General features: G+C 37.8%; 1 protein-coding gene across 1 annotated transcript; it reads right to left on the bottom strand.

Annotated features, from left to right (window-relative positions):
- Positions 1–4,472: 4,472 nt before the first annotated feature.
- LRP6 (LDL receptor related protein 6) lies at positions 4,473–91,967 on the bottom strand. The gene is made up of 21 exons (XM_036252216.1): positions 91,910–91,967; positions 75,813–75,954; positions 73,663–73,794; positions 69,216–69,612; positions 67,976–68,147; positions 51,094–51,310; positions 49,856–50,145; positions 47,031–47,257; positions 44,144–44,328; positions 43,206–43,532; positions 33,495–33,697; positions 31,912–32,117; positions 30,786–30,976; positions 26,308–26,517; positions 23,179–23,304; positions 22,323–22,559; positions 21,589–21,699; positions 16,395–16,625; positions 12,269–12,405; positions 11,547–11,644; positions 4,473–7,244 (listed from the first exon to the last, which is right to left on the bottom strand). The coding sequence occupies exons 2-21, from the start codon at positions 75,850–75,852 to the stop codon at positions 6,950–6,952; spliced, it is 4,032 nt and encodes a 1,343-aa protein (XP_036108109.1). The 5' UTR covers positions 75,853–75,954; positions 91,910–91,967; the 3' UTR covers positions 4,473–6,949.
- Between the last annotated feature and the right edge of the window lie 52,212 nt (positions 91,968–144,179).

Here is a 144,179-nt window from a genome sequence, read left to right on the forward strand (position 1 = left end):
CTGGGGACAAAGTCATTGTTTCCCATTTTGCCCATTGCTAGCCCCCCACCCCCAGGGTGCTTTCTGCCTTCCTTACCTTCTGTTCCTGTCCCATTGTCCTTGCTCTGCTCATATCTACTTGCCTAGCATACCTTCACCCACTGCCAACTGTCTCTGATTAAAATTTTGCAAAGTAGTTTTTCATATTCAAATTTGTCATTTCCCGTCAAGCTTGGTCATTATTAGTTGACTATTTTGAGGGAAAAAAATGAGATAGTTCACACAGTACCTGGTGCACAGTAAATGCAAGCCGGACAGCAAAACTATCCTTTATTTTTAGCCTCTTTATTGGAGAAGATTGGTTTTATTTATTTTTTATCCTCAGCCGAGGACATTTTTCGATATTTTGTTCAGATAGAGTGGGAGGAAGAGAGAGAGAGAAACATCGACGTGAAAGGGACACATCGAGTGGTCACCACCCACATGACCCAACCAGGGCTGGGGACAAACTGCAACCGAGGTACGTGCCCTTAGCGGGAACCGAGCCTGGGTCTCTCTAGACCGCGGGCCGACACTCTAACTGCTGAGCCAAATCAGCCAGGGCTGAGGATTGGTTTTATATATTGATTAAGTCTGAATTTACAATGCAAATCTCAGGTAGAAAATTTTCAGGGTGGGTGCAAACAAAAATGTCTTCTAAGTTCTCAACTGGGACCCCTATAACAAAAGCGGTAACAAGAGAAAACATACAAATGTATTTAAGTTTTACATGACACAGGAGCCCTCCTAAGGAAATGAAGACAAAGACATGGTTAAACCAGTGCTTTTATGCTAGGTTTGATGGGAGTGGAGTCACGGAAAGATATGATGGGACAGAGTAGGAGTTACCAGTAGCAACCTGGGGGAAACTTGTTCAGATTCCTGTCCCTTCCTCTTGTGTTAAGGATACTCCTTCCCTCTGGTACAGAGAGGATACCTCTCACATGACAGTTTATGGTCTACTTCGGGGGAAGGTCAGAGACTCCTTCATGCACATGCCATTTCTCAAATTCCTTCAGCTTAAAATGTTCAATATGCCAAGGTGCCATATTTGGGGGTAGTGTACTCTGAACTCCATTAACGAGTTAAACCTCAATTAGATCAACTATCCTTTGATGTAAATTTAAAAATCACTAAATTTAAATGCAACCATACACAAGGCAAAGAAGTAAACTTAAAAAGACTGTGTAGCCCTGGCTGGTGTAGCTCAGTTGGTTGGGCGTTGTCCTGTGCACCAAAAGGTTGCTGGTTGGAATCCTGGTCAGGGCACATGCCCAGGTTTTGGGCTCCATCCCCCATAGGGGGTGTGCAGGAGGCAGTCAATCAATGTTTCCCTCTCTCTCTCTACCCCCCCCCCCCAAAAAGACTGTACTGTACAAACTTAGCTGAAAACTATCTGGGTGCAAGTTCACCCAAAACAAGTTGCATTGTTTTCCCCATTCTTATACCTGCCTTTATATCAGGCAAACTACTATGTATATTGTCAGGTGGGTACTAGACTTGGGAGGTGGGGGGATACTTCATAAGTTACATAAATGTCTAACCACTAATGCTGTATACCTGAAACTAATATATTAAATGTCAACTATAATTGAAAAAAATATTTTAATTAAATCAGGCAAACCACCCATAGTTTTGCCTTTCCTTACTTTGACTCAACTGTAAATGGCACAACTTTTGTAACTTTTGTTTTCCTTCCAGAATAAAGAATGGGAAGGGTCAGCAAAGAAGCCAAGGTAAGCTCTCTGATTCAAAAGCATCTGTTAAGGAAAGACCTTTATATTAAAACTTGGTTTCCATTAACCACCTGATGTTTGAGCTCAATCACTGCCTAATAAAGCCTTTCTTCCCAGGTTGTATTTTATTTGGAATAAAAATAAAGGTTGGTTTTGTTGTGTCTGAAACACAACAGTTGTATATCTCAGCAAAGCACAAGCAGCTGGTTTTCATTTCTTGCTGAAAAGAAATGACACTTTTATTTTCCACTGTTTTATTATAAAAATCAACATTTCATTTGTTACAACTCAGCTTATTGTAATAATCAAAAGGGGATTTATACAAGGTATTTTTATACAGTTTACAATTAAAGCACTTATTTCACAAAAAGGGAGAAGTGAATAGTGGACAAGGGCTGACCAAATGTTGGCCATTAAAATATAAATACATCCTTGCAAAGCACCATCGTACCAAAGTCCATGAACAAGAAACACCAGCTGACTTTAAGACAAAACGAAGATTAAAGCTTAAGAAAAAATGTAAAAACACAAAGGATAAACATCTGAAAGCAGCACCAGATCCTTCACTTGCAAGTAAGGCTACTCCAGCTTAGGCTTCTCAGTATCCTCTTTACTCCTTTAAATTTTCCTCGCTAACCCCAGACTTAATTTCATGTAACATTACATTTAATCAGACTTTCTTTATTTTCCTTTTAATATCCATATTAAAGGAATGTTCATATATATTCACATACATATATATGCATCCCTACCCTGATTATATTTTAAAAAGAACGAACAGTTAAGCAAAAGCAGTTGTCTATACTTTTTTGGTATTAACTTTTAGGCAAATCCTAAGTAATGGGGGAGAAAAAAGTTTTTGTTAGGTCTACAGTTCTCGTGTGAGTACAAGAAACTGCTTAGTTCATCCTTCTATCTGTAAAGTCGTGAATACTTTTTCCAGCAGTGAACTCAATGGTTTAAGGACGCCTTGAGAACAAGAGCGGAGCCCAGTGTGTCTGCACTGAAGCTGGGTGGGGACAGCAGAGATTTCACTCCAGATCATCCAGATTACCCTGAACATACACCTCCCCCCTACTCAGGTACAGGTTTTGTTTAATCATACACAGAATCAAGACAAATATCCTGATTATATAGAGTTACAATACTCAATTTAAAATATTCTAAATTTACAAATGTAAAATGATATGCTTTAGGTCTAAAGTCTTCTAAAACTTTGAGAATTTCGAGAGCTACATTTTGAGACTATTATGAAATGATGCCATCCTAGAAGTCAGAAACCACACATGCTACCATTGCTTTCTAAAATCATCTATTATTTCTCTTGGCTCATTTTAGGCTTTGGATAAGGAAAGCAATACCAAATAAAATTAAATGTCTTGAGTTTAAAAACTCCAAGAACATGTTTTAAACAACACTGGATTATAAGTTTCTTCACGACGCAGTTCGTGTCTATACCTAGTGTGTAGTCTCATTTGTAGATGTCCAAATATCTGCCAGTGAACTGACATTCACATGCTCATTTCTCCTCTCCCCACTATGGAACTTAATAAAGTATGACAGGTTTGGGGTTTAAAAGCTCAAGATTTCTGTTTCTGAATATTGTTAGATGTGAAATGTTAACCATGTGCAGCTCTTATGCCATGTAAATTAATGGAGTGGCACATTTTCTCCTGGAAGAGATAAAACGATTTAAAACGGCATTTCTAAGCATCTGGTTCAGGCACAGGACTAGACAGGGAAACAGCAGTAGTACATCTATGGCAGAAAAGCTGACTTGCTTAAAGAAAGCCCCTCTGGCACCAGAAGTAATGCCTACCAGGATTCCTAGCATCAGGTCGCATAAATACACAGTTCATTAACAGGCTAGATGAGCCGCAGCTACTAACTGTGCCTGAAATATTTTTCACCTATGGGCCTTTACAGCAAAACCAAATGATTTTACCCCAAAACGAATTGCTACCTAATACAAATGAAGGGTATTTTTATATCCTAATATTGAATGAGTTGGCCTTATACAAATTATTTACTATTTTAAAATGAACAAATGTAATCCTCAAACATCTTAACATTTTACTTACTGCTCAAACCCTCTAATTTATCCTCCTATATTAGATTTCTAAATACATATCACCCATTTAGAACAGTTGTTCTCAAATGTTTTAAGGGTTCAGAATAAAACTCCTCGGGCCACTGTTCAGAAGACTAGGGCTCTGCAGGAGCCAAGTTCAAAGTTAGAAAAGTTCAGTGCAGAACAGCTTACTACACAGTGCACTGAATGTATGCTTGGCTAAAGGTACTTTCTCAGGTAATTCTAATCATACCAATAAGTGGGTATACCTTAAGACATGTTCAAAATAAATACTTTTTTAAGGACTCCAATAAAATTTTATTCATTCCCCCCTCATCAATAATGAATCTAGCAATACAGCAAGTTTAAAACCCTTTTTGACTTTTTTCTCCTAATTTGTGCTCATGTTTTTTTAATCCTTAGTTTTTCCAATTAAAACTTTTGTGTTTAATAATCAAGATAGTTTACTTAAGCCTGGCCAGTGTGGCTCAGTGGCTGAGCGTCACCCATGCACCAAGAGGTCACCAGTTCCAGTCCAGGTCAGGACACATGCCCAGGTTGTGGGCCATTTCCCAAGTGGGGGTATGTAGGAGGCGGCCAATCAATGTTCTTTTCATCTAAAATGTTTCTCTCTCTAAAATCAATAAAGAAAAAATATTTTTTGAAAAAAATGATAGTTTACTTAAGCTTAACTGTCCATGTAACCCAAGGGCCAATGACTCTTTCCTGAATTCTGACAATGCTCTCATTTTAAAGGTACTCCCCAAAATACTAAAAATCCACCTCAACCACCCCAGAAAGAGGATTCTGAGATTAAGCTGAACTGCCTTCAAATAATTTCAAATTGGCACACAAATCAGCATTTTGCAAGAAGAGGCCATTGCCAATGCAGTGCAAGCACTTGGACTGAGATACAACAAGGCAATATTCTTCTTAGGTCATTATAGTGCAAGTGTCCACATGGGAAGCCCACCAGATAAAGATGCACATTAAAAAAATGTAAACATATAGAATTCTCAAATTCTAATTGATACCCAGTTATTGCTAACCTTTCCATCTTCATTTAAGCATCAGGTGCCCGTGTGTGTCACAGAACGCAACTTCGTGTCCATTCTGTTAGGCAGTGAGCACTTCGTTCCATCAACAGGAAGTTACCGCTTGTGTGACTGAAATGCAAGACACTGCTGGATCACCATTTATTCATGTGCAGAACCAAGTGCACTGGATTCTTGGTGTCCCCAACAAGCTAAGCATTATTCTGAAACCACATTTCTTTCTCTAAAACTTTTACATAGGTATTTTTTAATTGCTTAAAATATCACCCTTCCCAATATTCCGAATCCTTTCTTCCATTGTTCCTTCTTGGGCCTTGAAACCCAGAGAGGCCTCAGCAAGACAGAATTTTTAAAAAACCATTCAATAAGTAACTGACCAACATCTGTTAAGGTAAAAAATATATTAGTTTAAAAACACATTCAATTTTAGCAGAGAAATGCTGGAAACATGTGAAAAGCAGGAAACTAACTCTGGCAAGGAGGCAGAGCAGTGCTAGAATGTTCCACAGGTCAGCCCTAATAGCTGAAGGCAGCAGCCCAGTACCATGCAGGGCAGGCAGATTACAAAGGAGCCTTCCATTATTCCCCTCCACCCGAGTTCTGACAGCTGAGAAGTTAAGTTTGCCTTCTCATTTAATCTGTATTGTTAAATTTGTTAAATCACCTTAATCCATAATGGGATGAGAGAGAACACACATAAATATATATATATAAGAGGTGATTAAAAGAATAATCTGTGGATAATTTGAAAAAAAATCTAACATTCACATTAGGTAACAGAAAGATATTAAACTTATGTCACACGTTAGAAGAGGTATGTATGTAGACATCATTCTGAGAAAAATTGGCCTAAAGAACATGAACATGTCACAAACAGTTACCAAAGGGAAAACCTAATGATGACAAAACATTCTCCTTTTACACAGATTGTCTCTAACCAGAACATATTTAAATATTTTAGTAGGAAAAATATATATAAAAATGATTTTATACTGTGATATTACATGCTGAAAGTACTGCAAGGATATATGATCCATTTACAACAAAAACATAATGGTTAAATTTGTAATTCTTAAACACTGTCTACATGTGTTGTAAAAAGGCAGTTTAAGGAGCATTAAAACAATCTTAGAAGTAAAGAGGAGCAATAATATGTCTAACCTTTGATCATTATGCAAAAACAGCAGTCAAATTGAAGAGTTACGCATACAGGAGAATGGAGCTAGTATAAATATTAAAATAAAATCTTAATTTAGAAATTCCATTTAATCAATCCTAAGATAAAAAGCTTTGAATAAATCATGGTATCTTGGCAAAACGGCCTACAAAGCTGCCGGGGGAGCAAGCGAGGTGAAAACACCTGGAGAAGAAAGTTCTGAAGGAGGCGTGTGGACTCGAAGGTAGGGACAGAGACCCGCACACGTGGCCCCGCGGGCTCTTACCAGACAGCTGATCTTTCCTACACAGCAACACCCAGAATGGGTTTTTATAAATATCTATTTCCCTCACTAAAATTGCTGGATTTCCAAAACCCTATGTCCAAAGTTAGTATTAATTCCTTTTTCTCTTTCATGATTTCTTAAATTTGTTGGCCCTCAAATGTTAGTTAACATGAAGGTTATTTGGCTACTTCCAAGCATCTATGGTTTGCTGCTCTGAGATGGACTTAAATTTTTCTTCTCCTTCTTCTTTTATTTTTGGTATCAATAAAGCCCAGGCATTCCTGGTCACTGATGCCTTTATTTTTCCTATTTCCTCTGTACTCAGTCACTTCACTGGGTTTAAGGCATGCTTTGTGTATTTCGTTTGCAAAAATAAAATTTTTAGTACAAATTTATTTTTATACAAATTTTTATGGCACAAGCAGCATATCTGCTGTTTTAAGAAAATATATAAATATCCTTTTCTTCTGTACAAATATCTCCAGTATTCCCTACCCCATTTATAATTTTTAACTGTACATGGTCTGCCTCATCCTTCTCTAGTATCTCCCTCCCCCCCTCCAGATCTCAACCAAATCTGTATGTACACGTTTGCGTTGGAGGCAGTCAGAGGAGGAGGGCCCCTCCTCAGGAGGAGTCTGTACAGGGAGAGGGTGGTGGAGGGTAGAGGTGATGAGAGTAGCTCCTCTCTGTGTAAGGAGAAGGTGGGCAGCTTTCATAGTTCTCTTCTGCTGACAAGTATTGGCTTCGGGGTGTGGGAGGTGGGGGCACAGGCTCTGAGTCATAGTTCAAGTCACTAGTGTAGCCCTTGGCTGTTGCCACTGAGGTCATTCTCCGGCTGGGAGCATAGTCACTGTCACAAACATCTGTGCTGCAGGGTGTGGTGGGGGGTGCAAAGTGCCGGTAACTGTATGGCCTGTAGCTGGCATAGGAGAAAAATCAAGGGAAGAAGAGTTAGTTTTATGGGAAAGTAGTCTGCCCTATCAAAATACAGAGGTATTTGACGTAAACTTCACACTGAAGAGAATAAACTACTACAATTTAAACTTGCACAAACCAGGAGGCAATTTTCAATGGTAGACTGGAAGTGGAAGATAGCATGTATTTTATATTTGCAAATATAATATGATTAGAAGCAATTAAAAATGGTTGGATGGAAATGCACAGGTGAACTCAATCTAGACCCTGGATGTGCTTTTTCAGCTTTAGTTAAACTGTATCACAAAATAAAGAACTATTTAAAGCTGTACTTAATGGTTATCTTTGAAAAGCTGTCAGTTATACTGCATTTGGTCTATATATAGTGAACCTCATCAATTTCTGCCACTTCATGGTCTGTGGGAAGAAAGGGTCTTCACACATTTATCCTACTCAAACGTGTTAACATTCCCTCAACATTCTTTAACTGCTCTATCATTTACCCGACGAATAATTTAATTATGTCTGAAGACTTCATTCTTTCTTTAAAAATCAAATACTGTACATGCCAGACTGAATATGCAGACAGCCTCAGGGGCAGATCTACATTGCTATCAGCCAAGGGAACATGCTGTGGCTTCAGAGACAGTTTGACTGTCCTGTAAAGACAAGCATATTGGCATGGGAGCAGCTTTAACTCAATATCAAAATGATAAATTCTAAATATCCATAAAGGACCGTGAACTTTCTAACACGTACTTGACCTAACTTATTTCTTATACTTGTTTGTCTACCTTTTCAAGTACTCTACAGCTGTTAATAAAGTTTGTCACATGGCTAACTGAAAAAAGACACTGGAAAGAGGATCATACTAGTGAAAATAAAAGCTGACTTAACGTGCTGGTTTTTCTATCATTCCTGCTTCTACCTGCAAATTCTTACACCCTATATATTCTAAACATGGTAAAGTTAATCTTACATGCCTCATATTAAACAAAGTAACTGCAAGACAGAAGCAAGAACAAGTGCAAAATGAAGCAACAATCCACAAAATACATAGTGATAGACAGAAAATGCCACAGATGATATCCCAGGATACAGACCATTTGTTATCAGTAGGACTTGCCTCCAAAGAACTGGCTGCCACAAGACCAAGTGTTACATAACCTGCTGGGCAGGTTTTCTCAAGAGTGTTTTTTTTTAAAACTACCCATATTAATATATCATAGTATTTTTTAGGTCTTATCTTTCTGTCCAATCAGATGTCAAGTCTTGGTAAAATTTCTTGGCTCAACATTTAAAAGGTTCAACATTTAAACTGCCCTGGCTGGTTTGGCTCAGCAGTTAAAGAGCGTCGGCCTGAGGACCAAAGGGCCTTGGGTTCAATTGCTGGTCAAGGGCGTGTACGTACCTACCTGGGTTGTAGGTTCTACCTGTGCCCCAGCTGGGGTTGTGCGGGAGGCAACCAATCGATGTGTCTAATATCAATGTTTTTTTTCCTCTCTCTCTCCCTCCCCCCACTTCCAGTCTATCTAAAAATCAATGGAAAAATATCCTCCAGTAAAGATTAATAATAAATAAATAAATAAAAATAAAAGCCCAACACTTCCATTTTCATGGGGGGAAAAACAGGAGAAGGAAGGAAAAAGAATCAACAAAATTCTTTTAAGTCTCAGTGTAGACAAAAATCTCAATAAATAAGTTTCACTCAGAAGAAACAAACTGGGCTTAATTTGAGATGTGGGAAATGATTAAATAAGAACTGCTTTTGGTCCAGCCAGTGTGGATCAGTGGTTGAGCATTGACCCATGCACCAAGAGGTCGCTGGTTCGATTCCCAGTTAGGACACATGCCCAGGTTGTGGGCCCAATCCCTAGTGTGGGGCATGCAAGAGGCGGCCAATTGATGTTCTCTCTCATCGATGTTTCTCTCTCTCTCCCTTTCCTGTCCTCTCTCTCTAAAATCAATAAAGGAAAAAAAAATTTTTTTTTTTAAAGAATTGTTTTTGCCCTGGCCACTGTGGCTCAGTTGGTTGAGCATCATCCCATGCATCAAAAGGTCATCGGTTCGCCCTGGCCAGTTTGGCTCAGCGGTTAGAGCGCCAGCCTGCGGTCCTGAGAGACCCGGGTTCGGTTCCCGCTAAGGGCATGTACCTTGGTTGCAGTTTGTCCCCGGCTCTGGTCAGTCGTGTGGGTGGCAGCCACTCGATGTGTCCCTTCACATCGATGTTTCTCTCTCTCTCTCTCTGTTCCTCTCTCTCCCTCCCACTCTACCTGAACAAAAAATGGAAAAACATCCTCGGGTGAGGATAAAAAAAAAAAAAAAGGTCATCTGTTCAACTACTGGTCAGGGCACATGCCCTAGTTGCAGATTTGATGGCCAGTGGTGGGCCTGCAGATGGCAGCCGATCAATGTTTCTCTCTCACATTGGTGTTTCTCTCCCTCTTTCTCTCTCCTTCTCCTTCCCCTTCTCTCTAAAATCAATAAAATCATTTTATTTTTTAAAATTTTATTATCTTTGTTTTATCCTTACGCGAGGACATTTTTGCATTTATCTTCAGATAAAGTAGGAGGGAGAGAGGGAGGAGAGAGAGAAACATCAATGTGAGAGAAATACATCGAGTGGTTGCCACCCACACAACCCCAACCGGGGCTGGGGACAAACTACAACCAAGGCACACGCCCCTAGCGGGAACCGAACCCAGGACTTTCTGTTCCATGGGCCAACACTCTTAACTGCTGAGCCAAACTGGCTAGGGCAAAACATATTTTTTTAAAAGAATTGTTTTTGATGTAATAATGTTCATTTTAATCAAACTGTTTTATTCAACTTAAAGAAATTACAACTTTTTAAATAAAATTTTAGTTTTTTTTTTCAAATTTCAAGTTTCTGCCTCTCTATTTTGGATTTCTAAAACAAACTTGTGGCAGGGAAAGCAACATTTACAATAAAACAAAAATAAGTTCAAAGTCAAACCTATCTCAAATAGTCATATTTATGAAATAGGAATTCTGAATGAGGTACTCTAAACAATTTCCACTTGATTTCTTTCTTTCTTGATCTTTATTTTTAGAGAGAGAGAGGAAGGGAGAGAGAGATAGAAACATTGATGTGAGAGAGAAACATGATTGGTTGCCTCCTGCATGCCCCCTGCTGGGGATCGAGCCAGTAACCTGGGCATGTGCTCTGACTGGGAATCAACCCCTCAGTCCATGTGACGACGCTCCATCCACGAAGCCACACCAGCCAGGCTCCACTTGATTTCTACACATCTATGCGGTTAAATCAGGGCAATCTGACTGGAATTCTAGAAACACCATATCTAGGAGACAATAGGTACTTGAGGAATAACAATAAATACTGGGCACTAAGTGCTTAGACAGAGAATATCAAGTTCTTGACAGCTGGCCCTTCAGGTAACAGGGAAGAGTAAGGGTAACACACTAGAACTAGTGCTTCACCTGCTCACTACGATCTGTAGATGCAGAGATCAGCACAAAGGCACACTTCCCCTTTGGCAAGTCGTGATCTAGTCCGTGCAGCTGTGTGAGAAATCCCTCATTTCAGGTCATAATAACGTATGTAAGCAAGGGCTGAACTGAACCTTCTCTGATATTCTGTGCTCCTAATAACCCTGCTGTTCTACAGTGCTCACACCTCTCTGAACCATATAATCTTATCCCAATACTTCGCCCTCAGACTGTTAATAAAACCTAACCCGAGCAGTAACCTACGTTGAAATCAGTCATTTCGATAGGTAACTTTTCCTTAGAATATGCAAAGCATGAAGGGCCATCCTATTCTTCTAAAGGCCGGCATTTGCGGCAGGGGCAATGTCAGCGTTACCAAGGCAAGACGCCTATTCTCTCTCAGTGACCATCTACTTCCTGGGGGCTACATCAAGCCCACAACTAGAATACTTTGTCCTTTCTTTTTTTTTTTTAAATCCTCACCCAAGGATATTTTTCTATTTATCTTCAGATAGAGTGGGGGAGGAGGGAAGAGAGTGAGAGAGAGAGAAAAGCATTGACTTGAGAGACACTGACTGGTTGCCTCCCGCTTGACCCCAACCAGGGCCAGGAACGAACTGCAACTGAGGTACATGCCCTTGACGGGAATTGAACCCATGACTCTTTGGGCATGTCCCCTGCCTAGGAAACTGAACCAGTGACCACTTGGTGCACGGGTCGAAGCTCTACCACTGAGCCATGGACTGACACTAACCGCTGAACCAAACTGGCCAGGGCTAATACTCCGTCCATCTAATACGTACTCCAATTTACACTAGAGGAAGATATGTATTACCTGTAGGACCTATGAGTGGAAGGACTGTTGGAAGAATAACCAAATTCCATAGTGTAATGCGATCGCTCCGTGGCTGGAGATGGTGGAGGATTCAAAATCTAAAAGGAAAAGTAATGAAATGATTAAAACAATAATGGTCTATCCCAGACAGAGACTATCAGACTTTCTTTCCACTTCTCTTCTTCCATCTCCGCTCGTTCTTTCCCATAACACTATTAGCACAATCCCTCCTCTCCAGAGAGGTGACCTCAGGCTTGCAGCTCTCTGCTCCTTAACAGTTTCATCATGGCTAAACAGCGTACGGTGATGAAAGAAAATCTATACTCTCAAGTCACTAGTTTAAGTTCAGTATCGCTGGGTTTTGTTTTTTAAAAACTTATAATTGTTTAAAGAACAATTACTGACTTAGAAAAAAAATACCATGTGCTTCCTCTTGGGAGGTCATAGAATGAAGGTCCTAAGCCTCTCAGGAGGTACATTTACCTAGACAGAAATTAATGTCCAGTGCTTTCAAATATGCTGGTTACTACACAAACACAAAGAGAGTTACAAGTACTCACATGGTGATGGTAAAGCCTTCTTTGAACCTTAAATGCCTGAATTCTATACTAAAAAACTTTTTACATTACCATCACGGAATACCCACATTTGAGTGAACCAACAATCTAAGATCCTACGTATCTCAGCATTCAAAGTGAAACAAAAGAAACCAGACTACTCACTGCAGGGAAATAAGTGCCTTTGGTGCTTGAAGAACTACTTGATGATGCTCCTGTGACGTGAGCTCGGTCATAGGGGGGTCCACTGCTTCCCCCCATGATGCTGAGGGAGCTGATCATGGATTTACCTCGAGACATTCCTGAAATGAAGGATAGATACTGAAGATGAGTAAGAGCGATGAAACAGTCACCAAGTTTGACTTTTAAACAATTTATGCCCCCTTTTTCTAATAGTCATTGAAAATATTTAATGGAGAATAAGAATGAATGCTCTCTGACAGGGAACACTTCCATTGAGAACTGGCTTGCAACAGGTCCAAGGAAAGCTCCCAGCCCCCCTGCCCAGGACAGAAGCAGAGCTCTTCAAATTGAGATAAAATGAGAGGGTTTTTTTTTTTTAACTCTTAGAGGATCTGAGAAAGAAAGGGCTATGGAGAGTGAAGGTTGTGGAACAGGGCAGACTAACAACAGATTTGCTGAAAAGGAAACTAAACCCATTTTTAAGGGCAAAAATACAATGTATGGAAGATTATTTCTTTTTTTCCCCTTTTCTTTACTGACTTTAGAGAGAGAGATAGAAACACTGATGAGAGAGAACATCGACTGGCCACCTCCTCCTACATGCTCCACTGGGGATTTGGCCCACAACCTGGGCATGTCCCCTGTCCAGGAAATTGAACCAGTGACCGCTTGGTGCCCAGGTCGATGCTCTACCACTGAGCCACACCAGCTGGGCGGAAAGATTATTTCTCTCTCTCTCTTTTTTTTATCCTCACCTAAGGATATTTTTCCATTTATCTTCAGATAGAGTGGAAGGGAGGGAGAGAGAGAGAGAAACTTCGACATGAGAAGGACACATCAACTGCTTGCCTCCTGCACGACCCTGACCAGGGCCAGGGACGAACTGCAACCGAGGTTATGTGCCCTTGACCAGAAATGAACCCACGACTCTTTGGTCCAAAGGCCGATGCTCTAACCGCTGAGCCAAACTGGCCAGGGCTGGAAGATTATTTCTTTAGCTACTGCATGCAAATATTGTAATCACAACCACGAATGCTAAAGAATTCCTATTTTCTCCAAGTGACTTCCTAAATTCCACTAACTACAAATAGGTATGGCAACACAGAATCATTAACAGTTTAAAAATCATATCTCTTTACTTAGTTACATGCAGAATAAGTTCTTATTTTCAGAGGGATTTTTCTTAGAACCTCCTTACACCATGGGTACCAGAAAGCACTAAAAAAGCAGTGCTCCTCTACATCGATCTGGTCTACCCAAGTCCAGAACTTCTGGCTGCTTGGCTTTGCCTGAATACACCCTCGTCCCACTATCATCACTTAACATTAGGAGAAAATATAAGACACTATATCCCTCCCTGTGATCACCCAGCTATTTCCAAATCTCTGTTTCCTGAAAAGAAATCTTAGTCTATTTTCTGGCCTCCTCTAATTCCTGGGCTCAGTAGTACTGAGGTTGGTAGTGAACCTAAAGAACTGTAGTTTACGATTTTTCACTAAATGACTACTTGATTCACTTTCAGCAGAGTGCATCCAGAAATGCAGCATATGCAGTATACATAGTGCTTGCATATGTATGTATGTATATATATATATTTTTTATTATCCTCACCCGAGGATATTTTTCCATCTTTTGTTCAGATAGAGTGGGAGGGAGAGAGAGAGAGAAACATTGATGTGAAAGGGACACATCGAGTGGCTGCCACCCACAGGACCCAACCAGGGCCGGGCACAAACTGCAACCAAGGTACATGCCCTTAGCGGGATCCAAACCCGATTCTCTAAAGACAGCAGGCCAACAACACTCTAACCAATGAGCCAAACCGGCCAAAGCGAAGATGGCAGCGTAGGTAAACGTAGTATCCTGTCCTCCCACAACCACATCAAAGTTACAACTAAACTACAGAACCATCATTCAAAACCGCCTAAAATCCAGCTGAATGGAAGTCCTCCAACTACGGAATTAAAGCAGCAGCCGCATCAAGATGGGTAGGAGGGGTGGAGGTGGAGGGCTGGTCCCACACCCACATGTGGCAGATAAAAATCAGGAGGACACCCTGAGGTCTGAGGGGGTCCCCATCCCACACCAGGCACCCAGCTCAGGGTTCCAGTGCCAGGAAGAGAAGTCCCCATAACTTCTGGCTGGAAAAAGCAGCGGAAACTGAGGCTTAGGGAGACTGAGGCAGCTGGAGCCCCAGGCAGCTCCTTAAAGGGCCCACGCACAGACTTACTCGGACTTGCTCCCTCTAAGCTTGAAGGGGAGGCAGCTCAAGGGGAGGCAGCTCAAGGGGCGCCAGAGACATACAGGGAAGAAGTGAGCTGTTTGGCATTGGAGCGAGGGCTGGAGAGGGGGCTTTCTCTGGGACAGACGTGCTGTCAGAGGCCTTTGTTCCTTTGATGAGACCTGCCCTGGGGCAGCAGACAGACGCCATACCTGGGACTCCAGCAACCTGGTTCATACTGGTAGCCCCGCCCTGGTGATTCCCTGAGGCCCCTGTCCTGCCCCGCCCCACCCCACCCAACTTTCAGGCCCGCCCAAGCTATTGCCAGTTGCTTAACCATAGGATTGGCCTGTTTTGGATCCTGCTTCAGGTTTTTCCTAAATTCTTTCAAACAAGCAGCATCTGGTCTCAGATAGCCCCATCCCTCTCGTTAAGTAATACACAGAAACAAACACAGAGAGGCAGCCAAAATGAGGAGACAAAGAAACAGGTCACAAATGAAAAAACAGAACAAAACTCCAGGAAAAGAACTAAGTGAAATGGAGATAAGCAACCTAACAGATGCTGAGTTCAAAATACTGCTTATAAGGATGCTCAATAAACTTAGTGAGGACCTCAAGGGCATTAAAAAGACCAGTCAGAAATGAAGGAGGCACTAACTGAAATAAAGAATAATTTACACAGATTCAATAGTAGAGTAGCTAAAGCCAAGAAAGTAAACCATTGATCTGGAATACAAGAAAGCAAAAAACACCCAATCAGAACAGCAAAAAGAAAAAAGAATCCAAAAAAATGAGGATAGTGTGAGGAAGCCTCTGGGACAACTTCAAGCGTGCCAACATTCGCATCTTGGGGGTGCCAGAAGGAGAAGAGCGAGAACAAGAAATCGAAAACCTGTTTGAAACAATAATGGCAGAAAACTTTCCTAAATTGGTTAAGGAAACAGACATACAAGTCCAGGAAGCACAGAGAGTCCCAAACAAGATGACCCTCAAGAGGCCCACACCAAGACACATCATCATCAAAATGCAAAAGGCTCAAGACAAAGAGAGAATCTTAAAAGCAGCAAGAGAAAAGCAGTTAGTCACTTACAAGGGAGTTCCCACAAGACTGTCAGCTGATTTCTCAACAGAAACTTTGCAGGCCAGAAGGGACTGGTAAGAAATATTTAGAGTGATGAAAAGCAAGAACCTACAACCAAGACTACTCTATCCTGCAAACCTGTCATTTAGAATCGATGGCCATATAAAGAGTTTCCCAGACAAGAAAAAGTTAAAGGAGTTCATCACCACCAAACCGTTATTATATGAAATGTTGAAGAGTCTTTTTCAAGAAAAAGATAAAATATATGAACAAACAAAATGGCAATGAATACATATCTATCGACAATGGAATCTACAAACAAAATGAACAGGCAGAAGAGAAACATTTTCATAGATATAGAGAACATTTTGTTGGTTGCCTGATGGGAGGAGGGTTGGGGGAATGGGTGAAAAAGGTGAAGGGATTAAGAAGAACAAATTGGTTGCTAGACTGACAAACCTCAAAGAGAAGGGGGTTGGGGGGGTGGGAGGAAATAAACCAAAGAATTTATATGCCTAAAGAAATAAAATAAAATAAAATAAACCTGAAAGAAAAAAAACAAACCGGCCAAAGCGCATATGTATATTCTTTATATCTTTTAGTCATTTCTACCAACCATACCTCAGGTCTTTTGTGTAGAGAGAAGGTGCTGAAAGTAAAAGAGAACATCTGTTCTTATAGTTTTAAAATCCAAAATGGTCTAGTTTGAATGAGACTCTGCACAGTATCCTGTTTCAATTATGGAAACTTGAGTTTCTTGCTAGGACCCAAGACTTGGTTCTCAATGGATTAGTCTTAACTCACCTGGAAGAGATCCTGACAAAGAGCTTGGGTGTGGCACATAACCAAGGGGCACAGAAGCTGGTCCATGAACTACATAGTCATTAGTCATGGTTTCTCCATCTCCCTTCATACGTGGACACAACATTCTCTGGCAAATAAAGTATATGGTTCCAGACACGAAAATAGTGACAATTACTCCAATAACTGAACCAACTGTATTGGTGGCCTGTGGTGCTGGCTCCTCAGTTGGATCTGAAATGGGAAGGCAGTACAGGTATATAATGAAAAACAACTGCAGAATCAAAGTAGTACTCAAGAAAAGGGCTCGCGAGCAGAGTGTGAAGTTAATGCAGACAACTTATAAACAGTTTTCTTTTTTATGAATACATACATGACGCCCCATGGATTATGGGTAAATGTTATCACTAGGAATCAAAGGAACTATCCTTAAGTGAAAACAGAAATAATACATTGGGAAACACTGTAAATGACTTAAAAATGTTAAATTAATTATAGTTAAACTCCATCAAGAAGTTAAAAAAAATATATAAAATCTATCCTACTTCATTCTGTGTATCATAAAAATCAACAAATTTATTTTGGAATCTCAGAATAAATTTTAGAGTCAGAGGGATGAACCTAGAAAAGTCATTACATGTTTTACTTGGAATGGGAAAGCCAAAGCAACCCTGAGCTTGATTTTAGATTTGAGAAGTGACATTTAGGCCTGGCGAAAGGAAATCAGAGGCTAAAGATGGGCATTAGCTCTCAGGCTCAATAAGCTGCTGCTTTCAGGGTGAGTCTAGTTGCCTGAGAGCAAGGAACAGGCCTCTGATACTTGAGTACTTGAGGACTCAGAAAGAAAGCCAGAGCATGTAGGAAGATCCTGCCCATGGCACCCACCTTCATGGGATCCCTGAGGTATGATGCTGCAGAAGCACAGGGCATCAATATTAGAGGTAGAGAAAAAGAACAGAAGGGCTTATCCAATTTAGAGCATTACTCTTTAATTTAGAAGGAAAATTCATCCCTTCTGAATAGTCAGATTATAACTTACAACTACAGATCCTTTAAAGACCTCTGTTCTGCCTGGCCAGTGTGGCTCAGTGGATTGAGTGTTGTCCCATGGACTGAGAGGTCCTGGTTTGATTCCCGGGCAGGGGACATGCCCGGGTTGCGGGCTCAATTCACAGTGAGGGGCATGCAGGAGGCAGCCGATCGATGTTTCTCTCTCACATCAATGTTTCTTTCTCTCTCTCTCCCTTCCTCTCTTAAAAAAAAAAAAAAAATCAATGAAAACACATTTAAAAAATTTTCTAAAAACCTTTGCTCTGCTTCATCTTACCTCAAATTTCCCATCCATATAACAACTAAACTCAACCTCTGACGGATACAATAAATGAGAGAAAATAACATCACTAAGTTACACAATACGCAGGAGCTGCCAGTTACATATTTCATGTATGGTCTCAGAGGCACAGATTCTCCTCGGTCCTGTGAGCAACCACCTCATCTTTCTTACCCCTTTAGTGCCCTGACATTCCTTTCTAATGTCATGCTTCAAGAAGAAAAGTTTACACTCACTATTCTTATTCTCCGGGTCACATCCTGACTCACTGAAATTGGGCTTCTATCCTCAACAACACACTGAAAGTAGTGTGCCAAAGGTCAACACTCTCCTATTTGCCATATTCAATGAACCTTTCATCTCTCTGGTCTCTCTATACTTTCAATACTACTGGCTCTTGTCTTCCTCAAAAATGTCTGATTAAGCACTGGCCGGTTTGGTTCAGCGATTAGAGTCGGCCTGCAGTCCAGAGAGTTCCCGGGTTTAGGCACGTACCTCGGTTGCAGTTTGTCCCCAGCCCTGGTTGGTCATGCGGATGGCAGCCACTTGATGTGTCCCTTTCACGTTGATGTTTCTCTCTCTCCCCCTCCCACACTGTCTGAACAAAAAAATGGAAAAATGTCCTTGGGTGAGGATAAAAAAAAAAAAAAAAAAGTCTGATCAATATCCTTTCAAGATACCACTCTCTTAGTTCCCCTATCCTATATCTGACTATTCTACTTCCTCTTGCTGGCTTCCTTCTCTTCTGCCTGCCTCCTAAGTACAGGTGGTTCCCAGAGTTCTGTCTATCCCCCTCCCCCGCTATTTTCCTCCTCTACTTAACTCTCACTAGGAGATTTCATTCACTGCCTCTGCTTTAATTATCATTAATAAATGGAAGGGCCCAAATCTCTCTTGAGCTACAGATCCATATGGTCAACAACTTTCAGAACAGCTTTAGCGGGACAGCCCATGGGCGACTTTAATGCAACATGTTCGAACGGAACACACTGTCTCCAGCATTGGTAATGTTTCCTAGATGCCAGGGGTAAAGCAGACCATACATAAATGAGGCACTCTTGGCAAATTAAAGGCATTTAAATTAAATTAAAAACAAAAATAAAGTAATAAATAAACCTACATCAATGGCACTTCACTTTTCAGTCCCTGCTATATATTCCAGTTAGTGACTCCAGTCATTCAATGAGGTATCTGTGTGTCAACTTAAACTTATCAACTATATCTCAATGGTTACCAAGTCCTTTTTTAAAAAATCCTTACCAGAGGACATTTTTGCATTTATCTTCAGACAGAGCAGGAGAGAGAGAGAGAGAGAGAGAGATAAACATCAATGTGAGAGAGACACATTGAGTGGTTGCCACACACATGACCCCAACCGAGGTATGTGGTGGGAACTGAACCTGGATCTCTCTGGACTGCAGGCTGATGCTCTAACCACTGAGCACAAAACCAGCCAGGGCATCAAGCCCTTTTTATTTTATTTCCAAAACAACTCTGAAAGCTATGTTTCTACCACCGCTGCTCCTCATGATTTAGATCTTCATCATCTTCTGCCTGAACTACAATGGTCTCCTAAGCATTTTAATTATAGGCAGTTGACTTTTAAGCACTAAGCATGGATGTTTAATGCCAGTGATCCATTTTTGGACACTCAAAATATGTTAAACATAGTATAAGTTATAAGTGTGCTGTTTTTTGTGTTTTTTTTTTTTTTATATTTTGTTCAGATAGAGTGGGAGGGAGAGAGAGAGAGAGAAACATCGACATGAAAGGGACACATCGAGTGGTTGCCACCCACACAACCCAACCAGGGCCAGGGACAAACTGCAACCGAGGTACATGCCCCTAGCGGGAACCGAACCCGGGTCTCTCGGGACCGCAGGCCGATGCTCCAACCGCTGAGCCAAACCGGCCAGGGCCAAGTGTGCTGTTTTAAGGAAAATAATAAAATTTAAATCCTAAAAAAAAGTAATAGGCTTTAAGTTATTAGATGGTGAAAACAATTTAGTGGGTTGAAACTAGCATTTTAAAACAGAAAATACCTACCTAGTATGGATAAATACTGTTGTATGACATATTTGTTTAGTGCACACCCGTGTCTTTGCATCCTTTTGATTTGGTCAAAAAAGTTTGAACGCAACCAGTCTAACAGATTTCCCTGCTTACCATCTTACCACCTCCCCCATCTGCTTTACAGCCTTCACAATTACGCAGCCATGCCAGTCCTTTACTTAAGTTGTTCGTTGACTCTGCAATATCTGGAATACTGCCTAGGATGCATTTTAAGGAAGCTCTTTTTTTTAAACTCTTTTTTTAAATACAGTTTTTTATTGATTTTTAGAGAGGAGAGGAAGGGAAAGGGAGGGAGGGAGGGAAACAATGATATGAAAACACAACACTGATCAGCTGCCTCCTGCACAGCCCCTACCAAGATCAAGCCCATAACCTGGGAATATGCCCTTGACCAGGAATCAAACTGGCAACTTCCTGAGTGAATGGGACGATGCCCAACCAACTGAGCCACACTGGCCAGGGCACTTTTTTTTTTTTTTTAATTGATTTGAAAGAGAGAGCGAGAGAAACATTGATTTTTTTGTTCCACTTATTTATGCACTCACTGGTTGATTTTTATATGTGCCCTGACCGGGGGGTCAAACCCACAACCTTGGTGTATATGGACGACACTCTAACCAACTGAGCTGGGCAGGTCAAGGAAGCTCTTAAAGTCACTGAGAGACTGGTGGAATCATGTCAAGAAAAAAACTGGAGATGTTAAACATGGACTAATGTTCAGAAACTCAAGTTTAGACCGCTGATTGAGTTCCACATATCTGCAATCCTACCTCGTTTTAGCATTCTTCACTTTACCGTGCTTCACAGACTTGGTGTTTTTTTACAAACTGAAGGTTTGTAGCAACCCTGCTGCATAGTGTTCCATTGTGTACATGTACCACAGCGTTTTTATCCACTCATCTATTGATAGACACTTGGGCTGTTTCCAGATCTTACCAACTGTAAATAGTGCTGCTATGAACATAGGGGTACGTATATTTTTTTCTGACTGGTGTTTCAAGCTTCTTAGGATATATTCCTAGGAGTGGCATCACTAGATCAAATGGCAGTTTCATTTTTAATTTTTTGAGGAAACACCATACTGTTTTCCATAGTGGCTCCACCAGTCTGCATTCCCTCCAGCAGTGTACCCGAGTCCCCTTTTCTCCACAGCCTCGCCAGCACTTGTTTGATGATTTGTTGATGGCAGCCATTCTGACAGGTGTGAGGTGATACCTCACAATCGTTTCAATTTGCATCTCTCTGATGATTAGTGACATTGAGCATTTTTTCATGTCTCTTGGCCGTTTGTATATCCCGCCAATAAACTATTTTTTAAATTAAGGTATGTACATTGCTTTTAAAGACATGATGCTATTGCACATTTAACAGGCTACATTATAGTATAAACAAACTTTTATATGCATAGTAGACTAAAAAATTAGTTTGACTTGCTTTATTGCAATATTCGTTTTATTGCAGTGGCCTGGAACCGAACCCGCAATATGTCCATGGTATGCCTGTAAATTGTTTCAGAATTTCTTAACTTTATGATCACATTTCTTAACTTTAGTTGTGGCAAAACAATATTTCTTCTTTTCTGATGCTTTACTAAAAGTTTCCGTGAAGATTTTTGTGCATAACAAAACTGCTCTTTTAAGGAATTAAAAGCAGAACATAAACAATTCCTAGTTTACCATTAATATGTATTTCTTAATAAGGAAACAGTGATTATAAGTGAACCTCACATATAAAAAAAAACGTATTTTAAAAATTCTCCCTTAAGAGAAACACACAGGTTTCAGTCCTACTTACAACAATCCACTTCGTCTGATTTGTCACTGCAGTCCACATTATGATCACATTTCTTATGTTTTCCAATGCACTGACCATTGGCACAGCGGAATTGATCAATTAAACAAAGCACTGGGGAAAAAGGCAAATAGTTTTCTTATTTTTACTATAGGGTAAAGCCAAATACTAAGCAAGTCAAAAAGTACTTTGTGGGTGCAAATGAAAACAAATTAGACTTCTAGATATAGCTTAAAAATTACTCTCAGATTTTCGTTGGTAGAAGGAAAAGGTAATACAGCAGGAAATTTCCTATTTTGTTCTTCACGTTAAATTTAATCATTCACTAATAATTTTGTTAAGAATTAATTCTACATGCATTTTTAGACACTATAGAATTCCAAAAATTTTGTTTGTTTTATATCATGTTAATGGTTAGTGGGGAAAAAAAAGTAATAAAATTATTTTACAATGAAAGAAAAATTCACTAATTCAGAGTTCACTGGGAAAAAGTACTATTTTTACATACTGACGTTCTTTTGGCCTTATTCCTCTGCTAATCTTATTCATGTGTATAAACCTTATGCATACTAAGTGAATTAAAACAACAATTTAGAACATGTTACTATGTTTAGACATTATAATAAAATCTTGAAAACCCCAAATCTACCACTGAGCCAAAGCAACACTCCACTCTGAACTGCAAACAACTTAATGGGAAAAGGACTATATAACCAAGTCTTAAAATCTTTAGATACCTTCACAGTTCTTCTCATCTGATTTATCCTGGCAGTTTGCATCTCCATTGCATCTGAGGGCACCATCAATACACTGCCCACTGGCACACTGGAACTGGGACTCTGAGCATACAGGACAATTGAGCTCATCACTGTGGTCTTCACACTCAGTAAACCCATCGCACCGCCAAGCCACAGGGATACAGTCAATTTCTCCCGTGAAACAAGTAAACTGCTGAGGAGAACATGTTGGGGGTTCTTCAATGAACAAGGGGGAGGGGAGTGACAAAAACAAAATAATTGTCACAGAGGTATATACACCTGAGTGAAGCTCATTTAATAATAAACATATACAAAACACTTTATAACAGATCAAATTTGTAATCCATCTCTTCCAATCAGAGAAGTAACAAAGAAAAATACTGATACACGCCAATATATAGCTGATCTTCAAATCTCTTACAATATAAGTAGAATGCCTCATGGTTGCTACCCAATACATATTATTTGTTTTTTTAAAACTTAGGAAAGTTAGAATAAAATAATCTTACAATACCATCTTCTCAATGATTTTTTAAAATTTATTTTGAGTATATAAGCCCTTTCAATCTTTGTTCACAGAAAATGTATTTTATGTACCTGTTATAGTAGAAAACGCTGATTTTTTGGGCTACATTTTTACATCAGCTTATGATCATAATGTTTAATAACTATATAAACTCAGTTACCTAATAATTTTCCTATCATTAGAAATCAGATTATTTTTAAATTTCTGTGACTGCAGAGAACTGTTTTTCTCCTTCAGTTGAATTAACTTAAGTTATGGAACATGTTAATTGTCATTTAGACCCATACAGGAAAACGATAACATATTTACCTCCACATGACAGCTCATCTTGAAGCAGAACCAAGTGCATGGGGCAAGAGCACCTTGTAGTACCATCTCCTTTTACAAGACAAATATGTGAACAGCCACCATTATCCTGAGCACAAGGGTGCTGTCCTGCGAAGAAAGAAAGGAAGAAAGGGAGGACAGCCCAGTAAAAAAAAAAAATCAATCATTTATTGATTCCCAAGGAAACCAAATGTAAAATCATCTTGGACTTTATTTCCACGCACATAATTCCTTTCTTCATCCCTACACAATCTACAAGAAAATGAGGACAATACTTGAAAAACACAAAACACTATCTTTTACATATTTATATAAAAATATTTTAAAGTATTTTAAGCAAGGTAATGATACAGCTCATGTTAATTTTGCGAATAACAAAAGCTGATTATTGAAACTAAAAAAATTTATAGGGAGAATGCTGAGACCCGGATACTGTTCTATTTAATATACAAAAACTCTTCTAAACTAGAGATTTTAAATTAGAAATTCTACCTTTCTAAAAGATAAGATGACTTTACTCAGAAAGTATATTTTAATAAAGAATTCACTGAAAATTAGAGTTGTTATAAGAAAAAGCTTAAGTTCACATGGATCAGAAACAATAAAAGTTACTTGCTTGGTCAAATGCAAAGGATAACCTGCAATACACCCTGGACAGTGTGGTTCATTTGGTTGTCATCCCATGCACCAAAAGATGGGTTTGATTCCATCAGGGTACATACCAGGGGTATGGTTCGATTCCCAGTAGGGGGTGTACAGGAGGTAGCCGAGAGATGTTTCTCTCTCTCTTCCTCCCTCTCCCTTCCCTCTCTATAATCAATTAAAAAAAATAATCTTGCCCTGGCCAGTTTGGCTCAGCGGTTAGAGCGTTGGCCTGCGGTCCGGAGAGACCTGGGTTCGGTTTCCGCTAAGGGCACGTACTTCGGTTGCAGTTTGTCCCCGGCCCTGGTTGGTCGTGCGGGTGGCAGCCACTCGATGTATCCCTTCACGTCGATGTTTCTCTCTCTCTCTCTCTTCCTCTCTCTCCCTCCCACTCTATCTGTACAAAAAATGGAAAAGTATCCTCGGGTGAGGATAAAAAAATAATAATAATAATCTGCAATGTTAAAAATATTTCATTTCCTCATATTTGGGTTAAATACACTATCTGGCAACTATTCAAAGTCTGTCTCACAGGCTGTATTTAATGAAATCAGTGCTATGAATTTTCTACTTAGCTTTGTTAAAGCAACTCAACATCCGTCACCACAGAATACCAACATCTGACGTAGACACCCATTTGTTACCTAACTCTTCACTAACACATCAGTCCTACTTTGGTGTGTGCTGATGAAACTGAGGGAGTCAGCTACTTCCACCAATGAGCAGCTATGTTATATGACATCAATGTCCGAAATCAGGTATCAGTCATTCGATTAGGATACACAAACTATATGGTAATATTTCTCAACCTTTAATTCCATGACACCTTTTTTGGGGGGGGGTTAATCCTCACCGTGGGATGTTTCCATTGATTCTCAGAGCAGAAGGGAGTGAGGAAGAGAGAGAAACATCAGTATGAGTGAACACATCGATTGGTTGCCTCCTACACGACCCTGACTGGGGCAGGGAATCTAACCTGCAACCGAGGTTTGTGCCCTTGACTAGGAATCAAACCCAAGACCCTTTGGCCCTTGGTCCAACTCTCTCACTGCTAAGCCAAACTGGCCAGAACTAATTCCATGATACTTTTGATAAACAGAAATCTTATTCTCTTTAATTAATGTTATTAGGAAAAAATTTTTAATGTTTTTCCAGATATAAAACTATATTTAAATATAGTTCCCACCCCTCAGGAAATTCTGAAAGCCTCAATAAAGATCTTGTATCAACTGAATAAATAACTTAGGTACTGTCATTATTATTTATTCCTATTAAATGTTCAGCACGAGTTAGATATCGTAACATAGAATGGCAACAATTCTAACTTTCTAATTCTTAAATACTTCTAAACTTAACTTCTAAGTTCATAAACAGTGACAACATAATGAAGAGTCAGACAAGAAATGATCTCATTCCTCCACTCTCCTTTCATATTCTGATTTGATTGAAAAGCATTGTGCTGAAAGGGGGTTTCAATAATTCTCTCTTTAGTCTTCTATTTAACATTAACATTCCTGGTACAACCATGTAAGACCTACAGTAGTTATTGCTATGAGGGTACTTCTGATTACAGACACCTATTAATAAAAAAGTAGGCCAAGATGATCAGACATTTTCAAAGGTTTTCAATAAGATACAAAGAATATTTATGGCTCCTTTTCCAAGTTGAAAATTGAAAACTTTATCAAGAGGGGAAAAAAACCAAGCACTTATTAAAGCACAGAATTCTCTAAGTTTACACACTAATTTTTATTTGTTTTGCTTTTGCTCAAGAATAAAGTTATTCCATGATAACTATATTCATCATTACACAAATGTAATTTTTGCTTTTGTTCGAACTATGGGGTGTACAGGGAACAAAAGAAATACATGCTTTATATCAGCATTCTCACAGGGGCTGAAGGAGAGAGGGCATGACAAGCAGAGCCTTTGCTGTACCTGAGGACATTTCTGAAAATGAGCAAGATCCTTGCTTTCCCCATTCCTGTTTTATGAGGAAAAGATGTTTAATCTGAAAAAGCTCCCAGGTGAGTTTAATAAAAAGGCTTTAAAAGCATGGAGTTAGCCCTGGCCGGTTTGGCTCAGCGGTTAGAGCGTCGGCCTGCGGTCCAGAGAGACCCGGGTTCGGTTCCCACTAAGGGCATGTACCTCGGTTGCAGTTTGTCCCCGGCCCTGGTTGGTCGTGCGGGTGGCAGCCACTCGATGTGTCCCTTTCACATCGATGTTTCTCTCTCTCTCTCTCCCTCCTGCTCTATCTGAACAAAGAATGAAAAAGTGTCCTTGGGTGAGGATAAAAAAATAAAAAATAAAAATAAAAGCATGGAGTTAAAGAAATGGCAAAACTAAATAAAAGTATATGAAAATCTTCAAGATAAAGCAGTAAAAGACACAAAAGAATATCTTAATTTTATCTTAACTTCTTACAACAAACACAAATCCAACAATTAGCAGTACACCATCAGCACTTACTATATTCCTGAAGGTTCAGCTCCTTTACAGCATGAATGTCACTAAGTTGGGCTATTCGAGCCTGGACTTTGGTTCTACCCTCTCGACCTGTCATATCAATTTTTTCAATCATTTGCTGCTGCTTATCAATCCAATAGAGCCAATTTTCAAACACAGTTAGTCCCACAGGCTGCAAGATATTCGAGTCTTCCAATACTATCCGGTTGGCACCTTGGAAAGAACATTCACCAGAAATAATTCACGTGGGTCAAGTCATATATTTAACACTTATTTATTGAAAAAACATCAGATTCTAAAAGTTCTGAAAAGGAAAATATAAACTCTCTACCACAAAACTTCAGAATCATTTTTGGAAGAAAAGCCATATATGTACCAGAAAACAGGCAATACACTAGACATTTAAGTACAGTCAAGAGCAAGTATGTGCCCAATACCTAGTAAATATTCTAATTCACAGAAATGTAGAAAAAAACTCAGAGCAGTTGTCAATGTTTTTAAAAGCTGAGTCCATTTTTCAAATTAAATTCTGTGAAAAGCTCTAACATATAAAAACAGATCAGTCGGTACCTCTCGGGATGGGGCGGCAGTGGTGAGCCCAGGGCGCCTGGCCTGCGCCTCTCACTGAGCACACCTGCGGCACCTGTGGAGAACTTCACCCTCACCCCACTCAGGACACAAAAAACATGACTTAGTCAAGATCTGCCTGGTTCAACCCTCAGCTCAAAGTAAGAATTATTTCTACATGACAGACACAGAGTATCTGGACACTGAAGAAGCAACCTAATCTGTTGCTGCACTGTAAGAGAGTTCTTTCACAGTGTGTTGAAATCTGTGCCCCCACTCCCCACCACTTTAAAAAGAAAAAATACATTCGTTCCTTTTCTCTTCCTCCCAATAGTCTTTCACATATCTATAGAATATTTTCATGGTTCCTAAGTGCAATCAAAAAGCCATTAGCTTATACTTTGAAAATATCAGGGCAAGTTCCAGAAGAGAGGCAAGATAGTCCGGGTGAAAAGGTGCTGCCTAAGTCAATATTCAGATTGATGGTGGTTTAAATACAAGTTTACTTATGCTCCCTCCTAAAAATCTATTAACATGGTGGTGAAAATTTAAGGTATAAACCCATAAAGACAAACAGGACAGAGGAGCAGAGTGACATAAAATTTATAAGCCAGAGAATAGATAAATCAGAGATAATAACACAGTAGCCCAGAGAAAGCTAAATGCCTGCAGTTAGTGAAGCCAACAGCAAAATCAGTTAGCTTACAAACTAGAATCACCAGGTATTTTCGGATGGAGCAAAAGGAGAAGTTATGCAACTGAGGCTAAAAGAGTACTAACTGAAAATATGCACAAGAAGTAAGGCAGCTTCTGGGTCTCCTCTCCCCTCTAGCAGAAGATTGAAGATAAACTCCCTAAAGAGGTTAAACGAAGCTTTCATATACCAGGCAAAGACAGAGAGGCAGTGCCATACATAGGATGTAACTGGGGAATTACTTGAAAGTGTACTTCATAATTGGTGAGGCTCTCCCCAACACCCTTCTCCCACTAGACTCCAAAAACACTAGCATCCAGCTTTAATTCCTCCCGGAGAAGACCAGAAGGATTCCCTACAGGAAAAACAAACCACCACCACCAATGACCAAACAAAAAACCTGAGTTATCCAAAAGAAAAGAACTTCAGATAATGTCACACATCTGAACACATCTCCATGGCCTAAACACAGTAGTGGAATTGCTATGTAATCTGGTATACACAGATTCAATTTGAACAGATATATCCAAATTGCTCACCAAAGTGATTACATCAATTTAAAATCCCCACCAGAAGTATAATGAGAATTGTCATTTGGTATTGTCAGACTTCTAAATTATTACCAGTCCAATATTTTAGAAGTATATTTCATTATTAATAAAATTTGCATTTCCCCATTTGATATGGAGGGTAATTTATTGGTCCTTTATGTTTCTTCTCTGAATGGCTTACTCATAGTCTTTGCTCATTTTTCTATTGCTGATTTCTAGAAATTCTTTATTCAGAACAAATTTGGGGAGAGAACACAATGGCTTCAAAATTCTCTCCAATGTTTTATTTCAAGGGAGAGGAGGAGGAAGCGAGGTTCAAAAATAAATATGGCTGAAGACTAACAACTGACAAAACTGAGTGGCAGGAACTGTGTGCTTTCTCCATGCTGGAACCATTTAGCAATTAAGGGTGGGGAAAAAAACACATAGGAAAAAAAAAGTTAAATCACTCGGGTTAAATAATAATAATGTTATGGATATTTTTCTTTTTTATATTTTAAAAACTGTAATGAACATGTGTTACTCATAACAAAAATGAGCATCATAAATGAGAACCAGAGAAAAGTGGGGGGAAATCTCTTCAATGCGAATAAGAATTAAAACATTGATATAAAGAACAATTATACAAATTAAAGGTGATATAAGAGATAAAGTGATCAGACGAGAAAAAGAATATTTCAGGCTAGGTAAATATGCACACACAAGCCAAAGTGTGTGCATGACTTTTAAAATCAGACAAAGTAAATGAAACAAAAGCATTTGAACCTAAAAAAACAGAATATTTTTTTAGTTTTAAAAAAGAATTACAAATGTATTCAAACATATAAAAATTCAAATAATACAGAAATAAATACTCAACACATTAGTATATTAATCTTTTAGATCTTTCTCAAGGTATATTTATTTGTGTATTTCTCAAGAAATATACAAACATATATACCCATATTTCTTGACTTTATATCTATATAGTGTGTGTGTGTATATAATATATGTATATGTATATAAATTTTTTTTTTTATCCTCATCTGAGGACATTTTTGCATTTATCTTGAGATAGAACAGGAGGGAGAGAGGGAGGAAGAGAGAGAAAGAGAGAAACATCAGTGTGAGAGAGACACATCAACTAGTTGCCACCCACATGACCCCAACAGGGACCAGGGACGAACTACAACTGAGGTACATGCCCTTAGTGGGAACCGAACCTGGGTTTCTCTGGTCCATGGGCTGATGCTCTAACTGCTGAGCCAAACCAGCCAGGGCAGTATAAATATTTTTTGAGGATAATTTGCCAATAAATATACTATATATATTATTAAATTTTAAACAAAATCAGATTTAAATAAACAATTTTTATTTATTTATTTTTCAATCTTCACCCGAGGATATTTTTCCATTTATCTTCAGATAGAGGGGAAGGAAGAGAAGGAGAGGGAGAGAGAGAGATAAAGAGAGAGAGACAGAGAGACAGAGAGAGAGAAACATCAGTGTGAGAAACACATCGACTGACCCCTACCCTCGACCCGTACCAGAGCCAGGAACAGAACCTCAACCAAGGTATGTGCCCTTGACCAGAAGCGAACCTGCGACACTTTGGTCCGCAGACCAACGCTCTAACCCGAACCAAGCCGGTCAGGGCTAAACAACTTAATTTTTAAAAACCATTCTTCCACCTCAGTGCACACAGATCTACCTCATTTGCTGGAATGACTATAATATTCCACACACTTGATACAATAGAATGCATTTCTCTGTAACAGGCTATTACAAATAATGCTTATCAAATACCCTTGTACAGTTGGGTCAGCATTTCTGTAAGCAGCAATCTAAAAGGGAAATGTATTGGCAAATTATCCTCCATAAAGGTTCTACCAATTTCCACTTCTACCAAAGTGCATGACAGCATGCCATTCTCTGCTAGTCTCGCTAATGTTCAGTATAATCAACTTTAACATATTTTTGCCACTCTGATAGACATAAATAGAGTATTATTTTAATTTCATTTTCATGATCACTAGTAAGGCCACACAAAATATTTGTTGGGAGAAGTAACTATGATTGTAGACAGAGGACTGCAAAGAAATGAGAAAGTAAAAGTACATCTGAAAACCAACAAATGATTTGATTTAGCCACAAAACACCAGGAATGTTAAGATTATTAGAGTGTGCTGATGAGCTTGTGAAAGGTGAATACCAACTTAAATGTAGACTTCTTTTTCTTCATGCTATGAGACTACCCTGAAGACATTTTTAGTACAGTAGTGACATGATTAGAAACCATGCTTCAGAAAATTCATCTAGGAATAGTGTATAAACTTTCAGTGGGAGGCATCAGGGAGGCGATGAATCATAGGTTAAAATTCAGGACAAAGATGATGAGAACATAAACTAGAGCAGAAGAATTAGGAAAGGAGAAGAGATTCATTAGAAATATATTACTTACAGAGCCCAAATGAAAAATATTGGCAAATTATTAGATAACAGAAGGAGTAATCGTGTTGATGGTCGAAGAAAAAAGTGCTTCCCAACCATCTTGATGCTGACTACTTTTGGAAAATAAAACTATAAAGAAAATGTATACAAAAATAATACAATAGAAGAAAAATACAAATACCATTGATGAATCATCTCAATAACTACAATCAAAATAAGAAAACATATTTCTTGGGTACCTGAGAGATCACTGCTTTCAATTCGCCGGAGATCTGAATCAGCCCAGAAGAGCTTGCCCAATCTGCTATCAAGGGCCAACGCAATCGGTTTACTTAAGCCACTGAAAAAGAGAACCTCCCGTTCTGTTCCATCCAAAGCAGCTCGTTCAATTTTCGGAGACCTTTCCTGAAGATTGGTAAAATACATATACCTGAAGAGAAGGGAGGAAACAATAAGTGTACCAAAATAAGAAACCATACAAAATGAGAAAATTCTTACTGATTAAAACAAAAAAAGGTTAAATTTTTAAAATCTTATTTTGAAATGTTTCAGAATATTTTTTAAAAGGCCATGAGATACTTTTATTCCTTTCAGTAACAGTAACAAAGGGTACACAGAATTTCTGAGGGAGTTAATTTTCATGTATTAACAAAACAAAGTATTAGAGGCACACCTACCTTTTGAAATACTATAAAATAAAAAGCATTAACCAAAGACCTGTGCACACAATTTAAAATTCCTTCCCTAATTAGTCCATTTCATAACTAAAAATAGGTCATAAGACTCATTTCTTATATTTATATACTTTTTCCTGTAACTCTTTTGAAGTTAAGCTACTTTCCCTGCTGAATTCCTTATCGTTCATTCAGATGCAAAAACATATTATTTATTAAATGCAAAGCTCTGTATTAAATGAAAGAACACACATTAGTTCTTGGCATAAAGGAATCTACATTCTAGTAGGAAATATAAAAATGAAAACAAAAGTTGTACGTCATTTAGAAAGGATCAGGTATGACTAAAGAGGCACAAATATAACAGAGTGCTGGACATTTGGCAGAGGAGAAAAATCACATGGCTGGAGATTGGGTAGATCAAGAAAAATTTAATGGATGATGTTGCAGTTCAAATGGTCCTAGAAGTATGGGTAGAAATTAGAATTAAAGCAATAGTGACTAAAAAAAGAAAATTATAGGTAGTAAAATCAGAGAAAGTAAGAAAATACAGGGGGCAGGTAGATGAAAATGTTAAGTTCCTCACTGAAACACAGGACACTTAAAGGTAAATAACTAAGGACTGAAAAGGAAGGCTGATGAGGGTCTCAGAGGCCAAGATGTCTGAATGGTAGGTACTTCAGTAACATACCCTTTCTCTGGGTTTACCACAATGGCTCGAGGTCTGTCTTGCTCGCCTTTCAGCACTACTCCAATTGATCTCCCATCTAATCTGGTGACAGTAATGACGTTGGTGGCCTCACAAGTCCAGTAGATGTAGCGGCTATAGATATCAATACTGAGGTCATAGGGTTGTATTTCTAGATTCAGAACTGAGCTCACAACCACAGTAAAGCCCTAGAGAAAGAAAAGACATACACACAGAAAATTAGACTCCAAACCAGATAGTCCTGAGGCGATCACTCACAATGCTTACATTTATATAGTTACTCATCTGAGAAAAAAATCTCAAGGGACATTTCTTGCTGGTACATTTTTTTTATGAGTACGGTGCTTCTTTGTTACCATGCATTTCAAATGCTCCCTTTGGTTATTAAGACATGGGGCAGAAGAGTGAGCTAAGGCCACATTAGTTGCTCTAAGAACCTGATAATGCACTGATTAGAGATGAACATAAGGAGGTGACAGCTCTCTCTTATAGACAATCTTGGCTAGAACCATACCTTAGAAATAACTCTAAATCAGTGGTTCTCAACAAGGAGCAATTTTGCATGTGCAAATGCCTAAACCAGGGCATTTGGCAATGTTTGGAGACATTTTTTATTATCACCCCATGGGAGATATAACTGGCATCTAGTGGGTAGAGGCCAGGAATGCTGCTAAACAGCTTACAATGAACAGGTCAGTCTTCCACAATAAAGAACTCCCCAGCCCAAAAATGTCAACAGTGCTGAAACTGACCAAGTCTGCTCCAGAGACAATAGCAATTAGCTATAAACTACATCTATTAATCATGTCTGTCTCTAATACTTAAATCCACCAAAAAAAATTTTTTTACAGAGCCAAGCAAAAAGAGAGCCTCTGTTATTCTCTTCTATCTGAACAAATTATGTTTTATTTACTCAGCATCACTGAGGTAACATACTCTATATGAGGCTATCTCATTTATTTGCCATGTCCTTGGCTGTATAGTAACAGCTATAATTTCTCTCTATCAGCCTGTTAGTCCTGGCCTACACAGAGTAAGGTGCATCTGTAATATAGCATTATAACTATATTCCTAAATGACCTCTCAGCAGCCCTAAAAACAGTACCCTTTTGCTCTTCTGTGTGAGATAAGACATATAAAAAATTAATAATCTAATCTCCCTAAATTGTAACACATTCAAAATCAAACTTAACATCACAACTAAGATGACATATAATTATAGTGATCTCAGTTTAATACTGCTTGGTCATAAAAAAAAAGCAAAGAAGTATGGATAGTGGTATGTAAATGATGACTGGTATGTAAGCATAGGTAAGATTTGTTGATAATGTTTTCATTCCCATTCCACAGTCATCAAATATTTACACACACACACACACACACACAAATAACCAATGTATACTCAAAGATTATTAGCAGGGGGAAAAGCTGCTCAGTCTCCAATTTTAGTTTTGCACACACACATGAACGCACGTGCAGAATCAACTATTAAAGAAAATAGGATGATTGCTCAATCTAATTACTAGGTGGAAAAAAAATGGGTTTTGCACTGAGCCTTGAATTACCTGGCTGCCATCTTCTTGTGCTTTCCGGATCATGTTTTGTCGTGAATCAATCCAATATAGTTGCTTATCCAGTGGGTCATAGTCAATGGCTCGGACATTCCGAAGGCTGTGGATAGGAAGGATGATGTCGGGGCTCTGCTGTTCATCAATTACCATGCGGTTGATGGCGCTCTTCTGACTGAAGAGCAGGAAAGTAGTTGGAGCTTAAAGAAAGAAAAAAGCAAATCTGAAACAGACTAAGTCCTGTATCACTCAAAGATTTGATCATCTCGTAGCTATACCTCCTACAAAACACACAGATGTTGAAGAGGTAAAGAGGTAAGACTGAGGACAAAACCCTTTGGTATAACCCCTGAAACCCTCTTCAAAGTGACACTAATCAGCAGCCTGGTTACCAAACCAGTTATGAATTTACTCAATAACAAATCCATCCAGCGTATTTTTTCTATTTTGTCCACTATGGTATCATAGGAGACTTCAGTTCAATGAAGCATTTGACAAAGATATACAAAATTCTCCCCGTTCATGAAGTGAATAATCCTCCACAACATCTTCTTGTGGGTGACAGGAAGCTGGGCCTCCACAGGTCAAAGCAGAAACTTCAAGACTGGTTTTAGTTCCAGCTCTCTATTGACCTTAACTAAGTCACTGAACCTCTTTGCATCAAAGTTTATGCAACTCTAAAATAAGGTGATAGCTATCTTGTCCTGCTCATTGACTTGCTGTAAGAATTTTGTAACATATGTAAAAATACTTTAAAAATTATAAGACATTATGTCAATTTTAACGTAATAAAAATTATATAAATGTAAGATAAAAATAACTATTGTTTACTATCATCAGTAGCAGCAGCAATAAATGTGTCATTAATAGGAATCAAACAAACCCTCATGGACTGCAGGTATAGGCTTTATTTTGCATTGGGTGTATGGGATTTCTGCCATGAGAAGGAGTTGACAAAAATCTCTCTCTTCCTCTCAAACTAATAATAAATGCTTCATACTCAATACCTCGAATCCTCATAACAAACCTTGTATTTATATTTTCACTAATAAATATTCTGCTCTTCTTCTAAGTTGATGCCCTAAATTTATGAAGTGGGGGAATGCAACAGAAAAAACATTGCTCTTTCCTAGAGACCAGACCTCTGATTACTATGTAATCATCTTTAATGCAGAAAAACATCTAGGAGATAACAGCATTTGACAGTGCTACCAACAACTTCAAAGCCTAACAGCATTTTTAAAATCTTCATTAGAATATATATAAAATTCCATAGCATATTTTATTCTCCTGGGGGTCAGTCATCACCTAAATCCAGTAGAATTTTATCCTTCTCAGGGATATAAACATAGTCAAGCTATGATTCCTTCATTTCTCCCTAATCCCCATTCTTCACGGTTCCCTGTTTTACTTTACTTTTACATCCCAATGTGTATTGGCTTAAATCCCCAAAAAACTGCCTTGGCCGGTTTGAATCAGCGGTTAGAGCATCGGCCTGCAGTCCAGAGAGACCTGGGTTCGGTTCTCGCTAAGGGCGTGTATCTCGGTTGCAGTTTGTCCCTGGCCCCGGTTGGTCATGCAGGTGGCAGACACTCGATGTGTCCCCTTAAATCATAAAAAACTCATTGGTACTGTTCTGGCCAGTGTGGCTCACTTGGCTGAACATTGTCCACACACCAAAAGGTCACCAGTTTAACTCCTGGTCAGGGCACATACCCAGGTTGCTATTTCAATCACTGGTCGGAGTGCAGATGGGAGGCAACCAATTGATGTTTTTTCTCTCTCTCTCTTCCTCTCGAAAAACATATTTAAAAATAAAAAATGAGATTCAACTGAGAACCCAATGCTCTTCAAGTAACCTCAACTAATAGCCTCCAGGCAAAAAGTTAGAGGATAACTGAACCATTCCTGGGCTTGCAACTCTGTCCAAAAAAGTAAGACTTCACAGTGGTGTTTAACATGGGTCCCCCCACGCTCATCCAAACCCAGGAGAGGGAGCCACAAACAGCAGAATTCTAACACCCACAGAGAAAATTTGGCAGGCTCCAAAGCCCACTATGATAGCCAAAATGGAAAGGAGGAAGTGAAACTGTCATTATTCGCAGATGACATGATACTACACGTAGAAAACCCCAAAGACACCATCAAAAATTTACTAGACTTACAAAATGATTTTGGCAAAGTAGCAGGATACAAAATTAACGTCAAGAAATCAATGGCATTCTTTTACACCAATGATAAACTCACAGAAAGAGAAACTAAGAAAACAATCCCATTTACCATTGCGGCAAAAAAATTAAGATACCTAGGAATAAACTTAACCAAAGAAATAAAAGACCTATTCACAGAAAACTACAGGTCATTGAAAAACAAATAGAGGAAGATATAAAAAAGTAGAAGCACATACCTTGTTCATGGATTAGAAGAATTAACATCATTAAAATGTCCATATTACGCAAAGCCATCTATAGATTCAATGCAATCCCCATCAAAATACCAACGACATACTTCACAGAACTAGAACAAATACTTCAAATGTTCATATGGAACCAAAAAAGACCTCCAATAGCCACAGCAATCTTGAAAAAGAAGGACGAAGTAGGTGGGATCACATTACCAGATTTCAGGTACAAAGCCACTGTAATCAGAACAGCCTGGTACTGGCACAAGAACAAGCATATAGACCAGTGGAACAGAACAGAGAAGCCAGAAATGGACCCAAGGCAATATGCTCAATTAATATTTGACAAAGGAGGGAAGAGCATACAGTGGAGTAAAGATAGCCTTTTTAATAAATGGTGTTGGAAAAATTGGACAGCTACATGCAAAAAAATGAAACTAGACTTTCAACTTACGCCATACACAAGAATAAACTCAAAATGGATAAAAGACTTAAATGTGACTCATGAATCCATAAAAATCCGAGAAGAAAATGTAGGCAACAAAATTTCAGACATCATACGCAGCAGAATTTTCACTGATACATCACTTAAGGCAACAGAAACAAAGGCGAAAATGAACACACGGGACTACATCAAACTAAAAAGCTTCTGCACAGGAAAAGATACAATCATCAAAACGGAAAGGCAATCCACTGTATGGGAGAGCATCATTGCCAATGATACATCAGATAAGGGGTTAATTTCCAAAATATATAGAGTACTCATACAAGTCAAAAAAAGGAGACAAAGAACCCAATTAAAAAATAGGCAGAGCCCTAGCTGGTTTGGCTCAGCAATTAGAGTGTTGGCCTGTGGTCCAGAGAGACCCAGGTTCGGTTCCCGCTAGGGGCGTGTACCTCGGTTGCAGCTTGTCCCCGGCTCCAGTTGGTCGTGTGGATGGCAGCCACTCGATGTGTCCCTTTCACGTTGATGTTTCTCTCTCTCTCTCTCTCTCCCTCCCACTCTATCTGAACAAAAAATGGAAAAATGTCCTCAGGTGAGGAAAAAAAAAAAAAAGGCAGAGTTGCTGAATAGACATCTCTCGAAACAGGACATACAAATGGCCAAGAGACATATGAAGAAATGCTCAACATCACTAATCATCAGAGAGATGCAAATTAAAACAACTATGAGGTATCACCTCACACCTGTCAGAATGGCCGCCATCAACAAATCATTAAACAAGTGTTGGCGAGGATGTGGAGATAAGGGGACTCTAGTACATTGCTGGTGGGAATGCAGACTGGTGCAGCCACTATGGAAAACACTATGGTGTTACCTCAAAAAATTAAAAATTGAACTTCTATTTGACCCAGTGATCCCACTTCTAGGAATATACCCTAAGAAGTCTGAATCACCAATCAGAAAGAATATATGTACCGCCATGTTCATAGCGGCACCATTTACAATAGCTAAGATCTGGAAACAGCCCAAGTGTCCGTCAGTAGACAAATGGATAAAAAACTCGTGGTACATATCCACAATGGAGTACTATGCAGCTGTAAGAAAGAAAGATCTCATATCCTTTGAGACGACATGGAGAGACCTGGAAAGTATTATCCTAAGCGAAACAAGCCAAGCAGAAAAAGACAAATACCACATGACCTCACTTATTTGCGGAATATAATGAACATAACAGTCAGAAGAATAGGGCAGACCCAGAGAGGTGGAAGTAGGGTACTGACTGACAACCCTTGGAAGAGGGGGTGGTGGAGGGAGGGAGGAGATAAACCACAGAATTTACATACATGTACACATAACCAATGGACATGGACAACAAAGCCGAGGACGGTGTGGGGGGGCGATGGGGAGGAGGGTGTCAACAGGGTAAGAAAGGATAAACATGTATAACAAAAATGAAATTAAAAAATTAATTAATTAATTTTAAAAATGTGTATCTAGTTCCATAATGAGCAGCAGGCCCTGCAGAAGGAAAGGTTAGGTCAGCCATTGGTCCTCAAGCCAACTCACAGGTGGACCTATTACTCTGGGCCTCTGTTTCTCCAAGTAAAGAAATAAAAATAAAAATAAAAATAAATAAAAAATGAAAGATAAGAAACTCATTGGTACTCACAGAGACCCTCAGTATTCACAACACTGAAATTCTGCTCTAAGTTCTTCACTGGCTAAAAGCCCACACTTCGCTCCGAAGATTCAGAACATACTCCAATCATCCCACTGGAGTGCTCCATTATCTGGAGTCCATCATATATATGATTTAACAACTTTCATCAATTTTAGTAGAACCCGTGTCTTAAGCAGTAAGAACACACGTCACAACAGAGTAGATCACGACTCTCCCATCGTTGTTTTAAGAATTTTTTTTTGCAGTACTACTTTCTTGTAAAGCAAGAAAGAAAAAAAAAGAAGCTCTAAATTTTAGTTTCCAACAGCATAAGCACCACCTATATGAAGACATACAATGAGACTTAGAAGGTAAGGCCCCTGAATTTTAGTTGCCAGCTATTCCTGACTGGGAAACAGTATCAAATATATATTTGGCTCCTAAGTATGTTTTACTGAGAACTATTTTTTATTAATCAAGTTTTACCTTCAATAATATTCTACAACTAGATGTTCTAGAAATGTGCATTAAGACAACGCCAAATATGGTTCCAAATAAATACTTGTTTCAAAAAGTCTACAGATAACATTAGCAATTGCAATTAATTGGCTTAATATTTCTAAGAGAAAGCTGATGTTTTCACTTGTTTACAAGTCATTCAGTGCTTAAAGTAACACGGAATATGCAATTTTGTAAACCTAAATCCATCCTAATTTACGTAACCTCTAAACACTGCATCTCCTGGGGAATAACACTTTAATAATTGTCTTATAAGGCTGAGTGTTGCATTCCCACAATGAAAAGAGCCACATGCCAAAGTTGGAGGATGAGGTGTAAGTAGAAGGGAGCTTTTCAGCTCTCTGTTGAAGGCACAAGTGTTCACCTGCAGCTTAACGGAAGGCACTGCTCTTGTGTAAAAACAGCATCATCTATAAGGGCACCCACCACATCTGACTGTGCATTTGTGCACTGTACCCAAGGCTTGAGTTGGTACAGAAGTCCAGTCCATATCCAAACCATGCACCTGCACAGTTGCATCTGCCCAGAGGAAACATCTTTTCCCAATTTGTACAAAGGTGCCATAGAAGCCAGTCACTTCAGTACTGAACAAAGGATTACACAATCTGGTTTCCTGTTTCCTCTGACTTAATCTACTTATTCATTCTGTTCCAACACCACCGGCCTCCTAGGTGTTCCTCTAACGTACCAGACATGTTCTCCCCTCGGGCCTTTGCATTTGCTGCCTGTCCCCTTTTGCTTGATAGGTTTTCCCCCAGATATCCACAAAGCTCATTTCCTCACCTCTTTCAGGTCATGACATGTCACTTTTCCAGTAGTGACTTCTCTAATCACCCTATTTAACATTGCAATCCTCCTCCCCACCCCTTCTCACACTTAAAATTTCTCTGTAACATGTACTTCCATTTTACCCATGACAGAGTTTACTTAATTGGTTTGTTCTCTCTCCCACTGGAGTGTAGGTTCCATGAGAGCAAGGACTGATGTCTACTTCATTCCCTGCTACATTTTCTACTGGCTCAAATAATGCCCATTATGTACATGTTCAATAATTATTCACTCAAATAATAAATGAATAAACAAATGAAGACATAAGCATTAGATGATGATAACTAAGGAGAACCATGTAGCCATGATTCTGAAAGAAAATAAAATTATTTCAGAGACTTGGGAAGGAAAACAAATGAACATTTATTTAGAACCTCCAACATGTCACACACGTCATACCAGATATTATTTAATCCCTGAAATGATCATCTCCATTTTAGAGGTGAGAAAATTCAGAAAGGTTAATTTTTAAAGGAAGCCTTCAAAGGTTAATCAATTTCTCCAAGGTCAGAAACCTGTTGAATGGAAGAGCACATGTGTTTTTCCAAATCCTGTCCTGTTTTATCATTCTTTCATTTAACAATTATTTCTTGAATGACTACCATTTACCAAGCACTATTCTAGGCACATAAGATATTACACATCAGTGAAAAAAACAGGAAAAAAAATGCTCTGAGGAGTTTATATACCAACAGACAATAAGCAATAAACATAAAGAAGTTATAGTATATAAATAATAAGAGTGTATAAATTATATAGTATATCAAAGAATGATAAGTGTTATGGGAAGAAGAAAAAGTTAGGTAAGGGGCACAGGCAACGCTAAACAGAGTGAAAGGATGATTTGCACATTTTAAATAGGGTAGACCAGGTCTCCTGGTGAAGGTCACAATGAACAAAGACATAGAAGTGAAGCAGATCCATGCAAATATTTGCAGTAAGAACATTCCGAGCAAAGAAATAAGCAGGACAACAGTTCTGATCTAGTATGGCTGTCATGGAGAGAGCAAGGAAGAGAATAGTAAAAGCTGAAGATAGAGGAGCAAAAGGTGGGGATGCCACATGTGGGGTACAGACCATGTAGGAACTTGTAGGCCATTACAAGATTAGGTTTTACTCTGTGTGACATGGGGAGCCATTTTAAGGTTTTGGGCAGAAAAACAACACAATCTGATTTAGCTTTTGAAACATAGGTCAAGGAGTAAATCACACAATGTTAGAAAACTTTTTAAGGGCAAGTACTTTGTGTTCAATTTTCCTTGTAATCTGCCTTGAAATCTAATACATCTCTACCCAAATATTAAATAGTACTCATTATGAAAAGAGCACACAACAGGAGGCTTCTTGAAGCATGCTGATCTGTTTTGGAAAGTTGCCAAACACAGATATTAGGGACACTCAGCAGTGATTTCTCATGGCCTTCACCAACCAACATGCACTCATGATAATGATCTCAAAAGGTCTTTCCATATTCTTCTGGTCTTTATCCCCAATCTGCTATTACCGCCATTTTCTTCCTCCATCCAAAGTCAAACCTCTTGATAAAGACGTCTATGTACACTATCTCCCATTCTTCTTCTCCATTCCCTTTTTGATCTGCTCCAGACTTTCACCTTTATTTCCCTGAAATTATTCTATTCAGGGTTAGTAAAACCACCTCATTCAAAAACCCAGTGGATACCATTTTATACCTCATCTTACTCAACCTCAGCAGCACCCAACACAGTTCTTTTCTGAAACAATCTTACCTCTCATCTTCTCTGTCACTACTCTCTTCTGGTTTTCCTCTTACCTCTCTGGCTGCTATTTTTCAGTGTCCACTGCAAGCTCTCTCTCCTCCAGATGCCTTCTTTTTTCTATACCGGGAATTGGCAATTATGGCCCACAAGCTAAATCTGGACTGCTGCCTATCTTTGTAATAAAGTTTATCAGAATTCAGTCACATTTTGTGTATTGTCTGTGACTTCTTTCATGGTACAGTGGACAGAGTTGAGTATCTGTGAGACACGATACAACTCACAAAGCCTAAATACTAACTCTCTGGCCCTTTACAGAAAAGGTTTACTGATCCTGGCTCTACATCTTCCCCGTAATTAATCTCCCCTATTTTAAATATATGCTGGCAATTTCAAAATTTCTACCTCTGACCTCATCTCTCTACTCTGAGCTCTGGAATCTTATCCCAACTTATTTTTTTTTAAAAATATGTTTTTATTGATTTTTTAGAGAGAAAGAAACATCGATGTGAGAGAGAAACATCAATTGGCTGCCTCCTGCACACCCCCTACTGGAGATCAAGCTGACCACCAGGGCATGTGCCTTGACCAGGAATCAAACCAGGACCTCTCAGTCCATGGGAGGACGCTCAATCCACTAAGCCATACCGGCTGGGCTTATTTAGTATTTCTATTGCAATGTCCCATAGAAATATCAATATAAACCTGCCTAAAATTATGCTCAAACCAAGAATCTAGAAGTCATCGCTGCTTCCTCCCTCTTCTTCTCCCCCATATACAACCCATTAACAAGGTCTGTTCATTCTAGCTTCAAAATGTACCTTGAATCGATCAGCCTCTCTCCATCCCTACTGCCACCACCCCAGTCCAAGTTTGCCGGCATTGCTGCACTAGTCTGACTTCCCCAGCACTTCTTTTCCTCCTCAAATCGTTTCCAGAGCAATCAATCATGGTATATCTTATTTAATTTTCACGGCAACCATACAAAATAGTTACTATTATTATTCCCATTTTACAAATGAGAAAAATTAAGGTTTAAAAAATTTATGTGACTTGCTATAGTAAAACACAAAACTAATGTGGCAGAGACTCCATATCACTAAACTATCAACTTATGTTCCTTTTCACGATGGAAGCCTTGTGTCAGAAGAGACTAAATCTTTTCCTATGTGATGTCTTATACTTCCAGATACAGAACAAAGTAATCTCGATTATTACATCTAACATCCTACAGCAGTTTTGTACGTTCTACCCTAGTGAACAATATCCTAATGCTCTCCCATGATTCTGCTTTTTCTGATCTAATTCTCTTTATCTTTATTACATCTACCAATTTGTTCTTGTGTACCAACGTGGGCTTTCATGAATACCTGAGTCATGAATTAGGTTTCCCTAAGCCAACCTGTTGTTATGCACTGTGTTTTATTGTTGTTAGCAGTGTGTGTGTGTGTGTGTGTGTGTGTGTGTTAATATGCAGTACCTGTTAACATGTAAAATCAGGAGATAGTGTAGCCCCCCACCATCCAAAATCTGGATTCATGACTAAAGAAGAAAATCAGATAACAACAGCTGGAATTAAGTAGCAACCACCTATGTTCACAGCATGTACTCTAGTCTCCCATCTATTTGCTACTATTTCATATTAGACTAAATTTACTCATATGCATTTTCTACTTGGCCTTTTATACACTTAAATTTTTTATCTTTAGCCTATTCCATGAACTTCAAAGGACAAGGTGGCAGTGTTTTGGAGATTCTCTTTGTACTGCTCTTCCCTTTCTTTGCAATAAATAAATATGAATTATGTATAGCATGGATATATGATTGTCTGCCTCTCACAATGTAGCTATGCAAATTTTGCACTAGATATTTAATGCTTAAGGGTAAAAGATTTAATTTTTCTATAATATCTGTTATTACATAGTATCAACTAGCTATCATAAAATAAAGAGTAACAAAGACATGCATTTTCCATCTCTAGTCCTTCCCTTTTTTTAAAACAAATGACCACCAACTCTGGACTTCTACAACTTTCCACTCTAGAAAGAAGATGAACCACAGTGTTTTCAAGGTCCTGCTTTCTCCTGTTTCTAGTTTGCTTTGGAGAAATGCAGCTTACCACTACATGTCCTGTTGTCAGCATTGAGAGAGTAGTGGGCAGGACATCCACAGACAAAACCTCCGACTGGCACAGCCAAGCAGAGGTGGGAGCAGTGCCCATTGCTGGAAGCACACTCGTTCCACCCTGCCTGCCGAGAGGAGTGAAAGACGAGGATGTCCATCACATAGTCCAAATGGCCCTGAATGATGGTGCGGTTTTGGCCACTAGTTTTGTTGGCACGCTCAATGCTGCGTCGGCTCCAGTCCGTCCAGTAGATGTAATCTTGGTACTGAGTTAAGCCAAAAGGATGAGGCAAGTCATCTGCTATAACTTCACGGTTGAGTCCTATTTTCGGAAAGGCAGTAGAAAGGAGAAAAGCAGAGGGATGTATTTTGTGAGAGTAAGAGTCTTATTGCCCTCTCCCCCAAACTGTAACATATTGAACAAACATTTGTAAGCAATTTAAAATAGAACAATTCATTTAAAGGCAATTCTAAAACCAGACCAGTCCTCTGAAATCAATCCATCTGCAGTCTGACCCAATGCCTCAAACTTATATTCTTGCTATAAATCACTGAGTTTGTTTAAACTCCTGTAAATGGTCTATTTTGATTGTGGTCTAACTTTCTCTCCATAAAAGCCAATAGAGTTCAATTTTTCTTCTTCCTTCCATAACAAGATGGAAATGTGTATACTGTATTTTACTGGTACAAAAAGTCACTTCAGGAATATCTAGGGAGTTATAAATTCCATTACAAGCACAATAATGAAATTTCCACATAATAAAGAGATGAATCCAAGTACCTAGCCTACTGTTAGTAACAACAGAATACAATGCCAGCTAAACATTCATGTGAAATTTTATTAATAGAATCTAACCAATAGTAACAGCAACCTTTCTGGTCTTTGCATAGAAAAAACAATATACCACTGTCTGAATAAAAAGTAGAACTTACCCAGCATATTTGAAGATTCTATTAAATTGGTGTCCAGGTCTGTCCAGTAGAGCCTCCTTTTAGCATAATCAATAGTTAGGCCATTTGCACGCCCCACATTCGGAACTAATGTAGTACGTTCACTTCCATCCATGGCAGCTCTGTCTATCTTAGGTTTTCCACCCCACTCAGTCCAATACATGAATCTAAATTCAAATCAATGGATATTTAACATTTCACTTTTGATTATTTGGAGAGAAAGGGACACATTCATGCATAGTTAACTAAATAACTTTAAAGAAAATATACATTAAATCAAGGAAACTGGTAAAACAAAATCATGGCTATAATTTTCAATTATTCTGGCACCCTCAACTAAATATTTTTTCTTATATCCTAAAAAGGAAGTGAGTCAGCTTTCCTTAGTTTTTCCAATGAATCTGTTCCATCCAAAACCTAGGAACTGGAAACAAACCAATGATTTCCTTATTGCAACACTTGCATTTATAAAACTAATATTCAAGAAGAGAAGGGATTACAGCCCTGGTCTCCAAATCTGGTTCACTTTTGAACAAAGTATCTTTATGTATTTCTGAATACAAGGAATTTGAGTTTTTTACATTTTAAACTTATGTTTCCACTTGTATAGTAACTCTCCCCAAAAACAAGATGAAGGAGTACATCAAGTATACAAATTAATAGCCTTTAACTGAAGTTTAAAAGCGCAGTTTGAAAATACATTTGGTCACATAGTCCAAGGGAACATACTCTATGTGTAAGAGCAATGAATCACTCCTTAATGTGTCGTCTGGGCATAGAACACTACTACTATAATCCCTGTGAAATTTTAGAATATGCTTTTGCTTTTATTTTACTTTTTCAAGTTTTTCATATTACTCTTAGAGTAGTCTGACAGTATTGTAGGTTTTTAACTTATGAGGAGGCCAAAGCACTGAAAGAAATGTGAATAATTTGTCTAATGTCTTCAAGCCAGTCACATGACAGAGCAAGAATTATAACTTAGCCAAATGCCCTTGCAACTAAAACTAGTAAGGTGAAAATTTCGAAACACTCTGAACCTTGGGACTAGAAAAGCACTCCACACGCCAACTCTCATCAAATACCTGAGGACAGACATTCACTCATGAGCCTGTCAGCTGATGGCCGACTTGGTAGCAATGCTTTTCTGAAAAGTAAAGCTGGTCTCTGGCTTTGCTTGCATCTGTACTTGTCAGCTGACAGGCACGTGCACACCACAAGAGCCAGGGAGAAACAACTGTGAGAGAAACCTCAGTTGCCAGCAGCCACATAAACTAGGGTCCTTAGTCCCAACTACTAAATTTATCTGTCTGGTAACTGAAACTTAAAGTAAAAGATCACCATAATCCAACCACAACATGTCAGCACAGAGAAGCTGTTTTTGGTATAGCTAACTAGCTAATCATAGAATTAATGTGATTTCAGGAAATCTATTTTTAATTACAGATATGGCAAAATATGCTTGTATGTTCACACTGTTAATTTCTGCTTTTAAATGTGAAATTACTCTTCAAGTTTCAGAACTCTTATCTGCTGGCTTTTTAAATTTTTCTAATTCATGCAGAAGGATCATGTATTCTTAGAAAACATAATTTCATAAACAGTTTACTGTTGCCCTGGCTGGTTGGCCCTCGTACCAAAAGGGTGCAGGTTCAATTCCTGGTCAAGGGCACGTACCTGGGTTGCAGGTTAAATTGGGGCTGTGTGGAAGGCAACCAACTGATGTGTCTCTCTCACATGGATGTTTTTCTCTCTCTCTGCTCCCTTCCCTCCTTTCCACTCTCTATGAAAATTAATGGAAAAACATCCTTGGGTGAGGATTAACAAAACAAAAAAAAAGTTTATTATTCATTTATCGATAACAGTTAACTGATTAATAACAAAGTTTCTCCAAGCTTATAACAAAGATTAAAATAGTTGTCCCCTTGAATGAATGAGTATTCTAAAATGGAGCTTTTTTTAAATGCAGTTATCTCTTTGCATACAACATTATTTCAGAGGATTTACTTTAATAGGTTTGGAATCTGGTATAACTTGGGAGAGGGTGCAGGGAAACATAAACATGAATGGTAATATTTAATTATTAATCCATTTCACTACTTGTTCTTCACCCAAGGTTCATAATGACAAAAGTAAGATTTAGCTAATAATTATTAACTCTAAGTCAGTAAAATGTCAGCTAACAGTTTTAAAGTAAAGCCTATCTATATAGTTTAGTTGTCAGATTCCTAATAAAAATTCAGATATCAAAGATATAATCCATGGCGCTGGCCAGTTTGGCTCAGCAGTTTGAACGATGGCCCCTGAACCAAAGAGTTGGGGGTTTGATTCCAGTCAAAGGCACATACCTCAGTTGTGGTTCAATCCCCAGCCCTGGGTGGAGTCGTGAGGGAGGCAACCAATCGATGTCTCTCTCCCTCCCTCCCACTCTATCTAAAAATTAATGGAAAAATATCCTCGGGTGAGAATTAAAAAAAAAAAAGAGAGCGGGACCAGGGAAGGAGATGTCATTGGTGAGGGGGAGGATATTTGTAATACTTTCAACAATAAAGATATATATATACACACATATATATACACATATCTCCCATGCCCTGACCAGGTGGCTTAGTTGGTTGGAGCATTGTTCCAGGCACAAAAAGGTTGCAAGTTCAATTCCTGGGTTGTGGGTTTGATCCCGGTTAGGGCGTGCAAATGGGAGGCAACTGATCAATGTCTCTCACACATCAGTGTTTCTCTCTCTCTCTCTCTCTCTAACAATGGAAACCTATTCTCGGGTAAAGATTAAAAAAAAAAAAAAAAGAATTTAACCCATAACTAGGACATGTACAATGCAGTTGGCAAAGAATTCATATATAAAGCTGTTTACCCTTCAGCAGGGTCCAACGCAAGAGCTCTGGGACTGTCTAGGTCTTTCCACACCAAAACTTGTCGGTGCTGCCCATCCAACTTTGATGCCTCAATTCGATTCGTTCCTGTGTCTGCCCAGTACAAGTTCTTCCCAAGCCAATCTACTGCCATGCCTTCTGGATAATCTAAGCCAAATTCTACCACATGTTCCAGTGCACTGCCATTCATAAAGGCTCTGCTGATGGTCTGCAAAAATAAGATTAGCAACAAAGTTAAATGGCATAAGTACAAAACACCATCAAGAATGTTTTCTTGCCTGAAACACCAATCAGGAAGAATATATGTACCCCCATGTTCATAGCAGCACTATTTACAATAGCTAAGATCTGGAAACAGCCCAAGTGTCCACCAGTAGACGAATGGATAAAAAAGCTGTGGTACATATACACAATGGAGTATTATGCAGTGGTAAGAAAGAAAGATCTCTTATCCTTTGAGACAACATGGAGGGACCTGGAAAGTATTATCCTAAGTGAAAGAAGCCAAGCAGAAAAAGACAAATACCACATGATCTCACTTATATACGGAATATAATGAACATAACAGTCTGAGGAATACAGTAGACCCAGACACATGGAAGTAGGGCACAGACTGACATCCCTCAGAAGAGGGGATGGGGGGTGGAGGGGTGGGAAGAGATAAACCACAGAACTTATATGCATGTATGCATGACCAAAGGACATGGACAACTAAGCCGGGGACAGGGTAGAGGGAGGGTGGGGTGGGGGATGCCAATGGGGTAAAAAGGTAAAATATCTGTAACAAAAAAATAAATAAAAATTCATAAAAAAAAAAAAAAAAGAATGTTTTCTTTAGGTTTTGTTGGGTGGGAGGATCCACAAGCGCCAGAGGCACAGTTTATTAATACAATTAATATATTTTAATAAGCACAGGAAACAAATGATATCAAGCTCTAATATATGCGATGTGACCTCAAGTTTTATTGACAATTCAGGGAAAAATTTTTGAGATTTTTAAGGACCAAAATTTTATTCTAGTAAAAGGGTGCAATGACTTTTCTTTTAAAATTATTAATCAAATGAAAAAGCTGTGACCAGAATGTTGTAGACTCTTAACTGGTAGTCAGTTTTCTGAAGGTACTTAAGAGTATGCCATGTCACTATGTTAATTTGAGAAGATTTCAACAAACTTATACCTTAGAGAACACATAATACTGCCCTGACTAGGTGGTCAGTTGGTTGGAGTGTCACCTGTACACCAAAAGATCACGGGTCTGATTTCCAGTCAGGGCACATACCAACTGATGTTTCGCTCTCACACTGATGTTTCTTTTTTTCTCTCTCTCTCTCTCTCTCCCTTCCTCTCTAAAAATCAATAAAAACCTATCCTCAGGTGAGAATTAAAAACAATAAATGCATAATACTCCATTATCATATTATCCCTGCTATAACTTTGAATGCCCTAAAATTAAAAACAATCATAATTCAAGCAATTAATAACACCTGCTCTTCCTGTCAAGCACTATCCTAAGTACTCTGTGTACATATATTTTCTCACTTAACCCTCACAATAGCCCTGAAGATAGAGATCACCTCTATTTTCAAGATGAGGATACTTAGATGGCCACAGTAAAAGCCAAGATTTATTTATTTATTTTTAATCCTCACCCGAGGACATTTTTCCATATTTTGTTCAGATAGAGTGGGAGGGAGAGAGAGAAACATCGACGTGAAAGGGACACATCGAGTGGTTGCCACCCACACGACTCAACCAGGGCCGGGGACAAAATGCAACTGAGGTACGTGCCCTTAGCGGGAACCAAACCCAGGGCTCTCTGGACCGCAGGCCGACACTCTAACCGCTGAGCCAAACCGGCCAGGGCAAGATTTCTTTATTTACTTCATTTATTAACTCATTTAATGGCTTTTACTGAACATTATCAGAATCCTACTCTGGCTTCATTACTCCATGATTTTTGCACATTAGACAGAACTTTACAGAAGTTATGTGAAACAAACCCAAAACAATCTGAAAGAAAACATTATTCTCCAGATTTTCTGAGAATTCCTTTTTGACTCAGTATGTTTTTCAATGTTTATTCCAGGAAAAAGCAAATAAACTAGTGCTGTAACTCATAATTGGCATTTTCTACCTCAGTCAGGCTCCAAAATTTTGTTGAAAATAAATTAAGAGTCAAGTCTCTTTAAGCCATTTATGTGAAGCATACAATTGCTTACTCTCTAACGCGGAAAATGTCACTCATTATCTTCAAATGGAACACAGTAGAGGAAGATTGTGTCTTACAGATTTAGACGCTCAAGCAAAGTATCTTATATTGAGAGGCAGTTAGCCCTGGCCGGTTTGGCTCAGCGGTTAGAGCGTTGGCCTGCGGTCCGGAGAGACCCGGGTTCGGTTCCCGCTGAGGGCACGTGCCTCGGTTGCAGTTTGTCCCCGGCCCTGATTGGGTCGTGCAGGTGGCAGCCACTCAATGTGTCCCTTTCACGTCGATGTTTCTCTCTCTCTCTCTCTCTCTCTCTCTCTCTCTCTCTCTCTCGCTCTCTCTCTCTCTCCCTCTCTTTCCCTTCCACTCTATCTGGACAAAAAATGGAAAAATGTTCTCCAGTGAGGGAAAAAAAAAAAAGAAAGAAAGGCAGTTAATTAAATAGCAGATGGGTGATTCCCTTGACTTCCTTTAAAAAGTTAAGGGTTCTATGGAACTCTGCCTATTAAACAACGAGGGAGGTTGATCACAGAATGAAGACTCAAATTCTAGAAGCTCTCCTGTTTAGTACCCAGTTTTAATATTCCACTTCTTTTGCTAACCTTGAGTGATATATCAGTCCAGTAAATTCGGTTGTCTGTTACATCAAAATCCAAAGCAGAAGCTTCTTTGACGCCAGTGAGTGGAATGGCCACATTATTATTGTTGGTTTCCAAAGAAATTCGCCTAATATCTGCTCTCCGAGAAAACAAAAGGAAAGCCTCTGGGACAATGCAGGTCTTCATGTCACTGATGAGTTCAAAGCCAATGGGACAGGCACAACGAAGGCCCTGAGGTCTATAGAGGCAAAGATGGCTACATCCCCCATTTTCATCAGCGCAGGGGTTGGAACCTAAAAGGACACACACATTGACATCATCAATACATTTTTACTTCTAAATGATTAAGCATTTGGTCGACAGAGACCTATGATTATATTGCTCCCAAATCCAGAGTTTCAGTTCTAATCTCACAAACCAGCACTATGAGTACTGACAGGGAATAAAAGGCCAGCAGTGCTGCGAGCTGTGGCCCCAGCGACTCGGTAGGCCAAGCCGGAGAATCGCTGGAGACCAGGAGTTCTGAGCTGCAGTGTGCTAGGCTACACAGGTGTCCACACTAAGCTGGCATCAATATGGTGACCTTCTGGAGTGAGGACCTAAGGAGGGATAAACTGGACCAGGCTGGAAACGGAGCAGTTCAAAACTCCCTTGGTTAACCAATTGGGAATTAAAGTATGGCAAAATACTTTCCTTTGTACTCACAGTAAGCTTAAAATAAGCTCCATTATTCATACAATAGAACTCAATTCTTTTGATGAAGGGGTGTGTGTGTGTGTGTGTGTGTATCCCTTCAATTCAAACTATGTGATCAGAGTAGTAAATCAACATTTAAAAGACCCATTCCTGCCCAGCCGGTCTGGCTCAGTGGTTGAGCCGTCATTCCATACACCAAGAGGTCACCGGTTCAATTCCTGGTCAGGGGACATGCCTGGGTTTCAGGCATATGCCCAGGTTTCAGAAGTGTGGGAGGCAGCTGATTTGATGTTTCTCTCTCACATCAATGTTTCTATCTCTCTCTCCCTCTCCCTTCTCTCTAAAAATCAATAAAAATATATTTTAAAAAGAAAAATAAGAGACCCCATTCCTGGTTTAAAAAAAACAACAAAAAAAACGGTTAACAAATGATTTCTCTATCTACCCAAAAGATCAACAATTCATAATGCCTCACAAACTGCTGCCCACCTCCACCTTTACTCATTTCTGGCTCCCACCTCTAAGAGAACTTTCGAATTACTTACCAATGATTCGATGAACATTTGTGGCCTTTAGGCCCATGAGGTCAGGGAGCTGATCTATGATGATTTCCCTCTCTGCACTTCGTTTGTGTACTCTTTCAATGCTCCGCCTCTGCCAGTCAGTCCAGTAAACATAGTCACCCAACAAAGTAAACCCGAAGATGTGAGGAATTTTGTCTTCCACTAGTACTCGTCTCCCAGTGCCATCGGTATTCATCACCTTCAAGTTTAAGTTTAAAGAGAAGAGAAAAATATGTATAATTACTCTTCAAATGTATGTAAAAATGACAGATACAACTGTCTGTTACATCAAAATCCAAAAGTATCATCTTATTTATCTCTATTACAATACTTTCACAAAATGACAAAATGCTGATTTAATGAGGATTATTTAAGCTCATATTTTACCTCTATTTCTCCAATTTCTTATTACCCTTCCTTCTAAAAATTTTGGCAGTATTAGCAGTATGCATCTCTTCTATTAAATGACTATGTAAAAATTAAAAATACATCATCACATTAAGTCTCCTTGTACTTTTGTTTTCAAATTATAATGTACATTCACATACATTATTTTATTGCATATTTATTTAATAACATATTTTAACCTGAGAGTGTTGGCTTTTTTACATCTAAGGAAACAGATTCAGGTCACAGAGCTTGTAAACAGAGTTGGAGTTGAAGTATTTTTTTTTAAATATGATTTTATTGATTTTTTAGAGAGAGGAAGGGGGAGAGAGAAACACTGATGTGTCTCACATTCATCCACTGCCTCCTGCACAGCCCCTAATAGGAATGAAAACCACCACCCGGGCATGTGCCCTGACCGGGAATCAAACCGGGACCTCTCAGTCCATGGGACAATGCTCAATCCACTGAGCCACACTGGCTGGGCGGAGTTGAAGTATTTTTTAGAACGCCTTCACTTAGTATATTTTCTATTTCATTGTTTTTACTTAAAATTAACATTATTACATTCATTCTAATACTCATAAACATCAACAATCTCCCTGGAAGTGACCAAGGTGTTCCGTCTCTGATATTGCAGCATCTTCTGTTCTACAAGATGGAGTAAATCTTCTGAAGCATCAACTTGCAAGTCCCTAACTGAGACCACTTCTACTAGGGGTGGGGAGCATCTGGCCCACAGACCTTGAAATCAATACCAGCTAACATCACACGTCTCACCAAATTAGCCCGACCAAATATAGCAGGTTAATTTTTAGCTTGATAATTTTGTATGGCCCTTGAATAATGTTAAAAATATCCAAATGGCCCTGGCCGGCTTTGCTCAGTGGTTAGAGCGTCGGCCTGTGGTCCAGAGAGACCCGGGTTCGGGTCCCGCTAAGGGCACGTACCTTGGTTGCAGTTTGTCCCCGGCCCTGGTTGGGTCATGTGGGATGCAGTTACTCGATGTGTCCCTTTCACGTCGATGTTTCTCTCTCTCTCTCTCTCTCTTTCTCCCTCTCTCCCTCCCAATCTATCTGAACAAAAAATGGAAAAATGTCCTCGGATGAGGATACAAAAAAAAATCCAAATGACCCCTGGCAGAAAGAAGGTTCCCCACCCCCTGAAAAGTGACCTTGTACCAGGAAATGAGCCTTCAGAAATGTTATTCTGGTACTAAAAACATGTACATGTAATCAATAACTGGTCCCCTCAACCCATCTACAAAAAATATCAGATACAGTCTTACATGCAAGTATTAATTTTTTATCCATAAAATTAGTAAGAAGTATTCCATGTAAGCCAATAATGTGATTGACTGCCTAGATGGAATGACAATCAGATGTTCTTTATCTCTCCTCTCTAAAAGTTTAAAACACCTGCTGACATTTTAAGAACAGCCAAACCTTAGGAACAGACGAAGTACTTAAACACTGAGCAAGCAAAACTGTGCTACATCCTTGTATTTTCACTTGCAAATATCAATAAATATTTTATTTATATCTGATGAAAGAGAAATTATATTAGTTGAATGTTTATCTGTTCATATCAGATACAACAGAACTTCTATTAAGCCAACTGTATAAATCTGTATTGAAATAAAATGTTTCTTTAATAGTCATAAACATAGCCCTTGCCAGGTGGCTTGACTGGTTGGATAACTGTCCCATACACCAAAAGGCTGCAGGTTCGATTCCTGGTCGGGGCAAATGCCTAGGTTGCGGGTTCAATCCACAGAAGGAGCACATATGAGAGGCAACCGATCGACGTTTCTCTGACATCTCTCACACCTCTCTCTCCCCCCGTCCCCCTTGTCCCCTTCTTCTCTCTCTAAAATTAATAAAAACATATCCTCAGGTGAGGATTAAAAAAGTCATAAACATAGTTAAAAAGAATTAAGTACTACTCTAACTCCTACATTAAATACTGTTTAAGTTAATAATTTCTCTTTAATTTGAGACATGAGCTTAAATTTTCTTACACTTCTATTTTCTTGCTACAGATAATTCCTGGACATATTTTATGATGTCTATGTTTTATTCTAAAATTAATTTGGTGTTTAAGAGTGAAAAGACTAAACAAGGAAAAAGGATAGATAATTTACACATCTAACTAAAATGTGAACTCTAGAATAGCAGGAACCATAATTCATCCACTCACGTGTCTTCCATAGCTATTAAAGGGCCTGGCAAAGAACTCCATAATTAATTGTTAAATAACGTTTAAAAGGAGGTAAGTTTCCTAAGACACTCAAGAAACCATCCTAAAAATGGAAACAAAAAATTATATAACAGTTCTTTTCCTCAGATCCTACAGCTTAGCCATTTGAGTGAATAAAATGAATTCTTGCTCAAATTTTAAATCCATGTAAAAATGCATTCTGCTACCTTCTTTTGGAGAGGGGATACATTCCTGATCCCCTTCTAATGGCAGTGCTCTGAGAAAGAATTTCTGGCCCATTCTATTATTGCTTGAAAACTTTGATCAGGGTGAAAAATCTTTCCTTCATTAGACATATAATTTAGAAAAGTCTATTTTAGTAGGGAAAGCTTATTTTTAAAACTCTGTACTCGTGCCTCTCCATCCTAATATGGAGATCATCTCTTGATTCCAGAATCTTCCTCTACCCCCTTCACAAGAACTCTCTCCCAATACTATTTCCTTCCTTTCCAGGATCTTCAATTTATCCTTCTCCATAAGGTCTTCTCTTCTGCCTTTAACACAACACAATTTCCTTCATTTTATGAAGACGCTGTTTAAAAGCAGAATGATTCTCTTTTAATTGACACATTCTTTGAATATGATCTCAAACAGCTGCTTCTACCTCTTACCATTTATTCCCTTAACTCCCTACAAATAGCTTCCAATCTATGCTTCAGATTAAATAACTCCACTTTTTTGCTTTTCTCAGTTCTTGGGCACTTTTGCCTCTTTTTAACATTTGACAATCTTAACCACCCACTAAAACTCTACACTTGGGTTTTCATGGCACAATATAATCTTATTTCTTTTTCTGTAGCCAGTACTACTTTTTATCTATTTCACTGGTTCCTCCTTTTTTCAAATCTGAGAGAATAGTTCCCAAAATGTCTTGAGTTCTGTCTATAAACACCCTTCAAAAAGCCCATCAAGCCCTGGCCAGTTTGGCTCAGCGGTTAGAGCATCAGCCTGCGGTCCAGAGAGAACTGGGTTCGGTTCCCGCTAAGGGTGCGAACCTCGGTTGCAGTTTGTCCCTGGCTCTGGTTGGTCGTGCGGGTGGCAGCCACTCGATGTGTCCTTTTCACGTCAATGTTTCTCTCTCTCTCTCTCTCTCTCTCTCTCCCCCTCCCATTCTATCTGAACAAAAAATGGAAAAATGTCCTCAGGTGAGGATTTAAAAAAAAAGCCCATCAAGTCTTATAAATTCTGTTATTATCTCATGTAGAAAAATTACAAATATGTAAAGTTGTTGTCTAAGGTCTCACCAGTTTCTACTGCAGAATTCCTTCCTATCTCCCAGAAAATATACTGCTACCTCATCTAAACGTCACATACTTAACAATGAACCTATGTTCTCCATGAGGGGGGAGTTATTCCAAACCCCATTTTTACTGTTTGTTTATGCTACTTAGGTGTACAGTAACTAACACAACAAAGATGAACAATTTAACAATATGATCAGAGCATATACTTTTGTTGCTTTACCAGACCCTCATTTCACTGTCCCCCCCAAATCAAACAACATTAATAAACATATCCAATAAATAAAAATCATCATGAAAAACATTATGATGAGTGGTCGGATATTTATAACAGGGCCTCTTCTAGCTTAGGAATTACAATCTAGTAGCAGAAGTAAATTATATTTATATTAAAACCATACACATACATACACCCTTCTCTGGCCTATAGCTAATCAGGAGAAACTTTAGGAAACAGTAGGAATTCAAATCCACCTTGAAGAATTAGAATAATTCTGACAAAGAGAAAGAGAAAAGGATTTTCTACAATAAGAGAAATAACACGTCAAGACACGAAGTTAAGGATGCTTTGTTTGACTAACTTTGAAAGAAACTCTTAAGGCAAAAAGAATACAAAAGGTACTTAAAGAAGACAGCTGTCACCCTATGGCAGGCATACAATCCCAGGATAAGGAGAATTATAGAAAGCAAGAAACTTCTGAAAGCACTTTAAGGAGAGTAACATAACAAAACTGTATTTCAGGAAGACCTCACTTACCTCTGTCACTGTGCTCAGATTGTGCTAAAGATAAGTATCTTAAATAAAGAATTATGGTTAATAAAATATTTCCAATTCCTGTGAGATGGTATTAGAAGTTCTAACTCCTTTATCTAAAAGTCTTGGGGCCAGCTGTATTTCAGAATTCAGAATTTTTTTATTTGGGAAGGTTAACACAATGCACACAGCGTGTCACTTCTACTTGGGCACAGGGCAACAATTCACTGCCAATATATAAGTGTTCCTACAAAGGGAGATAAATAAAGGCTACAAATAGTTTTACATTGCTTCAGGTCAGATTCTCCGCCAACTGAACCAACAAAAATAACTTCTGGTTTTGAGAGCTTGTTGGATTTCAGAGCTGCACATAAATAATTGTAGATCAGAAACACTGGGCTGATCTTCACTCCAGTCCCTTGACAAAACTGGAGTTTGGATCAGTGTTAATTCTGCGCTGAGTGCAAGCAAGGGTCTCTGGGAAGAAGAAAAAAGCAAAGGATCCAGTAAGGTTTTTAGCAACATCTGGAAGAAAAACAACAAAAGAAGGTCTTAAGAAGATCTTCAGAATAGCACCATGGCCAGGAACTTAAATTCAGTTCCCTAAAAGCCACAACTAAGGATTTTGCAGCTTTACCCACTAGAGCATTAGTCCCTTCCAGCTATTCCTCTTCTCTCACTTTAAAAGCAAAAATATTATGGGGGGGAGGAGGGAGAGCAGCACACCAGTGAGGGTTGGGGGGGCATAAATAAAATGCACATTAAAGCTAGATATATCACATCTATTTCAAATTAAACAATGTAATGAAAATGCACTAAAGATTTTTTAAGTATAATTTTGTAAGCACATTGTTTCCCTTAATTTCCCATCTTCCTATTCGTGTCTGGTAGTTTTTACAACAGGGTTGAGTCTAGAACAGTGCTAGTGCTGTCCAAAAGAAATATAACACAAGCCACAAATGTGAGTTGTGTGTGTGTAACTTTAAATTTTCTTGTAGACAGATTTTTAAGAGTTCAAATTAATTTCAATAATATATTTTATTAAATCCAGTATCTCCAAAATATTTTTATTTCAATATATTTTAAATTTTATTCATAAAGTTTTATGCTTTTTAAGTTTTTTTATAATAGGTCTTCTTCGTATGTACTTTACACTTAAAGCACCTCAATTCACAGTAGCCACACTGTATGTGTTCCATTGCCATATGTAGCTACTGGCTACCATAATGGACTTTGCAGGATTAGATTTTCACGGTGGTGACTTTATAGCCTACGACAAAATTAAAATACTCCTTTTTAGATTAGATCTCTGTCCCCTCTCACACCTGCCACTTTCAGAGTTGCCTCAGACTCATCAGGCTTAGTAGAGTCACAAATGTCTTTCATTTGGTCTTTCCTTTCTCCTCAGCTATATTATACTTAATTCTAATATGGATTAAAATTACTTCAAAAAATAATTTCTAATGAATAAACAATCATTAAACTCCACCTTTTAAAAATCTTTTATCAAATTTACAAGTTTATATTTCAAAGCACTACCTGATAAAAGTCTGATTCTTTAATTTCTTTTAGGTTATCTCAAAATAGAAGTATTAAAACCACAGGTGTAGTAATGAGAGAATCTTTATCTGTCATCTCCTTGGTTCTCCCCCTTTAGAACATTCTAGATTGACCATGTACTAATAATGGTTGAAGGTGGGTGGTTCATGAGAATCTTTACTCTGTTTTACTATATGTCTGGAATTTTCCATAATTAAAAAAAAAAAGGATAGAGGAAAGATAAGGAGCAAATCCAAGGGAGGACAGGTTGGGAAAGGAGGAGGAAGGGAAAAAGCTGTTACTAATAAGTGCTATTATTTTTGTCGTTGATATGATGTGGAAAGCAATTATATGAATCAATTAAGAGATCAACAGCTTAAATAAAATCTGATTGTGAGACCTTACATCTAAAGAACCATATTATTTCCCTTTGTATAGAGTCTAATGCTTACTTTCTCAAACCTCCTTTCTTTCATTATTTGTGCAGAGTTCACATTTTTATTAGAAAATTGGCTTCTCCCCTAAATATTTTTCTTCTGCCAACCACACAATCTCTTTCTACTGGGCAGAAGCAACATAGTGAAACAAGAACATGCTGCTTTGTCTCGAAGAAAATCACTATTACATTTCTCATACCCAACTAGTCACAGTTTTGAACAGGTTACTAGGTTTGTAAATATGGTTTTAAGCCCCTTATGTTTAAAATAACAACACAACTCCTAGTAAAAACTTGCCTTTCATTCTGAACCCAGAACAAGTGAACCATTTTAGGCGATTCAAAAAGATACCCTTATGCTTTAATAGTTGAGCCAACACTACTTAAATCTCTTCTGGCAACTCGAGGGCGTGCTTCACTGTATTACCTCAGAGTGGTTTAATTAGTTAAACTGAAATTAGGCTTCTGTCACCTCTAAAGTCTTCCTCCAAATCTGAACCAGAGTCTCCAGTGGTTTCAGCTGCTTCAACCACACTGCGGTATAGATTTAACATTCTGAGGCATTTTCAAATATTCCCAAACCACACTGAGAATGTGGGCTACAACAGGAAACAGATGTGAGTTAACCAGAATATTATCTCCACAGAGAGGAGGTAACAGCAAACCTTCTATAAACATCACATCCGGTTTTTGGAGCAGTTTCATCAGTTCATTAAATGTCAAGACAGGATTACCCATGAAATCTTGGAATGCAGCCAGTCTACTACCAAAGTTGCTGCTATGCAACTTTACTTGACTCGGCATGTTCAAGAAATAGATGACAATAGGGCAACCAGGCACCTATCACAAAATGAGCTGGAGTGAGAATGCTGTGTAGCTCTAAAAGGAAACTAAAATTATGCTCACAAGGAACCTTTCCTCTTGTAATGTTCTAGGCAATATTGAAAACAAGTAGTGAATTACAAGTATATAAGAGAGACAAACAGATATCACTGGGGGCTGATTAACACACTCACAGGACATAAAATACAATTTCACAGAAATGGCACTTAAAAATAGAATATATATAGCCCTGGCCAGTTTGGCTCAGCGGTTAGAGCGTCAGCCTGCAGACCAGAGAGTCCCAGGTTTGGTTCCCGCAAAGGGCACGTACCTCGGTTGCAGTTAGTCCCCGGCCCCGGTTGGGGTCGTGTGGGTGGCAACCAGTTGATGTGTCTCTTTCACAACGTACAGGAGATGACCACTCAATGTTTTTCTCTCTCTCTTCCTCCTTCTTTCCCTCCTGCTCTATCTGAAGATGAATGCAAAAATGTCCTCAGGAGAGGATTAAAAAAAAAAAAGAATATATAGCCTGGCTGGTGTGGCTCAATGATTGAGCTTCGACCCATGCACCAAGAGGTTGCCAGTTCGATTCCCTGTCAGGGCACATGCCCAGGTTGTGGGCCTGATCCCTAGTGGGAGGCATGCAGGAGGCAGTCAGTCAACATTCTCTCTCATTGATGTTTCTATCTCTCCCTCACCTTTCCTCTCTTTCTCTAATATCAATAAAGAAAAAACAATTTTTTAATTATTAAAAAATAAAATATATATACATGAAAATAATATTTCAGTCATGCAGCATCTCACAGGGGTGACAAGTAAAGAGAAATGCTTTGGGCCCAGTAGAGGAAGTAAAAGGATGCCATGCACCTGTTTAAGAGAACAGTAAGGCTAATTACAGTACTGTATTTAAGCCTTTTAACCTGGTTCAAGACATATTATGCCTGAGTAAATACAAGTGATTTTTAATATGAAGGGAAAGTATCACAGTTGCACTAAATAGATTTATATATTTTTTTCAAGAAGTCATGCTTAGAATAAACATTTGTAGTTACTATGTTCTTTTACAGACAGAGCTAAGAATTGTTACTGTCACCAAAGCTTTCTAAAACCTGAATTACTCAGGAAAATTATAAAATTGAGAACAGATTTTCAGAAGAAAGCATTAATAAACAGCAACACTTTAGTCAGTTATACTGAATTGCTTCACAAAACATTTCTGAGAGCCCCACTGTCCTGCAGCCTTCGATAAACCTAATGGGAAAACATGAACATGTTAACCAAGTGAAAACAAACCCCTTTCTTCTCATTCAAGTATAGCTGAAATAAATCTCATTTGGCTTCTGAGTAGAAAAAAAGTCAATTGTAATAACTGAGCATTAAAAGGTAAACTGCTCCAGTGCCAATGAGCATGCCTTATGCCCAGACATTGGTTTTAAAATACTATTCTATTTTAAAAAACCATGGCTCCTTGGAGCAATGGCTGATTCCAAGGCCAAGGCAATAAGATAAATCTGGAATACACTGTTATTTCAGACACTGCTTTAAAAATTATGGGGGCTCCTTAGAAAATTAAAAATAGAAGTACTATGTGATCTAGCAATCCCATTTCTAGGTATACATCCAAAAGTAAAAACAGTATCTCAAGAGATATTTGCACATCCATGTTCACTGTAGCATTACTCACAATAGCCAAGAGGTGGAACCAACCTATATGTCCATAGATGGATGAATGGTTTTAAAAAAATGTGGTATATATACACACAATGGAATATTACTCTGCCTTAAAAAAAAAAAAAAGAAGGAAATCCTGTTCTATGCTACGACATGGATAAACCCTGAGGACATTAGACTAAATGAAATAAGCCAGTCACAGAGAAACAATACTGCTTGATTCCATTTACGTGAGGTATCTAAAGCAGTCAAACTCAGCAACAGAAAATAGAATGGTGGTTGCCAGGGACTGGGAGAAGGGAGAAAGAGAGTTGTTCAATAGGCATAGTTTCAGTTTTGCAAGAGAAAAAAATTCTGAAGATCCTGTTACACAACAATGGGTATATAATTAACGCTATTGTACTATACACTTAAAAATGGTTAAGAGGCCCTGGCCTGTGTGGCTCAGTGGTTAGAGAGATGGCCCTCAGACTGAAGAGTCTGAGGTTCGATTCCCAGTAAAGGACACGTACCTGGGTTGCAGGTTTGATCCTCACCCCTATCCCTGGTCGGGAATGTGCGGGAGGCAACCAGTCTGTATGTCTCTCTCATACTGATGTGCCCCCTTCCACTTTGTCTAAAAATCAATGGGGAAAAAATGGTTAAGAGGGTATGTTTTATGTTACGTGTTTTTACCACCATTAAAAATAAACAAATATGGCCCTGGCCGGTTTGGCTCAGCAGTTAGAGTGTCGACCTGCGGTCCTGAGAGACCCGGGTTCGGTTCCCGCTAAGGGCACGTACCTCGGTTGCAGTTTGTCCCCCGCCCTGGTCGGTTGTGCGGGTGGCAGCCACTCGATGTGTTCCTTTCACATCGATGTTTCTCTCTCTCTCTGTTCCTCTCTCTCCTGCCCACTCTACCTGAACAAGGAATGGAAAAATGTCCTCGGGTGAGGATAAAAAAAAAAAAAAAAAAATATGAAAGCATGTGAAAAGGACATAGGAATCAACTTGAAGATGCTTCTAATGACAATTCTGAGACAATTTTTACAACAATATAATGATAATAGTGAATTTAACCTACAGACTAAAATAAACATCAATAAGTCCACACTGATATATATGAATAATTAAGTAAAAAGAGGTGAGGGACAGCTCGCTCTTCCTTATAGAATTCCAATTAATAAATATAATAGAAATAATGGAAATGGTATCTATCTTAACTTCCTGATGCTGATCATTGTTCCATGAGTATATAAAGTGAAGCTGGGTGAAAGATATTATTCTTGCAAGTTTTTATAAGTATGAAATTGTTTCAAAATGAATAGTATAAAAAAGAGTCAGCAGAGCACAACATAAAAAGTACTGTATTAGGAATCGGGGAACTTGAATTCCATCCTTTTCTTTCCAGATAGAAAGCGTTATCACTTTAGGCAAACAAAAAATGCTAAATAAGCAAAAAGAACCAAGTGCTACTGACTTTTAGGAAGAGGAACATGGCTAGAAAGAAAAAATGTTTGTGAGTATATGGTACTATCTAAAAATCATGACTAATTTTATAAGATCTGAAAACAGCTTTACTTTAGTCAAAGATAACAACACTTTGAAAACCCATGAAATATTGTTTACGTACTGATCTGTAGTCTAATAAAACCTATTACAGACAGAAGGGCTTTTGACATATTTAAGAATAACTTTGTAACTTAAACACAAAAGCAGTATCATAATTCTGAACCAAATATAAAAGCCAAGTGATTTGTTAATCCAAAATAAAAAATAAATGAACGATAAAACCAAAAAAACTTTGAATAGAAGCTACATTAATTGCTTAAAGCCTCTAATTTCATTCCTACTTACAAAGTTTTGGTAGATTTCAGAAGCTCAAAATTATAAATGAAATACTAAACAAACACCAGTGTACTAAAAAATCTCAGTACAATAAAAGGAATTTTAATCCTTCTCTGAGACTTAGTCATTTCAGATAAAATCTAACAACAAAAAAAAAAAACAACACAAAAAACAAAATAATGATTAAAGAATGTGGAAAATCTAATGGAGTTCTCACACACACACACACACACACACACACACACACACAGGGCATACATGACAAGATTCTTAGAAGTTCTAAATTTTTAAACTGTAAACTATATTTAAAACGAAAACAAACTGTCCTGGCCGGTTTGGCTCAGCAGTTAAGAGCATTGGCTGCTGGACCAATGAGTTGCGGGTTTGATTCCAGTCAAGGGCATGTACCTTGGTTGCGGTTCGTCCCTGGCTGGGGTTGTGCGGGAGGCAATGAGTCGATGTGTCTCTCTCACATGGATGTTTCTCTCTCTCTCTCTCCCACTGTCCCTCTCTCTCACTTTATCTGAAAATAAATGAAAGAATATCCTCAGGTAAGGATTTAAAAAAATTAATAAAATTGGAAACAAATCAGAAGAGAATTCTTTGTTCATTATGGATAACTACAGAAATAACTATTACACAGAATAGCTGATAACTTTAAATAGCTGATAACTTTAAATTAAAGAGTTAAAATACCTGTCACTATTAACTGCTCAATGTTTTGCAAACTCCTTCCCATGAAGTCCCAAAACTATGGTCCTTGCCATTATCTTAGCCTACCCTTTCCAAATTCTCTAAAAACAATAAAAATTAAATTTCTATGACCCTTTAAAAGTATAATAGCTTCCTATCTATAGAGAAATAACCTCCTGAAAAATAACGTTTTACATGGACTCCATTAATAAAGAACATTTACAAGTTTGGCAAGCTTCAAACAACAGCTTTAAACATTTCAGATTGAAACTAAAAATACCTGCACACATATTAAATGGCTTTATACTAAAACATGAGAGGAAAAAGTATAAAAGCAGAACATTTAAAAAATGATCCAAAAACAAGTTAAAACTTGGTCACTAAAAACGTTTTTTCTAAGTACCAACATGCATCAGATTATCCTAATTTACATAGATAAAACCACACTCACTCTCAAGTGAGGCAAAGCATCTTGATTGGTGAAGCTCTGATGTTTGTTGTGGCAGTTCAGGAAAGCATGATTACACCTATCATCAAGGACGGTTCTCTCATTATATACATGCAATCATTTTTTTAGAGCCAAAGTCAAGTGGATAATGAGACAATAGAGCATATAATTGGATGATGTACTACTTTGGCTGCTGTAGACTATAACAATTTAAATCATGTTGCTAGAATTGTGCATGAACGGGTAACTTTCAGATAGGATTTTTAAAATATATTATCATAAGATATACCCCAAACAGATGCAAGATGCTATCACAGAGCAGTCCCATGTTTACAACTCAGTGAATACAGGCCCAAAATCCAGTTATTCTATGGAACTGAGGAATCTAATGATGGAGCTTATCAACATCATTCTGTTATTGTATGTCAAGATGCGGGGAAAACTAGAGTCACATACATACAGATAGTGTGGTAAAGGAATAGGAATAGGTAAAGATTTTGGATATTTTTAAGTTCATTAACTTGAGTATCTAAAACTGAATGTATAATATACTATTTTAAGTAACACCGAACGTCCTAAATTAGCAGATTCAAAAGAAAGTACTGGTTGATACCTGTCATATAATCAGAAAAGTTTTATCTCAACAACAAATGATTATATTATTATAAATTCTTAAGGAGGAAGTAATCTTAGAAACAAACAATAGAAAAATCATCATAAATGGGTCCTTGTGTGTTTTAACAGATTTTCACAATACGCAGGCTAAAGATGCCAGACAAAGAAATTACTTTAAAAAGAAATATGAATACTTAGGAAACAAATTTCCTTATTAGGGTGTTGATAAAATAGAGGAAGTTGTAATGAGAGGAAAATGTAGCCCAGCAATTTCAGTCTTAGAACATGAAATAGAACATTCACCAAATGCCAAGTTTTCAGCACAGATCCTACACAATAATACCCTCTTTATTCAAAATGTCTTGGTACTCAAGGACCTAATAATCTCCATTTCTGTTTCCCAACAAAGTTGTGCCAAGTATAATTAGATTTGGAAAACTACTTATGGACACTGTATTCTCTAAAGTAGGAAAATTTAAAATGAAAGAGATTCAAAACAAATCTACATGCCCTTAAGGTAGACAAGAGTCTCCCTTTTTATCTACAATTACTAGGTGTTGCTGCATTTGTCAACAAAAGCTCAGAAACAAAGGAGGGTAGGAGGGTGAAAAATAAGTATATAATGAGAAAACAAATTATAAGAAAAATTTAGTTATGACAGTATTATTCTCAACAAAACCAGTAATTCAAAATGCATCAATTCTGAATCAGTTAAATTGGGATGTACTGAGAAAAGCATCCTGAAGAAAATAAAAGCTAACAGTACATTCTTAACTTTATATAATGGCAAGAAAATGCTTTAAACTTATGAACTATCAATGGTCTGTCTTTGCTATTGGTGAGCAGTACTGCAGGCCCTCAGTGCAACAGATGTTTTGGCAGTGAAACCTGACCAAGAAAAATGAGAATGTTGTTAAGACACAATGTGTTTCTGCCTACTGCAGGCTCTCATACAGTAGAAATAAAGGTTTATTTGATGTTCCCGTCAGAAAAAAAGGAATGATCCTTTCTGTTAATGCTTTAATACTTATTATCAGGAAGCCCCAAAACACCATATTAACACCTAGGCGGGGCAGGGGTGGGGGAGTCCAGTATAGACAAGTAAATCAGAAGCCTGTTCAATAAAAGGTGATTAAATATCAGCATAATGAAGCAGCAGCATAAACAAGTACCAACATGTACCTTTAACTAACACCTACAGATAAGTGGTCACTATCAGCTGACAAGTAAGAAAATCAGACATACTGACAGATGCATTCTTATATTAAAGCATAGGGCAACATTATGTCTGTCTTTTAAAGAGTTTGACATCATTAGCAACTTCCTGTGTCCCCCATTCCTCTCTGCAGAAGATGGTTACAAACTTCAGGTAAAACTATTCATTCTTTCTGCAACTTTGTACAACAAAAATCTAACCTGAAACCCAAAGTTTCCCATTACTTTTTTCTGGTTTCCCTAATCCTTAGACCCAATACCCCCAACATATACAGCATCTGGTTATATCCCCCTTACAAAAAAAGGGAGTGAGAACCTGACCTAAGGAATCTCCACTGAGGGGCAGATAGCAAATGCACATTCTGAGATTTTCCCTAAGATCCACTCAAAACACAAGCATTTACTATGCCTTGCATTGCTACATAATAATTTACCACATAGCTATCTTTTCTTCCCAAAAGTACTATAAACACATATAGGGCAGTATGATCCCAAGTAAACTCTAAGTCTTCCAGAAAAGAATAGGGCTATTAAATAATAATTTGATATTTTCTTATAGATACAGGAAAAAAGCAGTTTTCATTTTGGGGCCTTGCAAAAGCTGGGAAGCTTTCTTGAAAGGATGGGTCTAGAGGACAGCATGTGACCTAGACTAGGATTAGATCAGTACCTAGGATCAGGTGCTATGTAACAAAAGACTAGCAAATAACCTTCTTAGAAAAAGAAGCATTTTTAAAATTATACAGCTTTCCAGAAGTTTTCAAGTTCACTATAATCCACTTACTATTAAGTAAAGCAAGACAAAAAACTGGTGGTGACCGCTGCTCCTATAATCACCACTGGTCTCAGAAAGAGAACCTAACAGTTTTTCTCCCCCAATTATATAAGATTAATTTAGATGAAGAGCTGTGCTCTTTCCTTAGTTTGCCATATATCAGCAATTTTACACATCATCATAAATTAAGAAGGGAATAAATAACAATACCAGCTCTTTATTTCCCAGATATGTCTGTGAAAATAAATGACAAAAGTACTGATGCTCAATTAGGGAAACTTCATCAGAATCTCCAGGGGAAAGAATAAAAGGAGGTGTGTGTGTGTATAATTTGGTGGAAGTAGATGTACCATTAACCCCAAATAATCTGTCAAGAAGAGGACAAAGACAAAGAACAGCTGTGTTCCAGCAAACCTGGAAGAAGAGAACTAGATCAGGTTTTAAAATGCTGGTACCACTCAAGGAAGGAAGTGAGGGAGCAAATGACACTACTGTATACACATGGACAGCACAGGAAAACAGAACAAAGAGGCCAAAACACACATTAATTTTAAGATCTGCTGGACTCACAGCAAACTAAGAAAATAAATCCCATTTAATCAATATTATATATTAATATGTAACATGTATTCGTTTTTATTCTTAAACACTATCACTCAGAACCCTCCATAAATTCTCATTTCTCTAAGTGAATCCCTCCTGAACTACTTGTGATTTTGAATAAATTTATATATCTAAAGTGCAAAAAGTGACCTGAAATGGAAAAAGTAAGTCTTGAAAAATTCCAAATAAGAAACAAATGTTTTATTTACAATCGAATCAATCAGTCACAGTAAGCTAAAAAAAAGTAAGACCAAATATGGAATTTTAAAAATCCCTACAAAATAAGAAATCAAGTGCTCTTCTCTACTATAAATTATGTTCTCTTCCCTATGTAGAAACATTCTTCTTGGACACATAAGCTTTAAACTATTTTTCTAAGAGTAGTACTACTTATACACTCACGGATAGTCCACAGCTGATCAACAATAGACATTTGTGAAATGGTTGGGAATGGGTGTGCAATTTGTATTCAAGCCAACCCAAGTGAAGCTAATAGCCTGTCTGAAAAGTGAACCCATAACCTTTGTCTCATTAGCACTGCACTCCAGCTGTTAAAGATTCAAACACTAACTTGGATTTAAAGGGGGGTGGGGAGCAGTAAAACACTAACAACAGGGAGAAAATTTATATAGTCAAGTCTACACAAAATTTTCTATTAATGGAAACCAGATGCAAGAATGAGAGATGCAGTTTTCAGTATTTGAGCCTGGTGGGAATACTGATGGGGTTTTTTCTATTCCAAGTTTCCATTCTGAAAGGGAGGCCCTTTAATTCATTATTCTCTCAGAATCCTTGGAACTCCTAAGAATACCTTTCTGAAATAACTGCTCTAGATTCCAAATTATCTATATACTAGGAGATACCTGCTGTGGCTTTGAAGAGCCATTCAAAGTCATTCCTTATATGAAAAGTCATGCATCCACCAAAGAAATAGTGTGATCAAAACTCTGTTTTAAATATGCAATCCATAAGACCTCTAGCACAGCTTAATTCAAAGCTGTGAAATTTAGACTTCATGCTTAATATCAAAGATATAAACCATTTACAGAACACTGTGAAAAAATATTCACCACTGGTTGTTTCCACCACAATTCTATTCTGATTGCCACTACTTAATTCTACCATTTGGTTAATATTTTTTCCCAAGCTTTGATTAATTAATCTTTCTCCCACATAGCTCATAATCAATTCAACAACAAAAAAGCTATACATACATATTGGCTTTGTTTGCCTGACATGACTACTGGCTTTTTCAGTATAGATCACACATAATATTTGATTTGTGCAGACACTGCCCCTAGGAAATTCAGGCAGTGGCTTTTATCCAGAAGAAAATTGTTCACAAAAGCTTTTAAGACTAGAAAGACAAGAATACCCATGTCTCATACAAGTATAACTCAGAAATCCTAGGTTTAGGTGCAAGAAAATACATGATTCCTAGAATCCTGAAGGTTGAGTAAAATTTCTGTAAAAGATACCTCTAGAACCCCAGACAAGAAGCAAGAATATCTACATCAAATTACCATCAACTCAAAACCATTATAAAACTGGTTTTAAAATGAAAAAGCAAGAAACAAACCTCAATTTTGTCTGTTTTGGCATCTCCCCAGTATATTTTGCCTTCATCATAATCCAAGGCTAGACCATTTGGCCAACCAAGAGAAGTGTTAACCAACACCACTCGGTCAGAACCATCCAGAGCTGCTCGCTCAATTTTCGGGATTTCTCCCCAATCAGTCCAATACATGTACCTATAGAAGTATACAGAAAATGAGCTAAAAACAGATAATAAATGGTAGCTTTCAGATATCCTAAAGGTTAGATCCATCCCTCATATCACACTGATATCAATTAACACCATAGAAGGGGGAAAAAACAGCACTTAAATATACGAAGACTATGTTTAAGACATTTACAATAGCAGCGTATAAGCTTGTAGGGAATTTCAGATCAGTGTTTTCTAGAACTGATAATAAAAATGCCTTCCAATAAAATAATGAGATTCCATTTTTAGTTAAGTTTTTTCAAAATATTTGCGCTCCTTCCCATGAACAATCCTCTCTCTTGCTGGCTTGTCATTTCTGACACAAAAAGGTTATCCCAGTAGCAAAAATTAGCAATAAGCAAAAACTGAATTCCCAAAATAACTCTCCCTATAGCGCCAAGTGATTCTCCTGGCTCCTGGGAGTTTAAGTAGCCCTAAGGCACTGGTATACTCAGAAGTGTAATGATTTGTCACTATGTTTGCCCTCAGAATGAATCTCATAGTTAACAAATAACATTGGTGAGTATGCAGAAAGCTTTGTTTCACTGGACTGTGATCAGGGTGTGATGGCAAAAAAATACAAATAAAAAAGACTGGGAGTCAAGCTGCATAGCCTGACAAAGTTTTGAAATTGAGTGATTTTTATATTCGGAAATATATAACATAAGATATATTTTTTACCATAGCATTCTAGAAGTACTGAAAATGGGATGAAATTAAGTCTTCTAGGGGAAGAAAAAGAGTTCTGAAAACAATTTCTTTCCACATTTTTCATGGTCATGATGCAACCTCCACAAAATCTGCAGCCAACACCCAAAGTCAGCGAGCATGGACTTAATTTAGAAAGAAAAAGTATTCAAAACATTCAAGAAAAAAAACTAGCAATTCTTTAACTTGAGATTGTATTACAACCACTATATTCTAAAAATGGAAAGCCAATAAAGAGCTACTTATTGGAAACCATATATAATTCATATTGTTTTTGTCAATGTATTTAGGGACCTATAGAAAACAAAAACATCAGGCAAAATTTTCTATCAGCAGAGCTTCTTACCCAACCATGGGATCTAACACAATAGCCCGGGGTTCCTCTAAGTCCTCTGAAATCAAGATCTTCCTCATGGTCCCATTGAGCTTTGTCACTTCTATCCGATCAGTGCCAGTGTCTGTCCAATAAAGATTCCGGGCAACCCAGTCAACAGCAATACCATCAGGGTGTGCAATCTGAGCGGTGACCACAAACTGACTACCAGATCCATCTATGAATGAGCGGCGTATGGCTCTCACTTCATCATCAGTCCAGTAGATATAACCTTCCACAGGATCATAATCTATAGCAATGGCATGACGGATATCTTCTAACTGTAGAACAATGTCTGTGAAGTCTGGTGTATCCAAAGAAATGCGTCTCAAGTCGGTCCTTCGGGCTAAAAGCAATAATTCAGTGGCACCTAGAACAAAGTAGAATAAATGGGGGGAAAAAATTGAAACCCACAGGCAAAATTTAGCCACTCTAAATAAAGAATGCAAAACTTCTGCCCTGGTCAGTTTGGCTCAGTGGTTAGAGCATCAGCCTGCAGTCCAGAGAGACCGGGGTTCGGTTCCCACTAAGGGCATGTACTTCAGTTGCAGTTTGTCCCCGGCCCTGGTTGGGTCATGCAGGTGGCAGCCACTCGATGTGTCCCTTTCATGTCGATGTTTCTCTCTCTCTCTCTTCCTCTCTCTCCCTCCTGCTCTATCTGAATAAAAAATGGAAAAATGTCCTCGGGTGAGGATAAAAAAATAAAAAGAATGCGGAACTTCTTCAGGAATTAAAATGTAAAAGAGTATAAAAGAACACTAGGGTCCATTTAAGGTGGTAATGTAGTGAAATAGGAATAGCCTGACTATGAGGTGAAGCTCTTTAATAACTGAGCTCTGGTTTCATTTATTATATATAGCCCCTGAAAATAAAACAGCTACTAAAAGGTATAATGAATAATAAGTAATGACTAAGAAGCTAAGAAGCTGAATATTAAGGGAGAAAGGAGACAGGATATAGGTCCCTTGTTTAAAAAGTATGTTTTTAGCCCTGGCCGGTTTGGCTCAGCGGTTAGAGCGTTAGCCTGCGGTCCACAGAGACCCGGGTTCGGTTCCCGCTAAGGGCAAGTACCTTGGCTGCAGTTTGTCCCCGGCCCTGGTTGGGTCGTGTGGTTGGTGGCCACTCGATGTATCCCTTTCACATCGATGTTTCTCTCTCTTCCTCTCTCTCCTTCCCGCTCTATCTGAGTAAAAAATGGGAAAATGTCCTCGGATGAGGATAAAAAAAAAAAAAAAAAGTATGTTTTTAGCCCTGGCCAGTTTGGCTAAGTGGTTAGAGCATCGTCCCATGGATCAGAGTCGAGGGTTCAATTCCAGTCAAGGGCACGTACCTCTGCAGTGGTTCGTCCCCGGCCCTGGTCAGGGTTGTGCGGGAGGCAACCTGTCAATGTGTCTCTCTCACATGGATGTTTCTTTCTCTCTCTCCCTCTCTCTCCTTCCCTCCCACTCTATCTGAAAATAAATGGAAAAATGCCAGTGGGTGAGGATTAAAAAATTTTTTTTTTAATTTTTTAAAAGTATGTTTTTAAAAAGGTAAGGAAATCTAAGACAAGGTTTTTCTCTGTATTGATGAGGATGTTCTAAAACTGGATTGTGATGGTTGCACAATTCTATAAATTTACCAAAAATCATTGGCTTGTACACTTGAAATGGGTGGGGTTTTTTTGTTTGTGTGTGTGTTTGTTTTTTGCATTTATCTTCAGATAGAGCAGGAGGGAAAAAGAAAGGAAGAGAGAGAGAGAGAAATATCGATGTGAGAGAGACACATGGAGTGGTTGCCACCCACATGACCCCAACTGGGGCCAGGGACAAACTGCAACCGAGGTACATGCCCTTAGTGGGAGCTGAACTTGGGACTCTCTGGTCCATGAGTCGACGCTCTAATCGCTGAGCCAAACCAGCCAGGGCAAAATGGTTGAATTTTATTGTATGTAAAATATATTTCAGTAAAGCTGTTTTGACAAAGATAACTATAAGCTAATGCCTGACTGAACCAGGACAAAGGAGGCTATGGAGAAGGAAATAGCAGGAGTAGACAAGAAGGAATAAGATAAATGTAAAACAGTGGTTAAAAGTAAGAATTGTAGATTGCTAGAACTGATTTCAAGTAGCTATACAAACTTAGGCAAAATACCCAATCTCTCCAAACCTAGTTGCTTTGTCTGTATCTCATAGGGCTACTGCAAAGACTCAGGAATGTACTAAACATAAAAGTATTCAATAAACATTTGCTATTATTATTATCATTACAAAATACTTTCAAATTTTATTTCACCGAGTTTTAAATCTGATTTATTTATGAACTATTTTAAACTCAAATTAGTACTCAATAAAAACATAGCTGAGACTGAGAATATCTGTAATTGTTCAAGTAAGTCACTAGCAAAATGTCATCTAACAAAAAAAGATAGTAAGAAAACTGACATCTGAAAGAGTGAAAAAGATTCCCAACCATGCCCTGGCCAGTTTGGCTCAGCGGTTAGAGCGTCGGCCTGCGGTCCGGAGAGACCCGGGTTCAGTTCCCGCTAAGGGCACATACTTCGGTTGCAGTTTGTCCCCGGCCCTGATTGGTCGTGCGGGTGGCAGCCACTCGATGTGTCCCTTCACGTCGATGTTTCTCACTCTCTCTCCCTTCCTCTCTCTCCCTCCCACTCTATCTGTACAAAAAATGGAAAGATATCCTCGGGTGAGGATAAAAAAAAAAAAAAAAAGATTCCCAACCAAAGGAATGAGTGCAAAAGAAAATACTGGCTTTAAACTGAGAAGAGTAAAATTCTCAACACCAGCTTTTTTAATGTAGAATTAATTGTAAATGAACTCTATTTTGAGAAAACATAGCCCTAAATGCCATAGCAGGCACCAAGTAGAATAATGTAAAATTCACTGACTCTGCTAGAACTATCAAAGGAGCCGGCCCAAAACTTTGTCAACAAAGAAGTCATAGAAAGTGAAGCTGTTAATTTGAGCAAGGTGATCAAAACAGAATAGTTAAATTAAGGCTACTACATGCCAAATGTATATATCTGAATTTCAAAAACAGTAAACATGTACATTTGCTTGCTGTGAGGGAGTAGATAGACCACTATTTCTAAAATAAATGCTGTTTTAAAGTCAGGCTACATACTTTTAAACAAATAAGCAACATTACAAAAATCTTTTGTTTTAAATTGAAACCAAATTACTGTTTGCCATGGAAACCATTTGACAAGAGTCAGCCAGCTTCACCTTTGACTACGAGGATAATTTATCAATGCCAAGTCATGACAAATATCTTGTACACCGGCTCAATTCCATCTCTCTGACTCCTTGACCCCCTTGCCAGGAACTCTCTATCCCACTCTGAAAATAAAGGCTTCTGCTTTTCAGAGTTAGATAAAGAAGCCACTGCTAAATACAAAAATTTTCTTACCAGGTCTTGCTGGTGGCTAGAGAACCAGATGGTGATCCATAGGTGTAAGAATGAAGGAAAACATTCTCATTAAGAAGAAAAGGGAAGAACTCGTGTTCTCCCAAACCAGAAGTCCTTTCAAATGTCCTAATCCGTATACCTTTCCAACATGCTCTCTCTCTATAGAGCAGAAAATTCTATAAAAATTTTCAAAATTTTTTCATCACATGGCACACATAAAATAATTACTAAAATTCTGAGTCCCACCAAAAAATATATTTTTTGCCGATCTGACAAAAAAAGTTTAATTTTGATTCATTCACGTTGGACAGCTCTTATGTTGGCTGTTATCATTTTTTTATTTGACAGTCTAAGGGAAAAGAGATCAGTGATCCTGACTGAACAGTCAGGTACGTATTACATGTTTAAAAATTCTTGCAGCACACCAGTTGAAAGTCGCTGCTCTAGAGAATTAAGAAAGTAAGGAGAAGAGCAGTGTAGCTGCTACATATAGAGAGGTTGCTTTAAACAGTACAATATGGAATTTTTTCTTCTTCTGAAAGCACTTCTCTGTTGTTAAAAGGCAATTATAAATATCATTCAATTATTTTTCAGAAAACATTATCTACCCCCTTGAAACTCTTTCATAACTTAAAAGTTTAATAAACGTATTTTCCTTGCACAGAGATTCTCTATGTACAAGTGCTATCTACTGTTAAAAATGTATTCTTCATGAGAATACTCATTTCCATAGGAATCAACTGTGATATATAAATGACTACAAGAGTTGATAGAAAAAAGAAATAGCACCTAAATTTTTTTCAAAAATAGCATGTTAAAAATACTAAAATAATTTTTAAAATAGCTTTCAAGAGGCCAAAAAACACAAAACACTCCTGTTTTATAATCAATTATGAAGACAGATTAAGTAACGAGTCTCCCAAAGCACTATTACCTACAGAGAAATAAAATAAATCATAAAGAATCCTAATTGTTATTTAAAATTTTTTCTTCCTGAAGACCATGTTCTTACCATCTTTGCAGGTTTTTCCATTCTCCAGGAGTTTGACCCCAGTTGGGCAAGCACACTGATAAAAAGGCTTGACTGGAGACATCAAACACAAGTGGGAACAACCACCATTATCAATTCCACATGGATTTGTAGCTGTCAAATATAAATCACACTGATTAATACCAATGATTATAGATGACCTCCCTCACGCTAGGTACACAAAGGTTAACAACCATAACATGAACAACTGTGATAAACCAAATGATTACCAAATGTTATCCAGGTGCTTGACTACTAGACCATCTGCAAGGAAGGGAACTAATCAGTAAGAATTCACTTAGCATTCAGTACCCAAGAGGAATATACAGGAAATAAAGCAGGCAGTCCCTGCCCTGAAAGAGCTTACAATCTAGCCAGCATGCCAAAATTAACAAACAATAAAACTAGAAATCAATATAAAACCATGAAACTGAATCCTATCTTGCACATTATAGACTGTGTAAATAAGTATAGAGAGTCAAATGGGAAATAAATCACTAGGGATTAAAAACAAAAAAGGCTTCATAGAGGATGTAGGACATGACAGGAGCCTTGAAGGATAGGAAAGATAGATGAGAGGACATATCAAGTGTGATAAAACCATATGAATAAAAGCTTGGAGACTGTACAGTGGGAGAGATAATAAGGTGAATAGTCTAACTGAAGATTAAGGTTTCTGTTGACTAAGAACTGAAGTTGAATGAGTACAGAGAATGGGAATAGACTGGTGGAGGGCACTGATAGCCAATAAAAGTAATTCCAAAGTCAAAAAAATCACATTTTGGAAAGATTAACAGAAAAGATAGCATATGGATTAAAAAAAGGGAAAACAGAGAAGCAGAGATTAATTACCAAATTTGTAGAAACTATGAAAAAAATGGATTTAAGTAATATTCATAGAAAAAAATCAATATAAGAGACCAACAAAATATGAAAGACAAAAGAAAGTAATATCACAGATAACTGCAAAATTCTCAAATTAGTAAAACACAAAGGATCAACAGTGCAATTTAAAAACAAATAAACAGGGAAATTCTTTCCTGAAGGCTAATCATGAGAATAAAAATTTCATACTAAATATTTTCTTCTTTACAAAAGAGTAATACATACATTTGAAGAACATTTTTATGGACTCATGATCACAAGATTCCAATATAAAAAATTCAACATTTGACTATGTCTCCCTAAATGGAAGGAGCTAATACAAAGCAATGCATAATTCAAAAACTCTTCATTTTTGGCAATGGAATACAATCACACATGCCAAACATTTATTTACACACAAGTGCCAAACACTTAACATTCTCATATTCTTTTAAAACTTAATTCTATTCCCTTTTGTAAGTAATTGTTGTCGGCAGTCACAGCCCAAGCCATTTGAAAGGTTAATCAAAAAACAAAAGCAAAACTAAGAGAAAAGGGGTTAGGGGTGGTGCACACAGAAAAGTTTATGTAGGTATTTTATTCAGCAACCTGATGTACTTAAATTTACCAGTTAGATTAACAGAAAATTCCATTCAAGAAGAGTTTGTTTTTAAACATAATCATATGAGCCCTGGCCGGTTTTGCTCAATGGTTAGAGCACCAGCCTGCAGATCAGAGAGTCCCGGGTTCAGTCTCCAATAAGGGCATGTACCTAGGTTGCAGTTTGTCCCCATGTGGGTGAAAACCAGTCAATGTGTCTCTCTCACGTCGATGTTTCTCTCTCTCTCTTCCCCCCTCTCTCCCTCCTGCTCTATCTGAAGATAAATGCAAAAAAAAAAAATGTCCTCGGGTGAGGATAAAAAAAAAAAAAAACTCATATGAAATATCAAACACACATTAGAGAGACAAAATATGAACAGGAAATACATTTGTATGAGCTATCTCAATTTCTTGTTTTATTTTCCTCTTCTCCACCTCCATAATTCTAAACCCAAAAAAGGGGCTGAGGTGATCTGTAGTGCTAGATATCAAGCTACAAATGGTTTAGGCTGTTGTTTAACTTGAGTTATATTCTGATGATTTCCCTATTTTTTTAATTCCTCCCTGCTACCAGGTCCTCCCTTCCTCCTGCCTCTCAAGAACGCCAGACACATCACAGTGCTAGCAGAGCTATTCCAACTTGCAATTTAAAAATCAAGATCACTTACCATTTGGCTGCCTCTGTTGGCTGAAGGCATGTATATCCATGGGAGAGAAGATGTTAGAATGGATTTCACGCAGACCCTCGCCAGTGTACTTGTTGCAAGCCAAAATGGAGTGTGTATTCCAGTCAGTCCAGTACAACGTGTCCTCAAATAACGTCAAGGCAAAAGGATGAGGAAGGGAACCTTTAACCACTGCCTGCCTAATAACACAAAGAGAAAAACTCAAACATTTCTAAATTTTATTCTTCTATCAAAACTTCATCTCTCCCATTAAATAAGGTTTTGTAGTCCACATTAACACATACAAATCCTGAATAACATATATCTTAGGGTCAAATACACCTGTGAAAAATAAGTCATATAGTAAATTCAAATATATTTTCATCGTGTCCAAAAACCCCCAAACCAATGGTCCCTACTGCAGAATGGTCCCTAACTTGGTAGCAGCCCCCAGGTTCACCAGAAGCTACCACACAGAGAAGGCCCAAGTATTAGCACTGCTGTCTATTCCCATCTCTGGACTCACATTTTCCATCCTTCCACACAATTCACCTCGTTAGAAAGAGAAAGGTGTACAAAAAGAAAAATCCTAGGGTTTATGGTTGGCACTGGGAAGTAGTTTTAAATCAGCAATACGTTTTTTCCCTTCTTGATGTGGAAGAATAAAGACTCTATAAGCCTATTTCTTCCATCACTTCTTATGGTTTTGATAACTGAAAGCAAAAACATACACATGAGGCTAAAAAGGCATTCTGGTAGAGCTTTCTCTGCAACCCCCAGTCTAGCTCCAGCAAAATATCATCTCAGCTGGCTTTCTGCTATATGGTTTCTTAACCTCCAAAAGTCACGTAGCAAAAAGGAAGTCCTGCCACTGGCAGAATGTGTTCATGAGACAAAGCAGACCTAAACGTTCCACAAGCAATCCATGCTATATGAAAGAAAAGGTGGAGAGCCTGATTGGTACTAAAGACACAGAACTTTGCAGTGTCATGGAGAGTGATGTAATCAGTAAATACTCTTGAATGATGAAAAAAAAAAAAATGTTTTGAGCCAAAATAGTATTCAAGAAAATAAATGCTTTGATATTTTCACAATATCAAATATAATATTTTCATAAACAGCCTAAGGAAGAAAAAAGGGAAGGAAGGAGGAAAGGGGAATATAAGCAACTGAAGAGAAATAAAGAATATCATGTATTTTAGGAAAGACAATCCAATTTTAGGTACTGAGGTCATTTGATGATCTGTAACATCTAAGAGACTACCAGTAAAATAAATTCAATTAAGATAAATAAAATAATGATTGAGCAGAATTAGCATCTGTTACTGCACATGAAATGGTCCTAGCCTAAGGTGTTTTACATTTGGGGCAAATGTTTAAAAAACTAAACACGAGATTAGCATAATTGGTTTACCAAACAAACTTCCTATTTTAGAACCTTATATCTATCTACTCTGCCACCAAACATCACTGCAATTTTCTTCTCTCATTTTCCTTAATTCTCTCTTACCTAGCAAATTACTTTTCCGTCTCAACTGCCACAATGTCTATTTCCGAAGTGGTTTCTTCCACTTTTTAAATGAACAGCTGTAATATCATACACAGTTTAAGTCCAAATTTAAAGTCTTCCAGAATTCCCAGGTCTTCAGCAGTATGCCACAACAATAAAAGGAGTAAAAAAATGAATCTCTACTATGGAGACCAATATATTGTGATATTGTGAATGGTTACCACAAATAACAACCATCATCTCATAGAGATACAATTAAAAGACAAACATTTTCCCCTTGTGATGAGAACTCTTAAGATTAACTCTCTTAACAACTTTCCTATATATCATACAGCACTGTTACCTCTAGTCATCAAGTTATACATTACATGCCTAAGGAGAAAAATTTAAAGGTAAAGAAACAGGAAAAGAGATTTAAAAAAATATAAAGTATCCCAAACACAAAGGAAAGGGGGGAGGATAGAACTATATTGGAGCAAGAAAATGACACCAAATAGTAACTCAAAAATTCACGGAGAATCAGAGTACCAGAAACACCAAATATATGTTTTAAAAAAAGACTTTTTCTCTTAAAATTTTTTTAAAATGTTTTTATTGAGTTTTAGAGAGAGAGGAAGGGAAAGGGGTGGAGAGAGAGAGAGAGAGAGAGAAAGAAACATCAATGAAAGAGAAACATCAGTTGGCTGCCTCCTGCATGTACCCTACTGGGGACTGAACCAGAAACCCAGGCATGTGCCCTGATCAGGAATCACACCAGCAAACTCATATAACTCAATAGCAAAAATAAATAATAAGCCAATTAAGAAATGGGCAAGGTATCTAAATAGACATTTTTCCAAAGAAGATATTCAAAGTGTCAACAGGCACATGAAAGGTGCTCAATGCAAATGAAAGGGAAATGCAAATCAAAACCACAATGAGATATCACATTGTGCCTGTTAGAATGGCTATCATGAAAAAAGACAATAAATAACAAAAGCTAGTGAGGATGTAAAGAAAAGAGAACCCCTGTGCACTGTTGGCTGGAATGTAAATTGGTACAACCACTACTGAAAACAGTACAGAGGGTCCATAAAAAATTTAAAATCCAGCAATTCCACTTCTGGGTATATATCTGAATGAAACAAGATCATTATGTCAAAGATTTATTTTAACCCCTGTTCATGACAGCATTATTTACAATAGCCAAGACATGAAAACAACCTACGTGTCCATGGAGAGATGAATGGATAATGAAAATGAAATGTATATATATGTACACAATGGACTACTATTCAGCCATAAGAAAGAAGGAAATCCTGTCGTGTGCAACAACTTGGATGGCCCTTGAGGGCATGATGCTAAATGAAGTAAGTCTGAAAGAGAAAGACAAATATTGTATGATCTCCCTTGTACATGGAATATTTTTAAAAATTGAAGTTAATTAATCCATTCATTCATTCACCATAAAAAACAACCTAATACTTGAGAATCTATTTAACAAAAGAAAAGAAGACACCCTACATAACATGGATCATAAAATTAAATGTAATAGTTAAAACAATAAAACTCTTACAAGAAAACAGGCATAAATCTTCTTAACGTTGGATTAGGTAAAGATTTCTTAGGCTATCCAAAGCACTTTTAACAAAAGAAAAAACTGACAGATTGAACTTTATTACAATAAAAAAACTTTTGTGCTTCAAAACACACCAACAAGAAAATGAAAACACAAGCTACAGATTGACAGAAAATATTCCTAACTCATATCCAATGAAGAACTGTATCCAGAATACATAAAACTCTTACAATTCAATAATAAGATGAATAACCCAATTTTAAAATGGGCAAACAACTTGAATAATGTCTTAAACATCTGAGTCTCGGGTGAAGAAAGGCTGAGCTACACTGTTCAAAAAAATTATAGGCAGGTCAGACAGAAATAAAGTTAATAATGTATCTGGAGTAGAAGCAAGACAGAAGCAGACCTAAACCATTTCAGCAAAATCTGGCATTTATTATTTTTTTAAAGTAATTATCTTCCAATGGTTATATAAGAAATAATGGTATGTTCACTATAAAATTTGGCAATAGAACGTATATCTTTATTATGTATATAATGTGTACATGTATATATATAAAAATATAAATACAAGCAATTTCCAAACATCAAGGGATGAAAAAAGTGGTTTCTATTTTTAAAATGGTGAAGGCACAGCAGAAAACCAACTAACCAGTAAGGTTTAGAACTAGTAATTGGTAGAAATTTATTAGCTCTAAATCATAGCCCTCAAAAAGACAGAATAAAGAGAGCTGAACCAAACCAAAAAATGATGGAGGTACTTGCACTAAACCAAGAATAAAGAATATTTACCACCCCTAATTACTGAGCTTCTTCACTGAAAATAGATATCGCAGGCCCCAATGTCCTGTTACTACTTTATAATGGTTAATTTGCACTGAGAAAAAAAATGGTTAATTTTATTATGAAAGACCCGAACGCATCCTGTCATCTTGATTAATCAATATCTGTGACTGTATTTTTTTTTTTACAAAAGTGTATTTTGTTAATTAATGGCATTTACTGCATCATAATCACCTGTGTTCATGTCACAATGTATTGCAAAGAGTTTCACTGTGTTATCAAACGCTATTTTTAATGGCTATATAACACTGCCTTGAATGGTTGAGCTATAATTGAAAAACCCATACTGGTTAACATTCAACATTATATTATATAAGGTGTCTTTTAACAGAAACATACATTAAAAGGTTATATAATAATCAGTTTATAACAATGTTTTGACCACAGGTCAGCAGGAACCTAATTCTGTATTTCCCCTGACAGCAATGGTTCAGTTTTCACTATTTCAGTGTATGCAACAACTTTACAAAATTAACTACAATAAATAATGAGAATATACTATACACTATGGAAAATATTCTCACTAGTAATGAAAAAATGCAATTAATAAAAGTAAATATATTTTAAAACTTTAAAATAGATGAAATTATCTTTTCTTAATCAAACCGGGACCTCTTGGTCCATGGGACAATGCTCAATCTACTGAGCAACACCAGCTAGGCTCACTGATTTCATTTTTTTTGTCATCTACCTGATTGTCAGTACTTACACTGTGTTTTAAATTGAACAATTGTGCTCTCTTATCATTGTTTTTACTTATCTTTAATGTATTTCATATTACTTACTGTATTTTCATACCTGTGTCCTCTTGAACTTGGATAATTTTTTCCCTGTATCTTACAAGAAATTACAGGAAGATACCTGTTCTGATTCCTTAATATGGGTCATCCACTTGAACTGTAGTATCTTTTCATGCCTACCTTGCATCCTATCCCATCTCCTCCTCATCACCCTCACCTCCACCCAGAGCTATGGTTATTGTTGTTGATTTGAGTACAACTCTTCAACTTGCATCTTTGGGAAGCAAGTTCTTCACAAGCTCAGTAGGTGACCAAACATGTCACTCTGCCTGGGTCTGAGGAGCTTCCTGGAACTCAGGCAAACAAGAATGAGTGATGACACAACAGCTTAGCCAAACCGGGACATCCTTCAAGCTCAAAGCCCGGAGAAATTCTTCAAGGTTTCTGGTGTGGTTATTATCTCTTCCTACGTCTCTAGCAATGATGTAAAATGCCCATTTACAGTCCATGGCTTCAATAACCATTAACTTGATAATGACTATACATCTACATCTTCCTATGAGACTGCTCTGCTGAGCTGCAGGTTCACCTATCCAAAGCTCTCTAGATTTTTATCAGCATAGTTTGTTTGGTTTTTTTTAACATTTATTTTTCTTTATTGATTTTTAAAGAAAGGAAGAAAGAGGGAAAGAGAGAGAGAAACATCAAGAGAGAACATCGACTGGCCACCTTCTGCATGCCCTCCCACCAGGGATTGGGCCCACAACCTGGGCATATGCCCTGACTGATGCTCAAACACTAAGCCACACCAGCTGGGCGAGAGAGAGAGAGAGAGAGAGAGAGAGAGAGAGAGAGAGAGAGAGTTTTCTTTATTGATTTCAGAGAGAGAGGGAGGGAGAGACAGATAGAAACATCGATGAGAGGGAACATCAACCAGCCACCTCCTGCATGCCCCCGCACTGAGGATCGGGTCCACAACCTGGGCATGTGCCCTGACCATGAATCAAACTGGCGACCTCTTGGTGCATGGGTTAACGCTCAACCAGTGAGCCACACCAGCCGGGCTTACCATAGTTTTTGTAAGCAACTCAAATGCAAACATGTCCAAAGTTGAACTCGAACTCATTCTTTTTCTATAGTTAAAAAAGAAAAAGAAAATGAATCTTCCCCCCCGTTCTTGAATTTCCTATCTCAATGAATGGCACTTCCATCTAACCAACCACACAAAGCAGAAATCTATGAATCATCATAGACGCCTTCAGAGAAGCACAGTGGTTTTTAGGATTGGGGCACAGTGTGCAAAGGCAAAGTGGTGAGAACATATCTAAACTCTAAAATGAGGTAAATGACTTAGAGCATTTAAGTCACAATATAAAGTTTATACTTTTTCCTGAGAACAATAATGATTCATTGGAAGATTTAAGAAAGTATAATAATTGTCCTGGTTGGTGTGATTCGATTGGTTGGAGCATCATCCTGTACACTGAAAGATGGCAGGTTTGGTTCCCAGTTAGGGCACATACCCAGGGCTATGGATTTGATCCCCGTTTGGAGAACATGTGGGTGGCAACTGATCGATGTTTTTCTCTCACACGATGTTTCTCTCACTCTCTTCTCCTCCCTTCCTCTTTTCTCTAAAATCAATAAAAACATATTTTTATTTTTTTTATTTTTTTTATCCTCATCTGAGGATATTTTTGCATTTATCTTCATATAGAGCAGGAGGGAGGGAGGGAGGAAGAGAGAGAGAGAAACATTGTGAGTGAGACACATCAACCGGTTGCCACCCACACAACCCTAAGCAGGGCTGGGCACAAACTGCAACCGAGGTACATGCCCTTAGTGGGAACCGAAATCGGGCCTCTGTGGTCTGCGGGCCAACACTCTGAGCCAAACTGGCCAGGGCAATAAAAACATATTTTAAAAATTAAAATAAAAAACTTTCTTCACCCATTTTCAAAAAAAAGGTAAAATAATTAATCCTTAAACTATTTTCTACACAACTACCAAAATGGTATTTCTAAATGACAAACCTAACCATATCAATTTACTACTTGAAATGACTCCTAATACTTTTCAGGATAAAATTCAAATACCTTATCTTAGAATATTAGACCTTCCACGATCGTGGCACCTATCCATCTGTCTAGACTTGCCTTAAATAATTCTGTCACATTTCCTATTGCTACTGTATTACACTTAAAAAGTATTCTTTAATAACCTTAAGTTGAAAACCTTTTTCAGAAAAGGTTTTTATATTTCTCCTAGTTTTAAAAGTTTATTATTTTTCTTCACTGTCTGTTAAGACACATTAAAAGGGCATATTTACATCCTCGATACCTAAGTTAAAGTCAATTAGCCATATACAAGTGCACCTGTTTCTGAATGTGAGTCTAGTCCATTGAGCTCTATCTATCCTTAGATTTAGTGCCTCATTAATGTAATTACTTGGTTTACGGTTTGTCTTGAAACCAAGTGGAAAGTCGTCATACTTTTTGTAAACTTAGAAAATTAACTGAGCTATTTAAATTTTTTTTCAAATACACCCACAATAAAAGCCTTTGAGAATTTTCATGAATCTATAGACCAGTTTAAAGAGAAATGCCACCCTAACAATATATTATAATTTTTAAAATTAAAACATAAATATTGCTGCTTTCCCCCTCATTGCAAATGGGGAATTTTGCATTTTATCTCACAAAACACATAAGAGGCTCAAAAGTAAAGTACTTACTGCAGGGATAGTGTTTAGGAGGCATTATTAATTCATGTTAGGAAATGCATATGAGAGCCTTGAATTATCTGTGCCCAGAATCAAACAATTAATACACTTAAAACTATCCTGCACAGCTTATATAAAGATTGTTTGGAACAAGATATACAAATATAGAATAATTAAATATATACTATAAATTCCTGTTGTTTCTTTTCTGAGGAAGTGGGACAGAAATGAATCTTTGAAGTTTATCATGGAAACTGTATAGCTTATGTGGGTTTTTCAATTAAGAAAAAAAGACTTGGAATCAGCAATTTTATAGCTTTTGCCAGAACTGAATGATAGGATTCTTTTTCACTTATGTGTGAGATTTCTTTGAAGAATTTAACAGATGTAAGATTATGGATTGTTCCCAATGGCCAACTGATGATCAATTACTTTACCCCTTCCAAGACCAGTTTGCATCCTCAAACTGTTTGACTTTTTGGCAAATACACTGATGTTCATCTCAAAAGGAATTCAAAAACTGTGGAAGTTTAAGGACAAATCTATTACCACTGGAAGAGTAGCTAAAAGCTCATGCCTTGCTGATCACTGATCGAAAGCACCATATTCATAGAGAATAACACAAAATTATTCTTCTATAATAAGTAATACCAATTGGACAAATGCTTAATCACCCATCATTAGAACATCATAGAGAGTATTTTCACTGCCCTAAAAATCCTTTGTGCTCAGCCGATTCATCCCTCCCTCCACCATTTTGTCAGTCTCTTTTACTCTACAGATTCCCCCATCTCTTTACAAATGGTCTGTTGAAGGACCTGGGATAACTGACCTGTATGTCCAGATCCACTGATGCATACTCAAGGTACATTTCAGTATGTTTCTTTATCTTGTTTTACCTGCAAATTTTCTGCAAATGGCAAGTTTGATCAGACGCATGTTGAATCCTAATTAGACCTTTTCTTTTTCATTTAACTGGAATAGCTTTCCCGTGTCTATTATTTTGTTAGCTATCAGTAGATTCACAAAGGAAAGAGAAGATAAATTGTTTGACTCTTTCTCTTTATTATCAAGGTAATGAATTGATTATATACTCTGAGAATATATCCCTATATATTCTGAAAGTGACCACTTCCTTTTTGAAATACCATTATAAACTCAAGGATTTAAACATCAACCTTTGACCCGTGAGAAACTTCTCAAGTTATTGCTCCAGGCTTTCTGAAATGACCCTAGTAGATCTATAATAGTTTCCTTGCTGTATAGTATGACAATGCTCCAGCTCATCTTGTACATTATTTTCTAGAGACTTAGAATCAGCTATTTCACTTGAAAGGTATAATTTCTTTTAAGTTGGGATGGTTTTTCAAGATTATAATCTGAGTGCTTCCCCCTCCCAGTCCTCTTTAGTATATTAACATACATATTTGTGTGTATTTCTTTTTATAACATAAAATACTTAATGAGCTCATGTCAGTACTTACAATAAAAACTCAGAATTATCCATTTCTTTTACTTGATCTCTGTGGTATTACATCTATATTTCCTTTTTCCCACACCAAGAATCCTACATATGCAAGGGCAATAGAATATATCCGATAATTACTCACTTATTTGATCCAACATTATAGTCTCAAAAAACTCAGAATAAATAGAAATATCTACACACCACTGTAGTTACTACAGAATTTTTAAAAATTTCTAACACATGTAGTTTTGTATTCTCACTTCAACTTTTTAGTGCTACTTTATCTACATTATCTAAATATATATTCGTTACATATTATACTCTTTCAATTTTAACCATACTTTAGATTTTCATACTACAAGTAATTATATGTTTAATGATCCTCACCAAGAATTATTTTGATATCTCACTCATCATTTTGGTTGTCTAAGGTTCAGTCACTAGTACATTTTCAGAATTGAGTCAAGGAAACAGTACTTTTTGACTTGTTGCATGTTTATAATGTTGTCTATGGCTTTACATAAGAAAGTCAGTTTTGCTGAATAAAAATCATTGGCTCATATTTAATTACTTGAAGTACCATAAAAACACTACTCCACTTAATTCTGACAGAGAGTGTTGCTGCGAGAAAGTCTGATACTAATCTAATTTTCTTTTCAAGTCATTTATGTTACTCTTAGAGGCCCCAAGACTTTTTTTTTCTTTTTCTACAGTTATTTTACTGGAATATAATTTTGGTAGGTTTTGCTCTGCCTTATATTCTCAGGCATATAGTGTTCTTTTTCTATCCGTACTTTTCAAATCTACTTAGACTTTGCCAGTGTGGCTCAGTGATTGAGTGCTGACCCATGCACCAAGAGGTCACCGGTTCAATTCCGGGTCAGGGCACATGCCCTGGTTGTGGACCCAATCCCCAGTGGGGGGCATGCAGGAGGGAGCCAGTCGATGTTCTCTCTCACTTATGTTTCTCTCTCTTTCTTCCTCTCTCTCTAAAAAAAAAAGACTTCCTGAATTATAGTTTTTCATATTTGTTCTGTTCCCTTGTCTTGGTTATCTTCCTAAAAGCCCTTTCTGTGTTGTTTCTTCTTTGCCTATCTTCAATGTTTGTGATTCTCAAATCCTTTCTATCTTTATTCCTTTTGATATTAGCACCTTATCAAACATACAATTTACAATTATTTTCTCCCATTCCACAGGTTGCCTTTTCATTTTGGTGGTTTCCTTTGCTGTGCTAAAGCTTTTTAGTGTGATGTCAACACAATTGTTTTTGTTTTTATTGCCTTGCTTTTGGTGTCAAATCTAAAAAAATCATTGCCAAGCAATGTCAAGAACCTTTTTCCCTATGTTTTCTTCTAGGAGTTTTAGGGTTTCAGGTCTTAAATTTAAGTATTTAACCCATTTAAGTTGATTTTTGTGTATAGTATCAAATACGGGTCCTTTATTCTTTTGCATGTGTCTGTCCAATTTTTCAAACATTTAGTGAAGAGACTATCCTTTCCCCATTGTATATTCTTGGCTTATTTTTTATAAATTAATTGACCATATACGCATGGGTTTATTTCTAGACTCTATACTGTTTCATTGATCTATCTGTTTTTATGCCAATGTCATGCTGTTTTGATTAACAGCTTTGGAATATAGTTTGAAATTAGGAAATATGGTGCCTCCAGCTTTGTTCTTCTTTATCAAGATTGCTTTGACTATTCAGTACTTTGTGGTTCCATACAAATTTTAGGATTGTTTGCTCAATTTCTGTGAAAAATACCACTGGAATTTTAATAGGTTTCTGTTTTTGATTACCCTGAGGCTTACAAAAGGAATCTATCCCAGCAGGGATCAGCACAGACAGAGCAGTCAAAATCGCCCACCTCTCAGGTTTTCCCTAAAAGAAGTCTATGTGCATATTTTAAAAGCTGCTGTCTAATGGTCAGGCTTCTATTTTAGCAGATATCTAGAGGCTGACTTGTAATCCTTCTGGGAGACCAAGGGAGCCAGCAGACACAATCTCCAATCTACCTCTAGCTCACATCAAAATTTCAGTATCTCCACAGATTCACTTGTACACGTCTTGGGTCCCAGCCTTTGCCCATGTCGACCAAGGGGTGGGCCCCTGGATAGCCTATCTCTGAAAGCCAATAAGGTTTACACCAGAAGTGCCACAGGAATGTAGCAAATAATGAAGCACTTCTTAAGGATACAGGAGCAACCTCTTCTGCAGCTATATACCCAGGTCCAACACAGAGGGGGCAAGTAAAACACCCATTTCTGAATTTCTCCCTGGGAGGGCCCTAACTACATACTTTCACAGCTACTGCCTGGGCATCCAGCTTCTAATTAGCCTTCATCTAGTTGCTGACTGTGATCTTCCACTTTGAAAAGCATGACAAACATTGGCACAACCTCAACTACTGGGAGCCAGCCACTAAGAACAAAGAAGGCAGTTTGGACAATCACAAAAGTTTGAGAGACAACCAAGAGCTCAGGCCAGGCTGATTGGTAAGGTTCATCTCCCACACGAGATCACTCCGTCAACACTGGGATAGGTGGTTGTTTTACCTAGTGTGCAGAAATCAACACAGAGAGTCAAGGAAAATGAAGAAACAAGGAAATATGTTCCGAACAAAAAAGACAAAATAAAACTCCAGAAACAGACCTTAATGAAATAAAGATACATGATTTACTTGATAAAAAGTTCAAAATAACAGTCATAAAAGTACTCACTAAGGTCAGGAGAACAATGCATGAACAAAGTGAAAATTTCAACAGAGACAAAAAATATAAGAAAGTACCATACAGAAAGATCACAGAGCTAAAGAATACAATAACTGAACTGTAAACTTTCATAGAAGGGTACAAAAGCACATGAGATCAAATGGAAGGAAGAATCAGCAAACTCAAAGACATGGCAGTGAAAGTCATATAATCAGAGAAGTTAAAAAAAAAAAAAAGTTAAGATAGCTTAAGGACCTTATGGGACACCATAAAGTGGACTATAACTCACATAATAAGGGTCTCAGAAGGACAGGATAGAGAGAAAGTGGCAGCAAGACTGATGAAAGAAAATGGCTAAAAATTTTCCTAACCTCGAAGAAAAAAATAGACATCCAGAAAATTCCAAAAACGATGAATTCAAAAGGACACACACCAAGACACATTATAATTAAATTGTCTAAAGTTAAAAAGAATCTTTAAATCAGCATGAGATTTCAAGAGTTTCACACAAGAAAACCCTTGCAAGACCGTCAGCAGATTTTTCAGCAGAAATGGTGCACACCAGGAGGGAGTGGCACAATATATTCAAAGAGCAGAAAGACAAAAACTGCCAAACAAAAATAGAGTTAAGTCCTTCCTTAACATCACTGATGGGTTCTGGGACTTTAAGTAAAATGACATATAATGAAACAAATTTTGCCATAGGCTAACTGATATAAACAAGAGTTAAGTACCTGTGGTATCTCATCAACATAATGAAAACACAATGAACAAAGTTATTCAAGGACCTGCTGAATCTACCCAGGAAATTTATCCTTCAGAATGGAAGGAAAGATAGCTTTCCAGACAAGCAAAAGCTGAAGGAATTCATCAACATCATCACCACAACCTGATCTGCCTTACAAGACACTTTAAAGGAACTTCTTCAAGCTGAAACAAGAGAACACTAATTAGTAACAGGAAAACATATGAAAGTTTAAATTTCATTAGTCAAGACAAATAAATGGTGAAATTAAGAAAACTCTAATGTTGTTATAGAGGTGGATAAAAGAGTTAAAAGTAGTAAAAAATAACTACAAGGTTAAAAGGTAAAGTAATAAAAATAACTACAATGTGTTAATGAATCCATAAGGTAAAAAAGATGTAAGTTGTGACATCAGAAACAGTAATGTGGGAGAGAGTAAAAATGTAGAGCTTAAGTATACATTCAAAGTTAAATTGTTAATAGCTTAAAACACTGCTGTAAATAAGATGTTCCTTATAACCTTAAATGGGATTTTACCTTGATACTTCTGTTTCTCATGTTTATGTAAAATTAGTTTTCCTGAACTTTTATAAGAAAGTGGTGTTCAAGGTAGTTTTTCTAACTTTACAAAATTCAGTCTTCTGTTGTTTTCATATAATATTAAAAACAATGGTGCCCTGGACAGTATGGCTCAGCAGTTAAGAGTGTCGACACATGCACCAAAGGGTCGTGGGTTTGATTCCCAGACAAGGGCATGTACCTGGGTTGCAGGTTCCATCCCCAGCCCTGGTCAGGGCACATAAAAGAGAGGCAACCAATTAGTGTGTCTCTCTCACATTGATGGCTCCCCTACCTTCTCACTCTCCATCTCTCCTCCCTCTCTCCCTTCCACTCTCTCTAAAAAATCAGTCTGTGTGTGTGTGTGGGGGGGGGGGGGATATATATCCTCAGTTGAGAATTAACAAAAAAACAATGGTAGCTTCCATTATGAGATCTCCCAGCTGTTCCTCTGTCTATCCTTATCTGAACCTTCTCTTTTGTTCCTCTTAATTTTCCCTATTCTTCTTAATTTTAATGATACCATTCTATTCAATTTTGTTTCAACTCACTATAGTACCCTGTCCTGGTAGAGAACTCTAACAGGTCCATTTCAGGAATTCTTTGGAGCCAGACTGCTCTATTCTTTGCTGTCTTTACCCTGGACACACTGTACTTGCCTGATATTGGAGTGGGCAACCCCCACCTTCTCATTTCAGCTGCTGCTCTTAATATAGTCCACCACATTGTCTAGTAAATAGTTGAGGCTATTTTGGAGGTCTCCTGCATTTAAGTTCAATGAAACACCCTATATATACATACCCCTCCTACCCCCCTTACTCTTGTACTGATAGTAATACCATGGAGGTCTTTTAGCTATTAGTGGCCTGCCCTTACTTGCTTTTATTTCTGGATGTCTGAGGTTAGTTTATGATATGTTTCTAGATTTGCTATCTAGTTTCATTGTTTTTTTGTGTGGGTATCCCAAGTGAGTCAAGAAAACTATGACATGGCCATATTCAATTCCTAATGTTCCTCTCAAAGCCAAATCTGAAATTCAAACACAACAATTATGTTTTTATATTCATCATATACTTTTTTTTTTTTTTATCCTCACCCGAGGACATTTTTCCATTTTTTGCCCAGACAGAGTGGGAGGGAGAGAGAGGGAAAGAGAGAAACATCGATGTGAAAGGGACGCACAGAGTGGCCGCCACCCACATGACCAACCAGGTCTGGGGACAAACTGCGAGGCACGCGCCCCCAGCAGGAACCGAACCCGGGTCTCTTCGGACTGCAGGCCGACACTCTAACCGCTGAGCCAAACCAGCCAGGGCATCATCATATACTTTTTTTTTTTACATTTATTTCTAATTGTTTTTAAACCATCTCAGTGTAAGTCATTTTATTCACTTCTGAAACAAGGCAAAAAATATTCCAATTCCATGACTACAAAATGTGTTTTTTTTGTGTGTGTTTTAATCTTCACCCAAGGACATTTTTTTTTCTTTTATCTTTAGATAGAGTGGAGGGGAGAGAGGGAAGGAGAAAGAGAGAGAGAGAGAGAGTGAGAGAGACATCAATAAGAGAGACACATCAACTGGTCACCTCCAACACAAGCCCAACCAGGGCCAGGGACGAACCACAACTGAGGTATGTGCCTTTGGCCGGAATAAAACCCACGACTCTTTGAGCTGGTGCTCTAACCACTGAGCAAAACTGGCCAGGGCCAAAAAGTATATTTTAATAAATTATTTAAATCTTTCCTGGTCTTCAATACTTTTAAATGCTTCCTGATTCATCATTCAAGATAATTTACAAATTCTTACCCTTTGAAAAATTACTTTAACTCTACCTAAGCCTCTCTAGGTTCTGTTGGAGTCTTAGAATAAGACCACTAGAAACCTAAACAATCATTCAAACACAAGAACATAAATAGGAAGTGTCTTTAAAAATCTGAACATGACCTAAGTAGAAATTCCATGTTTATGTATTATAACTACCTTCCTTGATTACTGGAGTGTAGTATATACACAATAGGTTTTATCCCAGTCCACGAATCAGCAAACTACATACAGTCCATTGGCTCACTATATATCACTATATATGCTGTAAATCAAGTTTTACTAGAACACAGCCATAATTCATAATTCTCTTATGAATTATCTGTAGCTGCCTTCACACAACAGCAGAGGTAAATAGTTGCAACAGGTGTCATATATGGCTCAAAAGCCTAAAATATTTACTACCTGGCCCTTTACAGAAAAAGTTTGTCAACCACTGTCCTAACCTAGAGATTTTCCAAATGAGCTTCCATATGTGTACCTAGGGGTCCTATGGGTAATTCTGAGTAGGATGACTCTTTATTGTGTTGGGTGTCCAGCATACTGCAGAATGTTTACCATCCCCAACCCCTAGGATCTACAATACTACTAGTATTCCCAGTCCTCGTGTTAACTAAAATTCCCCACACATTTCCAAATACTCTTGGAGAGATAAGTACTCTCTCTGGCTGAGAACCACTGAGGAAGTAAATTGGCTCAGAGTAAAGGAGAAACTGCCCTGGCCAGTTTGCTCAGTAGTGAGAAGTGTTGGCTCGTGGACCAGAGAGGCCCGGGTTCACTTCTTCCTAAGGGCACGTACCTCGGTTACAGTTTTTCCCCGGCCCCGGTTGGGGTCGTGTGGGTGGCAACCACTCGATGTGTCTCTCTCACATGGATGTTTCTCTCTCTCTCTTCCTCCCCCTCTCCCTCCCGCTCTAGCTAAAGATAAATGCGAAGATGTCCTCAGGTGAGGATAAAAGAAAATAAAAAATAAAAAAGGAGAAGAAACTATAGTTCATGAACTCTAAATGCTACCAACAGATGAGAAATTGTTACCTTTTTCTCCCCCCCATTTTTTTTGTTCAGATAGAGTGGGAGGGAGGGAGAGAGAGAGAGAGAAAGAGAAATATCGTCATGAAAGGGACACATCAAGTGGCTGCCTTCCACAGGACCCAACCAGGGCCGGGGACAAACCGCAACCAAGGTACATGCCCTTAGCGGAAAATGAACCCGGGTCTCTCTGGACCACGGGCCAACGCTCTAACTGCTGAGCCAACCCGGCCAGGGCAGAAATTGTTACCTTTTAAGAGCAAACTGAAAGTGTCTTCTTCCCCTTTGACATTTAGCAAAAAATACACTAATATCTTAATAAAACTGGTCTTTATAATTTGGTTATTATATCAAGACAGTTTAAAAATAAATTTATAAGGCAATCTTACCGATTTGTTCCATCGAGATTTGATTTGTGAATAAAATTAAGTTTTGCATCTGCCCAATAAAGCTTCCGTTCCTCATAATCCAAAGTCAGTCCATTTGGCCAGTAAATTTCAGTGTTTATTATAATGAAGCGACTCGACCCATCCATTCCAGCACGTTCTATCTTTGGTACTTCTCCCCAGTCTGTCCAGTATATGAATCTAAAAATCACATAAACAATAAACCCATGACATAAACAGGTTAAGAGCAAAGTATTTCATAATTATCACTATTAGATAAAGAAAACTCAGGTACACTAAAATTAAAAACACTAGAAATTATCAAAATTTTAATAATCTACCTGGTAATAACTGGTTGAGGTAAGTATCATTATGCAAAAAAAATTTGATCAGTTTATTGGGAAAAAGGATATTTACACTATTTCGATGTATCTCCCCACAGATTACTTATTAATGACAGTGGGGAAAATGGTAACTTTAGAGAAAATAAGCTTGGTGGACACTACCTTAGCCACATCATTTAATTTAACATTGTTAACAAGGGAACAAACTGGCATCACATATGCGAAGCATTAGAAAAGATATACCATCTTTTTTTTTTTTTTTTTTTTTTTATCATCCTTACCCGAGGACATCCTTTCATTTTTTGTTCAGACAGAGCGGGAGGGAGAGAGAGGAAGAGAGAGAGAGAGAAACATCGATGTGAAAGGGACACATCGAGTGGTCGCCACCCGCACAACCAACCAGGGCCGGGGACAAACTGCAACAGAGGTACGTGCCCTTAGCGGAAACCAAACCCGGGTCCCTCCGGACCGTATATAGATCTGTTTTACAGTATTCCTGCCCAACAATGCATAACCTGAACAAACATATGAAGAAACAGAAAGAACCAAACTGAGGAATATTCTGAAAAACTGGCCTTTGAAAATATCAACATCATGAAAATCAAAGAAAGACTGAGGACCACTCAAGGAGATTAGAGGAAAATAAAGAAACATGGTAACTACATTAAGTGCATGATTCTAGACTAATCGGTTGGGAAAATGCTATAAAGATACTATTGGGAAACCTATCAAAATTTGATGGACTGTCAAATTATATTAAAAAAATGTACTAAAGTCAATTTCCTAAATATGATCACTATACTACTGATTAGAGTATATATAATTTCACTGTGCTTTTTTTTGCTTCTCAGTTGTGAAATTTTTTCAAAATAAAAAAATGGAAATCTTGCCCTGGCTGGTTTGGCTGAGCAGTTAGAGTCGGCCTGCGGTCCAGAGAGACGCGGGTTTGGTTCCCGCTAAGGGCATGTACTTTGGTTGCAGTTTGTCCCCGGCTCTGGTAGGTTGTGCAGGTGGCAACCACTCGATGTGTCCCTTTCACGTCAATGTTTCTCTCTCTCTCTCTCTTCCTCTCTCTCCCTCCCACTCTATCTGAACAAAAAAATGGAAAAATGTCCTCGGATGAGGATAAAAAAAAAAAAAAAAAAAAATGGAAATCTTAATAGTCTCATTTCAGAGAGGGAAAATTTTTTCCTTGAATTAAAGGTAAAGTTCTTAATGTTATATTTCAATTAAAAGCATTTTTTAAAAGTTAAATGAGATGCTATGAACTAGATATGAGGTACTCAATAAATATGTTTAAATGCACAGTGATACTGGAAGGATTCTATTCATGGATACTGATATTTCATATAAAGTGCTTACTCAAATGATGAAAAGAAAATATCAGGTAGGGAATAAACATACTTTCTAGTTACAAAGTACTGTGCTAACAGCTTTCCACGCATTAGCTCATTTAAGCCTTATAGCAACATTATGAAATATTATCTCCATTACCATTATTTCAAAATTTAAAAAACTCAGAAAAGTTAGCACAGTGCTCCAAGTTAAAGAGCTAATAAATGCAGAAGAGAAATTCAAATCTCCTCGGGTTCCAACACATGCCACAGATCAAAGCCATGATCTGTAAAGAACAGAAGGCAAAGTGCTCCCTAAATTAAGGATAATGATTGGATAATGTCCAAAATGAGGGGAAGAAGAATGATTAGATTCATGTAAAATAAAATGCAATTTTAGACTATGTTAGAATTACTGTTCTTTACTCTGAGAGCAATATAAAGGTACTGAAGAACTGAAGACTTGTAGGACTGGAGGTGAAATGACTAGCTTTGGGCGGGGGCTGGCTGGCTGCAGTGTGGAGGCTGGAAGAAAGCTAAGAAAATAGAAAGGCCAGGGCTCCCAAAATGACTCTGTGAGGAGCTTGGCAAATCGTCTCCTTTAAGACCAATGAAAAAACAGGAAAAGACTGTCAAAAAGAACTAATGTCTCTGAAAATTGATCAAAGGGCATATAACAAAATGAGAAGCATTTATTCAAGAAAATCTACCAAGCCCTGGTGGGTTTGGCTCAGCAGTTAGAGCACTGGCCCTTGAACTGAGGGTCGTGGGTTCAATTCCCAGTCAGGGGTACCTACTTGGGTTGCAGGTTCAATCCCCGGGCCCAGTCCAGGTCGTGCAGGAGGTAACCAATCACTGTGTCTCTCTCACATTGATATTTCTCTCTTTCTATCTCTCCCTCCCTCCCTTCTACCCTATCTAAAAATCAAAGGGAAAATATCCTCAGGTGAGGATTAGAAAAAAGAAAATCTACCAAATCACAGTAAGAAATGTGGTATTTCAGATAGAGGTTACTAATATCAGCATCCACAGTACTGATGAGTTTGTGGCACAGAAGTTCTACCCTGAGCAGACACAACAAGTCATAAAGCTTGGCAGCTAACTGGCCCTGAAAGAGGGAGCTGACTTTATTTGGAGTATTAATGAAAAAAATCTATGCCTAGGAATATTGTCAAAAACAAGAGTGCTCTCTCTCAGTGGCAAACAATCTCAGCCTGCAACACTCACTGGTTAGAAAAGGCAACAAAAGGCACACCAGACAGAAATTTAACAGGGAGATCCTTGGTGGTCAGGAAGGCTATTAAGTCTGCTCCCGCTCAGGATTCACTAGAGAGAACCAGTGAACACTAGTCTCTGGCTGGATGTGGAACAAACTAAACTTACTAAAATTTTAAAACATTCCCCAAACCACAAACACATTCAAAGAAAAATGATGAAAACACTGGCTCAAGGCATTTAAGAACAACCTCTAATCAATCATTAGCAGACCACTAAAATATATAGTGACCCAGGGACAACCCCTTGAAAGCTAAGCATTAAAAAATAATAATAATAGCCCTGGCCAGTTTGGCTCAGCAGTTAGAGCATCAGCCTGCAGTCCAGAGAGACCCAGGTTCGGTTCCTGCTAAGGGCATGTACCTCGGTTGCAGTTTGTCCCTGGCCCTGGTTGGGTTGTGCGGGTGGCAACCACCCAGTGTGTCCCTTTCATATTGATGTTTCTCTCTCTCTCCCTCCCACTCTATCTGAACAAAATATGGAAAAATATTCTCGGGTGAGGATAAATAATAATAATAGTAATAATAATAATAATAATGAAAGAAAGAAAAAAGCAGTAGCCTTCTATGAAGAGAAAATTTTCTTTAAATATTTTCTTTTGAAATTCCAAATTGTAGCCTTCTCTTCTACAGCCTTGTTGGGGGAGCCTTAGTCTCTAAACTACTTTTTTTGTTTTATTTTATTTTGCTGTCCTTTACTAAGTTTAATAAACTTTTAGAGTGGAAAAAAAAAGTTGAGCAGTGACTTCAGAAACAGATATTGAGAGGGAAACACATTCAAAAGAATTAGTTGAGATAAGTCATTACACAAACGAAAACAATAGCAAAGCAACAAGCCAGAGAGGGCTCAGAATCCATATATGCTGTAAGGACATCAATTACCTGTCTGATATATTACAAGAATTCCCAAATTAGCCCTGGCCAGTTTGGCTCAGTGGCTTGAGTGTCAGCCTGAGGACCAAAGAGTTACAGGTTTGATTCCAGTCAAGTGAACGTACCTTGGTTGCAGTTTGGTCCCGTGCCCTGGTCAGTGTCACGCGGGAGGCGACCAATTGATGTCTCTCTCTCACATCAATGTCTCTCTGTCTCTCTGTCTCTCTGTCTCTGTCTCTCTCTCTCTCTCTTCCCCTCCCACTCTATCTGATGATAAATAAAAAAATATCCTTGGTGAGGATAAAAAAAAAAAATTCCCAAATTAGTTTTCCAAGAAGAATCTTGCCCTTGAGTATTTTCTCAGCTGACTTCTCAGCTTGCCTTACCGGCTTGTACTGAACTGATGCTGCAGGGACAAATGCTAAAGAAATGTATCACTGTGGATACTATAAGGGTGTTGTTCATCACATTATATAGCAGCTTCCTGATGAGGACTAACAGGGGTAGAAATTGGTTTCATTATCAGGAGTCAAGGTGATTTCTCAGCAAATGGCATTTACCTAAGAAACACTAGCTCTTATAATTGGTATGCTTTAGATTGGCTTAGATTATTCCTCGGGCCCATTCAAAATACAAAATTTGTATTTCTATTAACTGTCTTCTTTTATATCCACCATTATACCTCATTCAATCTTTCAATTATTAGAAAGGGGGAAAATACAATGTTCAAATCATGGCAAAGATATCCACAAATCCTATGGTCATTCATTCACAAAATGTCATAGATATTTGGCATTTTAGGGTGACTATCTAGCACCTAAACTACCTTCCTATGTTTGAAGAATCCTCCACCTTACAAGACAGAATCACTTTCTGAAACTCAAGAAAGTGAGCACACCAGGCATTTATCTTCAAAACCTCCACTGCAACTGGAACAAGGGCATTATGATCTGGGTTTTGCTGCTCTGACAAACCAAGAAGAGGAAGCAAAGGTGGTGGCAGCAGCAACAAGAACCACAAGCAATCTATTCTGGTGAGGTTAAGGGCAACAGCAATGGCTAAGTAAACAGTTTGAATTCGTTCATTCTTCTTTAATCCATCCAGTTTTACAAGAAAGCACTGGCAGCATCTGTTGCCTCAAGTCATTGAGAGAATACGAATGGTGAATATACCACCTAACAGTGGTGCCTTCACTGTCCCGGGTCTGCGGTATGATTTAGAGCATTGTTCCTAACTACAGATTCCAAGCCTGGTTCTTCTACCATTTAAGAAATTCTATGAGTAACCCAATATCCGCTTTAAAAATATCTTTTCTATTTAAATTAGAGGGATTTCTATTGCTTAAAACTATGAACACTCACACATTTTAGTTTGAAACAGCATCCCAAAGCATTACTTTCCAGGTTTAAACAAAGTCACTTCAACTCTTGTACCAACATCTCATATCTTAGAACTACCCCCACTCCCATCATCATACAAATGTCATGTTTCAAAAGTCTCACAGTTCTTCCTTCTATCTACTGAGACTCCTCTCACTGAGGGTCAATGTCGACGTTCATGAGAATGGCAGAAAATTGTCAGACAAACACATCCTGAATTGTCCACCTGTACACTTACCTAAAACAGTATCTTGATGAAAACTGACAAAAAGGGAATAATTTGTGACAGACCTGACACTTATATCACCATAAAAAATGAAACAATGAGGTGTAAAAGAAAAACCACTGAACTGTTTCCTCTATCCACACCTTTATAACTTCAAATCTCAATAATCATCAGTACATAATGACCATGAAATAACAGGTTCTTGAATATTCAGGAACCAGAACTGTACATGTAATTAACAGTTATTCTATGATCTGAATGTTTATCCCACCAAAACTCATTATGTTAAAATCCTAACTTCCCAAGGTGATGGTATTAGCAGGTGTGACCTTTGGGGTGATCGGGTCATGAGGGTGCAGCCCTCATGATTGGATTAATGCCCTTATAAAAAAGGCCCAAGAAAGCTTCCATGCCCTTTCTACCATGTGAGGGTACAGTGAAAAAAACAAAACTGGCCATCTAGGAAGCAGTACCAAGAAACAGCAAATCTGCCAATGCCTTTATCTTGGACTTCACAACCTCTATAACTGTAAGAAATAAATTTCTGTTGTTTATAAGACACCAGTTATGATATTTTGTTATAGAAATCCAAACACACTCATACAAGTTATCTTTAGCACAATGTTTCTGTATTGTGCACCTCCTTTCCCATACAAATACAGTAGTAGTCATTGTAGTAGCAGCAGCAGCGGCGGTGGTGGTGGTGGTGGCGGCGGCAGTAGTAGTAGTAGTAGTACCACCACCACAAACAGCAACAGCAGCAGCACGAAATACCTAAAGCATAAATTTTCAACCCTGGCAGCATTTGAGAATGACCTGAGAAACTCATTAAAAATAGCCCAGCCAGTGTTGCTCAGTGGTTGAGCATTGACCCGTAGACCAAGAGGTCACCAATTCGATTCCGAATGAGGGCATATGCCCAGGTTGCAAGCTCGACCCCCAGTAGGAGGCGTGCAGGAGGCCAGCCAATCAATGTTTCTTTCTCATTATGTTTCTCTCTCTCTCTCCTCCCTTCCTCTATCTTTATAAGTCAATAAAAACATATTTAAAAAAAAACAAAACAGCAATAACTTGGGTTCTTCTATCAGAGATTCTCATTAAATTTGTCAGGGCTAGGACCTAGACATCAATATTGTCTAAAAGCTCCCTAAAGAATTCTAATGTACTCACACAGGGTTTAGAATCAGTAAAAAGAAATGTGACTTTCTCAAGCAGCTGTTTATCCATAGCACTCAGTTTCTGTACAAGTGGTATTAATGTGTTTAACTCATTAACCAGCTGACCACAAATATTAACAAATAATCAGCCCCAGCTGGCACTTAGTCCTTAAGCTGTGGAAAACTATGTAAGGGAGCAAAGCACCAAATAAACTCCACTCACGTAACAGCCTTCCATATATTCTTCGAACATTTAATAGTTTGACAAATGGACTTTTAAAGTTCACAATTACTGCTTAAATTTTACTAGGTAGAAATATACAAAGATCTGTGAGAATAAAAATTGATTTTCAAATTTCTTCTACAACTTTTCAAGCTTTTGATACCCAATTCTTTATATAGGGGCAACCTTCAACAATGATTTTAATTTGTTAATTCACTCAATATATTTACACACAACAGTCCTATTTTACTTATAAGACATGAATAAATAGCATATCACAATAAATATCCTTTAAAACCTTTTGTCTGCAGTTTATAAAATGTTGCCAAAATGGTAAAAGAGGGATTATGTTAGATTACCTAGGAATTTTCATCAAAATATATATAATACAAATAATATACAATTGGCCCTTGAACAAAATGGGTTTTAACTGAGCAGGTTCACTTGTATGCATATTTTTTCAAAAAATATATAAAAAAATATTTTAAGAGATTTGGGATAATTTGAAAAAACTCACACACAAACCACATAACCTAGAAATATTGAAAAACTTAAGGAAATGTTAGTTATGTAGTCACGACTACATAAAATATATGTAGACACTAGTCTATTTTATCATTTACTGCCATAAAACATGCACAAATCTATTATAAAACAGTATCATTCACAGTCAAGAGAAATGTAAAGATGCATTAATGATAAGTGCATAAAATTAACTGTAGTACTTACTGCACTACTATAGTAATTTAACAGCTACTTCCTGTTGCTATTGTGGTAAACTCAAGTGTTGTATTAAGTAGCATCTCTGCATAGGCAGTTAATCTCTCCAATAAACTGTGTATCACAGTAAAAAGTGATCTCTTGTCCTTGAGTACTTTTTCATCATGCTTAGTGCAATACTATAAACCTTGAATAACACCACAGGACCCATACAAAAATGCCACTAATGATGCTGAAAATGTTCCCAAGAAATAGAGAAAAGTCATGATATTACAAGAAAAATTTGAATTGCTTGATGTGTACTGTATATTGAGGTCTATAGCTACGGTTGCTTGCCATTTCAAGATAAATGAGTCCAGTGTGAGAACCATTGTAAAAAAAAAAAAAAAAAAGAATATATTTGTGAAACTGTTGCTACAGGTATGCCATCAGGCACAAAAACCTTACACATTTTGCGAAATTCCTTTTTACCTCATAATGAAAATGCAGCTTTTATTTAGGTGCAGGATTGCTATAAGAAAAGCATACCTATAGACTCTAATATGATTGGAAAAAAGTGAAGTCATTATATGGCAACTTAAAGCAAACTAAAGAGGAAGGATCTAAAGCTGGATAATTTAATGCCAGCAAAGGCTGGTTCGACCATTTTTTTGTTGTTTGTTTGATAATTTTATAAAGAGGTTTGGCTTAAAAAAATGTCAACATAACAGGAGAAACAGCTTCTGCCAATCAAGAGGCAGCAGACAAGTTCCCAGACTCCATTAAGAAAATCATTGAGGAGAAAGGATATCTGCCTGAACAGGTTTTTAATGCAGGAAAAAAGTATCCTACTGGGGGGTGGGGGGATGTCACAAAGAACATTTATTAGTAAGGAAGAGAAGCAAGCACCAGGATTTAAAACAGTAAGGGATGCGGCGGCGAACTACACTGTTTTATGCAAATACAATCAGGTTTATGATCAGGACTGCCTATATCTAGAAAGCTCCTAACTCCTGAGCCTTGAAAGACAAAGGTAAAACACCAGCTGCCAGTCTTTTGGTTGTACAACAAGAAGGCCTGGACAATAAAACACTCTTTCTCTGGACTGATGCTCTGCCCCTGAAGTCAGGAAATATCTTACCAGTAAAAGACTGCTTTTTAAAGTTCTTTTGATATTGGATAATGATGCCCCTGGCCACCTAGAACCCCATGAGTTCAACACCAAGGGCATCAAAGTACTCTACTTGCCCAAAAACACTACATATCTAATTCAACCTCTAGATCCTAAGGACTTTTAGGGCTCACTGCACACAGTACTCTATGGAAAGGATTGTCAACACGAAGGAAGAGAATCCAGATAGAGAGACCATGATAGTCTGGAAGGATTGATTACACCATTGAGGATGCCCTCATTATTACAGAAAAGGCTGTAAAAGCCATCAAGCCTGAAACAATAAATCCCTGCTGGAGATAACTGTGTCCAGAAGTTGTGCATGACTTCACAGGATTCACAGCAGAGGGAATCAAGGAAATCATAAAAAAGATTGTGGACCTGGCAAAGAGGGGAAAAAAAGAGTGGGTGGTGGTGGTGGTGGTGGTGGTGGTGAAGGGTTTCAAGACATCTTGGAAAAATTCAAGAGTTAACAGACACCACACCAGAGGAATGAACAGAAGATGACCTGATGGAGATGAGTGCTTTCGAACCAGTGCCAGACTAAGATGATGACGTAGAAGCAGTGCCATGAAACAAACTGACACTAGACAATCTGCAGAAAGATTCTGATTGTTCAAGATTCCCTCTTTGACTGCTTTTCTTAAATGGACCCTTCTATAATATGGGCACTGAAACTAAAGCAAACGGTGGAAGAATAGGTACCATATAGGAACATTTTTAAAGAAATTAAAAAGCAAAAATGTCAGACAGAAATTATGATGTATTTCCGTAAGGTTACAATGAGTGTGTGTGCCTCTCTTGTCTCCCCTTCTAGATCTTCCACCTTTTCTATCCCTGAAACAATAAGACCAACCACTCTTCCTCCTCCTTCTCAGCTTACTCAACCTGAGGCCAACAAAAATGAAGACCTTTATGATGATCCACTTCCATGTAAAGAGTAAATAATCATCATGCTGTAGTTAATAAACTTACCTGTTATATATGTATATGAGTGTCTTCATGTGAAAATCCAATAACTGTACCGCCAGAACTGTATGAGACATTTTGTGTCATCATCATTGCCTAAGTATTCACTGTATTTAGAACATCATGTGCAAAACATGTATTGTAGTGGATAGCCAATCCTTAAATAGGCATAAGGTGAGTGATATTTCATATCAAATTAATGTGTTCATTTTATTACTGTTTAACAAAATTTTTTTTCTTTATTGAGTTTTAGAGAGAGAGGAAGAAAGAGGGAGAGAGAGATAGAAATAACAATGAGAGAGGACATCAACTGGCCACCTCCTGCACATCCCCCCGACCCCCCACTGGAGATCAGGCCCACAACCTGGGCATGTGCCCTGACCGGGAATCAAACCAGCGACTTCTTGGTGCATGGGTTGACGCTCAACCACTAAGCCACATGGCCAGGCAGTTTTCTTACAGTTTTAGAACTTTGCTTTCAAAGAATTACATTACAGTACAGTATGCCTCTCATAATTAGAGAAATGGTTTTTCAGCCTATCATTTCAGGTATAAGGTTTTTAAAAAATGTAACAATGCTTCCAATACTGTATTATGAATGTGACTGTGCACTGTATGCCATAAAATTTTTATGATGATTCATTCACCCTAGCCAATTTTGCTCAGTGGTTAGAGCGCTGGCCCGCAAACCAGAGGGGCCCGGGTTCAGTTCCCATTAAGGGCACATACCTCAGTTGCAGTTTGTCCCTGGCCCCAGTTGGGGTCGTGTGGGTGGCAACCACTCAATGTCTCTCTCTCACATTGATGTTTTTCTCTCTCTCTCTTCCTCCCTCTCTCCCTCCCACTCTATTTGAAGATAAATGCAAAGGTGTCCTCGAGTGAGAATTAAAAATATAAAATAAAATAAAAATATAATGATTCATTCATTAGAGCCATTAGAGTATATGCTAAGCTACCGTGAAGCAATGTCAATTATATTAAGCTACCATAAAGTAATTATTTTGTTGCTTCTTCATAATCAATACATGAATCATTATACCTGCAAATAAATATGAATTTCTTTTTCACTTTATCTTTTCATTTCTGATGTCTAATGTTAGTATTACATATGATATCTATAGTGTTTTATATCATATAAGATGTAGGTATTGACAAATGATTTATAAACAGACAACGGAAACCAACAGTACCAATAAATATAGTACAATGCTGTAAATATATTTTCCTCATGATTTTCTTAGTAACATTTTCTTTCCACTAGCTTACTTTATTGTAAGAACACAGTATATAATACATAGAACATACAAAATATGTGTTAATCAAAAGTTTACATCATCAGCAAGGCATCCAGTCAATAACAGACTACTAGTACTTAATTTTTCTTAGATGGATCAAAAGTTAAATGTGGATTTTCAACTGCATGGGTGTCAACACTCCTAATCCCTGCACTATTCAAGAGTCAACTGTAGTCACTTTGACCTTGTGTTACTTTGACCCTGATCAACTTGCATGTACCCTTGGGTATGCAAAATTAAGTATGAAAGAAATCACAAAAGTAATGTTTTTTTCTTTAATAATTACAAGTTTTTTGTTTTTTCCTTTAACTAGGTACAGTCAAGGAAGATCAATATTTAAAAAGCTATCATGCCTTAAACAAAACTGTATTACTCAAAAAGCAATAAATAATTCTGAGTTTTCACCAAGGAGAAATGGTGTTTGAACGTCATTTAGGTGTTTGAACACACCTAAAAATAAAAGGCATACTTATTACCCTCTTTTTCAAATCCTTACCCTCTTTTTCAAATCCACATAAATCAGCAGCAGAAAAAAAGTCTGTAATCTTACTCAGATACCCACAGTAGAAAGACACACCCCAAAACCAACCCATTCTGCATGTGTGGGGATGGAGGAGGGGAAGTAACTAAGATTGTTTGTCAAGCACTGCTGGTGTGGCTCAGTGGTTAGACTGTTGGCCCAAGCACCAAAGGGTCACAGGCTCGGTTCCAAGCCAAAGGCATATATCTGAGTTGCAGGTACGATCCCTGGTCTGGGCCCACGTAGGAGGCAACCAATCAATGTGCCTCTCTCATACTGATATCTCTCTTTCTCTTTCCCGCCTCCGAACTCCCTTCCATTCTATCTAAAAATCAATGAAAAAAACATCCATGGGTGAGGATTAACATTAACAAAAGAGATTGTTTGTCAAAATTACTCAGTTTCTGCCTGAGACTCCAAGAATCAGAGTAAAATAGATATCTATTCTTCTAATAATGGTGCTATTTTTTGGAGCTTCTTGGATACTATCTAGGGCCAAAAGGCAAGAATAAGTTACTTTCAATGTCATACTGGGGTCATACACATCAAAAAAATAAACTCCAAGGTAACCACAGAAAAAAACAAAACAGAAAACAGTTATTTAAAACTAATAAAAAAAAAAAAAACCTAGCACCAGAAACAATTACAACTTTATTCCCCAAAGTTTAACAGAAACACAAACTATGAAACTTCTCACATGAATAACTAATATGAATAGTCCCATACTTACTAAAGACATTAAATTCATAATTTGAAACCTTACAATAAAAAAAAAAACTCAATGTCTAGATGAGATCGTTAAATTGGTAAATTCCACCAAATATTTCAAGACTAAACAATACAAATTCTAGCCCTGGCTGGTTTGGCTCAGCATTTAGAGCATCTCCCCGTGGACCTAAGAGTTGTGGGTTCGATTCCAGTCAAGGGCATGTACCTTGGTTTTGGTTTGGGCCTCGGTCCTGGTCAGGGTCGTGCAGGAGGCAACCAATCAATGTGTTTCTCTCACACTAATGTTTCTCTCTCTCTCCTTCCCTTCTTCCCTCTCTATCTAAAGATAGATGGAAAGATATCCTTGGGTGAGGATTAAAGGAAAAAAGACAGACTATCTTTTTGTTGTTGTTAAGCTTCACCTGAGGATATTTTTCCCATTGTTTTTTGAAAAGAGAGACAGACGGAGGCACATGGGGTGGGGGTGTAGAGAGGAAAAGAGAGAGAGAGAGACATTGATGTAGGAGAGACATATTGATTGGTTGCCTCCCACATGCACCCCAACCAGAGCCAGGATTGAAATTTCAACCTACATACGTGCCCTTAACCAGAAATCAAACCTGTGACCCTTTGGTGCACAGGCCGACGATCTAACCACAGCACCACACTACACTGGTCAGGGCAAGACTTACTATCTTTACTACAGTAATCAGGACAGCATGTTATTAACAAAACAACAGACACAAAAATCAAAAGAACAGACCAGAGAGATGAGAAATAGTTGTCAACTGGTTTTCAATAAAGATACAAAGACAATTCAACAGAGGACAGTTGGTGCTGGAACAATTGTACAGCCATATGCCAAAAGATGAACTTCAATTGTACCACATAATGCATATAAAAATTAACTTAAAATGGATCAGAGAATTAAATATAAAACCTAAAACTTCTAAATAAGAAACACAGGAGAAAAATCTTTGTGACCTTAGATTAGGCAAAGATTTCTAAGATTTGACACTGAAAGCCAAAAGCATAATCCCTAAAAGAAAAAGAAAACTGATAATCAAAACGTAAAATGTCTGCTCTTTGGAAGATGTTAAGCGAATCGAATGACAAGCAACAGACTAGGAGAAAAGATTTATCAAACATGTATATCTGATAAAGGACTTGTGTCGAGACTAAATCAATAACTTTCAAAACTCAACAATAATGAAGAAAAAAGTATAAAAGTTGGCCAAAAAACTGACAGATATCTCAACAAAGAAGAAACAAATAACATTAAACACGTAAACAGGTGCTCACCACCATTAGTCATTAGAAAAAAACAAAACAAAACAATTAAAACCACATTGAGATATCACTACATAGATATAAGAATGGCTTAAAGAAGATGACAATATCAAATACCAGGATGCAAAGCAACTGAAACTCTCTTCCACTGTTAGTGGGAATGAAAAATAGTATGGCCACTTTGGGATATTTTCAGCTTCTTATAAAGTTAATTATAGTTTGCACAGAACCCAGCAACCTGACTCTTGGGTAATGAAAAAGAAATGAAAACTTATGTTCACACAAAAATCTGTATAGGAATTTATAGTAATTTATTCATAATCACCAAAACTGCAAACAACTCGTGTCCTTAAACTAATTAATGTATAAACAAACTGCAATACTGTCACACAATGGAATAATACTCAGCCAGAACAACAATAAAAAACAAACTACTGCCCTAGCCAGTTTGGCTCAGCAGTTAGAGCTTTGGTCGGCAGACCAAAGAGCTGCAGGTTCGATTCCTGTCAAGGGCATATACCTCAGTTGCAGTTTGGTCTCCAGCCCCTGGATGGGGTCGTGAGGGAGGCAACCAATCGATGTGTCTCTCTCACACCGATGTTTCTTTCTCTCCACGCCCCCCTCCCCACCCAGAAGATAAATGGAAAAATATCCACAGGTGAGGAGATATAGATATGCAGATATATGTATTTTTTTCTTTTTTAAATCTGATGCAAACATAGATGAATCTCAAATGTATAATGCTGCATCAAAGCCAGTCTCAAAAGGCTATATACTGTATGATTCCATTAATACACATTCTGGAAAAAGCAAAACTTCAGGAACAGAAAACAAATCAGCAATTGCCAGGACCTGGGGGTGGGGCAAGGTTAAATACAAAGGAGCACAAGGAAATTTGGGGTTGGGGAGGGTAAACAGTTCTATGTCTGAATTTTGGGGTGATAGTGACAAAGGTACTCTCCTTGACTAAACTCTAACCAGGCTCCTCTGAGTCCTTTTTAAACTAGGCCTCAACGTTAGCCTATAAAAACGTGAACAAAACACTAACACAGTTTCTAACAGTTCAGTTTCATCCAAAGGAGGACCCTAGCCTCTCCTAAAGTGCCTGCCTGAGAAAACACTAAGCTGCCAAAAGAATTTACTGTTTGTTCCAGCCTACACCTGAACACAGGGCCCCTGTCTGCCAGTTTCCATGGGAGGATAGGAGCCTTTGATAAGCGCCAGTTAAGCATCCCAGATGGTTTTACATGGACCAATTTCTCTTTCCAGCTTTTTGTAATTTATCACTCCCCTGACTCTACTGAACCTCCAGTCACCCTATTCCCTCATTTTCCTTATAAAACACTGAGTTATCCCTGTACAAATCAAAGCTGAGTTCCATTCATGCTGGACTCTTTTCCATGTTGCAGTAATATACTACTGATTAAAATCTGTCCTTAGCATTAAACGAGGGTCCAGCATTTGTCAAAATGCTTTAATACCATACACCACTTTAAAGGGTGAATTTTACAGTATGTAAAATTACACCACAAAATAAGAAAAACTTTTGTAAACCATAACAAAAACCTTCTGAGTTATCAGCAATAATCCACCCCCTTAACAGGTCAAAAAACCCCTTATGATCATCTGAAATGCTGAAAAGTCATGACAAAAAACAGTTCTAGAATTGTTTCTATCAACAATTTAATGTATACATACACCCTTTCTCTAATAGAAATACACAAGCTGTGGCCAGGAGGTCAAGTCTGACCTATGCTTTCTTTTTGTATGGCTCCATGAGCTAAGAATGTTTTTATATTTTTAAAGGGTTTTTAAAAAGAAAAAGGAAAAAGTAACATGCAACAGAGACTGCATGTGGCCCACAAAGACTAAAATATTTACTGTCTGGGCCTTTACAGAAAACATTTGCCCACTTGTTCCAAAGCCTTAATGTGGTCCATGGACCAACAGCCTCAGCAAAATCTCAGGCTCCATCCTAGAATTACTAAATCAGAATCTGATTGTAACAAGAGAATAAAACCAAAGTATTCTTTCCTTATAGATGTGCCTTTGTAACATCAGAAAATACATAGTAACAAAAGTAGTATGCACAACTCTAGAAAACACCAAACAGTATTTCTAGGATAAATCTATAACGCACTTGGCAGATTGCTCCTAGATCAATTCAGAAAAACCATCAATTAAATCTCAGTTATACTGTGACTATTTGCTGAACCCAAAATTATAGCTGACACAGTCCAACACCAAGATAAAATACTTTAAATCATTCTCCCTGATAATGTGGTAAGCACTTATGTCATTCACTAAGCATAATGAAAATTATAAAGGTGTTCCAAGGTTTTTAAAAATGTACTAATTATTTCATGCAAACCCTTCATCAAAAGAAAAAATAGGATCTAAATTTTCCCAAATCTTTATATGCATCTTACTATCATTAATCTCAGCCTCCCAGAATGACTTGGAAATGGCCATTTTACAAGTCCTGCCACAAATTAAATGTTTAACTGAAAATTAGATACAAGTATTAGCTATGTTGAAATTCTGTTGCTATGGTTATCCTTGGGTATGAGAGAGGACAGAGCATATATTAACAAATTTAAATAAAATTACAAATACTACAAAATATAATCATTACTCTATGATCAAGGGACTTGTATTTGTTTTTGGTTTTTTTTTATCCTCACCCAAGGACATTTTTGGATTTATCTTGAGATAGAGCGGGAGGGTGTGAGAGGGGAAGAGAGAGAGAAAGAGAAACATCAATGTGAGAGAGATATATCAAATGGTTGCCACCCACACGACCCCAACCGGGAGACAGGGACAAACTGCAACTGAGATGTGTGCCCTTAGTGGGAACCAAACCCAGGACTCTCTGGTCTCCAGGGCGATGCTCTAACCGCTGAGCCAAACCCACCAAGGCTGTATTTGTCTTTATCAACACAAATCTCCCTCACATCAAACATCATTAAACAGTAGGACTGGTAATACACAAGGATTAGGACTTAAGACTCTCTCCAACTCTGTTAGATCTGACAGATTCTACAATACTTTTAAAAGCAAATGCTGAAGTCCAGCCAGTGTGGTTCAGTGGATTGAGCCTTGTCCCATGGACTGAGAGGTCCTGTTTCAATTCCTGGCCAAGGCACATGCCAGGGTTGTGGGCTTGATCCCCAGTAAGGTGCATAAAGGAGGCAGCCAATTGATGTTTGTCTCTCACATCAACGTTTCTATCTTCCCTTCCTCTCTCTAAATAAATAAATAAATAAAAAATATAAAAATTTTTAAAAAGCAAATGCTGAAAATATTAATTATAATATACTTTTCTACTACTCTTACCTTAATTACAAAAAACTGTGTATTAATTCCAGGGCTGAAGTGTTTACTTTTTATTGCTTTGAGATTAATAAACTAAACTTATTTAAAATGCGTACTATATCTATATTCGATTAAACATGAGCTTATACTGATGTCTCTAATTCTAAACCACTATCACATGGATCATTCTAGCCTCAAACTACAAATTGCTTATCTGTAACTTCTTACTCCAACAGTGAGAAACCTGGTTTCCACCACCTACCATCTATTTTATTTAACTGTTTAATTCTAGTATAGAATCAGAATTGTTAACTGTACTCATGGGAAGCAACACTATCACTATATGAGTACACTGCTTATGTGTAGTTCCTTTTCCCTTAGTCTCACAGGTTCCGTGCATTTCCAAAGTTACTTAGGTCAGCACTTTTCATTCCCCACTCTTTTCAGTGAGATTTTTCATACATTTATAATGGAATTAGATTTTTCTGCCTGTCTCAGTCTGCATTCCATCTTGGAGTCCTCCAACCTCCTCTATTTTTTTTAATCAATTTTTTTAAAAGAGAGAGGGAGAGAGAAACACTGATCAGTTGCCTTCCGTATGCACCCTGACTGGGGACCGAACCCGCAGCCTGAATACATGCCCTGACTGGAAATTGAACCCACAACTCTTCAGTGCATGGGACAACACTCCAACCAAGTGATCCATACTGGCCAGGGCCCTAGTTGTTTTTTAATTTGCATACATTAAGATTCATTTACTACTGTAAAGTTATATTGATTGGTTCTGACAAATATACACTGCTTTCTTTGGTTTATGATGCTTCTCATCTTCTACATATAAAACATCTTACAAACAATTTTACCACTCATTCTCCAGACAAATATTATGCATTTCCAAAGTCTCCTTCAGTCTACATATTTGTAGGCTTATCTCCATGTACAGATCACTTTTTTCACAATCTCATTTAGGAAAACTTTGCTTTCAGATTACTAATAGTTGTCTTTTCATGATGTGGCTTCAAAGGAAAAATGTTCAAGGGTTATGTAAAAGAAAGGATTTCATACTTTATTTTACAACCAAGTTCTAAGAGTTTCACTTACACTTCTATCATTAATAAACTAATAGAAGCTTTAAAAGAAAGTTATGAATTAATTTTACTGCTTTCACTTCTACTTTGGTCTTCTCTTATATAAACTGAGATGATACAGATTCACTTAGCTCAGTCTTACTACAAGGATTCGTAAATAAAATCAGTTTCATCTAAACAGTATCAGTTTGCTATAACTAGTTTATTGTAATAAATAACAGAATTAGATCCAATATTAATGGTTCAGGGAACCAGACTAAGACTAGGGATATAAATAAGATATAGGAGCACACAGATTCTATTCCCTGGATGCCTGCCCCACCCAATCCAAATTAAAACCTCTGAATATGCCTGGAACTCATTTATCAAAATTAAGATTCCTAACTATACATACCATGTGAGATCCTTCTAGTTAATAAATATCATATTATTCTTTACCCATTCTTTATGTATTCAGATTTTCAATGCAAAAAAACAAAGCCAGGACTTCCAGTTTCTGGTTCAGCGCGTAAGAAGCATATAGAAATCATCACTCCATCCTAACAACAAGCAAAAACTTGAACTAAAAAAAAAAAAAAATCGGCAATTATTCTTGGATCCATCAGAGAAGTATGGTCACAGAGCAAACTGCTACCCCAAAAATTAGAAAGATAGACAGGCAGATAGAATCACAACTAACCAGAGCAGAAACCCATAAACAACAACTTTTGTAGGAACCAGTACCAGAGTAGGAAACCCTAAACTGTAATTGAAAAGTTGCTGAAGGCTTAGTGTTGTGGACAAATCTAAAAGCTAACAACTCCAGAGGGAACCAATCATGAGCGGGCCTTCACACTTTTCTGAGTTTTACAACCAGGAACTCTACCAGGTCCTCAAAGTGAAAACCAAAGAAAAATTCCCTCATGCTTCCAGCCAAGAAAGGAAAAAGTAACCATTCTGAGATACATCAGAGCATTCTATTCTTAACAAGGCCTGTCCTCAAGAAAAACTATTTTACCAGAGTCTAACAGACCTGGCAAGGGAAATACCCAAGTCCAGCCTCCTCTAACCATCTTGTCCCTCCTAAGGGGGTGAAAAAAACTGAGAAGCAGCCCCAGCCAGGTTGCTCAGTTTGCTGGAGCATCATCCCATACACCAAAAAGGTTGTGGGTTTGATCCCTGGTCGAGGCATGTGTGGTCAAGGCATGTATGGGAGGCAATCGATCAATGTCTGTCTCTCTTTCTTTTCTTTTTTTTTAATATCCTCACCCAAGGACATTTTTCCACTTTTGTTCAGGTAGAGTGGGAGGGAGAGAGAGGAAGAGAGAGAAACATCGACGTGAAAGGGACACATCGAGTGGCTGCCTCCCGCATGACCCCAACGGGGGCCAGGAATAAACTGCAACCGAGGTATGTGCCCTTAGAAGGAACCAAACCCTGGTCTCTCCGGACCACAGGCCAACACTCTAACCACTGAGCAAAACCAGCCAGGGCTGTCTCTCTCTCTCTTCTCCCCTCCATCTCCCCCCCCCCCCCGACCCCCGCCTTCAAAATCAAGGAACATATCCTCGAGGAGAATTAAGAGAAAAAAGAAAAAAAAAGGAGAAGCATTTGTGAAGCTCACAGCCCAGGAGCACAGATAGGCTCACTAAGAGACAGACCTAACCATAAAACTATACAACACTTCTTTTCTCCCAACACCTCAACACATTACTAAAGGCCTATTTACCACAGTTTGTTTTACCCAACATATCATGTCCAACTATCAACAAAAAATTACAAGACATAATGAAGGCAAAAGACGTTTGAAAAGACAGAGCAAGCATCAGAACCAATGCATATATGTCAGGGATGGTATAATTATCAGACCAGAAACCTAAAACAACCATGATTAATAAGCTAAGGACTCTAATAAAAAAAAAAAAATAGGCAACATGTAAGAACAGATCAGTAATATAACCAGAGAGATGGAAATTCTAAGAAACAAAAAAGAAATGCTGGAGATTAAACATGCTTAACAGAACTGAATGCCTTTAATGGGTTCATATGTAGACTGGACACAGCTGAGGAAAAAATCTCTGAGCTTATGGCTATGTCCATAGAAACTTCCAAACTAAAAAGCAAAGAGAAAACAACTGAAAAAAAAAGAACAGAATATCCAAGAAATATGGGACTAAAAAAGGTGTAACATATTTCATGGGAACACCAAAAGGAAAAGAGAAAGCATTGTTTGTAGTAATAATGTCTTAGAATTTCCTCAAAAATGTCAGCCACTAAACCACAGATCCAAGAAGCTCAGAGAACAGCAAGCAGCATAAATACCAAAAAAGAAAAACTCTACACCTAGGCATGTTATATTCAAAATAATATGGAATTTTAATCAAAATCAAAAATAAAGGAACTAAATCTTGAAGAAAAAAAAGAAAATCCACAGAGAAAAAAACACCTTAGGAGCAAAGATAAGAACTACATCTCACTTCTCCTAAGAAACCATGCAAGCAAGAAGAAATGGGAGTGGAATATTTAAAGAGTTGAAAGGAAAAAACCTACCGACCTAGAAATAAACTTTCTCAGACAAACAAAAATTGAGAGAATGTACTGCCTATAAACCTTCCTTTTGAAAAAATATTAAGAGTGAAGGAAGAGGAAATCAAAAACTCAGATCTAGACGAATGGATAAAAGAGCAGTGGTACATTTACACAATGGAGTACTATGCAGCTGTAAGAAAGAAAGATCTCTCATCCTTTGAGACGACATGGAGGGACCTGGAGAGTATTATGCTAAGCAAAACAAGCCAAGCAGAGAAAGACAAATATCACACAATCTCACTTATTTGTGGAATATAATGAACCTAACAGTCTGAAGAACAGGATAGTCTCAGAGACGTAGAAGTAGGGTACAGACTGACAATCCCCAGAAGAGGGAGTGTGGGGGGAGATAAACCACAGAACTTATATTCATATACGCATAACCCATGGACATGGACAACAAAGCTGGGGACAGGGCAGGGAGGGACGGAGAGGAGGGTGTCAATGGGGGAAAAAGGAGAAACATCTGTAACAAAAATAAATTTAAAAAATAATAAATTAAAATAGCCCCTTTTGAAAAATAAAATTAAAAAATAAAAATTAAAAAAAACTCAGATCTACATTAAAGGAAGAACATTAAAGAAGGAATAATGAATGTAAAATAAAAACTTTTATTTTTCTTATTCTTAATTGATATAACAGGTAAGTTTGTTAAATACCATTAGCAAAAATAAATTAATAAAAATTGGGAAAAAATAACATAGCAACACTGTATTTAGTAACAACTTATACATGAGTGGAAAAAATGACAGGAATAATAAAAAGGACAGAAGGAAAAAAATAAGAATATTTTGACCCATTCAATTTTGCTGTGAACCTAAAAACTGCTCTAAAAACCAGTCTATTTTTTTTTTTTTTTAAAGCTTTTTTTTTCCCTTCAGTTGGCTGTTCTATAAAGCTTGGCACTCGCCCTGCCTGGTTTGGTTCAGCGGTTAGAGCGTCGGCCTGCGGTCCTGAGAGACCCAGGTTCGGTTCCCGCTAAGGGCACGTACCTCGGTTGCAGTTTGTCCCCGGCCCTGGTCGGTTGTGCGGGTGGCAGCCACTCGATGTGTTCCTTTCACGTCGATGTTTCTCTCTCTCTCTCTGTTCCTCTCTCTCCCTCCCACTCTACCTGAACAAAAAATGGAAAAATGTCCTCGGGTGAGGATTAAAAAAAAAAAAAGAAAAAAAAGGCTTGGCACTCATTTTTAGTGGTTAGTAATATTGGTACACATTGGAATAAAATTTTTATTTGGCACATTTCCCCAAAGGCAGCTAAATTGTGTATCCAAAAAGAGGAATGAGAAACAGGGTCTAAAAGAGATAAATAAATGATATTCCTAAAATGGCACAAGTGAGTATCTCAGACAACGCAATAACCTGACGGAAGGGAAAGCTCTGTGCTTGGGTCTTCTCTGCTGCCATCACAATATATTTTCCCTAGGCTTTAGACTCAAAATCTGCTTTACAAGACTTTGTCCTTCTCCAGGACAAAGAGGCAGGAGAGAGGCATTCACAGCATTCAGGGATGCAGCACTGAAGCTGATGCAAACAGAGGAAGTGATGTTGGAGAACTATGGCAACAGATCTCACTGGGAATTCCATTCTGCAAACCCAAACTATCATTCAACATGAGGGGAGAAGAAAACCCCTGAAGAAAGAAAACATCCATTGAAATTCATCCTCCAAAATCAAAGTATCCTCTGTATCCATAGTAGATACATAGAATTTATTCTGTGTCTTGGGTTACCATTACCTGAGGAGTTTATTTGGGCCTGGTGAGAAGACAAAGTTAAGTTACAATCTTCTAACACTGTCATATGAATACTAATTTATATCCCTTAGTACAAGTGAAGTGCAAGACAAGACCAGCATGCTCTGTCCTCAAATATCTATAATCTAGACATGGCATAAATATACAATATCTCTATAAATGGCCCTGGCTGGTTTGGCTCAGTGGTTAATGTCAGCCCGCGGACAGGGAGTCCCAGGTTTGGTTCCCGGCTAAGGGCACGTACCTTGGTTGCAGTTTGTCTCTGGCCCCGGTTGAGGACATGTGGGTGGCAACCACTCGATGTGTCTCTCTCACATCGATGTTTCTCGCTCTCTCTTCCTCCCCCTCTCCCTCTCACTCTATCTGAAGATAAATGAAAATGTCCTCAGGTGAGGATAAAATATATATATAAAAAATATTTTTTTTTCCAATTTTTCACATCAATCTGTTACATATAATTTTTTAAACTGAATCTTTTAGGGGTTTTGTTCTTCATTTTTCATAATTATTATTCTGTGACTTCAAAATATCCAGAAACTTTACACAACCACAGTACATCTGCGAACAGAAAGCATCACGGCATCAATGTCAAATAAATCAAGAGTTACATCTACATTGGAGAGGTGAGGAAAGGCCATTTCCATCACTAAAATATTTATCAGATATAGAGTCTTTGACTGTGACTGTTAAACTGCACAAGAGAATCTGAAGAAATCAGGTTGATACAGTAAAGGGAAGCTGGTTTTAAAAACGTTTGAATAACATAAAGGTGCCAGATTTAACAAGGTGCAATATATTTAGGGGTTGCTACTTTTAAGACAGAGTTAATCTTTAAAGAGGATGTGGGCACTAGCCAATAACAGAAAGGTATAAGCTTTTTTTTTTTTTAAAGACCAACTAGCAGAATAGAAAACATTAGGCTGCTACTAGCAGAAAAGAGACTTCAGGATGTGGATAAAGGAAATTCCTGATTAAAAAAACATTCTCTGGATTCTCTGCTACAATATGACATAAATATTTTCTATTATTAAAATGATAGAGGCTTGAAAACCTCCCCCATAACCCAGCTACCTAAAAATTAGACTAAGGTAAACTCTTCGGCTACATCATTTTATTTTGGACTCTTTCCAAAAAATAATTATTATTATTTGGGACACACAATAAGGAGTAGGTTTGGTTTGGTGGTTTGGCTTAGTTGTTTGGGCATTTAACCTAGCTTAGAAAATGTGGTTATCTAAAAGTACCTAATAAGCTACTAAATTCAACTATTTGTGTGATATATTCTACAAAGGTTGTTTTGTTTTATCAGCATCATATTTAAAAGCCAATTTTAGTATCCTGTAGGAAATGCAAGTGTTTGATAAATAACTCCCATGGTTTTTCAAAAGCCAGGCTACAGATTCATAGAAGAACTCTCTCTTCAACAATTATTACTAACTCTCCAATTATGTAGTCTATTTGGAGCCTAATTTACTTTAGCTTCAATGGGTTCTATTTTGACTTTGAATTAATAAAATAAGCCCTGGCCGGTTTGGCTCAGCGGTTAGAGCGTCGGTCTGCGGTCCGGAGAGACCCGGGTTCGGTTCCCGCTAAGGGCACGTACTTTGGTTGCAGTTTGTCCCCGTCCCTGGTTGGTCGTGCGGGTGGCAGCCACTCAATGTGTCCCTTCACGTCGATGTTTCTCTCTCTCTCTCTCTTCCTCTCTCTCCCTCCCACTCTATCTGTACAAAAAATGGAAAAATATCCTCGGGTGAGGATTAAAAAAAAAAGAAAATAAACATATTTACTTGATACTGAAAAATTAAATGTATGTGGTTACAGCTCCACTTCGCAATAGTATGCACATCTGCTCCTCATCTAAAAATCATAAAAACCAGTACCAGTTTGTTACATGCTGTTCACTAATTTTCACACATATAATTTTACTGATGTATCTGTCCTGATATCCATTTGCAATGCTTTCTGGAAAATAATTTTTAAATAAAGTAAGAGTACAAGATAAGCCTCATTTTAATTAGGAATTAAAGTAAGTAAATAAAACACTAAGTTTGCAAAATATCAAAATTTCTTATGCCAAAAAAGTAAAAATATCTCAATTTCTTATGCCAAAAAAGTAAAAATATCTCAACTGACAATCACATTAGATACTAGCCATTTTATGCAAATGTATTACAATCCAAAGCATTTAATTTCTACAATTAGGTAAGAATAAAATAACAGATTTTCCAAAATATTCACAAACTCCTAATCTAATATGTATACTAAATATGAATCCAATTTCCCCTAACAAAAATATTCAGAAATATTCAGTTTCAAAATCTAAACTGAAGGAATAAATTTCCACCCCTTTTAAGAAGTAACTAGATGCAAAGGTGGCTAATTAAGAAAACATTCAAAATTGAGTCATAAAAATTAAGTAAACTAAATCTATACCAGATCATAAAATCACTTCACAATCCTTTAAGTTATTTACATGATCCTGTAATTTAAAGTAGTCATTACTATACTAATTAGTAAGTATGAATAATACTCAACTATTATGCACATATATCCCCAATAAGAAAGGGTAATATTTAAAAACATAAAAGTTAGATTTTCTATTTCTGGTAATTTGCTAACAAAATAACAAGAAAACCCTCCTTTTACAAAACACCTAGAACCACTGGTTAGTCTTTTTATTTGATTTACATATTGCTATGGTCTGAATGTGTCTCCTCAAAATTCATACGTTGAAATCCTAACCCTCAAAAATGATAGTATTAGGATGTGGGACCTTTGGGAGGTGCTCAGTTGAGAACAGGGACCTCAAAAAGGGGATTACAACTTTAAAAAACAGGCTCCAGAGAGACCCGTAGGCCTTTTCACCAGGTGAGGACACAGCAAGAAGACACCACTATGAACCAGTAAGGGGACCCTCACCAGAAGGGAACCATGCTAGCATCTTGATCTTAGATTTCTCGGCTTCCAGAAATGGGAACAATAAATTTCTGTTGTTATAAGCCACTCAGGCTGAGATATTTTGTTATAGCAGCCCAAATGAACTAAGACATACATATACACAAAATAAAAATATATAAACTATCCTTTAAATGTAGACCTAAGGTATAATGAAAGTAAGGAAATTCTCAGTAAGTAAAAACAGTACATGCTTATGCTACAGCAACCCTGTAGGATTTTCGCATCTCAGAAACTGAGAGCCTTCTATTTCAATGACAAAGCAGGGAAGAAGATAAGGCCTTGACACATAACCATCATTCTGCTATAAGTAATATTCTTGCCGCACAAAGCACAGAACCCTCACAGAACAAGGAAGTAGAAAAATCGGCCACTGGCAGAGAGAAGCAAAGAAGTTTTACTGCCTTGGTCTAGATTCTGAAAAGGGAAAAATCACCAAAGAGTTTGTAATCACTTAAGTTTAGAGCCTAAATTTATTCCACCTACATAGTATGGGAACTCCTAATTCAAAAATAAATATAAAAAGTGATTTTTTTTTTAATCCTCACTCGAGGACATTTTTTTGTTTTTTGTTCAGATAGAGCGGGAGGGAGACAGAGGAGGAGAGAGAGAGAGAAACATTGACGTGAAAGGGGCACATCGAGTGGCTGCCACCCGCAAGACCCAACCAAGGCCAGGGACAAACTGCAACCGAGGTACATGCCCTTAGCGGGGAAACCCAGGTCTCTGGACCACAGGCTGGGTCTCTCTGGACCGCAGGCTGACACTCTAACCGCTGAGCCAGTCCGGCCAAGGTTAAAAAGTGATTTCTGCTTGAACAGGTGATAACATAGGTGTACACATTTGCCAAAGCTACACACTTAAGGTCAGCACATTTTACTGTATATAAATTACACTTCCATTTATAAATAAAAAATAATGTGGTTCCTGGAAACATCTCTAGAGTAGGTGGCAAAAGCAAACCAAAATCTCTCTGGAGGAATATGCCTCCCCATGAAGTCACTTAGTTGATCAGCTCATAATCTAAAACTAGACAACACCTAAGGAAATAATTTCCTTAAGCAAGAATCAGAAAATATAACAAAGAACAGAAGTGAATTTCTAAGAACTTCAGACAACTGAACAATCTGATAGAGTGTGTAAATATTTAACATGATGAAATATAGCATTGGCCCGTGTGGCTCAGCTGGTTGAGCATCATCCCGTACACCAAAAGGTTGCTGGTTCAATGCAGTCAGGAGGCAACTGATTAATGTTTCTCTCTCACATCAATGTCTCTCTCCCTACCCCCTTCCCTCTTCCTCTAAAAAAAAAAAAAAATCAATAAAAACATATAAAAAAAACATACAGCCCTGGCTGGTTTGGCTCAGCAGTTAGAGCATCAGCCTGCGGTCCAGAGAGACCCAGGTTCGGTTCCCGCTAAGGGCGCATACCTCGGTTGCAGTTTGTCCCCAGCCTTGGTCGGTCGTGCGGGTGGCAGCCACTCAATGTGTCCCGTTCACGTAGATGTTTCTCTCTCTCTGTCTCTTCCTCTCTCTCCCTCATACTCTATCTGAACAAAAATGTCGAGGGGGAAAAAAAAACATACAGTGTATGAAACTGACATCATAAGACAATAACAGAAATTCTTAATAAAATAATACAAGAAAGGATGCTCAGTGGATGCTAAAACAATCAATAAATGAGGAACTAAATATTGTCATGGTACAAAAGAATCATCCCACAAATTACTTGAAGGATACAAGAGGAAAAGTTCAGTTTTATAATAAAGATACTTTCACTACCTGAACCTAATAAACCTTAGCATCACTACAAGTAGACAAGACAGTATGCACTTTCTGACATGATGAATACAAAGTACTCAGTACTACAAGCGAAGCATTCATGCCAAAATGTTGAATTTGTCACTAACCAAGTCTTCTATTGTAAATTCATTTTACAAGAAACATAAAGGGATAGAAATAAGTCAAACCACACAAATATCTTAGAAAACTCAAAATCTAGAACATTTTACAGGACAAGTAGAATAAGTCAACAGGGTGAAAGAGAAAAAAAAGGTGAGGGGGACTGTTCTAGAGACACTTAAGAGGTATAACCAAATGCAACTTATAAACCTTGTTTTTTTATTGATTTTAGAGAGAGAAACTGAGAAAGAGATAGAGGGGGAGAAGGGGTGGGGAGGGGGATGAACAGAAAGAGAAACATCGATTTGTTGTTCCATTTATTGATACATTCAACTGGTTGATTCTTATCAACCCTGGCGGATCAAACCCACAACCTTGGCACTCTAACCAACTGAGCTACCTGGCCAGGGCTAAACCTTGTTTTAAATCCCAATTCAAACAGACCAACTATAAAAGATCATTTCTGAACTACTATAGATATCTGAATATGGGCTGAGTAATTTTTTATTAGAGAATTCTTTTAAAAAATATTCATTCAGGGGATGTATGGAAGACCATGATTACTATGGTTATGAAAGAAATCTCTCTTTTTTAGAGATGCAAAATGAAGTATTCACCAATAAAATGTCACTGTGTGGTTTGCCTCAGCTAATAAAAGAGTCTAAATGTTTAAACACAAGACAGTGGGTTAAATAAACTGTGGTACATCTACACAATGGAACACTATGCAGTCTCACACACAAAAAAAGAATGAAGATATCTGAAATTATATTGAATGATACTCAGGATGTACGGTTAATTAAAAATTAAAATGCAAAAGAGCATCCTTACTATGTTACTGTTTCATGTAAGAAAAAGGGCATACAAGAAAATATGCAAGTATCTGCTCATTTGTGCAAAAAGAAATCTAAAAAGATAAAACCAGAAATTAATGAAACTAAGATATTTATAGAAGATAAGTGGGAACAGGCTGGAAAGAAAGAATCAGGGTAGAAGGGATGGGAAGGAAGGATACTTCTCTGAATATAACTTTTTGTTATTTCTACCTCTTAGAAACATGGCAATTGGTTCACATAACCACAAAATAAGCTGATAATCAAAATCAACTGTGATATTGGTGTAATGGATATTCAAAATGATATACATTAAGTAATAAATGCATTAAAAAAGAATAACAACAGCCTTGGCTAGTTTGGCTCAGAGGTTAGAGTGATGGCCCACAGACCAATGAGTTGCAGGTTTGATTCCGGTCAAGGGCATGTACTTTGGTTGCGGTTCATCCCCGGTCCTGGTTGGTGTTGTGTGGGAGGCAACCAGTTCATGTGTCCCTCTCACAAGATGTTTCTCTCTCTCTCCCCTCCCTTCCACTCCATCTGAAGATAAACAGAAAAATATCCTCAGGTGAGAATTAAAAAAAAAATAACAACAACCCTTGCTGGTTTGGCTCAGCAGTCCAAACATCAGCCCAAGGACCAAAGGGGTCTCAGGCTGGATTCCCAGTTAGGGCCACGTACCTGGGTTGCAGGTTCAATCCCTGGCACCGGTAGGGGTGTGCAGAAGGTAAACAACTGATGTGTCTCTCTCACACTGAGGTTTCTCTCTCTCTCTCTCTCTCTCTCTCCTTCCCTTCCACTCTATCTAAAGTTCCACGGAAAAATATCCTTGGGTGAGGTTTAACAAAACAAAACAAACAAACAAACAAAAAGAATAACAACAGTCACACTGCAATGAGTGGGACAAGAAAAGAAATTATCTAAATAAATTTGGAAGACAGTATTTTGACTCTACTGGTAGTACTTTCATTCTATTGAATTCTAAACAATAAATGTGTTTCTCACAAGAATATAGGTTAGCAATTCTGAAACTCCCCCAGGATTGAGCAAGTAAGAAAATATACTGTGGGCCCTGGCCAGTTTGGCTCAGCAGTTAGAGTGTTGGCCTGCGGTCTGGGGAGACCCAGGTTCGGTTCCCGCTAAGGGCACATACCTCGGTTGCAGTTTGTCCCTGACCCTGGTTGGGGTGTGGGTGGCAACCACTCAATGTGTCCCTTTCACATCGATGTCTCTCTCTCTCTCTCTCTCTCTCTCCCTCCCACTCTATCTGAACAAAATGTCAAAAAATGTCCTCAGGTAAAGATTTAAAAAAAAAAAACAGAAAATATGCTGTGGCCCTGGCCAGGTGGCTCAGTTGGTTGGAGCATCGTCCCATACACCAAAAGATTGCAGGTTTGATTCCGGTCAGGGCATGTGTGGGAGGCAACTGATATCTCTCTTTCTTCCCCCGTTCCTCTCTCTCTAAAATCAATGAAAACATGTCCTTGGATGAGGATTTTTCTTTTAAAAAAAAAGAAGAAAATATGTTGTGGATAATAAGAATCTGTTTCTCACTATCATAGAATGGAATGACAAAAAAGGAAAGGGAGAAAGACTATAATGTAATTTTGTGGTGGTGGGTTGGAACTGGAGTTACTAACATAAACTCACTTTTTTTTTTGAAATGTAGGTATCAACAGAAACAAATATAACTATATGAATTTACATGTATTTCCTAACTCTGCCCACTGAGAGGGCTTAAAAGCAAAGAAAACTGAGCAATGACTACACCTAACTTCCAGATCTTAGTTTCTAAATACCATTTGATTCCAAGGGTGAGGAATAAAAGGACAAGATAAGTTTGGAACATCTTGTGCTGCCAGACAGTAAGAAAATGCTCAAAACATGATGAGGGACTGTCCAAAGGACACAAGAACAAATTTGAAGGCACTCCCAATTGCCAAATCTGGGACAACATGAGCAAGAAACAGTAATAGATTATAACCTATAGAACAAAATAAATGCCCATGAGTCCATACTAATGTAAATAACAGTAATAGATTATAACCTATACAATAAAATTAATGCCCATAAGTAAGTGGGAGAGACAGGGCAGCTTTTCCTTAAGGCAGAATTATAACTAAAAATGCATTTAGGAGAAAAGAATGGAACTAGAAAAACCATCATTTGGCAAACAACACTATAACAACTGTTGCAGGCAAAAACTATCAAAGAATGCTAATATTAGTAGATAAAGGCAGGATGATTGCATAGCTTTGAATACTTATCACAAGGGGAAAAAAAAAAAACAGTAAGTGCAGTTTCAAAAAAAAAACAAACACCTGGTAAACACGATTATAAGCAAGTGATCAAATGTAATATCGCCATTACCCACATCATGTGCCTGCTAATGTGCCCTAAGAAGGGCAAAACTTCATTTCTGATTTCTTCTTGCCAAAAATGTATAACTTTAATCCAATCATAAAAAAACATCAGACAGCCCTGGCTGGTTTGGCTCAGCGGTTAGAGCGTCAGCCTGCAGTCCAGAGAGATCTGGGTTCGGTTCCCGCTGAGGGCACGTACTGCAGTTGCAGTTTGTCCCCGGCCCTGGTTGGGTGGTGTGGGTGGCAGCCACTTGATGTGTCCCTTTCATGTCGATGTTTCTCTCTCTCTCTCCCTCCCACTCCATCTGAACCAAAAATGGAGAAATGTCCTCGGGTGAAGATAAAAAAAAAAAAAAAAAATCAGACAAATCCAAATTGAGGACATTCTACAAAATGGCCAGTAATCTTCAAATGAAGACTAAGACTGCTAAAGTATCCCAGATTACAAAAAACTAAGGAGATAACAACAAAATGCAATCTGGGATTCTAGACCAGAAAAAGGACACTAGTAGGAAAATTGGAAAATTCAATTATGGTCTACAGATTAATTAATAGCATTGCATCAACATTAATTTCCTGGTCTAGATAACAGTTCTACAGTTATATAAAATATTAATATTCTTGATATACTATTCTCTGCTTTTAAGGAGGTTTACATTTACTTATAAATCTTTTAAATGAGAAGCACAAAGAACTTCTAGAAAAGCAAACCATAGTCAATGATATTAAATACTCAATGAGCCCTGGCCAGTTTTGCTCAGTGGTTAAAGCGTCGGCCTGCAGTACAGAGAGACCTGGGTTTGGTACCCGCTAAGGGCATGTACCTCGGTTGCAGTTTGTCCCCGGCCCCGGTTGGGTGGTGCCTGTGGCAACCACTCGATGCGTCACGTCAATGTTTCTCTCTCTCTCTCTCTTCCTCTCTCTCCCTCCCACTCTATCTGAACAAAAAATGAAAAAATGTCCTCAAGTGAAGATAAAAAAAAAACAAAAAAACTCAATGAACTCATTATCAATTATAAAATTAGGCACAGCTAAAGAAAGAATTAGTTATATGGAAGGCAGGTACGAAAATTAACCAGAAAGTAACTCAGAGAGATAAAGAGAGAGGTGATATAAAAGCAAGATGAAGTATGGAGCAAAAAAAATCAGACAATCTATTATACATCAAACAAGAGTTCCAAAGGAGACTTTTAAACAAAATGAAGGAAAATAAAAAATAATGGGTAATAATTTTCTAGAATTAACAAATAACAATAATGATTAGATTTCTAGACACATGAGTTATAAGCAGGGTAAATAAAAATATAGCCACATATAGACACAGGGTAGGCAAAGATGAAAAATATCCAAAGTTAAGGGATGCATTTAAACAACCAGGAAAAAAATAATTTACAAAGCAACAATAATTAGAAAATAGCAGACTTATTAAAACAACAATTAAAGTCATAATACCTTCAAAGGAAAGAGTAAAAATAACTGTCACCTATAATTCTATAATCAATTACATATAATTCTATAATAAATACATTTTCATGAAAATCATGGGTTTACCATTAACAGAGCTTTGCTGAAAGAACTATTACAGAATATACTTAAAGCAGAAGGAAACTGAACCCAAATGGATTAAGTGCAAAATTGGTACAGTGAATAAAACTAAAAACACAGAATTTATAAAATCCTCCTTTAAATAAAGCTACCATGTTGTATTTTAAAAATAATTCAATTGCAAAAACAAAACAACAAAAACATAGCTTCAAAAAGACACTTTTCATAAAGAACAAAGAACCACACATGGAATCAGAAAATCTCAACTAAGAATCTGGTTTTCTCTTATCTCATCTTGGCCAAAGACCTTGGTTTCTTCAGCCAAAAAGTGAAAGCATTTAGCTAGATCTGTAACATTCTGAACCAGTTCTAGATTTTATGGATAGAAAGTAGGGTTCCTCAATTACCAGGACATCTTTCAAAACAGAACTAGATTTGACATAAAATAAGCTCCAGTGAGTTTGTTTTTATGAAATATGACCTTAATAACTTCTGTAGGAAAAAGTATCTTATTTATGTTTTTTTGTGTTTTTTTTACTTTTTTTCTTTATTGATTTTTAGAGAAAGAGGAAAGGAGAGGGAGAGAGAGATAGAAACATCAGTGAGAGAGAACATCGATTGGCCGCCTCCTGCATGCCCCCCACTGGATATCAGACCCAAAACCTGGGCATGTTCCCTGACTGGAATAGAACCAGTGACCTCTTGATGCATGGATGGATGCTTAACCACTGAGCCACACCGGCTGGGTCTTAATTATGTTTTAAATAAACAATTGTAATCAAAGCCATACTGATTTGGAAATTATACACGTCCACGCTAAAATTTACATTTGCTTAGAAAACACTTTCTCCCCTGAGAGTGAAATTATAAAAATATAAAGTCCAGTCACTCAAAAATATTTATTGAATACCTACTATGTGGCAGAAATTATTTTAGTTATTTAAGATATACCAGTGTAGAAAATACTTTTAAGCACAATCAAGATGACAATTTTATATATAGATAATTGATAGAAAAATTATAAACCATTCTTTTCCCATTAAGCTAGATCTGCAAGTATTTTAAAAATAGGACTTCTAGTGTTATCAATATTATTCTTAACAACAATAAAAATGTATTCTTAAAATATACAGTTGACCCTTGAATAATACAGGTTTGAACTGCATGGGTCCACTTACACAAGAATGTTTTTCAATAAATACTGTAAATATATTTTCTCTTCCTTATGATTTTAATAACATTTTCTTCTCTCTAGCTTACTTTATTGTAAGCATACAGAACATATAAAATGTGTTAACTGTTTATGTTACCAGTATGGCTTCCCCTCAACAGTAGGCTATTAGTAGTCAGGTTTTGGGGGAGTTTAATGTGGTATGTGCATATTTGACTGCACGGGGTGAGGAGTTGGTGCCCCTAAACCCTGCATTGTTCAAGGGTCAACTGTATATTACTCAAAGCTGTTCAGTAGGAATTCACTTCTGACTGAAGCACTAAAATTTAACTCATTAAAAAATATCCAAAATGATCTGGAATATGAACAGATCCTTAAAAAACAAAAAACCCTTAGGCCTGCTTTATTTGTACTTGAAACAGCAGATCCTCAACATCACTAAGGTTAGTTCAATCATTGTGGAACAGATTAAGGAACTCTATCATTAGGAACAGCCATAATGTTAGGAATAAAGTAAGGATACTACTTTCTGTAACTGTGGTTGTTCATTTCTGGAACAATTTCTACACATTTTCCTGTTCCTTATTCTGAATTGTACACTGCCAGTCACTAAAAGAAAGGAAAAAAAACTCAGACTAATAGAGGCCAAATTTAGGGAGGGAAATAAAAATCATCCTTCAGTCTAGGCTAAATGGACTGATTACACAAAGAACTCCATACATCCGAAAGCACACAGATGTCTGCACCGGTTCCCAGGGCTCGAACAATACTAGTCATTCAATAGCTTTCCTTTTACATAAGCTGATGTGAGAGAAAGCTCAGTCCGCTCTTCTAACCTCATAACCCAGGATCCTGACACTCTAAAAAAGCCTACATTTTTCTTCAGCACTGTTTTCATGTACTTTCTCTAGAAAGAAAACTTCATTTTTCCCCAAAAAATAAATCTGGAAATCATTTCTTCTGTTTGATAAGTGATGTACTCAATCTAAAATTACTTTTCCATTAAAACCACAATCCTAACACAAATCTAAGATCAACATGAAAGACTGTTTGATAGAATATATTTTTAAATGCATGAATTTAAAGTGTAATTTTAAATACACTTCATCATGCTAATTATCAATAATAATTAATGCTAATTATCAAATCAATAATTATACCATTTGGCTGCATTCTGTCTGTTTCCAGTTGCATAATTTTAAAAATAGCCATATAATGCCCTGCCGGTTTGGCTCAGGGGTTAGAGTGATGGCCCACGGACCAATGAGTCATGTGTTCGATTCTGGTCAAGGGCATGTACCTCGGTTGCAGTTCAATCCGCAGCCCTGGTTGGAGTGGTGCAGGAGGCAATCAATCGACACTCCCTCCCACTCTATCTAAAAAGCAATGGAAAAATATCCTTGGGAGAGGATTAAAAAAAATAAAAAGCCATATGACACAAAATAACTTCCCAAGAATTAAAAAAATATTATGAAGAGAACTGTTTAGGGGGAGGAGTGAATTCACACACACACAAACATTAACCAAAGGCATCAAAAACATAGTCATTCTTCACTGAACATCCCTTACAAGCTTAAATAATACTACTTTCCACTTCACAGCACATTATTATTGATTCTTCCAGTTCCTTTATCAGCTGAGTCTCTGGCAAATTCTTGCCTTCAATTCTGAGAAGTATCATGGATAAATTAAAGCCACAGAAACTATAATATGCTTTTTAATCATATGGCAAGCTTACTTCCTAAGACATTTATCAGACCTGCCATCCAGAAGTAGAGCTCATTACTTTTAGGGAACAAATATAATGATTCATTTACTAATTAAATTATTAGGTCCTGAATAGTCAAGAGTTGTCTATAAATTTAGTTCCTTTGAATATGTACTGTCACATATAGAAATTATCAAATGCTGCTCCAGAGTTGCGGTAATCAAGCTATTTTACCCACCCATCTTAAGAGCTCTGTGGCTCCTCTAATTCCTTTTAACACTCTTCCCTCTACATATATATACTACATAATGCAAACAAACATATTTTGAAGGAGGAAAAGTTCTCTCTCTGCCAAGTTTCCTGTCCTTAAATAAATAGTAAATCCTTAAAGATATTAAGCCTCTCTCTCCAACAAGAGTACAAATAGCAGAGCTCTGAATACACTAACCATTTAATATTTGGGTGACTTTCCACCATCACCCTTACAGTTGTAAGACTAAATTTGTCAAAAAGAAAAAAGAACTATTTATCTTTTCATCAAAATACTATTCAAAAATGACAACCAAAACTCTGTGTGTTCTACAAAGCAGTAACTTCAAAAACATTTCCACACTACTTGAGACTTACAAACTTTGTTGGCAAAACAGACTCCAGTCTCAAAAGTATCTTGCAAGTTCTCTGCAACCAAATTTGTCAATCAGTACAATTCACTGCACATCCAATAGCTGCGACCTTCTCCCTGGGACACTCAACTCTAGTGTGGTAACTTTAGTTACCACAAGAGTAACTAAAATATTTTCTGATGCCTTATTAAGCAACCTACCCCTCTAAAAAATATATGATGCCCTGTCCAGTCACAGGTTATGGTCAAGGGAAAGTACTTGGGTTGCAGGTTTGATCCCCAACCCTGGTCAGGTTCGTGCAGGAGGCAACCAATGTGTCTCTCTCACATCAATGTTTCTTTCCCCCCACCACCACCACTCTATCTAAACAAAAAACAAAACAAAAAAATCAATGGAAAAATATCCTCGGGTGAAGATTAACAAAATACTACTATTAATAATAATTTTTGTTATATAAAGCATATATAATATATATTTTGTGTTTTACAGAGTCCTTCATCCTAAAATGTCACTACACTATTGCCTATGTTTTCATTTACAGTCAAATATTTTCATTTTCCTATAACATGGTATCTTCTTTAACCTCTATCACCAAATAAGGCTTGATATCAAGGAACACATATAAACCTTTCTTTCATTTTCCCCAAGTTGTATTTTATTATATAAAATTAACACACTCCCTTTTTTTTTTTTTTTTTTTTTTTTTTTTTTTTTATCCTCACCCGAGGATATTTTTCCATTTTTGTACAGATAGAGTGGGAGGGAGAGAGAGGAAGGGAGAGAGAGAGAGAAACATCGACGTGAAGGGACACATCGAGTGGCTGCCACCCGCACGACCAACCAGGGCCGGGGACAAACTGCAACCGAAGTACGTGCCCTTAGCGGGAACCGAACCCGGGTCTCTCCGGACCGCAGGCCGATGCTCTAACCGCTGAGCCAAACTGGCCAGGGCAACACACTCCCTTTTATAAATGAGTTTTAAAGCATTTCAACATAACTTGAAAGTAAAACAAAACATTAAAATAGTTATTTACAGGTTACTTATCTTTAGATTTTAATCAATTATTAGTGATTCACTTCAAGTTCATGTTGAGATAGTTATCTATCTACCTAGGCATGACAGACTCTGGTATGATGGTATGATAACATATTCAGTGGAAAAATATCAAGAAATGGTATATGGCAGGATTGAAGTATAGTAATAAAGAAGTATGTGGCGGGGGGGATTGAAGATAAATCAAAGAACTTATATGCATATATGCAAAAGCAATGGACACAGACAATAATGTGAGGAAGGCAGGAGGAGGGTGGGAGTAGGGAGGAGGGGGTCAATGGGAGGAAAAAGGGAGAACTATAATACTTTCGACAATAAAGATTTAAAAAACAGAAGCAGCAGCAGCATGTGGGGACACAGCTCACATTTTCTAATGGGATTTACCCATAGCTTTAAGTTTCCCTTCTCGTGTAAAAAATAAACCTTTATAGCAAATATATGTTAAGCTACTAGAAATGAATTATTTAATAACTTAATTTTTATTTTTCATTCAACACTGACATTAAACAATACTTTAGAGCAGCGGTTCTCAACCTGGGGATCGAACGACCCTTTCACAAGGGTCACCTAAGACTATCGGAAAACATATATTTCTGATGGCGATTCATAACAGTAGCAAAATTACAGTTATGAAGTAGTAACAAAAATAATTTTATGATTGGGGGTCACCACATGAGGAACTGTGTTAAAGGGTCGCAGCATTAGGAAGGTTGAGAACCACTGCTTTAAAGTTTAATATAAAACAACTAGTATTATAAAATAACCGTGTATATAAAAATTGTAAGATGCAGATTTTTTCCTATCATCTTGAGCTATTATCAAATACTACTCTTGTTAAGTCTTTATTCCTTCTCTGCCTTCTAATTATCCTCTCATAATTATAAAAAATAAATAGAGAAGAAAAACCAAGAACTATAAATATGGCAATACAAAACTAAAACTACAGTCATCGCTCGTTTATCGCGGTTAATCCGTTCAATTCTAGCAGTTGCACCTGGCGTTGGGGGATTCCTGGGGTGCTCGAATACACAGGCCTACAGTTCATACACAGAGTAATTTTAATTGTAATTGTAATACAGGGGTGTATAATTGACTCAGACAACCGAGTGCATGCTGTATCATTTTCACTGTCTTGATCAACTTTTCAATGAATGTATTTGAAAAAACCGCGATAGAGTGAAGCCGCAAAAAGTCGAAGTGCGAAATGGCAAGGGACAGCTGTATTTACAGAAACACCTTACTTTAAGAACAGAACATAAATTCCCACATTCAAGTCTACTTGACAAAGAAGCCCAAATAATCTAAAATTTGGGTTTTGCTCTTTGTTTTCTGTTGGGGATGAGAGGGGTCTATGCTAGTGGAGAGAAACCAGGAGGAGATGCAAAATCCTTTGTACATTACACAAAACTTACCCACTTGAAGGATCTAAGGCAATAGCTCTAGGTTGATCCAACTCTTGCCAAAATAAAACTTTTCGTAAAGATCCATCTAGATTAGAAACTTCAATCCGATTAGTTTCAGAATCTGTCCAGTATAATTTTTCTCCAAGCCAATCGCATGCCAGCCCATCAGGAGATAATAATCCAGACACAACAACATTCTGTACACTCTCAGTTTTGTTAAACTCTGTTCGTTTAATGGCTTCTTCGCTGACATCACTCCAGTATATCAAGCCATGACCAAACACAAAGTCCACCGCAGCTGCATCCTCCAAACCTCCAACTACAATTGTAGCATTCTCTTTGCCATTTGTAGCATCAACCAATCGTAAGTCCCGTCTGTTTGCATAAAGCAACAAAGGGGCCGCTAGAAAAAAAAGAAAAAAATGTAAGTAAATGGAAGGAAACTTATTTGTTCTTATAAACCAAGTTTCAAATCAGCATCAGTGAATAAATATTTTTTTTTAATTTATTTTTATCCTCACCCAAGGACATTTTTCCATGTTTTGTTCAGATAAAGTAGGAGGGGCAGAGAGGGAAAAACATCAACGTGAAAGGGACACATTGAGTGGCTGCCACCCACACAACCCAACCAGGGCCGGGGACAAATTGCAACTGAGGTACATGCCCTTAGTGGGAACTGAACCCGGTCTCTGGACCGCCAGCCGATGCTCTAATCGCTGAGCCAAACCGGCCAGGGCAATAAATACTATTTTAAAAAGAGTAAGTAAATAGAAGATGGTCTTAAAATCTTTACATAAATGAAATATTTTTGCAGCATTTGAAATACAAAAGTTGCAAGAAGAAATTGATTCTACCAGGATAGACTATTTCTAAAATAGTCTGTCACAGATAAAATTTTTAAAGTTTGACCATACCAAGAACTGGCAAAGATACGGAGCCAGTGTGTAGCACTCATACTCTACTGGGGGTGTGGGGAGGATGTAAAATGGTGCAGCCATCTTGGAAAAACTGTTTAGCAAAGTTTCTTAAAAAATTAAAGGGGGTCAATGGGGGGGAAAGGGGGACATCTGTAACACTTTCAACAATAAAGATAAAGATTAAAAAAAAAATTAAATATACAGCCCTGGCCAGTATGGCTCAATTGGTTGAGCATCTTCCTGTGTACCAAAAGGCTACCTGTTCAATTCCTGGTCAGGGCACATGCCTGGGTTTGGGCTCAATCCCCTGCCCGGGGCATGCAGGAAGCAGCTGATCAAGTGCTGTTCTCACATCCGTGTTTCCTTCTCTCTCTCTCTCCTTCTCCCTCTACCTTCCTCTCTCTCTAAAATTCAATCAAAATATTTTTTAAAATCTGTAATACTTTCAACAATAAAGATAAAAAATAAAATATTCTAAAAAATTAAAAATAAATAAAAATATTGAGAACATAAAAGGGCTTTTGCTTATATGCGTTATATCTACTGATATTTAACCATATTAAAAATAAAACGGAATTTGAAAAAAAAATAAAAAAGATTAAACATACAACCTATGATGTGATCTAGTCATACCATGCCTAGATATTTACTCAAGAGCAATAAAAGCATATGTCCATACCAAGACCTGTACATAAATGTTCATAGCAGTTTATATGTAATAACCTAAACTGGAATCAACCCAAATATCATCAACTAATGGATGAATAAACTGTGATATATTCATATGATAAAAAGTAATGAACTATGGATGAATCTCAAATAATTATGTACAGTGAAAGAAGTCAGACAAATAAAAGGGCATATATTGCATGACTCCATTTGTATAAAATTTTAGAAAATACAAAGTATTATAACAGAAAACAGATCAGTAGTTGTCTGCAGGTGGGAGGAGAAGGTAAAGAATGGGAGGCAGGGATTATAAAGGGGCATGAGGAAACTTTTCTGGGTGACGGCTACACTATATTGACTATGATAATAGTTTCAGAGATGTATACATGTCAAAATTTATTAAACTCCATACTTTACATATGTGCAATCTATTGTATAGCAATTACACCTTAATAAAAGTGTTAAAAAGTCTGTCAGGGTTAGTTGTTAAATACAACTATTTTATTCTCTTTTATATTATTAGAATGACCTTTGAAGAAGACCTAATACCAAAATAAATAAATAAGAGCAATCACTCCCTCTTTATTAAGAAATTATTTTAAAAAATTAATGTGCTCAAAAAAGTGCTGTTTAATTAAGTCAATTTATGGACTGTGTCTGCCAAATGGAGTTATGAAGTCCACTATTTTCATCTGTAAGTACAACAAACATGAACTTCTTTTCTAACTAAGCTTAAATCCAACTTTCTTAGTCAAAAACAAATGAGCAGATAGCTTTTTTAAAAGGTGACTAACAATCCTTTCTGCTTATTCTGTGTATTTACTGCTGCTATTGGTAAATTAGTAAATTTCCCTCACAGATTCAATTTTAACTCATTTCAGGCTTTCATACATCACACTGATTTATCAGTCCCTACAGTATCCAATGTATTATCTTACAATAGCCCCTCATAATATGGGCCAATTATAAAATTCAGGAAAAAAGGTCCCTATTTTCCTGGCCAGTGTGGCTCATTGGATTGAGCATCATCCCAAGAGGTCCCAATTCAATTCCCCATCAGGGCACATGCACGGGTTGTAGGCTCGATGGCCAGTAGGAAGGTGGGCAGGAGGCAGCTCATTGATGTTTCTCTCTTACATCGATGTTTCTATCCCTCCCTTCCTCTCTAAGAATCAATAAAAACTTTTTTTTAAAAAGGTCCCCATTAGTTAAGGGTAGAATGGTAAATGCTGCATAAGACTAAGAAATAGCCCCAGTGCCCTTACAATTTAAAATCTAAGAGTGGTAATAATCTAATATTCGGTACCTTTCTTTATGGCACTATTTTTGGAAAACTGCATGCCAAATCTGTATATGGCATTAGATGGCAGCTAAATGTCTTTTATGACTTTCAAGTAAAACATTAACATTTCTACTGAACACTTTGTCTACAAAATCCAAAGAACTTTTCTGGTCATTTAAGGCCTACTTCAGAGTACAAGGGGAAAAGAGAGAGGGAGAGAGAGAGGGAGAGAGAGTTAGCAGTATTGGTTATAATTAAGGATTTCTAAAGTATTATATGTAAACCTACACATTTTTTTTTTTTTTTTTTTTTTTGAAGGGAGAGAGAGGAAGAGAGAGAGAGAGAAACATCGATGTGAAAGGGACACATCGAGTGGCTGCCACCCACACAATCAACCAGGGCCAGGGACAAACTGCAACTGAGGTACGTGCCCTTAGCGGAAACCGAACCCGGGTCTCTCTGGACTGCAGGCCGACGCTCTAACCGCTGAGCCAAACCGGCCAGGACTAAACCTACACATATTAAAAGAAAATCACAGAATTTATCTTAACTAACCCTCTTATACTTGAATACTTTCTACAATACTGTCACCAATATCTATTCAGCAGTATATTAATGGGATATCTAAAAGGTATAATTTGACCTCCCATACTGTTTTAATCTACTAAAGAAATACTCTGGATCCATATACACTTGCTGCTAGAATATATGCACTCAGTATCTTCCATCCCAAAGAAGTTACCTTCTGACTTCCTAACACCCAGATAAAACAAAGAGCCACCATCATCTCTTTAGTGGGATCTACATGGGTGCGTAGGAATCCTTATCTTCCTTTATTAACTTCCTACCAAACTTTCACTAGTAGCCCTTCTAAACTTTTTATGCATTCCTAAAGACAACTTTCAAGCTTTGAATCATTCATTCTCAGATCATTCATAACATAATCTCAGTGAAGCAGAAGCAAGGTGAATGCCTCATATCCTCAATATCTTAATTTAAATTTCTCAAAAATCTCTATCCCATCCAATCCTCCTTTATCTTGTCCTCAGTCTCAAATGACAAACTGTCATTCCCACTTACTAAGGTTAAAGCAGTACTTTTTTTTTTTTTTTTGGAGAGAGAGAGTAGAAGGGAAGGAGAGAGAGAGGGAGACAGAGAAACACTGATGTGAGAGAGACACATCGATTGGTTGCCTCCCACAGGACAACAACCAGAGCTGGGAAATTGAACCTGCAACCCAGGTACATGCCCCCAACTGGAATCAAAACCTGGATTCCTCGGTTTTCGGGCCAACGTTCTAACTGCTTAGCCAAACCGGCCAGGGCTAAAGCAATACTTTTGGTTCAGCCTCCCTACCTCCATTCTGCAACTATGCTCTATCAATTGTTCTTGTCTTGTATCTCTGATGGTTCCTGCCAGGTACCCGCTTTCAAAAAGCTTTGTTTTAATAACCCTAACCTTGCTATCATCAATAGAATATTTTTGTTTCTCCTAGCCACAAAACCTTATACATTGGTATACACTTCACACCACCATTTATTAGCTATTAACTCCCTTAGTCTAACTTACTATATCACTCAACTGAAACTGCTTTCTCCAAGTGTTCATAACCAAATCCAATGGCCTTTTCTTAGTCCTTATTCTTGACCTATCTGCATCACTCAATATGGATATGTTGAACATATCCCTACCTATGCAGTGTTCTCTTTATATTATACTATTCTTGTTTTACTGGTCATGCTTGTCTGTCTTTCAGTTTCAGATCTTCTTCCCACTTCCCAAATACAGTTATCGCCAAGGTTCTCTGCTGTTACTCAACTTTATTCAGGTAATTTTCAAATGATCATCTCTAGCCTAACCTTCAGTGCTGTACCTATAACTTCTTGTTTGTCATCTCTTCCTGCCATTAAGTTAAAATTCATTACCTTCTCCACCCATGCCAACCCCCCCCCCCAAAAAAAAACCCTCAAGAATCAATGGCACCACATAATCTTACTAGTCTGCCTCGGCACAGTCTTTGACACCTCCCTTTCCCCCAAGTCCGCCAATTACTGTCTTGTTGATTCTCCTTTTTTTTTTTATCCTCACCCGAGGACATTTTTTCATGTTTTGTTCAGGTAGAGTGGGAGGGAGAGAGAGGAACAGAGAGAGAGAGAGAAACATCGATGTGAAAGGAACACATCGAGTGGTTGCCACCCGCACAACCGACCAGGGCCGGGGATTAACTGCAACCAAGGTACGTGTCCTTAGCGGGAACCGAACCCAGGTCTCTCAAGACCACAGGCCGACACTCTAACCGCTGAGCCAAACCGGCCAGGGCTTGATTCTCCTTTAACATGTCCTTAAATCTGCCTCTTCTTTTCCAACTTTAAAATCACTATCATACTCTAGATCTTTACGACCTTACACTAAACTACCCTAATAGTAAGTGATCGCCACACTCTTCCTTTCCTTTTCTACTTCTAATACTTCAACTTTATCTAACTAAAAAAGTTTTCTGATGTCCTCTGCCTAAAATAAAAAACCTCAATACCTAGGCTTTCACCAGGTGACTGTAGCTATGACTCTACCTTACTTACTGTAGTCTGCATCATACAAACTGGTTTTGAACACATCAACTATGAGCACATCATATTCCATCACCACAGTATACTCATTTTCCTGCCCACTCCATACTTTTCTCTCATTATCCCAGCAAGCTATCCTTCAAGGCCAGATTCAAATCTTAACTATTCCACGAATCTTTCCATTGCCTCAGCTTTCCTTCTTCAAGCCCTCAGGTTCTTTACCACTTTTTTGATATTTGCATTTTTAAAACTGATTTGGGGCGTGGGGAGGGGGATATCAATAGATTTCCTCCCACACACATGCCCTAACCAGGGATCAAACTCAGTTGTGCCCTGATCAGGAACTGAACCCACCACCTTTTGGTGTATGAGACAACACTCCAACCAACTGAACCACACCAGCCAGGGCGATATTAGCATTTTAAAAAGTATATTTCCTATTTTCAACTAGGATCTCTGCCCCTTGGGAACAGAAGTCATATCTTATGATTCTATCCCCAATCCCTAGCACAGTTCACTGAACAATAGTAATATGGCAAACATATTAACTAATATTTAAAAGAAATTTTCCATAACCTGATCTAAAAATATATTTGTCATAAACCCAAAAGGATTTTACATTAAGTACTGGCCAAATGCTCACAAATACCCATTACTTACCCACTGAATTGGCTTAACCAAAATTAGACTTCTCTCTTCCCCACAAACCCTTAAACTTTATCTAGCTCTAAGCTTAAGCCAATGAAGAACTCTTTAATACTTAAAAAGTTGTTTAATACATTTTTAATGATTTTAGAGAGGGAGGAAGAAGGAGAGAGGGGGAGGGGGATAAAGAGATGGAGATGGAGAGAGAGAGAGAGAGAAAGAAACATCAATGCGAGAAACATCCATCGATGGCCTCCTGCACATACCCAGACCGGAAATAAAGTTCGCAACCTGGGCATGTGCCCTGATTGGGAATCAAACCAACAACCTTTTATTTTACTTTATTTTATTTTATTTTTTTAATCCTCATCCGAGGACATTTTTCCATTTTTTGTACAGACAGAGTGGGAGGGAGAGAGAGGAAGAGAGAGACAGGGAAACATTGATGTGAAAGGGACACATCGAGTGGCTGCCACCCGCACGACCAACCAGGGTTGGGGACAAACTGCAACCGAGGTACATGCCCTTAGCGGGAACCGAACCCGGGCCTCTCCAGACCGCAGGCGGGTGCTCTAACCGCTGAGCCAAACCGGCCAGGGCAAACCAACAACCTTTTAGTGCAGGGGGCAACGTTCAACCAACTGAGCCACACCAGCCTGACGCCAATGAAGAACTCTTAATCCTCTCTTAAAGACTCATTCTGAGCATCAGCTGACCACAGAAAAAGACATCTCTTGTTAAACTGTCTCTGTCCTGTCATTTGCTCTCACCTGCTTGTCCCACTCTCCATAAAGATCCTGCTGGCACTATTCACTTCTACTATAAGAGAAAAGCCTTTTTGCGTTTGATTTCGAAATACCTGCATATCTCGTGGTCAGAGCATTCTCCCTAGTCTCTCCCTAAGTAAAGATTCATGTTTATTTGATATTGGCATGGTGATGTAACTTGAATAAGGATTGGACTTTACCTATGACCCTTGCATCCCTGCCTCAATAATGTCACTTTGTGAGTCTCCTGTTCAGTGGCAGGATCTTTCCTTGAGTTCAGCTCTTGAAACAGTGCTCCATATTGTCTATAGCAACATGGTAAGGAATTACTTTGATATTTTCAAGCAAAGAAAAATTTTCTTTGGCTCTTTGAGTAAAGAATCACACCCTGACTCAACTGAAAATACTCCCAACTCTTCTATTGAGGCCTCTTCTACTTTCCCTTAACTCCTCCCAGAGTATAATCTTTACCAGTCCCTTTAAATTCTTACATCTGATTTAATTATCTAATCCCATAGGTAACTCTCACCCTCCCTCTTCTTCCATTGACTGCACACTTCACCAATAGAGAACTACCTCAAGTTCAGTATCTTCAAAAACTGCAAAATTTTTCTAACGACAATTTAGAACGTCAATATCCTCCCTGGGAAAACTTAGGTCCCCAAACTGGCTCATCTAAAACCTCTCCTTTCCCATCACCCTCTGCTCTTCCTCCTTTTACCACCCTCAACCTTCCCTTCAGCGCCCTTGAATTCTTTGTCTTCCTTTAATACCCCAGTCTCCACCATCCCTCTATCCATCCACCCCTGTCAGACCTTTCCCTTCCCATTCCAACCCTTTATCTCCCTGTAGTTACTCAAGCTGGAAGGCTCCCTTTTCCCTACTAGGGATTCATGAGGGACTCAGGGACTTGAAGTTTAAAAAACCAATTGAAGCCCCAGCCAGTGTGACTCAGTGGACTGAGCATCGTCCCATGGACTGAGAGTTCCCAGTTCCATTCCCCGTCAGGGCACATGCATGGGTTGCAGGCTCGATCCCCAGTAGGGGGCATGTAGGAAGCAGCTGATTGATGTTTCTATCTCTCTCCCTCTTCCTCTCTAAAAAAAAATCAATAAAAATATATTAAAAAAAAAAAAAGTAATTCGAAACAGGCTTAATCTTTAGAGAAATGAGCTTTAGAGACACCCAGACAGCCCTCTGGTCTCTCTTTACCTATGGACCCTTGCATAGGGTCTCTCTTCACTCCCTCACCCAAAATTTAGTCCACAATCTTCGTAAGAATACACATCAGGGCACAGAAAATATTAAAGGTCTCTTCCACCAATATCATTGAGGGCACTTCAGCCCTCATACTGACTGAGCAGAAAACACAATTATGGTAAAAAAATGTAAAGGTAAAAAAAGACAAGAGCTAGCTCTTTTACACAAACCACTAGCGAGTTGTAAATTTCAAACTGAATCTCTAAACTTTCTACCTGTATCTATTTATATGTTTTCATATACTCTGTACATATGTTATGTATATTAAATATTTCCCTACCTCCAGATAGTATTACCAATTATAATTTTAATTACAAAATCCCTTAAATGAGTTCTATTCTGATATACTTGAAGATAAATGGGACCTCATAGAAAAGAAATATTCCTAGGAATTCCAGAACTTAAGGAAATTAAACTTCTTATATTTCAAAAGTATTTTTATAGAAACTAACCCAAATGTTTTAAGAATCCAAGTTAAGCCCTGGTCGGTTTGGCTCAGCAGTTAAGAGCATCGGCCTGCGGTCCAGAGAGACCAGGGTTCCGTTCCCGCTAGGGGCACGTACCTCGGTTGCAGTTTGTCCCCGGCCCTGGTCGTGCGGGTGGCGGCCACTTGATGTGTCCCTTTCACGTTGATGTTTCTCTCTCTCTCTCTCTCTCTTCCTCTCTCTCCCTCCCGCTCTGTCTGAACAAAAAATGGAAAATTGTCCTCGAGTGAGGATAAAAAAAAAAAAAGAATCCAAGTTAACATACATTTAGTAAGTAAATCTTTGGCAAATGAGACTAGTTCAATAATGTTGCTTTAATAAAAACTATGTGTTTTGAGGTATCAGCATTAAGTATAACACAAGCATATACTTTTATTCTACTATGTTCTTCTTAAACTTTAACAGGTTTACTGATAGAATAAACTAGCACTACATCTACATTTGTATTTAGCGACATTGAACCATTTATTTCAACAGTAATTATGTTTTGTAATAAGCAAACTTGAAGATAGTTTCCAAAATCTTTTAGTAACTTAAAATCTTACACTTATGCTAAGGTAATCCGTGCATATTCATTAAATACGTAGGTCATTTCAAAGTAAGATAGAACACTGAAACATAAGTATTCCAATTTTATAGTTTTTTTTGCCTCTTATTTTTTTTTTTTTTTTTATCCTCACCCGAGGATATTTTTCCATTTTTTGTACAGATAGAGTGGGAGGGAGAGAGAGGAAGAGACAGAGAGAGAGAAACATCGATGTGAAAGGGACACATCGAGTGGCCGCCACCGCACGACCAACCAGGGCCGGGGACAAACTGCAACCGAAGTACGCGCCCCCAGCGGAAACCGAACCCGGGTCTCTCTGGACCGCAGGCTGACGCTAACCGCTGAGCCAAACCGGCCAGGGCTGCCTCTTATTTTTATAGTACCAAAATGCTATACATACTTGAGTCTATTAATGAACATACTCATTTGTGCTTCATCAAGAAGTTGTAGTATCAGGAAGTATATGGCTGTAAAAAGTTGTAAGATGTATTTCATAAGCTCTGCCAGTCTACTACTGGTGTTATCACTGACATTTCACAATTATCCACCTCACAGTTTTCTATGAAAATAGTAGATACTATCATTGTAAGTTATAATCTTATATGTTAATGAGACTACAAGGAGAAAATAGTGACAGAAAAAAACAGCATTGTATGCAAGGTATGTAGGATGTGTTTTTTATGAGGGAAAAGAAAACAGTCCTAAAGTAAAAATGACTAATTCCTCCAGAATGAGAAAGAGGAAAATGTAGGACAAAATATGAATGGATATAGAATGTTATAAAGAGTTCATGAAAAGGAATTTTGTTTGTTGTTGTAACAACCCGCTAAGATTTGATGAGCTTATTTGTAAGGTTTTCAAAAAGCACTTGAGTATCAAATATTGAACTGATGCAAAACTAAAATTTGGTTTCCTATTAAAATGACAAAATTTTCTTGGGTTATTGGTCTGCTCTTAAAAAAGATTATAAAAGGTTTTTCTTTGCCTTCTGAATAATCTCCCTAGAAGGCAAAGATTCTTTGTGTTATCAGAATTTCCTGTGCATGCTGACTTTATCATGTCTTGATTACAGTAATACGCCACATAACAATGTTTCAGTCAACAAAAGCCCAGCCCACATGGCTCAGTGGTTGAGCACTGACCCATGCACCAAGAGGTAAACAGTTCAGTTCCCAGTCAGGGCACATACCCAGGTTGCAGGCTTAATCCCCTATGGTCAGGGTTCATGCAGGAGGCAGCCGATCCATGTTTCTCTCTCACATCAATGTTTCCCTCTCTCTCTAAAAAAAATCAATGAAAAAAAATTCTTGTGGCACACCAGTTGAAAATTGCTGGGCCATACCATTTAGCCTAGATGTGTAGTAGGCTATATCAACTAGGTTTGTATAAGTACACTATGATATTCTCACATTGACATAATCACCTAATGGTGCATTTCTCAGAACATATCCCCATTGTTAAGAAGAACATGACTGTACTTAAATAAACAAAGTCTTCTCATTTTTGAAAGAGCTAAGGTTCCTTACCATCATGTTCCCCCCATGTAAACTTTTAAAAAAAATTTTTGGCCCTAGCCAGTGTTGTTCAATGGTTAGAGCATCAGCCCACAAACCAAAGGTCACGGGTTTGATTCCCAATCAAGGTAACATACCTGGGTTGCAGGTTCTATCCCCAGCCCCAGTCGGTTAGGGTGCATGTCGGAGGTAACCAATTGATGTGTCTCTCTCACAATGATGTATCTCTCTTTCTCTTTCCCTCTCTCCTCCCCCTTCCACTCTAAAAAGCAATGGAAAAATATCGAGTAAGGATTAACAGAAAACAAAAAAAATTTTTTGACACTTTGGTTAAATAGGTAGCCATGTATTTTTTCTCACTGACATATAATCCTAATTAATCAAATTTTTAAAACTCTTGACATTCTACCTTTTCTTTTTTTAATTGCTTTTAGAGAGAGAGGAAGAGAGAGAGAGAGAGATAGAAACATCGATGAGAGAGAACATCGATTGGCCGCCTCCTGCATGCCCCCAACTGGGGATCAGGCCCACAACCTGGGCATGTGCCCTGACCGAGAATTGAACCAGCAACCTCTTGGTGCATGGATCAATGCTCAACCACTGAGCCACACCGGCCAGGTGACATTCTATCTTTTCAATATCAAATCCTAAATAATGTCTTTTGTACCTACAACTGTCTGGAATTTCCCAAAGGATCCCCTGATGTTCGCCAAGAATTAATTCTTTCACCTGGTAAAAAGAGAGGTGTTTAAAATAATTAGGTTTGCCCTGGCACGTTTGGCTCAGCAGTTAGAGCACTGGCCCTTAGACAGAAGTGTCTCGGGTTCGATTCCCTGTCAAGGGCACGTACCTGGGTTGCAGGTTCGACCCCCAACCCCAGTTGCGGTTGTGTGGGAGGTAACCAACCAACGTGTCTCTCTCGCATAGATGTTTCTCTCTCTTTCTCCCTCCCTCCCCTTCTTCTCTTCCTCCCCTTCACTCTCTCTGAAAAATCAATGAAAAAATATCGAGTGAGGATTACCAAAAAAAATAAAAAATAAAAAATAAAAAAATAATTAGATTTATTTGACCAATGTTATGATTTGCATGGGAAACACTGTCAAATCAGAAGAGATTACCCGCACCTAGGTTTAAATCTGTATGGGTCAAATATTAATATGGTTATTTCAGAAACTGTATGTAGTTCCTAAAAATTTATCAGTATCTCACTGTCTGTGATACGTTTCTATGTATCAGGAGTCCAAGTCTACTTTGCCTAATATTTGACAACAGTACATACAGTATCACAAGTCATAATTTCAGTTATACTTTACATATACATATATATACATATTGCATTTATCTTTTAGACAGAGTGGGAGGGAGAGAGGGAGGAAGAGAGAGAAACATCAATGTGAGAGAGACACATCGACTGGTCACCACCCACATGACCCCAACAGGGACTGGGGACAAAATGCAACCGAGGAATGTGCCCTTAGAGGTAACCAAACCCGGGTCTCTCTGGTCCGCTGGCCAACACTCTAACCGCTGAGCCAAACAGGCCAGGGTACTTTTTATATTTTTAATGACATTTTTATGTCAACTTGGTCACAATTTGACTTCTTTAATTTGAATACAGTATATTCTAGATAGCTAATGGTTCTCAACTGGGGATTCACATCACTTAACTTTATGGATTTTTATTATACAAATGTTTAAGACATACCCTTCTTTAAAACAAGGTTAATACTTATATTTTGTCTAAAACTGCTTTGGATTACCTACCAGAATGGCTGCCATCAACAAATCATCAAACAACAAGTGTTGGCGAGGGTGTAGAGAAAGGGGAACTCTAGCACACTGCTGGAAGGAATGCAGCCTGATGCAGCCACTATGGAAAATATGGTGTTTCCTCAAAAAATTAAAAATGGAACTGCCATTTGATCCAGTGATCCCACTTCTAGGAATATACCCTAAGAAGCCTGAAACATCAATCAGAAAGAATATATGTACCCCTATGTTCATAGCAGCACTATTTACAATCACTAAGATCTGGAAACAGCCCAAGTGTCCATCAATAGATGAGTGGATGAAAAAGCTGTGGTACATGTACACAATGGAATTCTATGCAGCTGTAAGAAAGAAAGATCTCTTATCCTTTGAGATGACATGGAAGGACCTGGAGAGTATTATCCTAAGCAAAACAAGCCAATCAGAGAAAGACAAATATCACGTGATTTTGCTTATTTGTGAAACATAATGAACAAAACAAGCTGAGGAACAAAACAGACCCAGAGACATGGAAGTGGGGTGCAGACTGACAAACCTCAGAAGAGGTGGATGTGGGAGGAAAGAGATAAACCACAGAACTTTTACGCATGTATGTGTAAACAAGGACACAGACAATAATCCTGTAATCCTGGGGGGGGGGGCAGGACTGGGAGAAGGGTGTCAACGGGGAAAAAAAGCAAAACATCTGTAACAATAATTGATTAATTTGAAAAAAATAAAACTGCTTTGGATTGACCTGATTTTGTTCTGTATGTCACAAAAACCAAACTTCCTTGTCAACTGCACTGTTTTTTTTATTAACAACTCTTATCAGATCCTTCACTTTTAAAATTATCAGTAATAAGTTCATCTACCATTTTAGTCTTCTGTCATCTACAGATCGTTTTTTGGTTTATTCCTGATGACACCCTGAAAGTGCTTGGGTATGAGCTATAGGCCAGAGAGTTTGTCTTCAACATAAAAAAAAGGACTGTTAAAAATGACTATACCAGGTACTATTGGGCACAAGCTTCTGAAGGCATCACTTAAATAACTTTGAGGCTATATCAGTGGACTGAGTCAGGATTTCCAAAAAGCTAGTGGAGAAACAGATAGATTCCTGAGACTGCTAACTCAAGATCTAGCAGAACGAGAATTAATTCCATAGGACTAAATAAACTGTTGAAGGATGATTATGGGTTTTGTTTAAAATACTGCTGATGTCTTAATGTTCTGTTTTTTGGATATAAGCAACTTCTGCCTCTTTTCTCTTAAGCTAACTATAACTTATTAACAATTTAATCAAACTATGCTTTTGTAAATGAAAATAAAACATTCCTTTTTCTCCCTGCCTGACACCTCCATAATTCAAAGATTCTTACTGAGTATCATATTTTCGTGCAAATATAGTTATTTGCATAGGTTCAGGAAGAGTCTGTCCTCCTAGCTGATAACACTGGTTATGCAATCAAGGCTTTGACTGGAATGTCGTATTTGAAAGTGGTGCTCACTTATATATGATCACTTTTTTAAAATAGGTTTTTTACTGATTTTTTAGAGGGAGAGAGAGAGAAACATCGATATGACAGAGAAACATTGACTGACTACCTCCTTAACAGACCCTAATGGAGATCGAGCCTGAAAGCATCTGTCCTGACCAGGAATCAAACTGGGACCTCTCAGTCCATGGGATAACGCTCAATCCACTGAGCTACACCAGCCAGGCAAATATGATCACTTTGAAGGAGCTATGGCTGACTTTACAAAGCCAATGCTTACTTACAGTTCTTGTGGGAACTCTGGACCGATACCTGGTTTATAGAGCTCCCAGCCTAACAAGTTAAGTAAGTAAAGTCACTTCTGGGCAGGTCCAGGAACCCTAAGATACTTTGGGAACTTAAGGAATTCACCCAAATCTACAAACACTGCAAGTGAAACGTGATGGTGAATTCTTAGCTTGGCTTCCTGGCCTCAATAGGTGTTTCTAAAAAAAATATGTTTTGATTTATTTTAGAAAGGGGCAGGGGGACAGAGAGATTCTTGAGTGCACCCCTAATGGGGGTCAAACCTGCAACCTGGGCATGTGCCCTGACCAGGAAGTGAACCAGCGAGTTTTCAGTGCGCGG

Source organism: Molossus molossus, unplaced genomic scaffold (assembly GCF_014108415.1).
Source record: "Molossus molossus isolate mMolMol1 unplaced genomic scaffold, mMolMol1.p scaffold_m16_p_10, whole genome shotgun sequence".
Lineage (NCBI taxonomy): Eukaryota > Metazoa > Chordata > Mammalia > Chiroptera > Molossidae > Molossus > Molossus molossus.

What these genes read in the sequence shown, in the direction of transcription:
- LRP6 (XM_036252216.1), bottom strand. Translation starts at nt 75,852, where the DNA reads ATGGATATACATGCCTTCAGCCAACAGAGGCAGCCAAATG. An exon ending in TGGAAAAACCTGCAAAGATG is followed by an intron (nt 69,613 to 73,662) that starts GTAAGAACATGG and finishes ACTTTGTTCTAG; the next exon opens with GTGCCACTGAATTATTGCTT. An exon ending in TGAAAGCAGTGATCTCTCAG is followed by an intron (nt 26,518 to 30,785) that starts GTACCCAAGAAA and finishes GTTCTTTCCAAG; the next exon opens with GTGCCAACCGGATAGTATTG.